General features: G+C 46.8%; 3 protein-coding genes across 9 annotated transcripts; all 3 read left to right on the top strand.

The window, feature by feature from the left end:
• Positions 1-9,127: 9,127 nt before the first annotated feature.
• c14h11orf24 (chromosome 14 C11orf24 homolog) lies at positions 9,128-11,868 on the top strand (the record flags this gene model as incomplete). Its single annotated transcript, XM_084671693.1, has 1 exon — positions 9,128-11,868. A coding segment is annotated over one exon (1,356 nt), but the record flags the coding sequence as incomplete, so codon positions are not given.
• Positions 11,869-18,034: 6,166 nt separating this feature from the next.
• On the top strand, positions 18,035-77,075 carry lrp5 (low density lipoprotein receptor-related protein 5). 3 transcript variants are annotated; one of them, XM_084672707.1, is made up of 24 exons: positions 18,035-18,212; positions 22,833-23,033; positions 23,677-23,893; positions 29,385-29,582; positions 33,246-33,442; positions 34,549-34,680; positions 40,667-41,063; positions 41,197-41,368; positions 58,028-58,244; positions 58,909-59,198; positions 59,965-60,191; positions 61,171-61,355; positions 61,434-61,757; positions 62,831-63,027; positions 63,461-63,678; positions 66,261-66,451; positions 68,998-69,207; positions 71,234-71,359; positions 71,918-72,154; positions 72,304-72,414; positions 72,661-72,900; positions 73,834-73,958; positions 74,489-74,586; positions 75,030-77,075. In XM_084672707.1, exons 1-24 carry the CDS (start codon positions 18,128-18,130, stop codon positions 75,289-75,291), a joined length of 4,857 nt encoding a protein of 1,618 aa, XP_084528833.1. In that variant the 5' UTR covers positions 18,035-18,127; the 3' UTR covers positions 75,292-77,075. The 3 variants fall into 3 exon arrangements, with proteins under 3 accessions (XP_084528833.1, XP_084528834.1, XP_084528835.1); XM_084672708.1 differs by having other exon boundaries at positions 23,680-23,893; XM_084672709.1 differs by lacking the exons at positions 74,489-74,586; positions 75,030-77,075 and having other exon boundaries at positions 72,620-72,900.
• A 1,115-nt stretch (positions 77,076-78,190) lies between these two features.
• On the top strand, positions 78,191-109,045 carry ppp6r3 (protein phosphatase 6, regulatory subunit 3). 5 transcript variants are annotated; one of them, XM_084672710.1, is made up of 25 exons: positions 78,191-78,380; positions 80,284-80,474; positions 80,909-81,142; positions 83,815-84,001; positions 87,740-87,877; positions 88,234-88,299; positions 88,436-88,548; positions 88,703-88,816; positions 91,397-91,526; positions 91,690-91,842; positions 93,453-93,602; positions 93,713-93,777; positions 95,630-95,745; positions 96,395-96,480; positions 98,634-98,720; positions 99,045-99,142; positions 99,729-99,783; positions 100,026-100,156; positions 100,308-100,429; positions 100,514-100,709; positions 102,409-102,506; positions 102,703-102,886; positions 104,522-104,641; positions 107,293-107,382; positions 107,904-109,045. In XM_084672710.1, exons 3-25 carry the CDS (start codon positions 80,916-80,918, stop codon positions 107,950-107,952), a joined length of 2,775 nt encoding a protein of 924 aa, XP_084528836.1. In that variant the 5' UTR covers positions 78,191-78,380; positions 80,284-80,474; positions 80,909-80,915; the 3' UTR covers positions 107,953-109,045. The 5 variants fall into 5 exon arrangements, with proteins under 5 accessions (XP_084528836.1, XP_084528837.1, XP_084528838.1 ...); XM_084672711.1 differs by having other exon boundaries at positions 100,029-100,156; XM_084672712.1 differs by having other exon boundaries at positions 99,063-99,142.
• The last annotated feature ends 8,184 nt before the right edge of the window (positions 109,046-117,229 follow it).

Raw genomic sequence — 117,229 nt, forward strand, 5'->3', positions numbered from 1 at the left:
GTGTAAAAAGGGCTATACAAATAAATGTTGATTTGATTTTATACAAAATTGCAGCTCAAGGTGCTTTACATAAAATCAATAAAAACAATAATACAAGTAATTGAAGTAATAAAACCCTTCTGAGGCCACAATTTTGGCGGTAATCACACAAGCCACAGTCTTTGCTGTATCTCGAGCCACAGTCTTTAGTCTTTTTCTTTTGTGGATGTTTATTATACAGCAGTATAGTTTGTCAGTGAATAAAACTCCCTCACAATTTAAATTGTGTTCCATCTGAATTGTTATATGGACATTATCCTCCAGTTAGGCCTATTTGAAGTTTTTAAGTAAACCCTTTTAATATGAATACATTTTTTAAAATCATTTATTGGGGTAACATTTTTACAGATTAATAATGAATAATAATGCGATTAATCGCGATTACATATTTTAATCGCTTGACATATGCTTGTCCTAAATAAAACCCTTCTGAGATAACATTTGTAAAATGCTTTGGTAAAAAGATAGATTTTAAGCTGTCTTTTGAAAATGTCTCGCGTGTTTGCTTCCCTTATATTTATGGGTTATGTGTTCCATAGTTTTGGGCAGTGGCGAAAATCTGCTATCAACATTGGGGGGGGACAATTATATGAAATGTTCTCAAGTGCAATTTCTGAGGGGGGCACCAAAATTATTGCCGTAACACAGCACATTAAAAAAGTGCCATTGTGTCCATAATCAGCAAAGCACTTTCATTGCATATTATTAATATTATTGAAATTACATAGTTATGTTTACAGTGATTTATTAGGGGGGACAAATCATATTCTTCTCAGGATGGGGGGGTTGTGTCCCCCCCGGGATTTCCGCCTATGGTTTTGGGGTGTAGCTGACAAAGGCTGCATCACCAATCTTCTTATGACTGCTTGTGGTGACCTCTAATAGGCCTGCATCTGATGATCGCAGTGTTCTATCTGGTGTGTAGTTATTAAGAGAGTTAGCAATGTAGCTAGGTCCTTGTCCATAAAGAGCTTTGTATGTGAGGAGAAGGACCTTAAAGTCAATTCTAAAGGTAACAGGGAGTCAGTGTAATGTAGACAGGACTGGACTAATGTGTTCTCTCCTTTTGGTTTTGGTTAATATTCTAGCTGCAGAGTTTTGAATGAGCTGTAGTCTTTCAGTGAGTAGCATCTATATCAGACTCTAATTAAGAACCCTGTGCGAGTGTGTGCGTGTGCACAATACAATACCCCTCTCTCTCTCTCTCTCTCTCTCTCTCTCTCTCTCTCTCTCTCTCTCTCTCTCTCTCTCTCTCTCTCTCTCTCTCTCTCTCTCTCTCTCTCTCTCTTCTCTCTCCTCCCAGTCCACATTAAATACCAAGTCTCGCCCACAGCCTGACTCTGGTTTCGATTAGTCCACCTTAACCCTAAATACTGTCACGCCCCCTTGTGGAAAAATTACTGTAACAAAAAAAATCATAGCTACCGAGAGTGGGCAGGGCAAAAAAAAAGATTTTAATTAACTTTCGTGAAGAATAATTATTTAAACATCCCTGTTGAGCTCACATAATTCTGATAAACTGGGAAAACAATTATGGCAACAGATAAGATGTGCGATCTAATAGCCCCAGCAGACTGCTGGTAGGATCAGAATACGACAAAGTTGCTAGCCTATCCCTGCCGGTTGGCTGCTACCGTATCAGCTGTAACATTATTCAGACTCTCAGCTTCCGGTTCAAGTTCTCACTGCTGTCTGCCTTATTATCTTGTTGAAGGTGGCGGCGGCGTTTGACGGTAAGTCAACTCTTTGGAAATCACAGGTTCTGCTGGCAAGATAGGTCAGATACCGTTTAGATAGCCTCCTAGCTATCTAGTGACGAGTCTAAGGTTAGCAAGCTGTTCTATGTGTTTCAATGAAGAAGTCGAGCTAGCCCAATCCTCACGATTTGATTGTGACCCGCTGTTATGGATTATGACAATATACAGAGCATAACTAGTAATATGCCGTACACACTGTAGGCAAGGAAAAGTAGTGATCATGCCTCATGAACAGGCATCATGCATAACTGAGTATAAGAAGTGATGTGAGCATTTGGCTGTTGAACCATGATATCATCGGTGCATTGGTATTGCACAAGTAATTTCACTAATTGATAATCATTAAAAGTTGTGTGTGATCAACAACCACGAGTATAAACTGTGTCTGTAACCTGAACCTAAACTCCACGTTGGCCACGTTATCTGACAACTATTGCCCAATGGTGTGATGCTTAGTGTTTACATTGGGGGCAGAACCAGGAAAGTTGTTTTTAGTTGAGATAGTTGACACTTACGTTGTTTCTGGTGAGAAGATAGTTACGCAGGTTAGCTACTTTAGCTATCCGGGTTGACGGTTTATTCTATCATGATATTGGAAAAAAGAGCCAGACTGAGACAGATCTGACATGAGACAGTTGTGAGGTCAACTGGCTTAATCTGTATGTTTTAACATTAGAACACCTGTGTTGGAGCAGGGAAACATCTAAAACATGCAGGACAGGGGGTCTCAAGGACCAGGGTGGGAACCACTGACCTAGAGCATAGCAGAGCGGGGGAATTCTGTTATATCCACCAGGAACTACTGCTGCTTAAAAGCCTGGCTGCCAGCCGAATGTATCCCCGCCCACAAAAAAATTGGTCGGGAAGTTCGGTATTGGAGTTGCTCGGTCCGGGAAAAACTAATACCCAAGTAATAGCTGTTAGGACCAATCCAATTGTCAAGGCGTCCTTTATACGATGATAGACATAAATGATCAACAGAAACGTAATCAACCACGTCACCAAAGAGTGCTTGGGTTGAATAAGTTTTCAACAAACATATTATGTTGCTCTGATTGTTTGTATGTCTATCCAATTTAGCGGAGGCATTTTTTTCCGGGTTCGGTTGAAACCAGTGTTGGGTAAGTTACTTCAAAAAAGTAATTAATTACTAATTACTTCATCAATATTGTATTTAAAATACTTTAGTAGCCTAATTACTCTGTCTGAAATAAGTGTACCTTTTACCTATAAACCTTGACTGGATAGACAACAGTAAGGACACAACGTCATTTGGCACAGCCAGGAATCAAACCAACGACCTTCTTATTACTAGCACGATTCCCTAACCACTCAGCCACCTGACTCCCCTACTAATACCTAACATTTTATTGACAAATGTAACCTTCTTTCATATTTAGTTACCAAACAAGATGTAACTAAAGCTTAACTTTAAGTTAAACATGACATCACAGCAAGGCTGTAGTCAACATTGGGGGGGCCGAATATATTTGCGTGTTTGCCTGTCGTAGCATAGCACATTTATAGGTTCATATCAATAAATTGGGGGTGACATTTTGACCAGATTTGAATATTGGGGAGCAGTACCGGTCCTAGCACATCTGGCGCCCTCGGCGAAACGTAGGCTATTCAAATCAAGTTTTGCCTGCTTAAAAGGTGTTGCTGAGGTGTTATCTGTCGATGCCAAAGTAAATTTCCTGTCTGTGCAAACTTTCATGTCGATTAAAACTCTTTCTTATTCTGATGAACATGGATCACTCAAAATGTTCGTGGATTTCCATTTGGTCAAAACTGTTAAAGCTACTTGCTTCAACAGAGTCCGAAATCTTCCACTTCAAACCGCTAGAGCCCGCGCTTATGCAGCAAAAACTCAGGTCTCCAGTAAAACTGCACTACAGCTAACGATTTTAAAGAGGCATCGTTCACTTTTACCCTAAAACGATACATTTTACAGTATGTAACGCAAGTACATTACAGGTAACAAGTGTGCAGGTGTGAGTGTGTGTGTGTGCCTAGGTGTACTTTACTTTTTCAGTGGATAAGTAATTTAATTACAGTAATGCCTACTTAGTAACTCGTTACACCAAACACTGGTTGAAACAAGCCCCATACTCACAGCCCAACGGAGCGGTTTCAGACTCATTTTCTGACTAGAATTATGAGTATGACAACGTCAGGCTAGCTGCTTAATGCGACAGGCCTTTGCAGTTTGTGTACACGAAATGGTGCTATTGAGCCAGATTTGACCCTTAAACAGCTTTAACGACCAGCTGCTTCACGATAAGGAACATACCTTTAATCTGGGAAATGGTAAAAGTTATATAGCATTTATTTAGATCATAGTGGACTTGTAGAAATGAAAAGTTAAGAGTACCAGATAATGTCTTGTTTCAGGAAGTTGTCATGACATTTACTATCTGTGTTTCTAATTGGGTTTCCTGCTCTGCAGATGTCACAGATGTGATTTGGACCACCCTGCCCTCCTCCCCAGCCTTCATCGAGACTCGGCTTCCTGTCCTTCTCTTCTTCCCCAGTGTCCCAGTGTGTGATCCCTCCCTCATCATGACCCTGTCAACTCTCCTGCCCCAGGCCATGCTGCTGCTGTTGCTGCCCTTTGGGACTCTGGCCTCCCACAGCAGCAACACCACCTTACTGGACCACAACACCACCTTACTGGACCACAACACCACCTTACTGGAACAACACATCACCACGGACCAGGAACACTGCCAACAGCTATGTACGTTTGGCCATAGTGAGATAGAGAATCAGATCTACACATTCTGAATGTGTTTGGATGGTTTCACCCAGACCGCCCTGTGACTTCCATGTCCTCTGTTTGGGTGTAGTTGAGGGTTTTCTATTTTCCATATGTTTTTATGTTTGTGACACCTCTACCCTCACACCTCCACCTTCACCCTCACACCTCCACCCTCACACCTCCACCCTCACACCTCCACCGTCACACCCTCACACCTCCACCCTCACACCCTCACACCTTCACCCTCACACCTCCACCTTCACCCTCACACCTCCACCGTCACACCCTCACACCTCCACCCTCACACCCTCACACCTTCACCCTCACACCTCCACCGTCACACCCTCACACCTCCACCCTCACACCCTCACACCTCCACCCTCACACCCTCACATCTCCACCCTCACACCACCTTCACCGTCACACCTCCACCCTCACACCCTCACACCTACACCCTCACACCTACACCCTCACACCTACACCTCCACCGTCACACCTCCGCCTTCACCCTCACACCTCTACCCTCACACCTCCGCCTTCACCCTCACACCTCCACCTTCAACCTCACACCCTCACACCTCTGCCTTCACCCACACCTCCACACACACACACACACACACACTCACACCTCCATCCACAAACCTCCACCTTCACACCTCCACTTCCACACACACCACACACACTCACACTGAGACACACACACTCACACCTCCACACTCACCTCCACCCTCACACACACCTCCACCCACACCTATACACACACACACACACTCACACCTAGACACACACACTCACACCTGCACATTCACACCTCCACACACACACCCTCCACATCCTCACTTCATGGGGAAACAAATGACTAACATGGGAGTAGTCTGTACAATAACATCTTTATTTTTAAGTAAAGCCATATGTTGATTTTATTTTTTCCCTACTTTCCCAAAATCACATCTTTCTTCTTGAAGGATGTATCATTTCAAAGCAGCCATGTGTTTCAGATTGAAGATGAAAGTGGTGCCGAGGCCTGTGTTGTTTACAGGCTGCTGCACTGTGCTGCCTCTAGAGAGCCCCGCCCCTCCAGCCTTGTCATGACACGCTTATCTCTTTAAATCTCCCTACACCTCCCACGCTGCACACTCTACCTGAATCTCTTCACCAACCCACACAGCGTCAGACAGTTGATAGACAGGGCAAGCAGGCAGAATACATGCCCTCCAGGAAGTGTTTTTACTCTGTTAGTGAGGAGGCCCAGCCCTCCTCTTCTGCCTTCATGCTCACGGCAGGCACCAGCCCTGGGCCGCTGCGGTCCTGCAGCTTGTCGCTTGCAGTGTGGGCAGAGAGCAGGAAGGCAGAGAGACAGGGCAGAGAGCAGTAGGGCAGAGAGCAGTAGGGCAGAGAGCAGTAGGGCAGAGAGCAGTAGGGCAGAGAGCAGTAGGGCAGAGAGACAGAGCAGAGAGCAGTAGGGCAGAGAGACAGGGTAGAGAGAAGTAGGGCAGAGAGACAGGGTAGAGAGCAGTAGGGCAGAGAGACAGGGTAGAGAGCAGTAGGGCAGAGAGACAGAGCAGAGAGCAGTAGGGCAGAGAGACAGAGCAGAGAGCAGTAGGGCAGAGAGCAGTAGGGCAGAGAGACAGAGCAGAGAGCAGTAGGGCAGAGAGACAGGGTAGAGAGCAGTAGGGCAGAGAGCAGTAGGGCAGAGAGACAGAGCAGAGAGCAGTAGGGCAGAGAGACAGAGCAGAGAGCAGTAGGGCAGAGAGCAGTAGGGCAGAGAGCAGTAGGGCAGAGAGACAGAGCAGAGAGCAGTAGGGCAGAGAGACAGGGTAGAGAGAAGTAGGGCAGAGAGACAGGGTAGAGAGCAGTAGGGCAGAGAGACAGGGTAGAGAGCAGTAGGGCAGAGAGACAGGGTAGAGAGCAGTAGGGCAGAGAGACAGGGTAGAGAGCAGTAGGGCAGAGAGACAGAGCAGAGAGCAGTAGGGCAGAGAGACAGAGCAGAGAGCAGTAGGGCAGAGAGACAGAGCAGAGAGCAGTAGGGCAGAGAGACAGAGTAGAGAGCAGTAGGGCAGAGAGACAGGTTAGAGAGCAGTAGGGCAGAGAGACAGGTTAGAGAGCAGTAGGGCAGAGAGACAGAGCAGAGAGCAGTAGGGCAGAGAGACAGAGTAGAGAGCAGTAGGGCAGAGAGACAGAGCAGAGAGCAGTAGGGCAGAGAGCAGTAGGGCAGAGAGACAGGTTAGAGAGCAGTAGGGCAGAGAGACAGGGTAGAGAGAAGTAGGGCAGAGAGACAGGGTAGAGAGCAGTAGGGCAGAGAGACAGGGTAGAGAGCAGTAGGGCAGAGAGACAGGGTAGAGAGCAGTAGGGCAGAGAGACAGAGCAGAGAGCAGTAGGGCAGAGAGACAGAGCAGAGAGCAGTAGGGCAGAGAGACAGAGTAGAGAGCAGTAGGGCAGAGAGACAGGTTAGAGAGCAGTAGGGCAGAGAGACAGAGCAGAGAGCAGTAGGGCAGAGAGACAGGTTAGAGAGCAGTAGGGCAGAGAGACAGGGTAGAGAGAAGTAGGGCAGAGAGACAGGGTAGAGAGCAGTAGGGCAGAGAGACAGGGTAGAGAGCAGTAGGGCAGAGAGACAGGGTAGAGAGCAGTAGGGCAGAGAGACAGGGTAGAGAGCAGTAGGGCAGAGAGACAGAGCAGAGAGCAGTAGGGCAGAGAGACAGAGCAGAGAGCAGTAGGGCAGAGAGACAGAGTAGAGAGCAGTAGGGCAGAGAGACAGGTTAGAGAGCAGTAGGGCAGAGAGACAGAGCAGAGAGCAGTAGGGCAGAGAGACAGGTTAGAGAGCAGTAGGGCAGAGAGACAGGGTAGAGAGAAGTAGGGCAGAGAGACAGGGTAGAGAGCAGTAGGGCAGAGAGACAGGGTAGAGAGCAGTAGGGCAGAGAGACAGGGTAGAGAGCAGTAGGGCAGAGAGACAGGGTAGAGAGCAGTAGGGCAGAGAGACAGGGTAGAGAGCAGTAGGGCAGAGAGACAGAGCAGAGAGCAGTAGGGCAGAGAGACAGAGTAGAGAGCAGTAGCATTGTAATGTGTGGTATGGTGGAGGACTATAAATACATAATCATGCAGCATTCCAGCCTGGAGACCTGTGTGTTTTGAGCCACGTCAATAAAGTGACTCCCCCTACCCCCAACGTGCTGTGAAACAGCTCGCAGAGACCCCTCCCCCTAACTCCCAGACCCCCCCCAACTCCCAGACCCCCCCCCTCACTCTCAGACCCCCCCCCCACTCCCAGACCCCCCCCCCCACTCCCAGACCCCCCCCTCACTCTCAGACCCCCCCCACTCCCAGACCCCCCCCACTCCCAGACCCCCCCCACTCCCAGACCCCCCCCTCACTCTCAGACCCCCAGTCACTCTCAGAGCCCCCCCCCTCACTCCCAGACCCCCCCCCCCACTCCCAGACCCCCCCTCACTCCCAGACCCCCCCCCTCACTCCCAGACCCCCCCCTCACTCCCAGACCCCCCCTCACTCCCAGACCCCCCCCCCTCACTCCCAGACCCCCCTCCTCACTCCCAGACCCCCCCCCCCACTCCCAGACCCCCCCTCACTCCCAAACCCCCCCCTCACTCCCAGACCCCCCCCCCTCACTCCCAGACCCCCCCCCTCACTCCCAGACCCTCCCCTCACTCCCAGACCCCCCCCTCACTCCCAGACCCCCCCCCCCTCACTCCCAGACCCCCCCCCCCCATCACTCCCAGACCCGCCCTCCACTCCCAAACCCCCCCCCCCTCACTCCCAGACCCCCCCCCCTTACTCCCAGACCACCCCTCACTCCCAAACCCCCCCCCCCCTCACTCCCAAACCCCCCCCCCTCACTCCCAGACCCCCCCCCCCCTCACTCCCAAACCCCCCCCCCCCCTCACTCCCAGACCCCCCCCCCCCTTACTCCCAGACCACCCCTCACTCCCAAACCCCCCCCCCCCTCACTCCCAGACCCCCCCCCTCACTCCCAGACCCCCCCCCCCTCACTCCCAGACCCCCCCCCCTCACTCCCAGACCCCCCCCCCCTCACTCCCAGACCCCCCCCCCCCTCACTCCCAGACCCCCCCATCTCTGTTCCATACGAGTTAGGAATGCATATGGCGTATGCTTTTCTCAAACTGTAGCCTTACTCAACACTCAGTGTTGGCTGTGTTAGTTGTTTGGTGCTTGTATTGGTGTACTAAAGTGATACAACATTTGGACGTGAAAGCAAAAATATGACTGTTGTTCATCTCTCTTTATACCCCAGGCAAGCTCAATCAAACATGCAATCGCTATATTTTCTGGAAGGAGAGATCCACATGCTTTCTGTTGAAATGCTTTAATGTGTCAGACTGCCCAGATGTCTCTGTGGAGGAACTATTTCCAGGAGAAGGTAGCTGTCATAGTGAACAAGATAAATAATTTGGTAAGCAGTGCATGTTACTTGTTGTGGTCTGGATAGTTACTCTTTCATCTGTTGTTTGTCAGAGCTTGACAGTGGTGTCCATGAAGATACAAGCGGAACAATCTTGAGAGCTTCTGGTTCTAGAATCCTACCAAAACTCCAGCCTGACAGCAACTCACCCGGAACGCCCCAGGATACCGACAGCGCAGCCGACAGTCCGAGCAGTGGAGGAAAGGCCGCTCCCTCCCCCCTCCCTCCCTCAACTCCTCTCCTGTGAGGGGCAGCATTGGAGGGCTGTCTGCAGGGGACGCTCTCCTCCTCAACTCCTCCACTCTGTCACTGCTGCAGAAGCCCCCTGAAAACCCACACCAGGGTGGAGATGTGTCAGATCAGGGTGGAGGTGTGTCAGACCAGGGTGGAGATGTTAAGGTCCCAGGCCAGGGTGGAGATGTTAAGGTCCCAGACCAGGGTGGAGATGTTAAGGTCCCAGGCCAGGGTGAAGATGTTAAGGTCCCAGACCAGGGTGGAGATGTTAAGGTCCCAGGCCAGGGTGAAGATGTTAAGGTCCCAGACCAGGGTGGAGATGTTAAGGTCCCAGGCCAGGGTGAAGATGTTAAGGTCCCAGGCCAGGGTGGAGATGTTAAGGTCCCAGACCAGGGTGGAGATGTTAAGGTCCCAGACCAGGGTGAAGATGTTAAGGTCCCAGACCAGGGTGGAGATGTTAAGGTCCCAGACCAGGGTGAAGATGTTAAGGTCCCAGACCAGGGTGGAGATGTTAAGGTCCCAGACCAGGGTGGAGATGTTAAGGTCCCAGACCAGGGTGGAGATGTTAAGGTCCCAGACCAGGGTGGAGATGTTGAGAACCCACACCAGGATGGTAACATCTCCACCCAAGCCTCAGCATTGCACATGTCACACAAGCCAACAAACTGGAGCCCTGAGGAGACAACCATGACCAGCGCCAGCAGGGCGACCACACCAATGATGACATCAGGATCAACAACAACTACAGCATTATCAGCGACTGTGCCAACAACCACCACGACTACTGCAATTCAACAACCTACTACAGCAACAATGCCAACATCACCAATAACTTCATCAACATCATCAACAACTTCATCAACAACATCATCAACAACAACATCATCAACAACAACATCATCATTAACAACAACATCTGCTGCCTCTGGGCCTCTAGAAACGGAACACAAGCCATCGACCTCTGAGCCCCCTGGCCCTGGAGCGACCTCCAACCTTCCATCCTCCTCCTCCACTGCGGCTGGATCCAAGATCGCTGACGTGGAGGGGAACAGGGGGGGCATCATGGACGTGGCTGGGAGCCCTCTGACCAAACAGCTGGTGGACACCAGCTCCCTATTGGCTGTCCTGCTTTTTGGCCTCCTCTTCTTCCTGGTTACGGTTGTCATGTTTGTGACTCAGGCCTATGAGAGTTACCGCAGGAAGGACTACACACAGGTGGACTATCTGATCAACGGCATGTACTCAGACTCAGGGGTGTGATGGGCCAGACTGGCCACAGTTTACTTTTGCCAACATGCTTTGAGTTATTGAACTTTTTTTTATTTAGTATTTTCTTAAAGCACATGGTTCTGTTGTTACACATGTTGTCAGAGTATCATTCCACCCCCCCCCCCCCCAGGGATGGTTGAGGGGACATGGTTCATAAAGTTAACAGTTAAAACTGTTTTGATTGTCAGAGTTGCGCCAGTCTTTATTTTAGACGTTTCTGTCTTAAGGTTCTTCCCACCAAATGCACACAGAGATTGACTTACGAGGCCCAAACTGTAACAAGCTGTACCCAGCTGTGAGCCTTATTCAGACCAACGATCTTCTACAGGTCGAGGTCTGTACCTCCAGGCCTGAGGAGATTTCTGTGTTTGTGCTTCTGTTTCCAACCATCCAGCAGTGTGTTCATACTGCTAACTGCTAATCTGAACCCTGCATGTGTCTTAAAGGGGCTTTCACTTTAAACAACAAATTGAAATTAAATAGTTTAATAGTGCATAACAATGAGTAGTTGCTGGGTATAACCTGGATAGTTCTGTCTGTAACCCCCATGAACGTTAATAGTGGTGTTTGCTCACACGTTACACTGTTTGTGGGTTGCAGAAAGTACATTAACTTTGTACCCACCCACCTACTATGTTTTATGTATGATCCAAAAATGTTATAGATTTTGAGGAAGGTTTTTCTTTAAGTTTCTCAGCATGGTTTTTCCAGATACATTCCAGAGGGAATGAATGTTATCTGGTCTTAGATTTCTATGCAGTTGATACTTCCACATGTCTGCCCCATAGGAGAATGGCCAAAGACTGTTGTCATCAGTTCATTTCCTCTCCTCATGTCACTTTGGGTTGCTTTGTAAATTGGGTTGAAAAGGTAGAGCTTAATAGTTTGCTTTGTTTACATTCGGCTTGTGTCCACCTGTATGGTTCTTACAGTCCAGTGTCGACCGTAGTTGTAATGAGCAGCTAGTCTGTGATGGTGAAGGGAAACCATGTTGTCTTTTTTCCTTGACCCGAGTCGTTTGTTTGCCTCTACTCTCAATTTTTTCTGGATGCCAAAACTATCACTGTACCTATGTACTAACTGAACACTGTAGCACAAAAGCACATGAACGCCATTGAGCCAAGGGAATTGTTTAGCCATTATGAATGAACTCCATTCCACGACAGCGAGGATAGAGCTCAGAGACCAAAGGAGACACCTTGAAGGCTTTTACAGCTCTGTCGAGGCCGAGTGTGAAGGTCTGCTGAATGTGATATGTGCCAACTGAAGTCCTTACTAATGCACTTGTGAAGAAGGATGTTATTTGCAGTAACAAATTGAGAAATAAAGGTGGTGAAAGAAGGATGTTACTTCCATCCTTTTTTGCCAAGTATTTCGACCAGTGTCAACAATCTGTGGACGATCTCTAAATCGAGTATAATATGTGGAGCATCATAGCAGCAGTTGTGTATAATATAGTAAAGTATACTTTATTAAAGTCAAGCATTAGTTATGTGTATCAGATGGATGCTATGAGCAGTGTGAGTAATCTGTGTCATGTTGACAGTTCTAGATAAGTTGACCTCAACACCTACAGCTCCGCAAAGGGCCTTGAGAACCCTCAAATATAAACTTGTTTCCCAGAAATGTTTATTAGTGCTGCACATCTGCCAGACCGGCTGTAATCAAGGTGGTAAACAAAACCACATCTGTAGACCTCTAATTGTTTCCTGGGAAACATGAATACCGCAGCCAGCGTGTGTGTTTGGGAAAAGTAATGAATGATTACATTTACATTGTCATTTAGCAGACGCTCTTATCCAGATTAATTGGCAGAAGATTAAAATAACTATAATGGGGTGTGTGTTGGTGGTCCGACACTGCCTCAACCCTCACCCAGGACAGCTGTGCTCATGTTAAGGAACACTACCAGAATCCAGGGCTCCTACTGAGCCCTAATTTGTTGTGGTATTTATTTTTTATTTTCCAAGCTGTTACAAAATGCCACAAAGCATGGTCCAGACTATGTCCTCTCAGCTGTGAGAAGGGTGGATCTTTCTTCACGAAGAACATCCGAGAGCCACGGGCAGGAGGGAGAAGACGCTGCAGGCCTGATTGACAGGGGACAGAGAGTCAAGAGACGCTGTTAATGTGGATATCAGGGTGTTGGTGGCAGTGTTGGTGGGGTCCTTCATCCTTCACTTGAGTGAAGGATGTGTGTACTTTTGCCATCTCTGGCTATTCTACATCATACTAACCCATAGTCAACAAATGTATTTATATTCTATAGCATACCCTATCGACAGAATATATGAATAATGTATTCAATACTGAAGTCTATTTAACAAATACATTAATAATATATTCAATACTAGACCCTGTTTCACTTAACTATTGTTCACTAACTAAGTGGATCTGAGTTTTATTGACTGAACTCAGCTAAAGGATAACATTCTGTTGGAAGTGTTGGCAAGTGAATGTGAGTTGTTTGATTGTATAAGGCCACACCAGCAGCAGCTGGGTTTAACCCTTGGAGTGTGTAGGCCTTAACTAATGAGTATGAATGCTAACCTCGATAAGTATCACTTCCTCCTTAAATCCTTTTCTGCTCACATCACTGGTGCTAAACCCCACTACTTCCTGAACAAAATTAACTCAAACCCTCACAAACCTTTCTCTACCTTCTACACCCTTCTTAACCCACCTCCCCCGCCCCCCCTCCTCCCTGACAGCAGACAACTTCTCCTTCTTTGAGAATAAAATTGCTGATATTAGCAGTCAGTTCCCTGAACCCACCTATCCTACCCACTCACCCTCCATGACTGAACCATCTAAATGTCTGAACTCATTCTCTCCCTTGAGATCTCTGACCTCATCCTCTCGCATCGCCCCACCTCCTGTCCTCTTGATCCAGTCTCCTCTCTTCCAAACCATCTCATTAACATGTATTCATTTAGCAGACGCTTTTATCCCAAGCGACTTCCAAGAGAGAGCTTTACAAAGTGCATTGGTCACTGATAATAACAACAAGATAGCCTCAAAAACATTGCGGGTAGCCAAAACATGAAGCACATTTGTGAACAACCAAAATAAGTGCCAAAGGGAAGACCCATAAGAGCATGCAGTTATACAAGTTACAAATTAAAACAACATGAACCTCAAAAGTGCAAGACTGTACCTGTAGAAAAACAATCAACAGTAAAATATTTCACAGCGAGTACAAGAGTTACCTTAGTTATAACTAACCTACAAGAGCAACAATCTCTCAATAAGAGTCATCGTGATCCTGGAGGAAACTAACATCAGGTCCAGCCAAGCATTCCTAAGTTCTGTTGTACTCCCGGAACAAGTGCGTCTTGAGCCTTTTCTTGAAGGTGGGGTGACAGTCGTAGTCCCTGATGGAGGTGGCGAGCTGGTTCCACCATTGGGGGGCCAGGCAGGAGAAGAGTTTGTTTGGGATCGGGAGGTCTTGAGCGGTGGGACCACCAGGCGGTTGTCAGAAGAAGACTGTAGGTGACGGGTGAGGGCGTAAGGCTGCAGGAGAGACTTGATGTAGTCGGGTGCAGTCCCGTTCACTGCTCGGAAGGTCAGTACCAAGGTCTTGAATCTGATGCGGGCCGTGATGGGTAGCCAGTGGAGGGAGATGACGAGTGGGGTAACATGGGAGCATCTAGGTAGATTGTAGACCAGGCGGGCCGCAGTGTTCTGAATCCTCTGAAAAGGGCGGACCACGCATGCTGGGAGACCAGCGAGTTGTAGTAGTCCAACTTTGAGAAGACAAGTGCTTGCACTAGCAGCTGGGTTGAATGCTTAGACAGGTATCTCCTGATCTTCCGGATGTTGTAGAGAGTGAATCTACACGACCGGGAGACTGCAGCAATGTGGGCTGTGAGGGAGAGCTCGTCATCCATGGTAACCCCGAGGTTCCTGGCAGAGGATGAAGGGGTCACCGTCGCAGATCCCAGGGTGATTGAGAGATCGTGAGAGATGGAGAGTTTGGCCGGGATGATGGGAAGTTCTGTTTTGGCGAGGTTCAACTGGAGGTGGTGCTTGGTCACCCAGGCGGAGATGTCTGCGAGGCAGGCCTGGATTCTAGCTGAGATCCCCGGGTCAGTCGGGGGGAACGACAGTATAGCTGCGTGTCGTCAGCATAGCAGTGGTAGGAGAAGCCTTCAAGAAAAGGCTAAAGATGCACTTGGATCAGATGTTAGCTTATTTCCTCCAGGAACACAATGTCAATTATTCAGGGACGTGTTTGCTCTTGTCGGTTAGTTGTAACTGATTTAACTACTTGTACTCACTGTGAATTATATTATTGTTGCTTGCTTTCCTCCAGGTACACTCTATCACTCTCGAGGATCATGTTGTTTAATTGAAATTTCTTTAACTACATGCTCTTCTGGTTCTGCCCATTGGCACTTACTTGCTTTTTCACAATGTATGCTTCATGTTTTGGCTACCCGCAATGTTTGGGGCTATCTCGCTGTTTATGAACTTTTTGTAAAGCTCTCTCTTGGAAGTAGCTTTGGATAAAAGCGTCTGCTAAATGAATACATGTAAATGTAAGTAGAAGTACAGATACTCATGTTTAAAAATACTCGCTAGTACTGACTACATCTTTTCACTCAAGTTAAAGTAAACTATAGTGGCTCTGACATATGCTAAAGTAAAAAGTAGTCATTACTACTACCTGTTTTAGTGGCATGCTGGTAACAACATAATTACAATGTAACAACTGTGTAATAACAACATAATAACAATGTAAGTGTAAAAATAAAATACAAAATAAATCAACATTATAGTATAACCGTATAATAATAATATAATAACTGTGAAATCGCAGTGAAATCACAGTGCAATAACAACATAACACTAACGACAGTGTTATGACAACATAACACTGTAACAACAGTGTTATGACAACAACAATGTAACATTTACATTTATTCATTTAGCAGACGCTTTTATCCAAAGCGACTTCCAAGAGAGAGCTTTACAAAAGAGCATAGGTCACTGATCATAACAACGAGATAGTCCCAAACATTGCAAGCAGCCAAAACATGAAGCATACATTGTGAAAAAGCTAAACAAGTGCCAAAAGGGAAGACCCATAAGAGCATGTAGTTATACAAGTTACAAATAAAACAACATGAACCACAAAAGTGCAGGACTGTACCTGTAAAAGAACAATCAACAGTAAAATATTACACAGCAAGTACAAGACTTAACTTCGTTATATCTAACCTACAATAGCAACAAGTCACTCAATAAGAGTCATAGTGATCCTGGAGGAAACTAACAAGTCCAGCCAAGCATTCTTAAGTGCCGCTGTACTCCCGGAACAAGTGCGTCTTGAGCCTTTTCTTGAAGGTGGGGAGACAGTCAGTGTCCCTGATGGAGGTGGGGAGCTGGTTCCACCATTGGGGCGCCAGGCAGGAGAAGAGTAACAACAGTGTTATAACAACATAACACTAAAGACAGTGTAAAGACAGTGTAACAAATGTGTCATGACAGCGTAACATCCTTCACTCAAGTAGAAGTACAGATAATCATGTTTAAAAAGACTGTAGTAAAGTACTGATAGCAGAAAAATCTACTTAAGTACAGTAACAAACTGTTACTTCCCATCACTGAGAATAGCAGTATATTGCATAGGGTTTAGTATGCTTAATATAAATGTATTCATTGAATATGGTGTAGTATATAGTATATAGAATGGTAGTATATTAGTTGACTAGGGTGCAGTATTGAATATAATACAGTATATTAGTTGTAAATATGGTAGAATAGATCCTTAGTAAACAGGTGAGTAAGTGTGGTAATAAAGTGTTCTGTACCTTGTTACTAACAACCTACACCAGACCTGGGTACTACATCAGCCCCAACAACAGCTCTGGCTTGTTGCCAGTGAAGAGGAGATAGGAGAGGCAGATGGAATTCACATTCTTCACGCCACAGTAATATGCCCCGTCAGGAGGGGGTTGGGGTTAGCTATAAGCCTTGTGACATGATGCCTGCTGCAAACCTGTTGTTGGTAGAGAATCCATCCCAGGTGGAAGTGGTTACAGAGCAGAGGGGGATATTTGTTACTCTGATACATGAGTCTATCACCACTAAGCCCCGTATTTATAAGCAGCAGAGCGCAAGGGGGGGCAGGTCTGTTTCATTTGTGAGGAGGTGGGGATGGATGAAACAGAGAGCCGAGGGGTAGAGCGTACAGGTGGTTGTAAAGGCATGTTTCATTAGGGCATACTTCTTTGGGCTGGAGCCTGGTCACTCACGCAGACACATGTGCTTCCACTTTCCCTCCTTCAGAGCTCAAGCCAACTTGAGCAGACTCAGTATTTATTCAGAGAAGAGCAATTTCTCTCTCCATGTCTCCTTTCTATCCATGTCTCTCTCTCTCCTCCCTTTCTCTCCATGTCTTTCTCTCGCAATGTCTCTCTCCATGTCTCTCTTTCTCCTCCCTCTCTCTCTCCTCCCTCTCTCTCCATGTCTCTCTCTCCTCCCTCTCTCTCTCCTCCCTCTCTCTCTCCTCTTTCTCTCTCTCCTCCCTCTCTCTCCATGTCTCTCTCTCCTCCCTCTCTCTCTTTCTCTCTCTACTCTCTCTCTTTCCATGTCTCTCTCCTTCCCCTCTCTCTCCGCCCTCTCTCTCCATGTGTCTCTCTCTTCTCCCTCTCTCTCCATGTCTCTCTTTCCATGTCTCTCTCCTCCCCCTCTCTCTCCTCCCTCTCTCTCCATGTGTCTCTCTCTTCTCCCTCTCTCTCCATGTCTCTCTTTCCATGTCTCTCTCTCCTCCATCTCTCTTTTCCCTCTCTCTCCATGTCTCTCTTCTTCCTCTCTCTCCATGTCTCTCTTTCCATGTCTCTCTCTCCTCCCTCTCTCTTTCCCCTCTCTCTCCATGTCTTTTTCTTCTCCCTCTCTCTCACTGCCAGGCCTATCCTAAAAGAATGAAAAGAAAAGGATTTCTTATTGTTATCTTTTCTGTTCTTGTTGTAATTGTGTGTACTTTGCCAAAAACAAAATTAAGATACATATAGTGACATTAAGGCTTTTGGTCAAGTGGCTTCTCATTATTTGGCCTTATAGGATCAGATGTATCTTGTTGGATACGCCATCTAGTATCCAACTATTTATTTTCTTATCTTTTCAAATCACCACAGGGTAAAGGAGGTTAGTTCTTGGTGTTCGACTACTTGGAGTCTGGTCCTGGTAAATAGTGTCTCGCTAAGGTTAGAAGGTTTGGTTTGTTCACCTTCTAGTTTCCCACATTCAGATTGTGAGGCCCCGGGCTAACACAGTTTACGTTATAAAGAACAACGTGATTGCCTCATAACAAGTCGGAAGAAATTAATGCATCAATCATTCTTTATGTTATTGAGACAACTGTAGGGTTAGAACACAACATATAACTGTATCGCAAAATATTTACCCTTAGTGGCAATGGGCTGAAATATTAACACACAGATGTGCACAGAAAGGTCTTTTACGTCTGTGTGGTGACGTCATGCAGTTTCCGCTGTCATTCCCCTTCGTTCCTCTCCGCTAGCAGGGCAGAGTGGAGCAGAGGCGCCTCAACTAAAGTATCGTCCGAGAGACCCGCACGGATTCATAACTTTCTTTAGCACAAATATCCCGAATAATGGAGTCGGAATTATGGAATTAAAGTCGAGAGCACTTGCAATGGGTGATTTAATCGCGGGATTACTTCTGTTCGGTAGTTTGCTCTCTGTAGTTGATGGTAAGTATGCTGCTTTAGTTTTGCTCGTATGATCCGAACGAAGGTGGCAAAGTTCTAACATGGTTAGAACATGGACTCTGAAAAACATTACGGGAATTGAACACTAGACTATGTTATGCCATAGCTTTAGGCATACATATTTCCTGTATTGTAGCTTATTGGGGAACATTTTTCTTCAAATTGTATGCAGAAGTAGTCAATTTGGAGCCTTTCGTTATAAATTAAAGGCTAGGCTATAACCCGTGGCACAAACGCATATCCCAAATTTCAATCCAAGCCGATAGTCTACACTGTGACGTGTGCAATATCAATTTATGAATAGCCTACGCCCTGCTATATTTTTACTGAAGATTTTTCAAGACAGTTTATTACCTGGCGCGGGGCGACTTAAAAGTTTGCGTTTTTAAGCATTTTGTTTGTTCGGAGGCCTTAACACACGGCGATCGATCTCCGGTGTCGGGTGCCCGAAGACCTTTTTAGCCTACTTAAAAAATAACGTTGATCTTAAATAGTAGATTGTAGTCTAGATGAAAATCTCATAAACAAACAACGTGTGTTCAATGTGTAAACATTCTCTTTTTCCCCACACATAAATAATTATTTAAAAGACGCCTAAGTGAAGCAAATACAAAGGTGCAAAATATTGCAGTCTGATAATAGCCTAAATATGTAGGTTTTGGATGCAGCTATTGTGCCCCACTGTACCCTCTGCATCAGTAGAGTCCAGTAAAACAACTATGCACCTACTGTGGTGTTTTTGTACTGTAGGAATGGACTTTCCTCTGTTCAAAGTGTCAGTGTGTGGACTGTGTCCCATGCCAGATAGCAATAAGTTACGTTTTCAGTTTTGGTGGATTTCCTGGTAATTTCTATAGATTTTTTTATTTTGTCCGTTTTCTTCTGTTTTTGTCTTTTCAGTTGCTGATAATACTCTAATGGTTCCCCTCTAAATCCAGTGTTGGAGTTTGTTTTCCATTTTTATGTTAATAGTAAGTAGGGCCTAATAAGTAGTTAACTATGGGTCCAGCAGTCTTGTTTTACATTGACAAACTTTTAACAAGTTTGACTGGGCATATATGATTACACATACTTTCCTAGTTCATTTTATGATCAATAAGTCTTAGTTATTTTGAGTTGTATTTGTGATTCCCAGAGTGATAAAATAACCAGTTTTCCATTTTAGAATTTATGCTGTTCATGCTTAAATACCTTTGTCCACCGTGTGTGTGGAGGAAGCGGAAGGCTTAGTTGTCCGCTGAGAGGAGCTGGGAGGAGCTGGGAGGAGCTGGGAGGAGATGGGAGGAGCTGAGAGGAGCTGGGAGTGAGCATGGCTCTACAGGCATGTCGAGAGGGGGTGCAAGGATTTAGCACACTTCACACTCACACTAAAACACTGAATCAACAGTCAGACTACAGGCCTAAGCTGGAAGTGTGTGTCCAACAAATATTGATCCTTTTCATTGATGCTTTCCTGTAAATTGCTTTACTTAGTACAGGCTACCTAAAGACTCCCAGCTCTTGAGAAGGGTACAGTTATTGGGCTTCAGTCCTGCTGATGTTGCTTGAACAACTTTTCACATGTACAGCCGTGAGGGTCGAGCGAAGGTGTGGATGTCATCTCTCTCTCTCTCTCTCTCTCTCTCTCTCTCTCTCTCTCTCTCTCTCTCTCTCTCTCTCTCTCTCTCTCTCTCTCTCTTCCTATCTCTTAGGAATTTTGCTGTGGCAGGAAGGTGCATACCTTAAATATAATAATCATAAATAAGTAGTTTGGGGCTAAAAAATGTAGAATAAAAAAATACATTAAATAGCTATAATATACAAATACAAATAGGGCAATGTAGTGCAATGTGGCAAGGTGTCTTGTGCAGATAGTGATAAGTGGTAAAGTCAGTGTGAGAGAAGAAACTGTTTTTGTGGCTTGAGATTTTGGTTCTGATGGACCGCAGCCTTCTGCCAGAGAGGAGTATCTGAAACAGAGTGTCTCCAGGGTGGGAGGAGTTGGCCACAATCTTCCTTGCTCGCCTCAGGGTCCTCAAGGTGGGCAGGTCCTCGAGAATAGGCAGATCACCTTCTCAGCAGCGCGGATAATACGCTGCAGTCTGCTCTTGTCCTTGGCAGTGGCAGCAGCGTACCAGATGTTGATGGAGGTGAGGATGGACTCAATGATGGCTGTGTAGAAGTGCACCATCATTGTCTTTGGCAGGTTGAATTTCTTCAGCTGCCGTAGGAAGTACATCCTCTTGTTATGCTTTCTTGGTGAGGGAGCTGATGTTCAGGTCCCGCTTGAGGTCCTGGGAGAGGATAGTGTCCAGGAAGCGGAAGGACTCCACCATCTTGACTGGGGAGTTGCACAGGGTGATATGGTTGAGTGGGGCTGTGTTCTTCTTGAAGTCCATAACCATCTCTACTGTATAGTTATGTAATACCTGTAGTCAGCACCAGTCAGGGCTGTTTGGGAGAGAGCTGGCACCTGTAGTCAGCACTAGTCAGAGCTGTTTGGGAGAGAGCTGGCACCTGTAGTCAGCACTAGTCAGGGCTGTTTGGGAGAGAGCTGGCATTAGAGGTCAGAGGGGGAGACAGACACCGCCCCCCTTCAGATTTGATGAAGATTGCGATGTCATACAGGACATGAGCCTGTCACCAAGCTGATGTCAGACCATCACACGGGCAGTTTAATCCCTGATGTGATGTATCCACTGGGGGTGAGGTGTCAAAAATCCTCCCTGGTGGGGCTAACTCTAGTGACACTCTCTCTCTCTCTCTCTCTGTCTTTTTCTGTCTCTCTCCTGCTCTCTATCTCTCCGTCAGTTTACTGCATCTCTTTCTGCTTCACAACGAAAGCTTGTGTGTCTACCTTTTTTGGAAGAAATGGTATTGTTGTATTGCAAGCATTTAATTGTGATTATGTCTCTTACTTTTACTCTTACCCGCAAACACACTGTTTTTACACAAGGTAGTGTTTGTATTCCATCAGTATAATATGCTGGACTAGTATCTCAGGGCCTGCCCTCATGTGGCCTCATGGCAGCATTCCTATAGTTTCCTGTGGCTGAAGGCGGTTATACAGTTCCCTTTGTGCTAGTCTGCTGTGTAGGTCACATCTCTCTTCTTACACACCTGTCCCGAAGCCAGGGACACAGCTAGACTGGGACACAATCTGGACACAGCCTGGAAGCTGTCTGGACACAGTCTGGACACAGTCTGGAAGCAGTCTGGACACAGTCTGGACACAGTCTGGACACAGTCTGGAAGCAGTCTGGACACAGCCTGGAAGAAGCCTGGACACAGTCTTGAAGCAGCCTGGAAAGCAGCCTGGATACAGTCTGGACACAATCCTGAAGCAGCTTGGACACAACCTGGACACAGCCTGGACACAGCCTGGAAGCAGCCTGGAAGAAGCCTGGACACAGCCTGGACACAGTCTGGACACAGTCTGGACACAGCCTGGACACAGTCTTGAAGAAGCCTGGAAAGCAGCCTGGAGACAGTCTGGATACAGTCTGGACACAATCTGGAAGCAGCCTGGACACAACCTGGACACAGCCTGGACACAGTCTTGAAGCAGCCTGTAAGCAGCCTGGATACAGCCCGGACACAGTCTGGACACAACCTGGACACAACCTGGACGCAGTCTGGATGTAGTCTGGATGCAGCCTGGACACAGTCTGTTCTTTATATTCCATGAGTCTTCTGTGCATATTCTGATGTAATGCTATGAATTGTCATCTGTGTGGCTTATGAAAGGGTTACGCAGCACTCCAACCAGACACATATTGATCCCTATCACACAGTTATATGCCCTTTGTTTGTACAGGGACTAGGATCCCCTGCTGGCTGTCAGCATGTTGGACACACTGTGGGGGGCGGGGGAGGGAATCTGTGTGATTTATGGAGTAGCAGCACTCTAACGTTATCTCTTTTCACGTACCTCGCAGACTCCATCCTAGCGGCTGCGGAGAGCCAGGTTTAGCGCACAGGCCTGAACATGCGGTTCATATGGCTCTAACACACCTGTCCTGAAGCAGACAGGAAGTTGTCCTGAGGAGCAGTGAGAGCTGGGCTCTGGTTGGATGATGGCTTTGATTGAATGATGGCTCTGATTGGATGATGGCTTTGATGATGGATGAGTTCTCTGATTGGATGAGGTCTCTGATTGGGAGACAGCAGATGTGGCTTTGAAGTCCAGCTTGTGCAATAGACAGACAATTATGCAACATGCACATGGAGAGCAAGACACACTGGCCCTCTGCCTCATCACGTGGCACAGCCGTGTGCCTATAACATTTATATTAATTTATTCAAGTGCTTCAATCCAATGCCACATAATTTATATACATACATTTACATTTAGTCATTTAGCAGACGCTCTTATGCAGCGCGACTTACAGTAAGTACAGGGACATACCCCCTGAGGCAAGTAGGGTGAAGTGCCTTGCCCAAGGACACAACGTCATTTGGCACGGCCCGGGAATCAAACCGGAACTTTCTGATTAATAGCTCGATTACCTAACTGGTCAGCCATCTGACCCACACAAAAATTACAGCAGGAATACAAGGACCAGAAGTTCACAGGGCGGTAGTCCAGGCAGGAGCGGTGCTGAACTATGACTTCTCCTCCAGGATCTCCTCTGCTGCTGTTTGCTAACCGGCAGGACGTCAGGCTGGTGGACGCCGGGGGGCTGAGGGCAGAGTCCTCCGTGGTGGTCAGCAGCCTGGAGGACGCAGCAGCTGTGGACTTCCTGTACGCAGAGGGACTCATCTTCTGGACGGACGTGAGCGAGGAAGCCATCAAACAGACGTACTACAACCAGTCCACCAGAGGTAAGCAGTTCTGTGGTTCTAGAACTTCTTAAGTCTGACTAGTTGACTGTTGCTTATCTTAGCCATAAATCATTCAAGAGTGACATAATCATGAGTGACATAGTCATAATCTAATTTAACATGTATTGTACTAAATTGATTTGACCATTTATTGCAATGGAAATAGGTTTGTGTTTAGCAGTTTTGTCTAAGGGTGAGCTCCCTGCCAAGGAGCTTGGCTAGCATAACACATTTAGTCATTTACATTTACATTTAGTTATGTACATGTACATACAAATGTACATACACATGTACATACACTAACAAGGCAGGGAGCATAGGATTTAAGATCCTGTGGGGAACAGGAATAATTTGTAACTGAAAGCAGACTTCAGTCAAAAGGCTTCACAGAGCATAACAACATCCTGTAGTGTCAGCACAGAAGACAGTATTGAGGAGGTGGGATGGTGGAGGGAGGCAGCAGTTGCACAATATGCAGGTATACAGCATGATGTGTGAACATGTGTGTCTGGTTCTGTAAATGTATTCAGGAGGGGAAGCCTGGACCTTCATCAGCAGTTCAGGAGATAAACAAGGTTTTCCTAGAAGGGAACCAATGTATAGATGTGCTGCTGTGAGACCCTCCTGTGCTTCTTGTCTCCAGCAGGGAAGGACGGTCTGGGTGCGGGTCAGACCGTGGTGGTGGCTGGACTGGACTCCCCGGACGGCCTGGCATGTGATTGGCTGGGCCGTAAACTCTACTGGACTGACTCTGAGACCAACCGAATCGAGGTGGCCAATCTGGACGGGACATCCCGGAAGGTTCTGTTCTGGATGGACCTTGACCAGCCCAGAGCCATTGCCCTGAACCCCGCCCAGCGGTGAGTCCCTCCTCACCCCTGACTCCTGAACCCTGCCCACCAGTGATCCACCCAGACACACTCCCTCCTCAGCCTGTGTAGCGAAAGATAACCAGTCTGTTTAGAGAGAGAGAGAACCAGTCTGTGTAGAGAGAGATAACCAGTCATTTTAGAGAGATAACCAGTCTGTGTAGAGAGAGATAGGGTAGGTGTAGGACTGGGTTATAGCTGGGGTAGGTCTATGACTGGGTTATAGCTGGGGTAGGTGTAGGACTGGGTTATAGCTGGGGTAGGTGTATGACTGGGTTATAGCTGGGATAGGTGTATGACTGGGTTATAGCTGGGGTAGGTGTAGGACTGGGTTATAGCTGGGGTAGGTGTATGACTGGGTTATAGCTGGGGTAGGTGTAGGATTGGGGTAGGGCTGGGGTAGGTGTAGGACTGGGGTAGGGCTGGGGTAGGTGTAGGACAGGGATAAGGCTAGGGTAGGTGTAGGACTGGGGTAGGTGTAAGACTGGGGTAGGTGCAGGACAGGGGAAGGGCTGGGGTAGGTGCAGGACTGGGGTAGGGCTGGGGTAGGTGCAGGACAGGGGTAGGGCTGGGGTAGGTGTAGGACAGGGATAAGGCTAGGGTAGGTGTAGGACTGGGGTAGGTGTAGGACTGGGGTAGGTGTAGGACTGGGGTAGGTGCAGGACAGGGGAAGGGCTGGGGTAGGTGCAGGACTGGGGTAGGGCTGGGGTAGGTGCAGGACAGGGGTAGGGCTGGGGTAGGTGTAGGACTGAGTTATAGCTGGGTTAGGTGTAGGACATGGGTAGGGCTGGGGTAGGTGTAGGACAGGGGTAGGGCTGGGGTAGGTGCAGGACTGGGGTAGGGCTGGGGTAGGTGCAGGACAGGGGTAGGGCTGGGGTAGGTGTAGGACAGGGGTAGGGCTGGGGTAGGTGTAGGACTGGGGTAGGGCTGGGGTAGGTGTAGGACATGGGTAGGGCTGGGGTAGGTGCAGGACTGGGGTAGGGCTGGGGTAGGTGCAGGACAGGGGTAGGGCTGGGGTAGGTGTAGGACAGGGGTAGGGCTGGGGTAGGTGTAGGACTGGGGTAGGGCTGGGGTAGGTGTAGGGCTGGGGTAGGTGTAGGACAGGGGTAGGGCTGGTGTAGGTGCAGGACAGGGGAAGGGCTGGGGTAGGTGTAGGACAGGGGTAGGGCTTGGGTAGGTATAGGACAGGGGTAGGGCTTGGGTAGGCGTAGGACTGGGGTAGTGGTGGGGTAGGACTGAGTGTGGCATCTGCCTCTTTGTCCTTGCCTTATCTTCCCTGGCCCGTTAGAGTCTAATTCCCCCACCATTGTTCATTTTCCACTTTGTTCCTGCAGTAACTGAATTCTAATAGAGGGAGAGGGGGAGGGGTTAGACAGAGAGGGAGGGGGAGAGAGAGTGTGAGAGAGAAAGAGCGTGCAAGAATAGGGGAACCTCTTAATTGTGAAATGACATGACATGAAATACTGTGCAACAATTGGCAAACAATATTGAGCTGCTCTGGGGGTAGAGCTCCCTCCTCACCCCTCCTCCCCCTCTATACCCTCCTCACCCCTCCTCTCCCGACACACCCTCCTCCCCCTCTATATCCTCCTACCCCTCTATACCCTCCTCCCTTTATGTAACATGTATGTCTCGGGGAGTCAGGTGGCTGAGCGGTTAGGGAATCGGGCGAGTAACCTGAAGGTCGCCAGTAGTGTTGCTTTCGTCAACGAAAATTACGACTAAATATCGTCGTCAACAAACCTTTATCAAGTGACAAAAACGAGACGCAACGTAAATGCTGGTGATGTAACGATGACTATAATTAAATGTATAATGCAATATCTTTGACGAATAAAAACGCGACAAAATGTTGTTTACAAAAAAAAAACGAGACAAAATGTTACAACGCTATTTCGTCTAGTTTAGTCGTGTTATTATTATTAGCTAACTCATGAGGCTGTGCTTAATGTGTCTCATTTTAATGTTAGCTTTAGACGTTAGCTTTAAAGGGGCGATTGATTGCAAAACCGATTTTACCTTGTCATAGTTGAATAACAACAGTTCGGTTGGTAAAATGAACATAAAGTGAATATCTAAGTCCATTGACACCTCTTTCCTATGCAAATCTCAAAAAGAAAAAATTTGGCTTTAAAATGCTAGCTTTTCAACAAAGCCACCGGTGTGACGTAGGACCGGGGACCGCCCTTTTTGGCTCTGGTCTGTATCTTTGTCACGCCCCAAAATTTACATCCAGACCAGCCTGAGGTAGTCTATCTCCTATACTAGTTTAGCTGCGCGCTGCTCTGTGTAGGCTACTTATAAGGAATTACAAAGAAGAACGTTTTGAATTATAACAAGGATATTGAAAATGGACCACGGTCGTAAATGCTGTGTTCCAGGCTGTACAGGGAAGGCTAACACTCACAGTCTTCCCAAGGAGCCAAACATTCGACAGGCATGGCTGCTGTTGTCTATGAGAAAATCCCGGCGAAGCTCGACACTCAATCATTCATTTGTTCTGAACATTTCACCCAAGACAGTTTTGACAACCTTGGACAATTTCAAGCAGGATTTGCTAGGAAGCTGAACCTGGAAAGAGGTGCTGTTCCGACCGTATGCTCATTGCAACCGCAAGCTGTAAGGACAGTATGATGTTATGCTAACAGTTATTAGCAATGCTAACGTGTCCTGTATATAGCATAGGTAGAATTCTAAATACGTTTCTACACACATCAAATGACTCTAGCTAGACTAGCTGTAGTCGGCATTAGAAGGGAAGCTTCCGAAAAAATAACCAGAAAACGAACAGCAGTCTGGCTTATTGCTAACGCCTGTCGAGATAATCTATTTGAAAGAACTGGAGAAAGGCAGGTGCTAGATACAGGATATGTTAGCATTGCTATTAAATGTTAACCTACTAGTAACACCTAGACTGTAGTAGGCATGTAAACTAGTTTAGCTTGCTAACGCAAGAGCATACTAGGTAGAATGTGTGATAATTTAGCCTAGTTTATTGGCAATGGGGCTAACGTTGTTTCATGTTCCTGACTATGTTTCATTCAAATAAATAACCCGTGTCATGTAAATCTACAATTCACGATGCATGTTTGTCCAGATCTTTGTCAGGTTATTTTTCAGCACGATATCTAGAGCTAACTGAAGCCGAGTTGAATCCCGATATGGTTTGGTTGCTAAGCTTAACGTTGTACCCACCCAAGTCAATCCAGTTTGCTTCAACAACAGAAGTGGAAACAAGTAATGTTATCGTTTCAGATGATATGTAGTCAATCTGTTGAAAACAGTGTTGTGTATACATAATAGATTTATTTGCGCATTTTTATTTCAAGTCTTCACCTTCGGTGTTTCAGCGAGTGCTGCTGTTGGCCATGTTGCGTTTTTGCTCCCCAGCTTTACTCGTTGAAAACCAACCAATCAGCACGCAGCTCATCTAAATATTAATGAACATGCCATAAAAGGAGAAAAGCTAGTGTTTTTTCCCAGGAACATTTCAGAGGATCTATCAGTGGCATAGAACAGCACCCGGGCCATTTTCAACCCAACCAATATTACACACCCTATTCGGAGACATTAAGGAACAGTGTGAAATACCCCCAAAAAACAGTCAATCGCCCCTTTAAACGTTAGCCACTGGAGCTGAAACCGACTGAGAGTCTGAGACAAATGTGTGTGAGTAGCATGTGTGTTTGTGAGAGTGTGTAAAGTGGGTTACAATGTGTGACTAATGTGTGTAGCTACTGTGTATGTGCGCGTGTATTTGTTTGTATGAGAGTCTAAAGTGGGTTCTTCCTACCTGACTGACTGCATGTGTACTAAGCATCCCTTGTTGGCCAAATACTGTAGCTACTTTTGTCATTCACATAGCAATCACAGTGAACAGAATTTGGCATCAACAACATGACTTTGAATACCTTATTCTAGACTAGTTTTTGGCATTGACATGCTTCTTGAGACTACTGCTTAGACTACTTTTGTTTTGATTAAAAAGAGACTAAAACACAATTTTCATTGACCAAATTAGACTAAATGGCATCAGTTTTCGTCGACTAAAACTAGACGAAAATAGTCATGGATAAGTCTGACTAAAATAAGACTAAAAGGCTCAGACTTTCAGTCGACTGAACCTTGACTAGACTAAAAAGAGTATGAACGTGACTAAAACTAATAAAATCTAAAATGACAGCTTGACACACAGACTATACTAAAACTAAAATTAAAACAGGCCGCCAAAACAACACTAGTCGCCAGTTCGATTCCTGACCAAAAATGACGTTGTGTCCTTGGGAAAGGCACTTCACCCCACTTGCCTCGGGGGGAATGTCCCTCTGGAAAAGAGCGTCTGCTAAATGACTAAATGTAAATGTCTCCATGGTGAGAGATCTGTATGTAACATGTATGCCAGTGAAATATGGCTGCAACAACGAATCGATTATTACGCCACTCAACAAGTCGCGGAGATGTTTGAGTATTTAAAAAAAGTTTAGTTGAGCGCGGAGCAGAGCGGAGGTTGACGAAAGGCCATTGGAGAGACGTTGCTGAGTAACGTTGTTTTGGAACACATGGCGGAGAAATCAGTACGACTTAAGTCTTCCAAGGTGTGGGATTATTTCACAATAAATACGTCGAAAATGTGTGTTAATTGACCGAGGTGAAGTTAGTTTCATATTCAACATTCGTCTCACATTCGTCTCACAAGACCCTACTTTGCAGCGTCGCGTTAGGGACCGGGTGAAAACTACCCATACCATTTTGAAAAATGTAGACTTTTATAATATTTTTATGAATACTACAAAACCTCAAACAGACACCAGAGTATCTTAACAATGTCTGGTATACTTCCGCAGCCTTTACTTTTTCAATTACGTTTAAAATAGAATGATAGAAAATCTAATCTTTGAAAATAGCTTAATCCTGGCAAATAAAAATAAAATAAAAAAAATGGTGTGTCAAAAAATCGTACATATACACCAGATTACTCTAATAAAGTCTGGCCTATTTCCACAACCTTTCAATTTTCACAAATCTTTTAAACAAAACTCATCTCTGAAAATAGCACAATCCACGCTAATATTAATAACTTTTTAAAATTATGTGCCTGTTTGTGCACTAGTAAAGATTTTTTGCACTGTCTGTTCTGTTTTTGAATAAAGGGTTGGAAATGAATGCTTTTTTGTTCTTTTATCCGATTAATCAATTAATCGAAAAAATAATCAACTGATTAATCGATTTCTAAAATAATTGTTAGTTGCAGCCCTACAGTGAAATGGCATACATGGTGGAATTCAGATGATATTGTTGACCCCTGTGTGACCCCTGTGTGTGGTTGGGAACAAACTGTTAGCTTTGGGTTGGAATGGAAACATTGCTGGTGTCATTACAATTTTCATCTCGTGCCTGCACGGTTATATACAGTAACTAAGTTCACTTGCTGTTGGACATCGGTCTCCCTGACGGGCATGAACTGTGTCGATTGTCTCCCCAGTTTCATGTACTGGACGGACTGGGGAGAGGAGCCCAGGATCGAGAGGGCGGGGATGGATGGCAGCAATAGGAAGGTCATCGTGGAGGCGGAGCTCTACTGGCCAAACGGACTGACCATTGACCTGGAGGAACAGAAGCTGTACTGGGCCGATGCCAAGCTGAGCTTCATCCACCGAGCCAACCTAGATGGATCACAACGGTGTGTGATTTGTCTGTCTGTCTGTCTCCCTGTCTGTCTCCCTGTCTGTCTCCCTGTCTGTCTCCCTGTCTGTCTCCCTGTCTGCCTGTCTGTCTGTCTGTCTGTCTGTCTCTCTGTCTGTCTGTCTGTCTGTCTGTCTGTCTGTCTCTTAAAGCAGCTAGTGTGCTGTAGTTCATATTTTTGACTATTATTCTCTTTTTATGACTCTAACACTCTGGTCTGGTGTAAAGTTCACACACACACAAACACAAAACCTCATGTTACTTTAAACCAATCAATCACCAAGACCCATATCAGCCCTCCTACTCCCACTTCACACAGTGTCTCTTCAGCTGTATGATGGGGAGGGTATGGATGTAACCTCCAACCCAAACACTACGGACTGTGGAGGCCCCAATCCAAACACTGGCTCTGCATGCGGAAACATCTCCAACTCCCCCTGCCCCTCATCCCCCGGCCCCCCAACTTCCTGGGCCTCCTGCCTCCCCCTTTCTCTCGTCCCCTAGTCCCTCAGCCTTTCCCTACACCCCTCAAGCCTCCGCCCCATCTCCCCCCAGTATGCTTCCTCCTCCCCCCAGTCCTGCTCATCTGTAACTCAATCTGACTTGGCACCGCCGGCCTGTTTGGCCCACTGGAGGCCTGGGGTCACGTTTCCTTTGTGAAACGAGGATTTGATGACTGCCGTTTTAATAAAGAGAGGTATGTTTTCCTATGCTGGGGGGAGAGGAGGGGGACAGGAGAGAGAGAGACAGGAAAGAGAGAGACGGGAGAGAGAGGAGGGGGACATGAGAGAGAGGAGGGGGATAGGAGACAGAGGGATAGGAGAAAGAGGAGGGGGATAGGAGAGAGGGGGATAGGAGAGAGAGGGATAGGAGAGAGAGGGATAGGAGAGAGAGGAGGGGGACAGGAGAGAGAGGAGGGGGATAGGAGACAGAGGGATAGGAGAAAGAGGAGGGGGATAGGAGAGAGGAGAGGTATAGGAGAGAGAGGGATAGGAGAGAGAGGTATAGGAGAGAGAGGGATAGGAGAGAGAGGAGGGGGAAAGGAGAGAGGGGAGTGGGACAGGAGAGAGGGGAGGGGGACAGAGAGAGAGAGGAGGGAGATAGGAGAAAGAGGGGGGGGACAGGAGAGAAAGGAGGGGACAGAAGAGAGAGGTGGGTGAGGAACCCTTTTCATGAAGAGTCCAAGGCTTGGTGCTACTGGTGGAGTCAGGTACAAAACCCTGCTTTCCTCACAACATTACAGCTTGTCTGGAGCTCCTACACAGAGACACAGGTGTCCGACCCAACTCCCGGACCTGACTTGAAGTGCAAGGTAGTGACTATAGGGTGAGGGTGACTATAGAAGATGTGACCTGGGGAGGTCATCGGCCCTGAGGATGGATGATGCTCTCGAGCTGTCTGGCCCAGGGTCCAGGGCCCAGGGCCTGGGAGCCATCTAGCAAAGGGCCAGGCCAACGCCCCGGGTCAGCACATCAGCCCTGACCATGAGAGGGAACATCATCACTTATCACAATGTTCTGGTAGATCTGGTTTGTACACTATGCCTGGAGATGTCTTGTTCTCTCCAAGCTTACCGCTGCTTTGTTGAACCAGAGAGGTTAGGCTTTCATCTGCACATTCTTGACACATTAGGATTAATGGCCCAGTGTGTAGTATGTTTTAAATGGCGCCAAACTCACACACGTCCTACTTCCAAGTACGTCAAATAGCTGTGAAGTCTAGAGGTCATTAGTCCTCCTCACCATAGATATATATAACGTGTTTATATATATCTATGCTCCTCACAGCCGCTCTGGGCTTCCTCTCACACTATTACAGTTTGAGGAGAGAAAAGGCAGCTACTCCCTCCAACAACGTTGAAAATATAGTCAACCTTATGAACCCTCTGACACACATGCACAAGCACACACACATACACGGACAGACATACACACTGACACACACACATACACACACAGATACACACTGATACACACACATGCACTCACAAGGCAGTAATCCTGTGATTGATGGAGGAACCTCAGCAGAATGCTGCTGGATCAGGACTCTAAACAGCTGAGTGCAGCGTGTTAGCTTTGATCCTTCAGTGTGCTTATGTCAGAGTGTGTGTGTGTGGAGCACGCATGTGTAAGTAAATAAGTGTGTGTGTCTGTGTTTCACAGAACCAAATGATAGACTGTGCTGTGAGTCTTTCTACAGTACTTAATAAGGACAGTGCAGTGCTGGGGTGGTTGCTAGCAACACAGGAGCAGCCTCACTGATAAACTTTATACCAGATGGCCTCTCTAAATGTTTGACGACAGCCTGATTTGTTTACTCCTCCCCCTCCACCCCCCTCCCCCTCCAACCCCCTCCGCCTCCACCCCCTCCAACCCCCTCCCCCATGGTAGGGGATGAGCGGGGGGCTGGGATTGGGCCCCTCTACCAGGGTTCCAGTATGTTCCACTCTCAGCGTCTCCAGTCAGGGAGATGGATTTCCCAATTGTTGTTTTTGGTGTGAAACTGAGATGTGTGTCTGTGGGCTCCTGGGTTCTGTATTGCTTGTCCGGAGATGTACTCATTCTGTGTCAGCTCATTTGGCTGTCCCTTACGAAAAAAAGTATATTGAAGTATACTACAAAATGGATAGTACACTTTTAGTTAACGTTTGATATACTTGTAAGAAGTATGCTTAGAAAAAAAATTGTGTACATTTTTGGGGAGTAGGATGTACGTTTTCTTTCATTTCATACAGCAAAAACAGTCAAAATACTTTTAAAGTACATTACAAGTTACATTTTTTAGATCCATCTTGTATATGCAAATTATTAATGATGAAAATCTATTATGCATTACACATTGAATCTTTTTTGTTACTGAAGCTGTAACCTTAATTACTGCCAGAACATTTTGAAGCCCTATACTCTTATACTATACTAATAATGATCAATTTGAGTTTTAATGGAAAATTCGAAACACCTACTTGAGAAAGAAGCAGACAGAAGGGTCGCATTATGCATTTGAAAGTTTTACTGTCAAACCGACTGAAAAACGGAAGATAGCGTGGCTCATTGGTAGGTCAATTCCCATGATGCAAGGCGGTAAATAGAGTGTTAAAATTTGCTGATAAGTTTGCCGTTGGTTTGAAATACAAATGTAACTTTTTTAATGTGTCTGCTTAGAATGTAATGATTTGTTGCGTGGTAATTGTCATTGTTGTGCTGATGTACCATTGCAACCATGAGTTAAATGACTGTTATGCTTGATAAGAAAAGCTGGATTATTATAACGTGCGTTCATACGCAGTAATTCGCTTCTTTCAGATAATAATCTAGTCACTTGTCGAGGGGCCTCTCTTTAAGTGATGCAAGATTGGCAAGATCGGCGGCATTTGAGGGGCCCCTAAACATTAAAATATATTAGTAAATGTACATTTATTAAGTTTACTTCTCTACAAATAGTATACAAATAAGTACAGTGCTAGTATACTTTAAGTACCATACTAATAGTATACTTTTTATACTTAAGTATACTTACAAATAAAACTTTTTTTTTGTAAGGGGTAGCATTCACGTTAGCCATAGGCTTTATGGTTAGGATTAGCTTTAGCACTGGTTGTAGCATTAGCTTAGCGGAAGTCCTTATCCATGCTAACCCTGCCCTTGCTGGTGTGTCCCTGCAGGGAGACGGTGGTTGAGGGAACCCTGACCCACCCCTTCGCTCTCACGCTGTCTGAGGAGACACTGTTCTGGACCGACTGGCAGACCAGGTCCATCCATGCCTGCAACAAGCACACAGGGGAGAAGAGGAGGGAGATCCTGAGTGGGATTTACTCTCCCATGGACATCCAGGTGCTGGGTCCGGAGAGACAACCTAACAGTGAGTATTCCTGCTGCCTGGGTCCTGTATGTGTGTGGAGCATATATGTAACGCCTTTTAAATTAGAAATCTGTTGCTCGTGAATTCATCAATTAAGTTTTCTGAAAATAAATGTTGGCATGTTGATCTGACAGTGGAAGCTCACTGTAGGGGAGGAGAGAGGGACGCCCACACTGCATCTCTCAGGAAGCACATTGTAGTGAAACGTTACACCAGTCCCCCAAGACAGGAATGGAGAATGGTCTGTCCATGTTCTGTGTGTGTTTGGGAAGTGTTGTGAAGTTTATGGCACATATCTTCTCAGTGCGGGTAAGCCCAGCAGAACTTGTTTTGGGTTCAGCTCCAATTTTTCCAGAAATGTAATTTCAAGTGTCTAGCATTCCTCTCTGGACAAATAAATGGGATGTTTGTGCCAAGTTAAGATGGGCAGAGATGTTTCCAGTTTTGAGTTCCCTGTGTGTGTGTCTACACACAGCTGTTTGTGTGTACTTGTGAATGTGTTTGGGTCTGCTTGGTGCTGTTTTTTTGTGGGAGTGTGTGTGCTTGTGTATGTATACGTTTGTGTGAGTGCGTGAGTGATTATGAGTGTGTGTGTGTGAGTGTGTATGCATGCTTGTGTGTGGGGAGTGGAGTGAAGTGGAGGGGAGGGAAGGGGAGGAGAGAAGGAAGGGGGAGAGATGGAGTGGAGGGGAGAGGGAGGTGAGTGAAGGGGAGGGGAAGGGAGAAGGAAGGGGGAGAGATGGAGTGGAGGGGAGGGGAGTGAAGGGGAGGGGAAGGGAGAAGGAAGGGGGAGAGATGGAGTGGAGGGGAGAGGGAGGGGAGGTGAGTGAAGGGGAGGGGAAGGGAGAAGGAAGGGGGAGAGATGGAGGGGAGGGGGAGGGTCAAGAGTAACATTACCAACTTTGCAAACCTAAATCCTTAATACCAGCTCAGCACCCTCTGTCACATTTTATCTACCAGTTTATCTGCCAGGTAATCATCTCAGGTTATTCTAAAATCCTGTACCACTACTACTGTACATTCTAATGTCATGTCTATCTTTTCTTTCTTTATCTCTCTTCCTCTTTCTCCCTCATCCTCTTTCTCCCTCATCCTCTGCCCCCCAGTCCAGACCCCCTGCGACGAGGAGAATGGAGGCTGTTCCCACCTGTGTCTTCTCTCCCCCCTTCAGCCCTTCTACAGCTGTGCCTGTCCCACCGGGGTCAAGCTGAAGGAGGACAGCAAGACCTGCATGCCAGGTAAACCCTCACCCGACCAGGTAAACTCTCACCTGACCAGGTAAACCCTGACCAGGTAAACCTTCACCTGACCAGGTAAACCCTGACCAGGATCCAGACCACCGTGATACAGACTCCATAAAAACAATGTTTTTAGAGCTTGTTTATGGAGAATATGGATATATTTTAATTAGGGCTGTGAAATGATTAACATTTTTTAGCAAATTAATCACAGGTTTCTGTGGATTAATCATGATTAATCACATATTACCGATTTTCCGAATTTTTGTCATTAATGTGCGTCTTTGATTTTGCGTTTGCTCAAGCACTCCAAATATATTTTTAATATTTTCTTAAATATATTGTTTATTATCATTTGATGCTGGTAGTTCATGAAGAAAGGGACATCCTTAGTTTTTTCATTCAATATTTTGCATAATAATACATACATGTATTAATTGTTATTCAGTGAAATTAGGGATTTATATTAGCAAGGGGGTTTACGTTTAGCACTTTTGCAAGGCACTGTATTCATGTTACATTCTCATTGGGGGCTGAGCACCCCTAAAGGTCTGATCCTAGAATCGCCCCTGCGACGCACCATATAAGCTTGAGTTTAAATACATTATTTAATGTGACATTACGTACTGTACATGCAAGTCTTAGCTAAATGACTTAAATGTATGATGCACTTTTCGATCAGTCCTCCGACACCACAACACGATACTTGCCGAGTATAACAGCGCAACAGCTCAAACACAGGCAGGGATTCAGTAGCAACGCTAGTGCTAAATAAGTATTTAGCTGCTAGGCTCTATGACGCCGGGTAAGAAGGGCTCGTGAAACTGCTCACCAAAGGAACGAAGGGGCACCCACTTGTCTGGCAGATTAAGACATGTTCGTCGGAACCTAGCGAAAAATATCCTAAACTTTCCAAGACTTTTAGCTTGGTTTATAGGTACCTAGCGAAAAATAGCCTCAACTTTCCTAGACTTTAAGCTATGGTACTAATGCAGAAGGAAAGCTGATATCGCTGTCTTACTAGAAAGTCGTATCTATGCGTTGTTGCTAACGTGTGCACCCAATGAACTCAAAATTTGTAGGTCGCACATGCGCGAGTGCTTGTAAAAAATGCTTGCACTGTCTCAAAAACCCTAATTTTAATGTTGTGCTGCTGGCTTGTGCCCAGCTGGTTAAACAGTAGGTCAGATGGGGGATAATCATTGCATTAAAATACAGCTTGCTGCCTGCATGGTTAGACTGTTTCTTATATATCTAAAATTCACGAGGTTACATTTTAAGACCTTTGTCACATGTTTGACCTGTTTAAAAAAAAGAAGAGGTTAGAATCAATAAAGATTCCTAAATATTTAAAATGTGATACTACCTGTAGCCTTTTACCAGCAACATAAACATCTGGCTCCGGTAACACTTTGCAAGCCCTCTTTTTGAAGAACATACAGTCTTCATAACATTCAGGTGAAGGCAGGAATCTGCAAGCCATTTAATTACATTTGTCATTGTGAATGTGAGCTTAAGTGCAGCTTCTTCTTTGTATTTTGCAGGCACATAAATCACTGTGTCATCAGCGTACATTTGAATATCACACCCATTGCAGACACCAGGCAAATCATTCATGTACAAGCTGAATAATAAAGGTCCTATAACAGAACCCTGGGGGACTCCCACTTTGGATCTCAGAGTAGATGATGAAACATTGCCCACTCTGACACACTCGGTTCTTCCTTCAAGGTACGTTTTCAGGAAGGCAAGACACTCTCGGGAAAAGTTCAAATTTGACAGTTTATTAATCAGGACATTGTGATTAACTGTATCAAAAGCCTTCTTGAGGTTAAGGAAAACCGCTGCTACTACACCCCCTTTATCCATTTTAAGCTTCACATACTCTAAGAGAAAGAGTAAGCAGTTGGCTGTTTCAGTGGAATGATTAGCTCTGTAACCAAACTGCTTAGGATGTAGCTGATATGGAGACATACATTTAGCAGACGCTCTTATCCAGAGCGACTTACAGTAAGTACAAGGACATTCCCCCCGAGGCAAGTAGGGTAAAGTGCCTTGCCCAAGGACACAACGTCAGTTGGCACGGCGGGGATTCGATCCGGCAACCTTCTGATTACTAGCTTGACTCCTTCACCGCTCAGCCATCTGACTCCCTGATTTCCATCCTTTTGGAAACACAAACTGCCTGATTTGTGATTTGTTGACAATGCCTGTTATAGGGTGAGCGAGTGTGTCTTTGTGTTTCTTCAGAAAAATATTATAAATTCCATAAACATATTTTGCCCTAGAATTCCTAAGTGAGCCTAGTACTCTGGTGACAGTGGATTCAGAGACTTCCTGAATAAAGAAGCATGGTTGGCCTCCATTTACCGTTGTACAATGAAATTGACCAATACTGGAGCATTGAGTTAACGCTACCACTGAGTTGATGAAGTATGAATTGAAAGCTGTACAAATTACAGCTTCATCTTGTGTAAGACACCCGATTACATTCATTTTAAGTTGCTTCATTGAATTGCTGTTATGTTTGTCTGTTAGCTTCTTTAAATTATCCCATATTAAATTAGAATTATTCCCTGCTTCATCAGTGATCTTGATAAAAAAGTTAGCTTGCTTTTCTAAGTTCTTTCGTTACCTGGTTTCTCAGCATTATGAATTTCTGCCTTTGGGGTAGGTAAGGGATATTCCCACGGGTGGTGTTCGGCCGTAGCCATGAGGTGGGATCATTTCCTAATTTAGACTTGAGTGCCAGTTTTAATGCATAGTCCCGTTTTTTCATTAAATTCCAAATGTCACTATTTAGCCATGGAAGTGTGTTCTTTTCTTTTTGTTTCATTTTGGCTTTTTTAAGGAAACTATTAATTGTGGTCTGTATTGCGGATAAGAAGACGTTGCTCTCTTCCTCCACACTTGCACCCATTAAAAAGTTGCTCCAATCAATTCCCTTTATAGCATCCTCAAATAAATGTTGGTCACCTTTTGGTATTCTCAATTGATAAGCCATTCTGGTAGAAAATATTTAAAAGCGTTTTTATGAAAGTTTTTTTGTTAAAAGTATTCAATTATGGTCAGATATACCAGTTACCATATTGTGTGTTTTGATTATTCTTGATTCTTGATCTCTGATTTTTTGCCAAAATCAAATCAATCTGGGACTGAGAATAGTGGGTTATCCTTGTGGGTTTGTTTACTAACTGAGTCATATTAAAACAATCAATTGTAAGTTTTAGGGATTTTCTTCCAGATTTATCCTCCCAATTTACATTAAAATCACCCATTAATACAACCTCTTTGTTGAAGTAACATTCCTTTAACATGGAATTAAGCTGATCATAAAATTCACATTTGGAGATGGTGGTCTGAAGACACAGACAAGAGTAAGAGACATTTGCGATGATAGTGACACTTTCAGACCAATACATTCCAATTTAATTTCACTCGATCACTCAATCTGCCTACAATTCAGGTGTTCTTTAATGGAAAACGTTGCTCCTCCTTGACCTCTTGGTCTCTCTCTTCTAAACGTACATTCAAAGCAGCAGAGGGTGAGTTTACATGTAGCTACGTACATTCAAAGCAGCAGAGGGTGAGTTTACACGTAGCCACGTACATTCAAAGCAGCAGAGGGTGAGTTTACATGTAGCCACGTACATTCAAAGCAGCAGAGGGTGAGTTTACATGTAGCCACGTACATTCAAAGCAGCAGAGGGTGAGTTTACATGTAGCCACGTTTCTGAGAGGCATAGAAAGTCCAGGTTTGAGTCAACAACAAGATGTTTTATTTGATCCATTTTAGGCAAGAGACTTTGAATATTCAAATGCCTCCCAAACAGTCCTTTAGGTCTTGAGTGTGTTTCCCAGAGCACCCGGGCATGATTAACCGTCTTCAAAAGTTTATGTGAACTTAATCTTCTGATAGCTGGATTCAGACTGCTTTGCTTCCCTTTCCGTCCATCTGTCACTGTGTTGCTGAGGATGATGCAGGGATGATGATGCAGGGATGATGATGCAGGGATGATGATGCAGGGACACGTATACACATGTAACACTGCTATAGTTTGGGCCTGTGCACATGTAACACTGCTATAGTTTGGGCCTGTGCACATGTAACACTGCTATAGTTTGGGCCTGTGCACATGTAACACTGCTATAGTTTGGGCCTGTGCACATGTAACACTGCTATAGTTTGGGCCTGTGCACATGTAACACTGCTATAGTTTGGGCCTGTGCACATGTAACACTGCTATAGTTTGGGCCTGTGCACATGTAACACTGCTATAGTTTGGGCCTGTGCACATGTAACACTGCTATAGTTTGGGCCTGTGCACATGTAACACTGCTATAGTTTGGGCCTGTGCACATGTAACACTGCTATAGTCTGCAGGGACGGTGATGCAGGGACACGTATACACATGTAACACTGCTATAGTTTGGGCCTGTGTGAGCACATGTAACACTGCTATAGTCTGGGCCTGTGTGAGCACATGTAACACTGCTATAGTCTGTGTGAGTTAGCCAGGTCATCTGTTCAACCTCCACTCTGGTTCCCACCACACCCTTCATCCACCCCCTGTCCATCCACCCTTCTATCACTCCACCCTCTATTCCTGTACCTCTCTATCTCTCCACCCTTCCATCTCTCTACCCCTCCCTCCTCTCCTCTTCTCTGTCCTTCTCTACTCTCCTCTCCCCCCTCCTCTCTCCCCTTCTCAGCCCTTCTCTGCCCTCCTCTGCCCTCCTCCTCTCCCCTTTCCCCTCATATCCACTTCCCAGCTCTGCTCTCCTCCATAGCTCGGCACAATGACAGGACCTATCAGGATTCCCAGGCCAACAAACAATAGAGCCTTATTCAACTGACCCTCATTCCAGAGGTGCAAATATAACAAATAAAGGGCCTGTATGTGTCCATTCAGTGGGTATATCATGATGGAGCAGGGATGTGCTCAGAGTGAATCCAGGCCTGATGGAGCAGGGATGTGCTCAGAGTGAATACAGGCTTACCAGTCTCCAGCGGCGTTGACAACCAAGAGGGAATAAAACAATGGTCCCTTGTAGCCCAAACCCTGACCTCATTGTAGCCAGTCTGATGATGGAACCAGCCGGCTCCTCTAGGGGGTCTGGGTCAAGACTAAACACAGAGCCAGCATCTGCTCTGCTTATTGGTCGAGCTTGGATGACTTCGAGGGTTGTTGGTTGTTGTGAGGCGACAAGGTTCATGTGAGGCGTCTCTCTTGTAGGCCTGAGTGTGAGATGTGAAGTGGACCGAGGGACCAGAATGTAAATGACTCCCTTGATGAGGCAACGCTCCTGTGTTGTCATTAGTGATTGGTGTCCGTGCAGTAGCATACTCTGCTCTGATTGGTCGACTGGCCTGCAGCTTGCGAGAGTAGTGGAGCGTGAGAGTTTAAAACGGGAGATTAGATGAGAGAGAAGCTGGACCTAATTGCATTGCGTATGTGGGGTGTGTAGGGTGTGTGTATGTGTGTGTGGGGTGTGTGTGTGTGGGGGGGGTGTATGTGTGTGTGGGGTTTGTGTGTGTGGGTTGTGTGTGTGTGTGTGTACAGCTGCTGTTTAAACCTTCAGACTACAACACAACGTTCCCCAGGGAACGGCTCTGCATACGGCTTTCTGCTGAGAATAAATGTTAGAATAACCAGGGTCAACGCATTACGATCATAAAAAAAAGCATAACAACTTTTAAAAGCCCTTTAATGGTGGGATTGTCAAAACTCAACATGAAACATTTGACTTTTCAGCACTTATAACATTACAGCTTGTCTCAGACCTGTCCTATACAGTCTCAGTAATGGAGGAGATGGTTTATTCAACCTTACATCTTCACCAGTCATATTAATATCTCCATCATCACGACACCTTGTTGCTTTTGCCCCTATTGTTGCCCCCCTGATCCCCTACTGCCCCGCCTGATCCCCTACTGCCCCATCTGATCCACTAATGCCCCACCTGACCTCTTGTTGCCCCCCAGGTGCTGAGCAGGTACTGCTCCTGGCTCGTAGGACTGACCTACGCCGCATCTCCCTGGACCTCCCCGACTTCACCGACATCGTACTGCAGGTGGAAGACATCCGGCACGCCATCGCCGTCGACTATGACCCTGTGGAGGGCCACGTGTACTGGACGGACGATGAGGTGAAGGCCATCCGCAGGGCGCGCATCGACGGTAGTGAAGCCCAGACGCTGGTGACCACGGAGGTGAACCACCCTGATGGCATCGCTGTGGACTGGGTTGCACGCAACCTGTACTGGACCGACACGGGCACTGACCGCATCGAGGTGACCCGGCTGAACGGCACCTCCAGACGTATCCTGATCTCTGAAAACCTGGAGGAGCCCAGAGCCATTGTGCTGGACCCTGTTAACGGGTGGGTGTTTGTTTGTGTTTTCTGTTTCTTAACATTTATGAAAGTTCTGATCCACATCCACACTGTAAATTACAGTAAATGATCCCCTCCCTCCCCCTCCTTCCTCCTTGCCTCCCTTCGCCCCTCCCCCCAGCTACATGTACTGGACTGACTGGGGAGAGAGCCCCAAGATTGAGCGGGCCACCCTGGACGGCAGTGAGCGTCTGGTGTTGCTGAACTCCTCCCTGGGCTGGCCCAACGGTCTCGCCCTGGACCACGCTGCTGGGAAGCTGTACTGGGGCGACGCCAAGACTGATAAGATAGAGGTGAGCCTCCAGCAGCTCCGGCTCAGCGGAGCTGGGGAGAACATCACTCTGGAACACCTTTGGTGCTAGGTAGTCTCTGGTGGGTGGTGTTTGTGGTTCGTGTTTGTGTGTGAGTAATTGTTGGTTGCTGTTTTGCTCCACGGTTTGTTGTTTGTGGCTTGGTGTTGCTGAATGGAGGTGAAGTTAGTATTAGGGTTATAAAGTCAACAGTGTTTTTTACCTTGAAAGGTCAATTTTTCCAGCAAGCTAGTCTCTCCTGCCTGCCTGTCTGTCTATCTATCTATCTGTTTGTCTGTCTGTCTTTCCTGTCTCTGTCAGCTGGCTCAACAATCTTTTGATTTCGATGTGACTACTTCCTCTTTCATTCTTGTGCTTGATATTTTCATACCAGCACAGAGATGGGTTAGGGTTAGGGTTTGAGATGCATTTGTGTGTGTGTGTGTGCATGGGCACGTGTGTGTGTGTGTGTTTCTTCAAGGTCCATGTGTGATTTATAGTCTACCTGCATGCACAAGTCCCAGGGTGTCAGAGTACCAAGGTGGTCATATTTCTGCAGTCACATGCTCCATATAATATGTAAACACAGGAAGAGCCAAGCTGCATCCCAGATGACTTCTCATGGAAGATTACTTGGTGGAAATTATGGTCTGTTCACTGGAGTTAGTTTTTCCGTCCTCTCTCTGTACTTTCCCTCTGCTTTGTTTTGACGGTTTATCTTCTCTTCACACCCAGACTAGTCTGCCCTACCTAGACTAGTCTGGGTGTGGCAGGACTAGACTAGTTTTGATGTGGCAGGGCTTTGGTTGTACTAGGATAAGTTAAGTTGTTGGACTAGGCTTGGCTGGGCTATTTTAGACGTGTGTTAGGGTTAGACTCTGACCCCTGGCCTGGATAGCACAATGGAGCCCCACAACAGAGGAGGGAAGAGGGGGGAAGGGGCAGGGGTTCCCCTCCCCCCTCCACCCCCTCTCCGTTCTGGGGTTCCTCTCCGGCCAGATGCAGCCTGCTTCAGAGGCAGCTGACAAGTGTGTTCTGTTCTGCTCTTTCCAGCCGACTCCTTCAGCTTCACCTAATGAAGGCTTCGCCATTCCCCCTCTCACGCTGAAAAGGTCTGAAGAGCGTGCTAATAGGGGGCCCCCCCCGCTCAGCCCTTCAGCAACTTTTCATTTAAGTTTTTCTGAAGCTGTTTTTTGTTGTTTGTTTGGGGATTTATTTATTTAATTGCATTTCTTTTACACTTTATTTTATTCTCCCAATTGCTATTGGAGATTCTAGGTTTTCCTCTCTGTTCTGTAGAACCCTGCCTTGCCATTTAGTTGTTACTGTTTATCCCTTTCCTTATTAAAGACTTTTCTCTCTTTCTAGATGAAAACAGCACTTAGTCTTGAATGCGACGTTTTGAAAAAGTGCCTTCTGGCATTTGGAATGTGTCAGCTCACTGCCTGAATGGTTTCCAATAGAGGTCTGAAGGCAAGCCCGCCTCCTGGCCTCTCCCCTCACCCGCCTCCTGGCCTCTCCCCTCACCCGCCTCCTGGCCTCTCCCCTCACCCTCCCCCCATCCTCTCCCCCCATCCTCTCCCCCCAGCCTCCTCCCATCCTCTCCCCCACCCTCCCCCCATCCTCTCCCCTCACCCTCCCCCCATACTCTCCCCTCCCCCCATCCTCTCTCCCAACGCTCCTCCCATCCGCTCCCCCCATCCTCTCCCCCCACCCTCCTCCCACCCTCCCCCCATTCTCTCCCCCCACCCTCCCCCCATCCTCTCGACCACCCTCCCCCCATCCTCTCCCCCCAGCCTCCTCCCATCCTCTCCCCCACCCCACCCCATCCTCTTGACCACCCTCCCCCCATCCTCTCCCCCCACCCTCCTCCCACCCTCCCCCCATCCTCTCCCCCCAGCCTCCTCCCATCCTCTCCCCCACCCTCCCCCCATCCTCTCCCCTCGACCTCCCCCCATCCTCCCATCCGCTCCCCCCATCCTCTCCTCCCACCCTCCCCCCATCCTCTCCTCCCACCCTCCCCCCATCCTCTCCCCCACCCTCCCCCCATCCTCCTTCCGGCCTCTCCCCCCACCCTCCCCCATCCTCTCCCCCACCCTCCCATCCTCTCCCCCACCCTCCCCCCATCCTCTCCCCCCTCCCTCCTCCCATCCTCTCCCCCACCCTCCTCCCATCCTCTCCCCCACTCTCCTCCCATCCTCTCCCCCACCCTCCTCCCATCCTCTCCCCCACCCTCCTCCCGGCCTTTCCCCCCATCCTCCTCCCGGCCTCTCCCCCCTCCCTCCTCGCCAGACTCGCCCTCCACCCTCTCCTCCCAATTTCTCCTCCTCCTGGCCTCTATCTCCTCCCCCTTCCCTCTCTTTCTGCACCGCTGACAGGGCCTCTTCCTCCTCCCTCCTCCCTCTCTTTCTGACAGGGCCTGACTCAAAAGAGCTCTTTCTTTTTTTCTCCTCTTTTTTCTTGTTGCTAAGTGAATAGCCTCAGGGTCTGAAGACGTCTGCCATTGTTCCTGTTTGGTGTGAGGGGAGACAGCCTCAGTGCTGCAGCTAAATGTTTGTCATCTTCACACCTAGCTGAGTCCATTATGCTCTGGGTGCATTTCAGTCCTGATTTAGACTGAAGTAACAGACTTTGGGAAGGGTCCTCTGGTGAGATGCCTCCTGCCTTAAATAAATAGTATTTCGGGAAGCTGGAGGAAGTTGAAGTGTCGTCAGTACAGCTACGGGGAACATGGTTGTTTTCCTACGCTAGACTGGCCTCAGAGTTTTGATATATGATCTAACCCACACAGAGTATGTATATTCATACACACACAGTATATACATTCATACATATGGCATGTTCATGTATGGTGAACTTCTCAGTTTGAGAAGCTGTTCTCTGATCAGTACAATAGAGAGACCCAGCACCTCTCTGCTACATTAGGCTGGATGAGTTTGGCTGAACAATGACTAGGTGAGAAGAATATGCAGATACACAGGGTAATTTAAATTACCTATTGAAGCATATGTTTTGTGTTTGGGTGTGTGTGTTTAGCATGTTTGGCCACACATGGCCGTGGTGGCTTCATGCTCTCTTGGTACAATGTGTCTGCCTCTGAACTCTGGAGGTTGTGGAATGAGCCTGCATGAGCCTGGGTGAGGCTGCATGAGGCTCCATGAGCCTGGGTGAGGCTGCATGAGGCTCCATGAGGCTGGGTGAGGCTGCATGGGGCTGGGGGGTTTGTGGAGCAAACTGTGTGCAACTTGCACACCACCTCCCTCCCTCCCACCCCCCTCCATCCCTCCATCACCCCACTGCTGGAATCCTCTGATATTGCCGCGATGTACCTCCCTCAAACCTCATAACCCTCCTTCCCCCCTCCTCCTCTTCCTCCCCCCCTCCCTCCTAGCAGTGTATGTGCTGGGGGGGATAGCTGTGTATGTGCTGGGGGGGATAGCTGTGTATGTGCTGGGGGGGCTAGCTGTGTATGTGCTGGGGGGGATAGCTGTGTATGTGCTGGGGGGGATAGCTGTGTATGTGCTGGGGGGGATAGCTGTGTATGTGCTGGGGGGGATAGCTGTGTATGTGCTGGGGGGGCTAGCTGTGTATGTGGGAGTCAGATGGCTGAGCGGTTAGGAAATCGGGCTATTAATCAGAAGGTTGCTGGTTGCAACATTGTGTCCTTGGGCAAGCTAATTCACCATACTTGCCTTGGGGGAATGTCCCTGTACTTACTGTAAGGTGCTCTGGATAAGAGCGTCTGCTAAATAACTAAATGTAATGTGCTGGGGGGGGGGGGGGGGGCTAGGGGAGCTAGCAGTGTATGTGCTGGCTTTTTTAAGACAGATGGATCTATTTCCTTTAATTTCTTGTGTGGTGCTGAAGTGTATTTAACAAGTCAACCGTGGTGTCTTACTCCCCCAAGAAGGTTTCATCGTTTAGTTTCCTCCACACAAAAGCTTCCCATTCAGAGAAAGTCTGTATTGAGAACAAGAGTTGGGCAGCTGAGGCCATGATGGGTGCTCGCCTCCTCCCTGAAAGAGATCAATAATGTTTCCTTAAAGCTCTCTGCTCCCGGGCCATGGACACATTGTTGCTGGCGGGAGCCGTGAAACCTGATTTGTGGAGGATTTTCCAGCAAGGGGCCTCCCTCTAAAACACTGGCCAGGCTAGTGACAGCTTTAGTGGCCGACCCGGACCTTTCCCTGGGAGACACAAGGAGACAGCAGAGAAAGTTGCACAGCAACATAGAAGCTATACTCTAGTGTAACATATCACATGTACAAATGTATGTAATATATGTTCACATACATGTAACCTGGGGCAGTCTAGGGTAACCTGGGGTAGTCTGGAGTAACCTGGGGTAGTCTGGGGTAACCTGGGGGTAGTCGGGGTAGTTTGGGGATGCCTGTGAAAACCTGGCATGGCCCAGCCTCAAGGCAGTGTTTCACTTTGTGTACAGGTCCTGAAACAGACTGCTCTCATTATGAGAGTGTGTGTGTGAGGATTGAGTCTAGGGAATGAGAACACATGTAGCGCATTAGTCAGACGTGTCCAATAAAAGGCGTCTGTTAGCGTGTGTTGTTGTGGTGAGCTGGTAGCAGCCATCACTGAGAGCTGTATCCAGTCAGCCTCGCTGAGAGGAGAGAGATGTGCTAACAGAAACACAAGGACTCCACCGTGTCCACCTTGTTCAGAGAGCCAGGCAGTTAGTTGCCTGGTAACTGTTTGTTTCTCATACAGTTGCTCTGTTGCTTCTCTTTGTATACATGTGGAAACGCACACACACACACAGTGAGATTTTGAGACTTTGTTGTGACAAGCTCTTAGGATGTACAGCCATTTGAGAGAAATAAAAGACACCTGAATGTGGTCACTCATCTGCCAGCTCTCTCCTGTCCAAGAGCTCCCCGGAGTTACCTCTCTCTCTTTCCCAATCTCTTTCTCACTCTCACGCCAGTGTGTTATTAGGAAATACTGATCTGTGATTCAGATTCGGCTGGGCTGGTCAGAGAGCTGCTCTGAGGTCAATTAACCAAGTCTGAAATGCCAAAGAGGCCTTTAAGTGCATTTCCAAGATGGCTGCCTGGCTGTACTGATGGTTAGCAGATGTTGGCTGTTAGTCTGTGTGTCAAAGAGAGTGTTAAATGGATGCAGATTTCCCATGCATTCGAAGTTCATCAGGATTTCGTGTTTGCTCAGGAAGAGGACTGTTAAGATTGTTTAGCTGTGTAACTGTAGATAGTGCACATGCTTTGGAGTGTCTTGAATAGACATTGCTATACAATGCTTTCTCCTCATCTTAAAGGCAGGGTAGGTCATGTTGTTGAGAGGTACTTTTTGTCATATTTGCTGAAATACATTTCACATTCTGATAGCAACCAATACATGTAAAGATCTGACAGTAAAATTAAATCAGTCCAATATCTGTGGGCGTCGCAGGACTGTAAAAAACAAGACCAATCATCAAGATCATACCGACCTTAATGACTGGACGGCATTCAGACCAAATGCAATGTTTGGACAGGCTACTTGTCCGTCAACCTCCCGGCAGTAGTCAGGCAGCGTTCATGTGTTTTGGTGGAGTGGCTTTGAAGGGAGAGGAAGGATATTTTGGTTTTAATCCTTTACAATTCCAGTTATAATTGTTAGTCTCACAAAACTTACTGATCCTGCATTTAATAGATCTGCACCTTAAAAAACATTGCCCCAGCCTCAGCCCCAGCCTCAGCCCCAGCCTCAGCCTCAGCCCCAGCCTCAGCCCTAGCCTCAGCTCCAGCCTGGAAGAGGGGAAGAGGACGGTGAGGGGGATTGAACAAACAGCAGGTCCTATGTGAACGTACAAGTGGTGAGGTGATATGGTGAGATGATATGGTGTGGTTACATGTTGTGGTGTTATGGTGAGGTGTGGTTACATGTTGTGGTGTTATGAGTTGTGGCAGTGGTTACCATATTTTTGGGAAAATAAGCCGCATTTTCTATAAGCCGCAACCCACCAGAATGGGAGCTTCGTGTTTTTAAATCGGAGTACATCATCAGAGCTATTCACCTTCTCAGCAGTGCGGATGATATGCTGCAGCCTGCTCTTGTCCTTGGCAGTGGCAGCAGCGTACCAGGTGGTGATGGAGGTGAGGATGGACTCAATGATGGCTGAGTAGAAGTGCACCATAATTGTCTTTGGCAGGTTGAATTTCTTCAGCTGCCGAAGGAAGTACAGCCTCTGTTGTGCTTTCTTGATGAGGGAGCCAATGTTCAGTTCCCACTTGAGGTCCTGGGAGAGGATAGTGCCCAGGAAGCGGAAGGACTCCACAGTGTTGACTGGGGAGTCACTCAAGGTGATGGGGGTGAGTGGGGCTGTATTCTTCCTGAAGTCCACAACTATTTCCACTGTCTTAAGAGCATTGAGCTCTAGGTTGTTCTGTCTGCACCAGATCACCAGGTTGTCAGCTTCCCACCTATAGTCAGACTCATCTCCACCAGAGATGAGCCCAATGAGGGTGATGTCGTCCGCAAACTTCAGGAGTTTGACGGACGGATGACTGGAGGTGCAGCTGTTAGGGTTAGGTTAAGACTTAGTGAAATGTGGGTTACCCACAACATTGAGGGAATAGAGTGAGTGTGTGTTAGAGGTGGACAGTAGAAGCGGTATAGAAATATACCAGTATGAATTTGGCCTAACCTTACAATATGACTATACCATGTTGACCGCGATTCTATTCACATCAGCCCGTCATAAAATTACAGTACAAAACTTTAACGAAAATATTGCTATAAATCTACACAAACATTGAAAGGAATCTTCTGCTTCCTCATAGTTTATATGGCAAGGGGTCAGATGGCTGAGTGGTGAAGGGCTAGTAATCAGGTTGCCGGATCGATTCCCCGCCGTGCAAAATGATATTGTGTCCTTGGGCAAGGCACTTTGCCCTACTTGCCTCGGGGGGAATGTCCTTGTACTTACTGTAAGTCGCTCTGGATAAGAGCGTCTGCTAAATGACTAAATGTAGATGGAGTAGAGCATCGTTTTGGGGCTTTATCGTTCGGTTTTATATGACACAACTTCAGATGTTTACAGAGACTTAAATGTAAAAAATTGCAGCCTGGAAGAGTGTACAGAATTGAGTTTTATAATAATTTATTATAGCTAGCTCACTACAAATATTGAACATTGAATATTGAAGTTTTCTTGTGATCCCATAAACACACTGTTGATATTTACAGGCTGGCTCACGCGACACACCTGCTGTAACCCATCCAAATCCGTCCAAGTGCGGTAGATTAACTGCAGTGGTGCGGATTGCCTTCTATTGAAACGAATGGACTAGAAATGTTATGAAAAACTAATATATTGTGATATATATTGTTATCGTCCGTGCTTCAAAATTGTACCATGATTTAAAGTTTAGGCCATACCATCCAGCCCTAGTGTGTGTGTGTTCGCGCCACGGTGTGTCCCACAGGAGGTTTGGATACGTGTGAGCGCTGGTCTGTCTTGTAAATACAGTTCTGTTCTGGCTGTACAGTGCCTGCTGTTGGCAGAACAGTTCTTCCCAGTACAGGCCTGGTTCTAGTTCTTCCCAGTACAGGCATGGTTCTAGTTCTTCCCAGTACAGGCCTGGTTCTAGTTCTGCCCAGTACAGGCCTGGTTCTAGTTCTTCCCAGTACAGGCCTGGTTCTAGTTCTGCCCAGTACAGGCCTGGTTCTAGGCCTGTGTGTTGCTCTGTATCCCTGAGTGTGGGCCCATGGTGATGCATGTTCTATCAGAAGGCTCCAGTCACAGTTAGCAGAGCGTCCAGTCTGACAGTCTTGTCAGAATCACTGCAGGATGTTGATGTGGTATTTGTCTGTTTAGAAGTTTAGTAAACAGGAAACACATGCTGGGTCTGAAGGCTGTGCTAACCTTGTTATCTTCACATGATGCTTCAGGTCAACTCCTACCCACTACTACTAGTTACTAGTGCGTGTGTGTGTGTGTGTGTGTGTGTGTGTGTGTGTGTGTGTGTGTGTGTGTGTGTGTGTGTGTGTGTGAGAGAGAGAGAGAGAGAGAGGGTAGGAGTGATGGGAAGTGAAAGAGCAGTAGGGACATTCTGTTTGAATTAAGGTTGCGCTGTTCTTGGCTTTACGTGAAGACGAAACGGCAGATAAAAAGATAACATCATCTGTTGCCGAGTCGGGGCCTCTGAAGACTGGGCCAAATATCCAGCGCCTCTAATATTTCAAAGAATCCCACATTGAATAGGGTGGCCTGGAGGGGAGGGGGGTCTGAATCGGTGGGACAGGGTTCTAGGCAGTGGCGAAAATCTGCTATCAACTATGGGGGGGACAATTATATGACATTTTCTCAAGAGCAATTTCTGAGGGGGGACACCAAAATGATTGCTGTAATACAGCCTACATTGTAATATGTTAAACGTATATTGAGGAACCATAATTAATACTCCTGGATAATTTATAGTTCGTAACTGAAGGGTTGTGTCAACTTGTTCAAATGTAGTTATAGTAGTGTTTCTTATCAGTCAAGTATGAATGCAGGTGTACAGTACTTACAACCAGCAATACCAAGAAAGGCCAGTATGTACTGTACACTGTATGGGTGCAGTTTATGTAATTACAATGGGCATGGTGCAGTCTCATCTAAAATAATATCAATTGAACCTTCATAAAGTCGGTGAAATTTGCGAAACCAACTCAACCACTCTTGAAATGTCAACACTTTGTTGGCACGAGTCTGCAGTTCTGTAAATTGTGGGTGTGGCTGATATGGTTCTGTGCCACCACTGAGGTGACTAGACAGTGCTGTGCCACTGTCTCCTATACTGGTGCTGCTGGCAAAAAGGTTGACCCCCGGTCCTGCCATGGCTGTGACACTGTCATCTGAAGTCTCTCCCTGGCTCTTTCCCTTTCACCACCCTCACTGACTCACAGTCTGTCTCCTAGAAAAGACATAAGGTGTTTGCCATCCTCCTAATTACCAGTACCCAATACTCCAAAATTAATCACAACAACAATACCATTGCCTCAAACTAATCTTGGTTCAGTCACCATTTCAAGTAGAGAGTGGGGGTATCCATGGCAGTGTCCAATTATGTCCCTATTTTACAAGTCTAAAGAAGAGAACCTATCATGTTGCCAAACAAGAGACTCAACAAACTTACCTGAGACCCCCTGTCTCTGCCAGTCTGTTCCTGCCTACCTGCAGCTCTATTGTCAGTTTGTCATCTGGTGCCTCCTCTGTCTAATGGCATCATTATGAAACATTCAATTACCACATTTAACATCAATTTTCTGAACATTTTATCAACTAGTCTTTGAGATTAGGCCACTAGGGTTCTTTCTTTGCGTTCTGGTGTCCTGAAATGCTCTGATGTCCGTCTTTCTTTTTTCTGCAATTTTTCTACCATGCTGGCAGCACACGCAATGTGCAGTTTATTTACAGTAGGAGATGGGCTTCTATCATGTATTACCATTCTTCTAGAATAGGCTTCAATTTACCAGGTAGCTAGACAGTTAGGAAAGGTGAAAAGGATTGCATTGACAAGGATTGACAACTGTATGAGTTCACCCTTTATACAATGCAAACTGCAACCTTTTGTCATATTAATATAATTCATGTTTTGGTTTTATATTGGCTGGCTTCCCAGAATAGCTGAATTTGCAGAGCTAGTGAGCCCCAATTCCCAATTCCCCGTTTGTGTGGCCCCGTAAACTGGTCCCCGCTTCAAAGTCCCTAGAGACGATTTACATTTTACATTACATTTTACATTTATGCATTTATCAGACGCTTTTATCCAAAGCGACTTCCAAGAGAGAGCTTTACAAAAGAGCATAGGTCACTGATCATAACAGTGAGGTAGTCCCAAACATTGCAAGCAGCCAAAACATGAAGCATATATTGTGAAAACCAAACAAGTGCCAAAGGGAAGACCCATAAGAGCATGCATTTATACAAGTTACAAAATAAAGCAACATGAACCTCAAAAGTGCAAAACTACTTGTAGAAGAACAATCAACAGTAAAATATTTCACTGCGAGTACAAAAGTTAACTTCGTTATAACTAACCTACAAGAGCAACAAGTCTCTCAATAAGAGTAATTTTGATCATTGTAGAGGAAACTAACATCAGGTCCAGCCAAGCATTCCTAAGTGCCGTTGTACTCCCGGAACAAGTGCGTCTTGAGCCTTTTCTTGAAAGTGGGGAGACAGTCAGTGTCCCTGATGGAGGTGGGGAGCTGGTTCCACCATTGGGGGGCCAGGCAGGAAAAGAGCTTGTGTTGGGATCGGGCGGTCTTGAGCGGTGGGACCACCAGGCGTTTTCTGAAGAAGACCATAGGTGACGGGTGGGGGTGTGAGGCTGCAGGAGAGACTTGATGTAGTCGGGTGGAGTCGTGTTCACTGCTCGGAAGGTCAGTACCAGGGTCCTGAATCTGATACGGGCGTTGATGGGTAGCCAGTGGAGAGAGATGAGGAGCGGGGTAACATGGGAGCATCAGGGTAGATTGTAGACCAGGCCGGCCGCTGTGTTCTGAACCCTCTGAAGAGGGCGGGTTGCACATGCTGGGAGACCAGCGAGCAACGAGTTGCAGTAGTCCAACTTGGAGAGGACAAGTGCTTGGATTAGCAGCTGGGTGGAGTGCTCAGACAGGTATTGCCTGATCTTCCGGATGTTGTAGAGGGTGAATCTACACGATCGGGAGACTGCAGCAATGTGGGCCGTGAGGGAGAGCTCATCATCCATGGCAACCCCAAGGTTCCTGGCAGAGGATGAAGGGGTCACTGTCGCAGATCCCAGGGAGATTGCGAAATCGTGGGAGATGGAAGGTTTAGCCGGGATGATGAGAAGATCGCTTTTGGCGAGGTTCAGCTGGAGGATGTGCTCGGTCATCCAGGCGGAGATGTCTGTGAGGCACAAACATCTCACAAACATCTCAAATTTATTTACCTAGAATTAGCTTTTGCAACAAGACCATTTAAGATAATTATGACAATGGTAGAATATAGTATAGTTCTTTTCATTATCGCTAACCATGGCAAATGGATTTCGAAGAACTACAATATCCGTGCTGATCTTGGATTAAATTGACGATAGCAAAGTTTCCATCTTTTGACAACGCCAAATGGAATAGGTGCTAGCTAATGTTTGCTCCATCGGTTTGTTTGCTAGCTATGCAAATGCAGCTAGCTTAGTGTGTGTGAACCCTGCCAACATAATGAAATTGTTATGTTTCCATTAACTGGATTAATTTCACGTTAGCTAGGCCTACCTGCATTTCAGATAGTAGACACTCAAGTCACCTTGTCAGATAAGGAACACAACTACTGCATTGCTAGCTTCTCTCTAATTCAAACAGCTGGTGATGTTACTTTGTTAGCTAGCTAATATAGTGACCAATGCAGGGAAAATTGTGAAAGTTATGAATGTTTTATTGTATTGAGTGGTAGAAATAAATTGTCAAACCATGCCTTTCTTACAACTACTTACTGGACATCAGCCACCAATGACACAAACAGATACTGTCCGATTTTCACACATGCACCTGCATCACTGCTGAGGGCTGGAGCTTTGGATCAAACCATTTTGGGACCAAGGGCGGGGTTTGCACTAAAAACTTTAAAAAGTGCCATCGTGTCCATAATCAGCAAAGCACTTTCATTGCATATTATTAATATTATTGAAATTACATAGTTATGTTTACAGTGATTTATTGGGGGGCACAAATCATATTTTTCTCAGGATTGGGGGGGTCGTGTCCCCCCTGTCCCCCCTGGGATTTCCACCCATGGTTCTAGGGGGAGAGCGATTGATAAAAATCTGCCAGGTAAGTGAAGTGGCAGTGTTCATCGGATGGAGGCAGTGGGCTGTGAGGTTCAGGTGTGTGTGGTGTGTGTATGTCTGTGTGCGTTTGATTTGTTTACCTCTCTTCATGCAGTTCGGGGCCGTCACCAGTGTGAATGTGTCAATGATGGCATTAAGCAGTTCATCTATCTCTCAAGTTCAAACGTTTCTTGATTTTCTTTTTCTTTCACTTTTTGTTGCTGACTTTAACAAAGAACTGGTACACTAATTAGCAGACTGTCACATATTTATTTACATTATTTATCCCACACACTTCAGCTACAAGACTGTTTCCTTAACTAATAGTGTTCCTTTAGTTGGCTGTTTTCCCTCCAGCTCCAAGACTGTCCTTTCCAGTTGCTGGAGTGTGACTCAGGCCCTCAGCCCGTCACAGAAGCCTGCAGATTGAATTAGTGGCGCCTGGAGACACAGAGGAGCAGAGCGCAGCTTCACAATCAGCCTCCATTGAAGCCTGACTTCTCTCTGCATCTCTGATTAGACTTTTGTGTTTTTGGTTTTGTTTGTTTTGTAACGTTTTTCCTCGGTCAAGAAATGGGAGTTCTCACACGAGATAGTAAAGCCCTCCCTCTGCATGATTCTCCTTGACAAACCAGACCAGAGATGGAGAGAGACAGCTTCGTTCAGAGGAGAAGGCCATGTCTAATTGTCTCTCAGGAAATGAAAAGCATTTTTGTAAAGCAGGAACGGCTTCATGCTGGCAGGAGCGCCTCTGCATTTGTTTGGATTCTTGATTGGGCCCAGAACCCGGCTGGGTCAGAACTAGATAAAAAATACAGCCCAGTAGAAATACAGCCCAGTAGAAAGACAGCCCAGTAGAAAGACAGCCCAGTAGAAAGACAGCCCAGTAGAAATACAGCCCAGTAGAAAGACAGCCCAGTAGAAAGACAGCCCAGTAGAAAGACAGCCCAGTAGAAAGACAGCCTATCATCTCATCCATCTGTGTCTGGCCTCAGAATGTTACAGCCTGTTTTCACAAGAGTTGTTGTCTTGTTTTGACTCCTTGGACATTTATTTGTTGCCAACCTGAAATGTCTATCTTGACAGAAACATTTTCTAATACTTGTTCAGATGTTTGCTGATAGAGGTCATGGTTTCCCCCAATTATTGTTTGTTTGAGCAGTTCACACAGCCTGGAGGTGTACGAGTGTGTGTGTGTGTGTACGAGTGTGTGTGTGTACGAGTGTGTGTGTACGAGTGTGTGTGTGTGTGACCTCAGCAGGTCAGCTCTGGGATAATTAGCCGAGGCAGCTGGGCTGCATGAGCATCACAGAGGGGCCTGTGTCCACTGGCAGCCATGCGTTTACCCACACAGTACCAGGACCTCCCCCCCTTCTCCCCCAGGATACCCAACCCCTACCTCCTACCCCCTACCTCCTACCCTCTACCCCCTACCTCCTACCTCCTACCTTCCTACCCCTACTTCCTTCCATCCTACCCCCTACCCTCTACCCCCTACCTCCTACCCCCTACCTCCTACCCCCTACCGCCTACCTCCTACCTTCCTACCCCTACTTCCTTCCATCCTACCTCCTACCTTCCTACCCCTACTTCCTTCCATACTACCTCCTACCCTCCTACCCCCTACCCCCAGGATAGAGCTAGAGCTGGAAATGTGTGGAGTCCAGACTGTGTGTGTGTGTATGTGTGTGTGCATGTGTGTGTGCATGTGTGTGTGCATGTGTGTGTGTATGTGTGTGCTCGTGCAACCACCCTAGCCTGAGCCAGAGTCAGAAAGGGAAACAGGTGCCATCCTACAAAATACCTCATTACATCAACAGAAATACTTTTCCTTTCCTCCTCTAAAACCCTAAAACCAACCTGCCCCATTTCACTCTGATCAGCCCAGATCAAACCAGTCCAGCCCAGATCAAACCAGCCCAGACCAGATCAAACCAGCCCAGACCAGCCCAGATCAAACCAGTCCAGATCAAACCAGTCCAGACCAGACTAGACCCAGACCCAGGACCCAAGAACCCAGGACCCCAGGAACCAGTTCCCCAGTACTCAGGACCCAAACCGACGCCAGCACCGCCAGCTGTCTCCTCCTTACTTCTGGTTTTATAAATATTTACATTCCAGAGACAGGATAATCAGGAGTTGTAGCTCTCCCCCCTCATCACACACACTGTCACAACAGAGGGTGGAGGCTGGTCGGGTGCAGGCTGGGAAGGTGGAGGCTGAGAGGGTGGAGGCTGAGAGGGTGGAGGCTAAGGGGGTGGAGGCTGGGAGGCTGAGAGGGTGGAGGCTGGGAAGGTGGAGGCTGGGAGGGTGGGGGCTGGTAGGGTGGAGGCTGAGAGGGTGGAGGCTGAGAGGGTGGAGGCTGAGAGGGTGGAGGCTGGGAGGGTGGAGGCTGGGAGGGTGGAGGCTAAGAGGGTGGGGGCTGAGAGGGTGGAGGCTGGGAGGGTGGAGGCTGGGAGGGTGGAGGCTGGGAGGGTGGAGGCTAAGAGGGTGGGGGCTGGGAGGGTGGAGGCTGGTAGGGTGGAGGCTGAGAGGGTGGAGGCAGGTAGGGTGTAGACTGAGAGGGTGGAGGCTGGGAGGGTGGAGGCTGGGAGGGTGGAGGCTGGGAGGGTGGAGACTGAGAGGGTGGAGGCTGGGAGGGTGGATGTGTTTCTCTGGGTTCCACCACTGGACGGAGCACCGTAGACTGATAGTGTTGGATAGCCCAGTGCAGCATGTCTGGAGATGCTGAAATACTTCTGCAGCTGACATCAGTTAGCTCAAATCTACCAACATACTATTTGCAGCCTCTGTAACAGTAATGCAGGCTCACATAGGCTCACTGTAATTGCTGCTTTCAGAGAAATGAGACACAGGCCTGTCCTCCCTCCCATCTTGTGTGTGTGTGTGGTTCCTCGTGTTCCTCATGTTGTTGTTTTTGATTGGCTGTATAACCTTGTACACACCTTGGGCCCTATTTTGACGATCTGAAACGCAAGTATCAAAATGCAAAGCGCAAGTAACTTTGTGGGCGTGACTCCAGCTTGGTTGTTGTTTTGCCGGAGGGATAAATGACTTTGCGTCTGGCGCAAACCTAAAAAGGATTGGTCTGAATTAGCTACATTACTAATGGGTGTGGTTTGGGCCTAACGTGCAATAAACCAATCAGAGAATCATCTCACATTCCCTTTAAAAGCAGCGCTTGTTCCATGGCAGATTGCTATTATAATGGCGGATTTGCCAGGCGCAGGCCAGCGGTTCACAGCCGAGGAGACCGACGTTCTCGTCAGGGCCGTAAAAGATAGAGAAGTGACATTGTATGGGAAAGGCAGAGCAGTTTTCTCATTGCACTAAGTTGCCCGCTCATGCTGTTCATTCAAATTATTATTCTTATTTTTACATTTTTTATTTGTTTTTAATTGTTATATTTAAAAATGGTTTGGTTCTTAGAATTAGTACTTTTGTACTTAATTTATACTGATAAAGTTAAATTCAACGTACTAAGTCCTTGGATCAAAAATTCTCAAGTTTGAAACAGCACAGGAAATCCGACAGAGTTTGATGCAGAGTGCAGAGTTTTATTAGAATCCAAAAAACCAGGGTGATTCCAAAAAAACGTGTGATTCTGCAGAACCAGACTGAAGAAATCCTCTCCGAACACTCTGTTTTATATCAAAACCTTATCAGTTCTGTAAGTTTACTATTGGTACAAGATTTCTTTTGTCACAATTAATTGTACTTATTGGTCTCTCTCTGAGAGGTTCAGATTGCAGCTGCATAGAGAATTTTTTGTAGACCTGCTCTGACCTTGGAGCCCAGTTACACTGGGCTCCGGCCTCATTACTGCTGGGTCTTTTTCTTGTAATGAGTTTTTCTTATGATAGGAACTTGCTCGCATAGATTTATCTCACACCCATCCATAATCATCCAGATTAACACTTTGGGCTTAATTTTCCTTCTATATTTTAGGTGGAATACTAAAGTCAACAACTTTGCATCAGGCTTTTTTAATAGTGTAACATAAAGCTGTAAAGTATAACATTTACAAGTATAAAGTATAAAAGTGATTAAATGTCATTCTTCATCATATAATCCATACTCATTCTTCATCTTCATAATTACAACAGTGTGATATTATTCCACTTCAGTACCCGTATATGTTTATTGTTGGCACCTTCCCGCCCCAGTAAATCGCGTATTTGTGTAACATAGGCTACATTGCGAATAAATTCTGATTCTGATGGGCATGGGAGAAGAAACCTAACCAAATTAGCTTCGGTTAAACAGTCATGGGAGGAAATTGCCACAGTTGTTACAAATCAAGTTCACATACATAGACATTTAGTATGAAAATCTTTTTATAATCATTGAAGAAATGTAACATGCCATAAATCAAAACAATGTAACGTAGTTCGCAGAAAGAAGACCCTGGCCTCGCCAGCAGTGCGCACGGACCATGCTTGCGCACTTACAACAGCATCAGACTAATGCGCCATTGACTTTAGACCACGTTTTTCCTGGTCAGTGACGGAATTGTTTTTCGGAAACTGCAAGATAGCACCAGGGAACGTTTGCGTCGGAACACGCTTCCTTGTTCGCTGATCCGCCCACGGGAGCTCAAAGTGATGCTTCCTTGTTCGCTGATCCGCCCACGGGAGCTCAAGGGTTTAGAGGTTAGGGTTAGGGTTAGAGGTTAGGGTTAGGGTTAGAGGTTAGGGAGCTCAAAGTGATTTTGACGTGCCTCTGTGGAGGGAAAAGTCGTCTTTGCGTCAAGTGCAAACTAGGAATGACACTTGCGTCGTTGACAAAGTCAATTGCGTTGGGTGCAAGATAGGGCCCATTGTGTGTGTGTGTGTTGACTTCATTAAGCGCTCTCCCCGCCCCTCAGGTGATGAACGTGGATGGCTCTGACAGGAGGGTGCTCCTGGAGGACAAGCTGCCCCACATCTTTGGCTTCACGCTGCTAGGAGACTTCATCTACTGGACCGACTGGCAGCGCAGGAGCATCGAGAGGGTGCACAAGACCCAGGCCATACGAGAGATCATCATCGACCAGCTGCCCGACCTTATGGGCCTGAAGGCCACCAGGGTCACAGAGACCTTTGGTAAGACAGAGGTGGAGGAGCAGGAGGAAGAGGAGGAGCGGGAGGAAGAGGAGGGGGAGCGGGAGGAAGAGGAGGAGGAAGAGGAGTAGCAGGAGGGGGAGGAGCAGAAGGAAGAGGAAGTAGAGGAGGTGCAGGTGGAAGAGGAATATAAGGGGGAGGAGTAGCAGGAGGGGGAGGAGCAAGAGGAGCAGGAAGTAGAGGAGGAGGTAAAAAATGAGGAGCAGGAGGGGGAGGAGGAGGAGCGGGTGGTGGAGGGATAGCAGGAGAAAGATGAAAAGGAGGAGCAGGAGGGGGAGGAGCAGGAGAAGAGGAGGAAGGGGTAGAAGAGATAGTGGAGAGGGGAGGGGGATTGAAAGTAGGGAGAGGTACAGGGGGATGAGGGTGGTTAAAAGTGAAGCAGAGGGTGTAAGTAGATAAGAGAAGGAGAGGGATAAGGAATGGTGTGGTTTGATGTCCAGGGGATGTCCAGGGGATGTCCGCTAAGATCTGTGGTGAGGCGAGAAGGACCGGTGGTTGCTAAGAGACCTGTGGAGAGATTGTAGCCACACATGCGGTGGTACTTCAAATAGGGATGTACGTCTACACGCACACACACACACAATAACACTGACGTATCACCTATCCCCCCCCCCCCCCCCCGCCCCCCCCCCCCGCCCCCATCCAGGTACCAACGGCTGTGCGGAAGCCAACGGGGGCTGCAGCCACCTGTGTTTCCACCGTCCGCAGGGTCTGCGCTGTGCATGCCCCATGGGCCTGGAACTGCTGAGTGATCTGCACACCTGCGTGGTGCCTGAAGCCTTCCTCCTGTTCACTAACCGGGCCGACATACGCAGCATCTCCCTGGGCACCAACAGCAATGATGTGGCCATACCACTCACCGGCGTCAAGGAGGCCTCCGCACTCGACTTTGACGTCTCTGAGAACCGAATATATTGGACCGATGTCAGCACCAAGGTGAGGTTAGGAGGAGAGGGAGGAGGAGGAAGAGACAGAGGAGGAGGAAGAGGTGGAGGAGGAAGAGGAAGACAGAGAGGAGGAGGAGGAAAAGACGGAGGTGGAGGAAGAGAGGGAGGAGGAAGAGAGAGAGGAGGAGGAGGAAGAGAGCAAGAGGGAGAGGAGGAGAGGGAGGAGGAGGAAGAGAGAGAGGAGGAGGAGGAGGAAAAGACGGAGGTGGAAGAAGAGAGGGAGGTGGAGGAGGAGAGGGAGGAGAAGGAAGAGAGCAAGAGGGAGAGGAGGAGGAGAGGGAGAAAGAGGAGGAAGAGAGGGATGTGGAGGAGGAAGAGAGGGAGGAGGAGGAGAGAGAGAGGAGGAGGAGGAAAAGACGGAGGTGGAGGAAGAGAGGGAGGTGCAGGAGGAGAGGGAGGAGAAGGAAGAGAGTAAGAGGGAGAGGAGGAGGAGAGGGAGAAAGAGGAGGAAGAGAGGGATGTGGAGGAGGAGGAGAGGGAGGAGGAGGAGGAGAGGGAGGTGGAGGAGGAGGAAGAGAGTGAGGAGGAGGAGGAGGAAGAGGTGGAGGAGGAGGAGAGGGAGGTGGAGGAGGAGGAGGAAGAGAGGGAGGAGGAGGAAGAGAGGGAGGAGAGGGAGAGGGAGGAGGAGGAGAGGGAGGTGGAGGAAGAGGGAGGTGGAGGAGGAAGAGAGTGAGGAGGAGGTACCAAGCAAGAGGGAGAGGAGGAGAGGGAGAAGGAGGAGTTTGAGTGTGGTGTGTCCTCTTGCTGTCCTTCAGATGATCAGCAGAGCCTTCATGAACGGCAGCTCTGTGGAGCACGTCATTGAGTTTGGCCTGGATTACCCAGAAGGCATGGCGGTGGACTGGATGGCCCGGAACATTTACTGGGCTGACACCGGCACCAACAGGATTGAGGTCTCCAGGCTGGATGGGCAGTACAGGCAGGTCCTGGTGTGTAAGGACCTGGACAATCCTCGCTCCCTCGCCCTGGACCCTGCCAGAGGGTGAGAACGACTTCCATAGGTTCATCTGGGGCTCAGAGGGATGCCAAGCCATAGAAAGATACCTACAAATGTCAGAGAACAGAATTTGACCCACTAACACCATTCCTCCAACCAGCACTCTCCCCAACCCCAACAACAGCACCCTTTACAACCGCAAAAACAGCATGTGGATGTCCTGTAGCTACAGACTACTGTGTTTCTGAAGCACACCTCACTGCTCTTTGTATGACTGGCCTCTTACTGCTCTGGGTGTGGCTGGCCTCTTACTGCTCTGGGTATGACTGGCCTCTTACTGCTCTGGGTATGACTGGCCTCTTACTGCTCTGGGTATGACTGGCCTCTTACTGCTCTGGGTATGACTGGCCTCTTACTGCTCTGGGTATGACTGGCCTGCTACTGCTCCTCTAACTCTTACTGGCAGGTTTTTATCTGTGTAGCAGGAACACACTCACACATGCTCACTGCACACACTGCACACCGCCCACACACACATTTTCACACTTGCTTGTGCCAGAAGACCGCAGTCTTCACATGCCACTCTGGCAGTGATGTCATAGCCTGAGGCAGGCAGCAGTCATGCTTGTTGTCTTCTAGTCCATCTGTACAACATGTCCCTCCCCCAATGAAGTGGCAGAGAAGCCAACTGCCATCCACCAATTTACGCTCCATTCCAGTAAGTGTGGGAATGCAGACTTGTGGCAGGTGGGCTGTGGGTGGTGCTTTGTAGATGGAGGGGGAGGTGATGGGCGTAGGGAACACCACTCTAGTTAGGCTTAGGGTTAGCCCTAACCCTAACACTCTAGTATGCTCATACCTGCCTGCTGTTCCAAGTCTTCTAGGTTCATGTTTGATGCTTCTCAGCTTGAGGCACATAATCCCACCCATCCCCCACTGCCAGCCCAATCCTAAAATCCTCTTGGTGGTGGTTCTGAGGCAGTGTTCTGGGTCTGAGGCAGTGTTTTCTCTGTCGGGTCGGCAGGTTCATGTACTGGACAGAGTGGGGCGGCAGGCCTCGCATCGCCCGTGCCCACATGGACGGCAGCAGCATCGTCACCCTGGTGGACAAGGTGGGCCGGGCCAACGGCCTCACCATCGACTACACCGACCAGCGGCTGTACTGGACCGACCTGGACACCTGCATGATCGAGTCCACCAACATGCAAGGTAACCCAAACATTTTGATAGACCTGTCATTTCCTCCACCCTACTTCCTACACCCTAAACCCTTGCTCCTCCCCCCAGGTCTTCAGAGGGAGATTGTAGTGGACGACCTGCCCCACCCGTTCGGCCTCACCCAGTACCGGGACTACATCTACTGGACGGACTGGAACCTGCGCAGTATTGAGCGTGTGGACAAGCGCAGCGGTCTGAACCGCACCGTGGTGCAGGGCCAGCTGGACTACGTAATGGACATCCTGGTCTTCCACTCCTCCCGCCAGAACGGCACCAACCAGTGTTCCCAGGGCAACGGGAACTGTGCCCACCTGTGCCTGGCGTCTCCCTCTGGAGCCCACTGCCGCTGCGCCTCCCACTACACCCTGGAGCCCAACGGACGCAACTGCAGCTGTGAGTCCAGCATAGACTGGGTTAACCTAACCTAACCCTCTCATCCAGCATAGACTGGGTTTACCTAACCCTCTCATCCAGCATAGACTGGGTTAACCTAACCCTCTCATCGTGCATAGACTGGGTTAACCTAACCCTCTCATCCAGCATAGACTGGGTTTACCTAACCCTCTCATCCAGCATAGACTGGGTTTACCTAACCCTCTCATCCAGCATAGACTGGGTTAACCTAACCCTCTCATCCAGCATAGACTGGGTTAACCTAACCCTCTCGTCCTGCATAGACTGGGTTTACCTAACCCTCTCATCCAGCATAGACTGGGTTAACCTAACCCTCTCATCCTGCATAGACTGGGTTTACCTAACCCTCTCATCCAGCATAGACTGGGTTTACCTAACCCTCTCATCCAGCATAGACTGGGTTAACCTAACCCTCTCATCCTGCATAGACTGGGTTAACCTAACCTAACCCTCTCATCCTGCATAGACTGGGTTAACCTAAGCTAACCCTCTTGTCCTGCCAACTGGGTTAACCGAACCCTCTCATCCTGCATAGACTGGGTTAACCTAACCCTCTCATCCTGCAGACTGGGTTAACCTAACCCTCTCATTCTGCATCCCCTTATCATACGGCATACACAGATAAATTGATTGATTAAAAGATTGATTGAAAACTGTATGGATGTTAATGTTAACTCGGCAGAGTCTTGGCTGGTGAAGGTCCTGTCTGTTCTTATTGCAGAGCTCTGTCTCTCCAAAGCTAACCCTAACCCTGTTTACATTCTAGTGAGATGATGACTTCCTGAGTCATGGGGCACTGGGTGGGGATGGTGTGTGTATCTGTGTGTGTATGTGTGAGTGTTTATATGTGTTTATTTTTGGACCCCTGACCTCTGTCCCAGCTCTACCGGCCTAGCCCCAAAACTAAACCCAAAACTAACCAAACAGTCACTGTGCCGGCCATCCCTGTATTCACCCACTTTTCTCCTCTTCCACCTCTCCCCCATCACCCTCCTATGTACTTATCCCGCCTCCTTGCTCCTCTCCATCCCCTCTCTCCTCCCCTCATCCAGCTCCCTCCAGCTTCCTGCTGTTCAGCCAGAAGACCTCCATCAGCAGGATGGTTCTGGGGGAGCAGAGCCCAGACATCATCCTGCCCATCCATGTTCTGAAGAGTGTCCGGGCCATCAGCTATGATCCCCTGGAGCAGCTGCTGTACTGGGTGGACGGGCGGCAGAACATCCGCCGTGCCCGCGACGACGGCACGCAGGTCAGAACCAGAGCGATCATGTTCCTGCCAGTCAGGAGACAAGTCTTACTTTATATTAGCTTATTATCTTAACATTATGATATTATTCATATCAAATTGATTTAAATTAAGGAAACAATAAGGTAACATGAGGTAATACTTGGTGGCAATCAGCATGTCCATAGCTGATCAGATGAAGTTAGTGAAAGCATCAATATGCACATCTGTTTATATATGTGTAACGTTATTACATTTTTCTGGTGTGCATAAAGTATCACATCACTTGTTATTCCTGCTTTTATAATACCCATACATCCCCCTCCCCACATCTTCATACACCCCTCCCTTGCTGTTCCTCCATTCTTCCCTCACTCCCTCCATCTCTCCCTCCCTTCCTTCCTCTCCCTCCATCGCTGTCCTCTCTTCCCTACATCTCTCCTCCTCCTCCCCCCAGTCCTCCGTGGTGGTGTCCACTCTGCCTCCAGCCTCCCAGCAGAGCTCAGAGAAGCAGCCCCATGACCTGAGTGTGGACCCGTACAGCCGGCGCCTGTACTGGACATGTGAGACCACAAACACCATCAATGTACAGCGTCTGGATGGGGAGGCCTTGGGTGTGGTGCTCAGGGACGAACACGACAAGCCCCGAGCCATCGTCGTCAACGCAGAGAAAGGGTGAGAAGGGGGGGGGGGAGTTGATTGCAGGGTTACGGAATGAATCTCAGCACATCTTCTAATGCCTTCAAATACTTGAGGTGTATTTGGCTCAGTTGGTGCAGCTAGTACAAGTGATACTATGTCTGAAGTGCAAACCCAGCCCACCCAGTGTGTCAGGACAAGCACATCACATGCGCTTCCAGGACTGGAACTAAAGTTGTTTTGGACCTGGTCTAGAGGACTGGAGGGCTGGAAGGATCTGGAAGGTTCTGGCTGAACTCGGCCTGTCACTCTGACCCTCTCTACGCTGTGGTTGAAGCAAATGTTGTTTTGAATGTGGTGGACTTAAATAAAAAGAGGGAATTCAAAAAATGAAAAAATATGCAGGGACCAAAATAGTTCCTTGTGTTTCTTTATGAAATGTTTCAGAAGGATGCCACTGTGTAAATATAGTACAGTTAGCTCTGCTGATCTGGGTGGGAAGGTCCTCCAGCAGGGTAATTAGTGGGTGATCAGGTGAGGGGGGTGTTGAGGGCAGTTAGGGGTGGGAGGGGCTGTGGACATGGACGGGAGTGGCTGTGGACAGAGTTTCTTGATCGGCCAGGGAACCACAGGACCTCAGAGAGCAGGAGACAGGAGGAGGAGGAGGCAACCATGTGTGGAACAGATGGTGGCTGTTTGGGTGCTCTCCTCTTTGCCTTGGCTCCTCCTCTCCCCTCCTCAGGGAGGTTGGAGGCCTCCTCTGTAACACTGTGGTTCTACTGCTGAAATGTCTCTCTACCAGTGAGTCCCTGCTGTGGGAGAGACAGGAGCCAGACAGATCTGAATGACTAACAGATGAGGAGCTGTGTTGTCTCATGCAAACAACAGTTGGAGAGTGCCGATCAAGACTAATAGAAGCTGACATGTTATAACCCAGGACAGTCAGACTGGCAAGCTGTCGTGCTCCAGACACAAGCCTAGCAGAATTCACACTCAGTTTCCTCTCAGTTTACTCTTCTAATGTTTACGGTTCTGTTTTCTAACCCTGTTTTGTCCCTCCCTGTCTCCCTCCCTCTGTCTCCCTCCCTGTCTCCCTGTCTCCCTCCCTGCCTCCCTGTCTCCCTGTCTCCCTCCCTCTGCCTCCCTGTCTCCCTGTCTCCCTCCCTCTGCCTCCCTCCCTCCCTGTCTCCCTCCTTGTCTCCCTGTCTCCCTGTGTACCTCCCTCTGCCTCCCTCCCTCCCTGTCTCCCTCCCTGCCTCCCTCCCTCCCTGTCTCCCTCCCTCTGCCTCCCTCCCTCCCTCCCTGTCTCCCTCCCTATTTCTCTGTCTCCCTCCCTGTCTCCCTCCCTCCCTGTCTCCCTCCCTCCCTGTCTCCCTCCCTCTGCCTCCCTCCCTCCCTGTCTCCCTCCCTCTGCCTCCCTCCCTCCCTGTCTCCCTCCCTCTGCCTCCCTCCCTGTCTCCCTCCCTCTGCCTCCCTGTCTCCCTCCCTATCTCCCTGTCTCCCTCCCTGTCTCCCTGTCTCCCTCCCTATCTCCCTGTCTCGCTCCCTATCTCCCTGTCTCCCTGTCTCCCTCCCTGTCTCCTTGTCTCCCTCCCTATCTCCCTGTCTCCCTCCCTATCTCCCTGTCTCCCTCCCTATCTCCCTGTCTCCCTCCCTATCTGCCTCCCTCCCTCCCTCCCTCCCTGTCTCCCTCCCTATTTCTCTGTCTCCCTCCCTGTCTCCCTCCCTCCCTGTCTCCCTCCCTCCCTGTCTCCCTCCCTCTGCCTCCCTCCCTCCCTGTCTCCCTCCCTCTGCCTCCCTCCCTCCCTGTCTCCCTCCCTCTGCCTCCCTCCCTGTCTCCCTCCCTCTGCCTCCCTGTCTCCCTCCCTATCTCCCTGTCTCCCTCCCTGTCTCCCTGTCTCCCTCCCTATCTCCCTGTCTCGCTCCCTATCTCCCTGTCTCCCTGTCTCCCTCCCTGTCTCCTTGTCTCCCTCCCTATCTCCCTGTCTCCCTCCCTATCTCCCTGTCTCCCTCCCTATCTCCCTGTCTCCCTCCCTATCTCCCTGTCTCCCTGTCTCCTTGTCTCCCTCCCTGTCTCCCTGTCTCCCTCCCTATCTCCCTGTCTCCCTCCCTGTTTCCCTGTCTCCTTCCCTGTCTCCCTGTCTCCCTCCCTGTCTCCCTGTCTCCCTCCCTATCTCCCTGTCTCCCTCCCTATCTCCCTGTCTCCCTCCCTGTCTCCCTGTCTCCCTGTCTCCCTCCCTATCTCCCTGTCTCCCTGTCTCCCTCCCTATCTCCCTGTCTCCCTCCCTATCTCCCTGTCTCCCTGTCTCCCTCCCTATCTCCCTGTCTCCCTCCCTATCTCCCTGTCTCCCTGTCTCCCTCCCTGTCTCCCTGTCTCCCTCCCTGTCTCCCTCCCTGTCTCCCTGTCTCCCTCCCTATCTCCCTGTCTCCCTGTCTCCCTCCGTGTCTCCCTGTCTCCCTCCCTATCTCCCTGTCTCCCTCCCTATCTCCCTGTCTCCCTGTCTCCCTGTCTCCCTGTCTCCCTGTCTCCCTGTCTCCCTGTCTCCCTCCCTATCTCCCTGTCTCCCTGTCTCCCTCCCTGTCTCCCTGTGTCCCTCCCTCTGTGTCCCTCCCTGTAGGTACATGTACTTCACCACCATGCAGGAGCGCTCAGCCAAGATTGAGGGGGCATCTCTGGATGGGACGGAGCGAGAGTCTTTGTTCACCACGGGGCTGATCCGGCCTGTGTCCTTAGCGCTGGACAACAAGCTGGGAAAGCTGTTCTGGGTCGACGCCGACCTCAAACGCATCGAGAGCAGTGACCTCACCGGTGAGCACACCCACATTGAGTCAAAACATCAAATATTGTTGATTAAAAAAATATAAATGCTTAAATTTCAATACAATTTAAAAGTGTAAGAGAGACTGAATTAAGAAGAGTACATTTGTATAAAATAGAAAACAGGGTAGACTGGACTGCATATCTGCTGAGCATGTCCACTCTCTGGGCCTTGCACCCAGCGCGACTGACTTAGTCAACGACGCAAGTGTCATTCCTAGTTTGCACTCGACGCAAAGCCGACTTTTCCCTCCACAGACGAACGTCGAAGTGACTTTGCGCTCCCGTGGGCGGTTCAGCGAATAAGGAGGCGTGTTCCGGCACAAACGTTCCCTGGTGCTATTTTGCAGTTTCCAAAAAACAATTCCGCCACTGACCAGGAAAAATGTGGTCTAAAGTCCAATGGAGTAATATTCAGATGCTATTTTAAGGGCGCAAGGACCGAATGTGGCTTTGCTCGCATCTTTCTCCGCTGCCATTACGGAACTACACAAACTAGCGCACAACATCAACATCATCGTTCTCAGCCACTCCCTCTGTTTGCTGATTGGACAGGTAGAAAGTTAACCTGAGACATCTGACTTACGTACCTCATGCCGAGACGCAGTACAGAAGCTAAATCAAAATTTAGCAGAAGTACGTAGGAGGGCAGAGCCATGCTCGTCCTGCACACCTTTCCTTTAGAAATCACAATCAAAGTTAGATTTACCGCACGTGAACGAGCCGCTGACCCCGCCTTGCCCCCCCCCCCCATAAATGAATATGCAGATGGACTATAAATGCGCCCCTGAGGTCATTTCTTTGTCTGAATTAAAATGGCTAAACACAAAAAAAAAAAAAAATTCTAGGTGGAGGAAATGTTCCCTGTTGGCGGCCTGTCATCAGGTAGCAACAAAGGAAGTTGGCGGAAAACTGTCAGTAGGGCTGTAAATGCTGTGGGTTTGGAGAACCTGACCATGGCAGAAATTAAGAAGAAATGGTCCTAACCCTAACTCGACTTTAAGAAACATGCCTCCTGTGCGTCATGGATGAGCCAGAGTCAGACTCACAGAGACAAGGGCATTTTCCCACGCCAGTCTTGTATAGTTGCACAGCACAGCGAGTATATATTTCATCTGTTGTAAATAATCCATGCTGCATGCAATATTAACCATATTCAGAGAGTGACATGCATTTCCTGAGTGATTTTGTAGTTTGTTTGACACCCTCAAGTTTGACAATAGTTATTAAGTGGTGGCAGATTAAACGGTTAGTAGCATTTCCCCGTTTTGATGTGAATCATCCACATCAATAAACAAACATTTATTAGTGGAGGTAATTATGTTTTTTGAATAGTCTACGTCTTAGACGTATGACAGTAACTGTAGTGGAAACTTGATTTTGTAATGTTTGGTGAGTTTCGGCACTTTTCAGTTAGAATCCGCCACGTTACAGAACCAGACAAGACATTGCGGACGGCCCACACATTCTCACGTCTGCTCAAACGTTTCCATGAAGGCCCGCACTTTCTCACGTAAAGTGAATTTTATACATCACACAGTGTGCATGAAAACCAGCATACGCAAGCTGTTTGTGTGTACGCAACGTTTATACATGAGGCCCCAGGCCTTGTTTGGTCTCACATGTCTGCCATCAATCCAGCATATCTGGCTTCAATCCAGCATATCTGGCTTCAATCCAGCATACCTGGCTCCTTGCAGGAGGGAGCTACTCTGGCTCTTCATCTGAGCCTGTCTGGTAAGGAGGAGCCAGGGGGGAGGACCAAGCAGTCAAAACAATACCGCATCTGGGACCAGTTATTTCAAAGTTCAAAAGTTTCGTAAACTTTAAGATTGTCAGTGTAATATTAAATACTTACTAACCGAGAGTGAGGTAATGCCGGGAAATATCAAACTGAGGCTGGAACGTATTGACCGACCGATATAGCGAGGTTGATACGGCAAAACCGAGGTTTGATATTTCCCGGCATGACCGAACGGTCGAGGTTAGTAAGTAGTTTATTATATGGCATTTTTAGCTTCTTTTCATTTTGTAAACGAAAATAAATGGTTCCTCTGGGCTAATTGTAGCTAGCTCTCAAGTCTTCTCACGCTGTGTTTCATGTGTTGCCTAGCAACTCATTACTTTTGATAGAAAGCGGACAACATGGTTCTGCTAAAATGGCTTTAATTTCAACACAAAATAACGATACAAGTGATTCAAAGAGTCTAGTCTTCATCCTCACTTTCGATGACAAATCTTTTCAGCATCATCTGGATAGTAAAACTCAGCAGCTGACTCGTCGCTCATTTTGAAGATGACGTCAGAGGGCAATACGGAGCCGTATTGACCGCTGAGGGCAATATGTGTCTGGCATGACTCCCCACTAGCCAATCAGAAAGCTTGTACCGTTGTTGCCATATAATAATTTCATGTAATACAGTCTAGTTTACATTTAAACATTTAGCAGATACTTTTAACCACAGCGCCATACAGGGAGGGGTGTGTGGGAAGGAACCCAAGTCCCTTTCTGATGATGTCACCCTTCCTCCTTGCAGGAGCCAATCGCATCGTGCTCCAGGACTCCAACATCTTGCAGCCTGTGGGGCTGACCCTGCTGGGGGAGCACCTGTACTGGATTGACCGGCAGCAGCAGATGATCGAGCGCGTGGACAAGCTAACGGGTGATAAGCGGACGAGGATCCAGGGTCGCATCATCTACCTAACCAGCATCCACGCTGTGGAGGACATGGAGCCGGCAGAGTTTGGTACGCCCCTGTGGATCAGGCTTAGATTACAATCTAACACTGGATAGCTGTCTCCCTCCCTGTCTCCCTCCCTGTCTCCCTCCCTGTCTCCCTCCCTGTCTCCCTCCCTGTCTCCCTCCCTCTGTCTCCCTCCCTCTGTCTCCCTGCCTGTCTCCCTCCCTGTCTCCCTCCCTCTGTCTCCCTCCCTCTGTCTCCCTGCCTGTCTCCCTCCCTCTGTCTCCCTCCCTGTCTCCCTCCCTGTCTCCCTCCCTCTGTCTCCCTCCCTCTGTCTCCCTGCCTGTCTCCCTCCCTCTGTCTCCCTCCCCTGTCTCCCTCCCTGTCTCCCTCCCTGTCTCCCTCCCTGTCTCCCTCCCTGTCTCCCTCCCTGTCTCCCTCCCTCTGTCTCCCTCCCTGTCTCCCTCCCTGTCTCCCTCCCTCTGTCTCCCTCCCTGTCTCCCTCCCTGTCTCCCTCCCTGTCTCCCTCCCTGTCTCCCTCCCTGTCTCCCTCCCTGTCTCCCTCCCTCTGTCTCCCTGCCTGTCTCCCTCCCTGTCTCCCTCCCTCTGTCTCCCTCCCTCTGTCTCCCTCCCTCTGTCTCCCTGCCTGTCTCCCTGTCTGTCTGTCTGTCTAACACTGTATAGCAATGTTGAGAACAGTTGAAATTAGGGGTGTAACGATGCACTTAGTTCACGATTCGATACGTATCACGATACTGGGTTCACAATACGATAAGCATCACTATGTTTTTATTTATTTTCATTAAACTGAAATTCAATTGACAGCTTTATTTCCAAAACGTGAAAACGTTTCTATACTTTTCTTTGTTGTACGTACAACTTGGATGGGATCAAACGTCATATTTTCATATTGCCATTACTCTACAATACATCTTGTTACATTTTTGCATTGCGATATATTGTGCCACGATATATTGTTACACTCCTACAGTAGATATATTGTTACACCCTACAGTAGATATATTGTTACACTCCTACAGTAGATATATTGTTACACTCCTACAGTATAGTGTAACCTCTAGTTGAAACGTTTGTTAGCTGTGTGTGTGGCTGGTGTGTGTGTGTGTTAATAATAGTGTCAATAATAATAACTATGACTAAATATGATCAACAGTTTTATCATATTCAGAGGCCAGGGGTCCATCTTGCTAATCATGATCTGGCTAATTAGGTTCTTCAATCACCCTTGTTGTTTATGATTAGTATAGCTGGATTGAGTTATGCGTTGGTATGTATCAATAGTAGAAACCTTGATCAGCAACGCTGCTATTGGCTGCTCACCGTGGCCAAAAAGAGAGCCCCGTTTTTTTCAGCAACAGAGCCAACAACAAGAGCTTCCTCGAAGGTTACTCTCAATCAAAATGGCAGGGAACACCTCAAAGTTTGCAAAATCCAGGAGAGGGCTGGCATAAAGTAGCTGACAAATTAAATGTATAGTAGTGACCATGTAAGATGTTTTATTGCTTATTACAGTAGACTAGGCCTATTTGTTTTAATATTTTCTTATTTTCATAATTACTTTATCATCTTTAATGTCATATAGCCTAATTTAATGTGGTTCCAACAAATGAATGATGTAAATGACACCCTCACGAGAAAACCGATATCTCTCAAAAAGTATTGTCGCTTGTCTCGCTGTCCTGAATTATCTGTCTATCACGCAATGCATGATTAATTTGGGTTCATGTTCAGTTCTGCTAATTATTCTTGCACCTTCTGCAACAGGTTGTTGTCAGAGAAACATGTCTGTGACAGACTTCCTGTATCACTTCTGCTTATAAAGTTGCAATCAAATCTTGTTTACATAAAATAATCCTGCTCCAGAGCAGGTTTAAGCTAAAGGACTTGTTGCTATGACAGCAAGTCCAGAATGAGTTTCGAAGAACCAAACAATCCAAGATAATGACAAATCGTCAACAATCAAATCCAGCTGACTGAGTTAGCGACGTACGGAGAACGAGCCCCTGAGGCATTTGTCCCTGTTGTTGCTGGATGGTTTGGGATGTTGAATGCTCATTGGCTTTCCCTCCAGTGTCTCATCCCTGTTCCCGTGACAACGGAGGCTGCTCCCACATCTGCATCGCCAAAGGCGATGGGACGCCTCGCTGCTCATGCCCGATGCACCTGGTACTGCTGCAGGACCTGCTCCACTGTGGAGGTACACACACACACCACACACACACACACACACACACACACCATGCATACACACACACACACACCACTCATATACACACACACACACACACACACCACTCATATACACACACACACACACACCACTCATACTCACACCACTCATAGACACACACACACACACCACTCATACACACACACACCACACACACATACACCACTCATACACACACACACACCACACACACACACACCACACACACATACACCACTCATAGACATACACCACTCATACACATGCACCACTTACACACACCACTTGTACACACACAGACACACCACACACATTTAATGTGGTTCCAACAAATTAATGATGTAAATGACACCCTCATGAGAAAACCGATATCTCTTAAAAAATATAGTTGCCTGTCTCGCTGTCCTAAGTTACATAAAACTACACATACACACCACACACACCACTTGTACACACACACCACACACACCACACACACAGAGGACCAATGAAATGACTGTGATCATTTCTCCACTCCCCTCCTTCTTCTCACACGTCCTCCCCCAGAGCCCCCCACCTGCTCCACAGAGCAGTTCACCTGTGCCACGGGGGACATCGACTGCATCCCGGTGGCCTGGCGCTGCGACGGCTTCCCAGAATGTGACGATAACAGTGACGAGGAGAACTGCCCTGTCTGCTCCACCTTCCAGTTCCAGTGTGACAGGGGTCAGTGTGTTGACCCTCAGCTGCGCTGCAACGGCGAGCCTGACTGTGCCGACAGCTCAGACGAGCAGGACTGTGACAGTACGTTGATCAAGCCCACAACTAGCCCTTGTGATAACACCCTCATGATAACTCCACTCATAACAACCCATAATGACCCCCTCCCCCCACCCAGTTATCATCATTATTGTCATTAATAACTGAGGTACAACATTCTCCTGTTGCTGCAGTCATCTGCTCTCTGGGCCAGTTCCGCTGCCTGAACAACCAGTGCATCCAGAAGAAGCAGCAGTGCGACTCCTACAGCGACTGTGCTGACGGCTCTGATGAGCTGGGCTGTGGTGAGCACAGCTCTGTGTCTGCTCTAGTCTCATGTCTCCTCAGTGTCAGTCTCAGGTTCAGTTTCTCTAATGAACATCTTGAACATCCATGTAGAATTAGAACATCTTATTCATTGTTTCTCTGGATCTTGAACATAATATGTTCCAATCCAGACGTTCCGTGTCCTCAGTCTCTAGTAGAACATCTGACGTTCTGTGTCCTCAGGATCTAGTAGAACATCTGACGTTCTGTGTCCTTTCGATCAGGAGACTTCCAGGTACCCTCGTCCAGCGACCTCCCTCCCCACTCCAGCACGGTGGGCCCGGTCATCGGCATCATTCTGTCGGTGTTCGTCATGGTGGGCGTGTACTTCGTGTGTCAGCGCGTGGTGTGTCGGCGCTACAAGGGGCCTAATGGATCCTTCCCCCACGAGTACATCAGCGGGACGCCCCATGTCCCACTGAACTTCATCACCCCCAGCAGCTCCCAGCATGGCACCTTCTCAGGTGGGAGAGGGGGGAGAGAGGAAGGAGGGGGAGGAGAGGGGAGAGAGGGAGGAGGAAGAGGTTGGGGGAGAGAGGGAGGAGGTGGAGGAGAGGGGAGAGAGGGAGAAGGAGGAGGTGGGGGGAGAGAGGGAGGAGGAAGAGGTGGGGGGAGAGAGGGAGAAGGAAGAGAGGGGAGAGAGGGAGGAGGAAGAGGAGAGGGGAGAGAGGGAGGGAGGAGGGGGGAGAGAGGGGAGAGAGGGAGAAGGAAGAGAGGGGAGAGAGGGAGGAGGAAGAGGAGAGGGGAGAGAGGGAGGGAGGAGGGGGAGAGAGGGAGAGAGGGAGAAGGAAGAAGTGAGGGGAGAGAGAGAGGAGGGGGGAAGAGAGAGAGAGAGAGAGAGAGGAGGAGGGGACAGAGAGGGAGGAGGGGATGAGGAAGGAAATGAGGTAGGAGACATCATCGGAAAACAAAATTGAGCCATTTTGAAAGGAAAAATATTTTGTATTAAAGTCTTTCACATTCCACATTTACATTTATTCATTTAGCTGACGCTTTTATCCAAAGCGACTTCCAAGACAGAGCTTTACAAAGTGCATAGGTCACTGATAATAACAACAAGACAGCCCCAAAGCATTGCGGGTAGCCAAAAACAAGAAGTACACATTGTGAACAACCAAAAAAAAGGTGATAAAGAGAAGAAACCATAAGAGCATGTAGTTAAGCAAGTTACAATTAAACAACATGAATCTTTAAGAGCAAGTGTACCTGTAGGAAAGCAATAAAAATAGGATTAACTAGAAGAGAATACAACAGTTTAAATCAGCTACCACTAACCAACAAGAGCAACAGTCTAAGCAAGAGTCACAGAGCACATTCTCGTTATATCCAGATGCCTTTTTATACTTTGAATGAATAAAAGGCTTTGTAACATGAATGTGTGTTCCCGTGGTGACCAGGTATCTCATGTGGGAAGTCCATGCTGGGCAGCAGCAGCAGCGGAGCTCCACTCTACGACAGGAACCACCTGACCGGAGCCTCCTCCAGCAGCTCCTCCAGCACCAAGGGGACTTTTTATCCTCAGGTACCTGCTGCTTCCTGACCCTACCTACCCCTACCCACCCCTCCTACCCCAGCCTGCCCCCTGACCCCACCTACCCCTACCCACCCCTCCTATCCCAGCCTGCCCCCTGACCCCACCTACCCCTACCCACCCCTCCTACCCCAGCCTGCCCCCTGACCCCACCTACCCCTACCCACCCCTCCTATCCCAGCCTGCCCCCTGACCCCACCTACCCCTATCCACCCCACCTATCCCAGCCTGCCCCCTGACCCCACCTACCCCTACCCACCCCTCCTACCCCAGCCTGCCCCCTGACCCTACCTACCCCTACCCACCCCTCCTACCCCAGCCTGCCCCCTGACCCTACCTACCCCTACCCACCCCTCCTACCCCAGCCTGCCCCCTGACCCTACCTACCCCTACCCACCCCTCCTATCCCAGCCTGCCCCCTGACCCCACCTACCCATTTTACCCTGACCTACGCCAGCCTACCCCCCCGACCTAGCCTATCTTACCCCAGAGTGTTGTATTGTCTGTGTGTCTCTCTGTAGATGCTGAACCCTCCTCCGTCCCCGGCGACAGATCGCTCCCTCTACAACGCAGAGGGCTTCTACTCCTCCAACAGCCCCTCCACTACCAGGTCCTACAGGTAGGGGGCAGCACACACGTGCTACATCACACTTGTGTTGCCAGTGGGTAGCTCTCATGTTGGGAAGGACAAGATCAACTTGATTGAGTTTAAAGTGCATTTATTGAGATGGTCGCAAATACACTTTACAGCACAGAACAGGATATGCCTAGAAGAAGGCCGACAGCGTCTCAGTGTTTGAAGGGGTGGCAAACATGGTTTAGTGATAATATAATGGAAACACTTTACCTGTTCACTGTGAACTCTCATCATGTAATTGCTTCTCAGTCTGAACCTCACAGACTGTTCCTTCCTCTAACCTGTGAACTTTGAACTGTGCACTTCTGATCCCTGATTATCTGATGGACTTGCTATATGCACTATTTGCTTGTTTTCTTCTGATAAAAGCAGCTATAAATTACTCAAATGTAAAGTTGTACCCCATGTCTCTCCTCCTCCGTGAGGCCGTACCTGAAGCGTGGAGTGGCTCCCCCAACCACCCCCTGCAGCACCGACGTGTGCGACAGCGACTACACCACCAGCCGCTGGAAGAGCAACAAATACTACATGGACCTGAACTCAGACTCGGACCCCTACCCCCCGCCCCCCACCCCCCGGAGCCAGTACCTGTCAGCAGAGGAGAGCTGTCCCCCGTCCCCCTCCACGGAGCGGAGCTACTTCCACCTGTGCCCTCCTCCCCCCTCGCCCTGCACTGACTCCTCGTGACAGCCGGAGAATGTGACTCAGCCTGTAAATAATGTTTAAATACGAACATATGAGATGATTCTATAGTATTCATGCCTCCATCTTGGTGTGGTGACAGGTGGAGGAAGGGGTCTGTCTCAGATCCCTTAAACAGTGTGAATCTTACCACTTTTCATCATGTTGCCATTGGGTGGACACCCTCCGAAATAGATTTTAGAAATAGATACATTTCTACCTATCAAAATTTGCCTGCACCTTTCAGCAGTTATAAATGTGGCTCTTAGAAAGCTGGAAACACTAGCACTCTGTAATAAAGCTTTCCAAATCAAGATGAAAAATACCAAATGAGCCTCTTAGAAAAAGAATTGTACATATTTGTAATTAAACGTAAATATTTGATTTCTTTGAGTTCATTATAGCCATGAGATGTTATTATTAATGATTATCTTTGTGAATCTGAATTGGTCCCATGCAGAAGTTTTGTTTTCCAGTTTGCTGCTACTGTACATATATGACTATGAGTTATGGTTTTAAAAAACACTTATGATTTAAATATTACAACCAACAGTAGATCATAAAGCTATTTTACTTTTTAAACAAATTGTATTATTCTTATAGCAATGTTGCAATTGTTGTATGTAGACCAGTGTGTATGTATTCTTGTTAATATGGGAAAGTTTCAGATTTTGAAGGAGTTTCAGTCTAGAATAGATCAGAAACAGCTTCATCCTTGATGAAGTTGTGAGTTGAGGGATCCAGGGCCGACGTCCCTGGTGTTGCATCCAGACATTTACACCCTGTCACTTTATCATGTCAGTGATGTATGCTATACATTGAGCCATCTCTCGGAAAATACAGTCATCCAGCAATCTTAGAAATACATTTGTTTTCAATTGTCCTGAGAAAGATAGACTAATATCTACCATATACAACTAGTCTCCCGTCTGTGAAACGTGCTGAATGTGCCTCACTATGTTCTCTTAACAGGACTGTCCTGTTAGAGTGAGAACTTACTTGTAATCATGGTTATGAAAACTACATTTTACAATTTGTGAATTGCAATTAATTTAATTGTAGACCCACCACAAGAGTTCATAACATTGCATCAAGAGGTAGTGTTAAGATTTTAACTTGACGATCCACATCCCTGTTAGGAGCCCTGCTCGGGCTAGACTAGCCTGGCTACTTCTGGGGTGTGGAGCCGATAGGAACACACGCTGCTGCAGCTGCTCTGTCACAGAGGACAGCAGAGCATCTCTTCATCCTAATTGCTCCTCTGTCACAGAGGACAGCAGAGCATCTCTTCATCCTGAGTGCTGCTCTGTCACAGAGGACAGCAGAGCATCTCTTCATCCTGAGTGCTGCTCTGTCACAGAGGACAGCAGAGCATCTCTTCATCCTGAGTGCTGCTCTGTCACAGAGGACAGCAGAGCATCTCTTCATCCTGAGTGCTGCTCTGTCACAGAGGACAGCAGAGCATCTCTTCATCCTGAGTGCTGCTCTGTCACAGAGGACAGCAGAGCATCTCTTCATCCTGAGTGCTGCTCTGTCACAGAGGACAGCAGAGCATCTCTTCATCCTGAGTGTTGCTCTGTCACAGAGGACAGCAGAGCATCTCTTCATCCTGAGTGTTGCTCTGTGAGCCTGACTTCTCCCAGGGCAGGAGACACCCACTGTGCCAGTATAGCAAGGCTCTTCAAACAAACTGTGTATTGTCTTTTGTCTGTAAATGCCTTCTGTAATTTACACTTGTGACAATTTTTGTATCAAAACATTTTATATAATAAAGGTTCTATTTTAAAGAATTTATGGAGATTGTTTTGCCAGTGGGAACTTTAGTAAGTAGACGAATTACACGTTAATGTTCTTTTCCGAATCCAACAAAAAGTTAACTTTGGAAATGTTCTAGAAACACTACGTATTACGTACGTATTACGTATCACAATTCTTCTATAGTAGGCTAACTATTTGGAAAAGTTTTTGGAAGTAGAGATGGACACACGGAACATTACTGCTGCTATAGTGCCACCATGTGGTCACGTCGAATCTCATGTAACAGCATCTCAACGCACAAGCCTTTCTGTCAATCTGCTTGTATCTCAACGAAAAGGAATACTTGCAAACAAATTTACATGTATTCATTTAGCAGACGCTTTTATCCAAAGCGACTTCCAAGAGAGAGCTTTACAAAATACAAAGGTCACTGATAATAACAACAAGATAGCCCCAAAGCACTGCGGGTAGCCAAAACAAGAAGCACACATTGTGAACAACCAAAAAATAAGTCTATGAGGTTGTATATTCAAGAAAAACTGAACGTCGACGTTTTAACTTGGTTGACTAGCTCTAAACTTCGCCATAAACCACACAGAATCACGCCCCATCTCGGGGAATTCAAAACATCAAGTGCAAAACCATGAGGGCTGAGACTCCTGATTCTACAAGTTGGCATGGATGTGGCAGTTAGCCCCAACTCGGCATTTAACGCCTCGGAAATATTTTATAACGTTCAGCCAAGAAATTGAAACATCGTTTTTGTGAGTTTCTGAACGCAACAAGAGAGAGGACAACTCCTTAGTCGATATGAGTCGCCAAGCGTACCGAATGGGTGGAGTTAGGGTCACATAATATTATTATTTTAAAATAATTGACAAATCAGACAAAAGGGGGGGGGGGTAAATGAATACAATTAGATTTGCACAGCAGAATGTTTACAAACCAACAAACTTAAGATAAGGCGTAATAGTCCGTGAAATTTCTGAAAGTGGAACCTCTGCTTTAACGGCGTGCTAAATATGCCAAGTCGAGTGAGCGTGTGGTAATAACTGACTTTAGTTGACGTGTTTTGTAACCAATAGAACCCAAGCGCTTAGTTTGATTGACAGGTACTTTACTTGTGGTGGGGGAAGGGACCGTTGAAGTTGATGGAACCGCCATCTTGAAAAGTGCCCTCTGATGATCTACCTTTTCGCGCCTGGAAGAACCAGTTGTAAACACTTTATTTTTCTTTCTATGATTTGGAAATTTTTACATATTTGTTTTGTTAAGACTTTAGGCAAATGGCCAAATGAACTACATGCCGGGGACTCGCCATTTACAGTTGTTTATCGGTACGTACTTGTTAGCCCTTTCACGAACCGCTTTTTTGCCTTACTTAGCTAGTTTACTGCTAACGTCTTGCTACAGTATCTGTCGTTACTACTAGCAGTTTGCTATCCGACGACGTACCCGGTCAAAGAGCAAGCCTGAATATTTTGGGCAGTTAGCTAGGTAGTGCTAGCAAATGATGTAGTTACAGATCTTTATAGGGTTAGCTAGCTAAACGGATAACAAACTTAACCTGCCGGTATGTTTTAACCTAACGCTACACTAACTCAGTGACTGCAGTTGACGTCAGGCTAGCTACTGACAGTGTATCCCTTCTGGCCGTTTCATTGAAAATGTTGACTTAAAACCGGGGAAAGACAGACCGGTCGCTGATGCTACAGTACCTAACCAATATTATTATCTGGTTAGAACGAACCCATCTACCGAGTATAATATTGTCCTTTCACAACCGAGACGTCTTGCTACCAGGAACCTAGCAAGCCATCTTCTCATTGGTTAACAATTTGACAAGTTAGCTTCTAGTGCTGCTAGCGAGTACCGTGACACGGCCTGAGATTACGTTAACTGCTAGCTCTAGCTAGTTTGAAACACTTCGTAGTTACATTAAGCCATATTAATAAATACCTAAACATAGAATACCTGCCATCAGGTGGGTGAGGCAGACCTTTATCCTAGTACTAATAGTAAGCCCGGTTGACTTTTTAAATATTGGCCTCCAAGTGCAATGCGCATCGAAATGGCTAATGGAGGCCGTTGCTGCGCGGTTGCAGCTCAGTAGCAACTACCACTAGCTAACGTCGTAATCTGGTAATCAAACAACGCTGACAGTAACTATATTACTATTTTACGCCCATTCAACCAACATTAGCTAGGTAAGTAGAGTAACTAACGTCTTTAATGCATGGTTGCGAAGTAACTGAAGTTGTATTGCTATCCGAACCTGATATTTGCATCTAGCTAGTCATGAATTATACATTAGTGAGCAAGAGATTGCGCTGGCCAGTTCTACCTGTCTGTGCTGAGTGATGGCATTTTGCCGTCTAACAACTGGTGCAAAGTTTGTGGTTTTAGACAGTAAACGCTAACACGACTTGGAGTACTAACGAGTTAATCGCCCAGCTCTCGGGCTTTCAACGTTAGTTTTTTCTTGGCATCGTTTACAGGATTGTTGCAGTCACGCGAAGTAGTGGATTCAAAGTTTAACTGATCGGTTAATTTTTTCAACGTTAGCTACCTAATTGATGTCAGCCATCTCAAAACGACACTTGGGATAGTTTTGGTTTTGAAATGACTGGTTGTTTAACTAGCTATCTTAAATTATATCGATTACCTACAATTCAGTTTTCTCAGTTAACCTCAGATTTTTCATGTCTACACAACGACTCAAGGGTGCATCTGATAGACTGATGTCACATGCTTCACTTCACAGCGGAAGGATTGGGCCTCCAGTGCTGTGTGTTGTAGCTGTTGGTTAAGACGGGTATTCTCATAGATTTAGGCTTCTTATTTTGTTCATAAGGCTGCTGCACTATTGTCCCTGATTACTTAGTGTTTTTTTTACAGGCATGTTCTCCTCAGTATTAGCAGAGACTGTTCAACAAGACACGTGCATCTGTACCTGTGCAACAACAGGGTACTCTGCTAACTGTGTTTCTGTTGAGCTGTGACAAGTATTTTATTTTCAACCAGGATTCGTCTCTTGTAATACAAGGGACCGGAGTTGTTTCAGCCTGGTTTCTTAAGCTACTTACAGTAAGCTACATTAAGATGTGTGAAATGGTCATTTTTAAAATTATCCTAGGACAAAATTATTTTTAATGTGGGTTCAGAAACAGCAGTTATGCTAAAGGGAGACTGACTCAGAAGTCTTTACAGATGGGTGACATGTCGTGTTCTGTGTTGCAGGTGAGCGCTGCTGTTGAGCTGAGCGCTGCTGTTGAGCTGAGCTGGAGGTGGATGTGCTGCATGTGTGCGGTGTCCAAGGGTCTCTTCTGTCTGCTGCCTGTGGAGCCTGTAATGGGCCAGATCTCACAAAGAGCACAAACATTATTTTATTTTTAATTAGAGTTTCAACCTCTGGACTCGACCCCAGTCAGGTGAGCTTGTTGTTTACTCTTAATTTGTCTGCAATTTAAAGACTGCATGTACATACCATGTGTTCCTCGTTGTTGGTGGAGGTTTACAAGCACACATTAAACAGGCTAGACTTAATTCACTTCAACTAGATTCAGAAAGATGGTTTTAGCCTTACTTTAGATACATCAACACCACCTGAACTGAGTAACCTGGAAACATACTGTCACAATGACATGCTGTCAAAACAAAACATTGATTTCAAGAAACCAAAGAAGGCATCTGGGGGGGTCAAAGGGTGTTGGTGTGTTTCATGACAAATATCCTGTTTACATTTACATTGAGTCATTTAGCAGATGCTCTGTTTACATTGTTCTTTTAGATCTGAAAAAGACAGTCCTATTCAATTTCCTGTATTTGATCAAAATAAATAATGAACCCTAATATGTTTGTGCAGAAGCATCATGTTTTGGAAGTTCGACCTGCACACCACGTCCCACATCGACACGCTCCTGGAGAAGGAGGATGTGACGCTTACAGAGGTGATGGACGAGGAGGATGTGCTGCAGGAGTGCAAGGCCCAGAACCACAAGCTGGTGGAATTCCTGGTTCGGCCCCAGTGCATGGAGGACCTGGTCACCTACATCACGCAGGAGCCCAGCGATGACGTGGATGAGAAGATCAAGTACAAGTGAGTTTACAACCATCATTCTTATCATGTAATGTTAGGCTTTTTTGTAATCAAGTACATGCATACAGTGTTTCCCACAGGATTTTAAGAGACTGGTGGGGTGACCTTTTTTCCCTCTAGGGTTAAATCCATCGATCTGGTGCACTTAGAGAGCAAAATTGGGAGGCAATCTATGAGCACAGTAGTACATTTTAAAATGTGTCCAAACTTTGACTGGTACTGTAATTACAATGGGTTAGCCTGTTTCCGGTCCAAACCTGGCCGCCAGCCAGAACCAAGCCCCACCCCCCTGCCCAAGTTACTGCGCACTCACTACTAAAAAATATATTTTTAGACTGCTACACATTCCATACATCATTGCAAAGCTACGATTCTTGTGCTTGCATTGCTGTAATCCATTTCAAGATCAAGTTGCAACAACAAGTTGAACCAACGTTGTAAACAAAGCAAAAGCAAATGACTCGACTCACTCTAAAAGCTTCACTGTGGTCCAGGTATGCAAAAGAATCCTACAAACATGGACTGGTTACATTCCCAAAGGTCCAAACTATCTAACCATGTTGAGTAGTTTGTCCAAAAAATGAATTATATCTACACATTTATGCATTTAGCAGACTCTTTTATCCAAAGCGACTTCCAAGAGAGAGCTTTACAAAAGTGCATAGGTCACTGATCATAACACCGAGATAGCCCCAAACATTGCGGGTAGCCAAAACATGAAGCAAACATTGTGAAAACCCAAAGGAAAAGTCCCAAAGGGAAGAACCATACGAGCATGTAGTTAAACAAGTTACAACTAAACAACATTAACCTCAAAAGTGCAAGGGTGTACCTGTGGAAAAAGCAAGCAACAATAGTACATTTCACAGCGAGTACAATAATTAAGTCCGTTCCAACTAACCAACAAGAGCAATACGTTTCTCAGTAAGAGTCATTGTGATCCTGGAAGAAACTTAACATCAGGTCCAGCCAATCATTCCTAAGTACCGTTGTACTCCTGGAACAAGTGCGTCTTGAGCCTTTTTTTGAAGGTGGGGAGACGATCAGTGTCTCTGATGGAGATAGGGAGCTGATTCCACCATTGGGGGGCCAGACAGGAGAAGAGCTTGTGTTAGGACTGGGCGCTCTTGAGCGGTGGGACCATCAGACTGTTCTCTGAAGAAGACCGTAGGTGGCAGGGGGGGGGTGTAAGGCTGAAGCATAGACTTGATGTAGTAGGGTGCAGTCCTGTTCACCGCTCGGAAGGTCAGTACCAGGGTCTTGAATCTGATGCGGGCCGTGATGGGAAGCCAGTGGAGGGAGATGAGGAGCGGGGTAACATGGAAGTGTCTGGATAGATTGAAGACCAGGCGGGCTGTCGCGTTCTGAATCCTCTGGAGAGGGTGGACCGCGCATGCTGGGAGCCCAGCGAGTTGTAGTACTCCAACTTTGAGAGGACAAGTGCTTGGACCAGCAGCTGGGTGGAATGCTCAGACAGGTGTCTCCTGATCTTCCGGATATTGTAGAGGGTGAATCTACACGACCGGGTCCAAGAATGGAGCCCTGTGGGACATCAGTGGAGAGCTGGCTGGGGCTTGACACTTTCCTCCCCAGGAGCCCTGGTAGGATATTTCCGACAGGTAGGATGAGATCCAGTGAAGTGCAGTGCCAGTGATGCACACATCACTGTGCACACATAGCCACGATGTTGCTTCATTCTGCCTTCGCTAATTCAATTTTGCACATTTCTCACGCACATCGCTCATTAAAAGAGATGTAATTAGGATATATTTACGATTGGAGAATGTCCAATCGTATGGCCGGTACACTCTGCCCTTTCGATTGACATTTTGTTTGACCCAATAGGCGCTTCCATGCCCTGTTGACAGCCCTCTAAAGCCAACTCTGCATCCTGCCCCCATCCCCCTCCACGCACACCCTTTTAGAAAATGCCTTGATGTACTCTTATAAAAATGTGTCAACATGAAGCCTCAGTTTAATATTTTAAAATATGCTATTTCTAATTATTTTAAAATGTTCCTTGATTTTTGGAAATCATCTCGCAACCCCCACCTTGGGAACCACTGATGTAATATGAAGTGTATTAATATTTTCGGCTCCTTTTGAAACGTTATGAAACTATGGCGGGACAAATTAGACATCACTATCACGTCAAGAGCACAACATTGTGATATTTGTTTTTGCACAAAGTTCATCAATCGGGCCTCTTCATCGATCGGGCCTCTTCATCGATCGGGCCTCTTCATCGATTGGGCCTCTCATTTAAATCTAGAAGTTGCACCTGAGTTTCACACCAGATTGATGCATTTAAATTGAAAATGTGGACCTACAGTTTCTATGTGTCCCTCCCCCACCTCCCAGAGGGTCGTCGGTCCACCGACCACAGGCTCATAGATGAGCAGTGGAGTCAATACTGTACATCCCTGTTGCTGTTTTACTGACTATTCAGAAAAGGTGTCTCAATACACACGCAGTTTCCTCCATTTCATAACCTGAGTACACTTCCAATACTGCTACGGACGTATAAAAGTAATTGTATTGTGCCAGTGTATTGTACCATGACTGTACCATCCCAGGGCTATCAAGACGGAACAACTCTGTAGATATTGTGGCTGTGAAACATGGTCACACCTGCATTCAGACTGAAGAGTGAGCTTGCCTCCTGTTCTCAGGTACCCCAACATATCCTGTGAACTCCTGACCTCTGACGTGGGCCAGATCAACGACAGGCTGGGCGAAGACGAGGGCCTCCTGATGAAGCTGTATGGGTTCCTGCAGAACGAGGCCCCCCTCAACCCCCTGCTGGCCAGCTTCTTCTCCAAGGTCCTCAGCATTCTCATTGGCAGGAAGCCTGAACAGGTCAGCTGCTCCGGGGGGAAACGTGTCCCTCAGACATGATCCCCACACTGCCCTCCTAGTCCCTCAGACATGATCCCCACACTGCCCTCCTAGTCCCTCAGACATGATCCCCACACTGCCCTCCTAGTCCCTCAGACATGACCTCCACACTGCCCTCCTAGTCCCTCAGACATGATCCCCACACTGCCCTCCTAGTCCCTCAGACATGATCCCCACACTACCCTCCTAGTCCCTCACAACCGCATTGTAGACAACCTGGGCTGCGTTTCCCAAAGGCGTTGTAAGCCTAAATTGGTCTTAGAATCCATCGTACGACGGATCTTAGTTTTACGGGCCGTTTCCCAAAGCCATCGTAGCTAAAGTGGCTCTTGAAAAGTCGTAGCTCTTGAAAGCTCATAAGTTAGCCTAGCATGTTTGGGAAGCGCACGTAAGAAATAACTATAGTTTCGTTATTTTGCTCGTAGAAAGCTACGATCCATCGTTACCGGGAAACGCAGCACAGACCAGTTCTGGTTGAAAGTTGACCCCTCTGTGGTTTGTTTAATAGAATGGCAGTTTAGTGCATGCACCTGTTTAATCCTCTTAGATCGAGGGCTGTCCCTACTAAGATCTTCTTTGGTCGACCAGGACTCGACTGAACAATTGTGAACAGTGTTGTACAGTTTTACTGTATTGGTGGGGGTCCGAAAACCAGTCGGTTAGAGTGAGACTTTCTGCACAAACTGTCAGAAATCGTCTCAGGGAGCTCATCTGCATGCTCGTCCTCATCAGGTCTCTTAGCTAACCCTAATCGACTGTTTTCGGACCCCACCCCCGGACCCCCCTAATACAGTAAAACTGCACATTTTAGAGTGGCCTTTTACATTTAGTCATTTAGCAGACGCTCTTATCCAGAGTGACTTTTATTGTGGCCAGCCTAAGGCACACCAGTGCAATAAATCATCCATCTGTGAGGTGGATGGATTTTCTCAACAAAGGAGAAGTGCTCACTAACACAGATTTGTGAACGATATTTGAGAGAAATGGGCCTTTTGTGTCCATAGAACAAGTCTTAGATCTTTGAGTTCAGCTCATGAAAAATGGGGGAAAAAACAAGTGTTGCGTTTATAATTTTGTTCAGTGTAATTGTTGAAAGTGTGCAGTCTCTCAAATCAACCTTTTGGGAAATCGAAAATTAGGCTGTTGTCCAAAATAAAAGGCAGATGGTTAGACCTACAGTACAGTAGCACAGCATAAGCAGACATGGCCTAAAACTTTCCGAAACATAAAAATCCTAGTCTTATATGCTACACACTGTAAAAGAATGATCCAATGGCCAATTTACGGTTTTCAAGAGGTAGGCTACATCATATTTGACGTTGAACTATGGAATATAAACCATTGTTGGCATTCAACATGTTTTGAGTCACCCGGTACTTTGATAAAGTGCTTCCATACCACAGATTTCTTTGCCATTTTGCCTGAAGGATTATTAACACCAACTGTAGACAAATTAGGCCTATGGTAGAGTTTAGGCTAACAGCTACAATTGTGCTCAGGTGCCATGTGCAAAAAAGAACAAAACGCAGATTAACGAAAGGGAAAATGGAGTAACACCTTTATTATTATATATTTTTAATAATAATAATAATAATAATTCTCATCCTCCATTTTATTTTCCAAGACTCCTTTCTCAACATTCAAGGACACCGTACAGAGGTATATAAAAAACATTAAAAGCAGCAAAAAAAAAAATGTATGCAACAACATTAAAAGCAACAGAAGGAAGCAGTGCAAATGACATTACGTGGAATAGGCAGCAGTAAACAGATGTGTTTTGAGTTGTGATTTGAAATGGGGGAATGAATCAATATTTCTGAGTTGGGGTGGTAGTGCGTTCCGGAGACGGGGAGCAGAGGGGCTGAATGCTCCACTCCCCATGGTGGTGAGACAGGGGGCAGAGGGGCTGAATGCTCTACTCCCCATGGTGGTCAGACAGGGAGCAGAGGGGCTGAATGCTCTACTCCCCATGGTGGTGAGACAGGGAGCAGAGGGGCTGAATGCTCTACTCCCCATGGTGGTGAGACAGGGAGCAGAGGGGCTGAATGCTCTACTCCCCATGGTGGTCAGACAGGGAGCAGAGGGGCTGAATGCTCCACTCCCCATGGTGGTCAGACAGGGAGCAGAGGGGCTGAATGCTTTACTCCCCATGGTGGTCAGACAAGGAGTAGAGGGGCTGAATGCTCTACTCCCCATTGTGGTGAGACAGGGAGCAGAGGGGCTGAATGCTCTACTCCCCATGGTGGTCAGACAGGGAGCACAGGGGCTGAATGCTCCACTCCCCATGGTGGTGAGACAGGGGGCAGAGGGGCTGAATGCTTTACTCCCCATGGTGGTCAGACAAGGAGTAGAGGGGCTGAATGCTCTACTCCCCATGGTGGTGAGACAAGGAGCAGAGGGGCTGAATGCCCTACTCCCCATGGTGGTGAGACAGGGGGCAGAGGGGCTGAATGCTTTACTCCCCATGGTGGTCAGACAGGGAGCAGAGGGGCTGAATGCTCTACTCCCCATGGTGGTGAGACAGGGAGCAGAGGGGCTGAATGCTCCACTCCCCATGGTGGTGAGACAGGGAGCAGAGGGGCTGAATGCTTTACTCCCCATGGTGGTGAGACAGGGAGCAGAGGGGCTGAATGCTCCACTCCCCATGGTGGTGAGACAGGCAGAGGGGGACAGACAGGTGTGTGGAGGAAGAGGATCTGAGGGAGCGGGAGGTAGTGGGACCCTGGAGGAGATTAGACAAATAGGAGGGGGGGGGGGGGGCGGGGCGGGGCATCTGAATAAAAATGTATTGAGAAGTGGGCAGTGTAGTTGCTGAAAATGTACTTATTTTATTGATGACACTCCTAATTTGTAAATTTGCTCCGACTTTTCCATAACGTACAGTAGCTAGCATCGCAGTGCAGTGCAGACACTAGCTAGTTGCTGCGTTTTATCATAATCCTATCAAATGAGTGAAATACAAACACAAATGTTATGAGCTATTGAGCCTATATCTAACACAAGTTTAAAAACAGCTTAACTTGACTTAGTGTGACAAACTCAATGCAATTGACTGCTGTCTGACGAAGCGCGCTAGTGCGAGCACATAAGTACACGCAGCGCGATGACGTACATCCTGTCTTAATAGGCTGTTCGAAAACAACGGTTTTTAAGATGCCTTACCCCGAAGAGAGCTGTCTCGTTAGACACCTGTCTAGTAAGACATCAAGGATTAAGACAGCTGTCTAAGTTTTCGAACAGAGCCCAGGAGTGATGTGGTGGATAGAGGGGGTGCGAGTTATGATGCGGGCAGCTGAATTCTGGACCAGTTCAAGTTTATGGAGGGATTTGTGAGGGAGACCAGAAAGGGAGTTGCAGTAATCTAAACAGGAGGTGACAAGACTGTGTACAAGAATGGCGGCAGTGTGGGGGGTGAGGGAGGGGTGGAGATGTTGCTTTATTTGTCTTAAATAATATCTACAATTTCTGTAGAACATTTCTATAAATCAGCAATGGTGACACAAGCGGGAATCAGATCTCACACTACCATACAGCAGCTTGACTAACACAAATCTTAGTCGACCAGGAGCATATAACCAAACAATTGACTAGTCGACTGAGTGGGGACAGCCCTACTTAGATCAATAGAAATGCAGAAAATAACAGGTTGACACTGGCCTCTGACTGACTTGATCTACCTGTTAAAACTGCTGTGTGTAGATCGTGGAGTTCCTGAGGAAGAGAGAGGACTTTGTGGACTTGATGATAAAACACATCGGAACTTCTGCTATTATGGACCTGCTGCTCCGCATGCTGACCTGCATCGAACCACAGCAGCTGAGACAAGACGTGTTAAATGTGAGTGCTGTCAGGCTGCTGTGTTTACATGTATGACTAGCTGTCAGGCTGCTGTGTTTACATGTATGACTAGCTGTCAGGCTGCTGTGTTTACATGTACGACTAGCTGTCAGGCTGCTGTGTTTACATGTATGACTTGGGTGCATTATGCTTGTATTGAGCCGATGTCTTTGTTTTCAAATTTTTAAGTGAATGTTTTATTCAATAGAAAAGTGGGTTGTTTAAAGTGGAACACCTCGAAGCTAGTGAAGGCTGAAAAGTCGTCCGTGGTTTTGTTTCAGGTGGTTATGTTATAGTAATTAAATCATAGTCTAATGATTTCACAAGTCACCTTTACCTTGTGGTGCTCTCCCTAGTGGCTGAATGAAGAGAAGGTGATCCAGAGGCTGGTGGAGATGGTCCAGTCGTCCCAGGACGAGGATGTGAGGAACCATTCTATCAGCTTTTTGTAAAAGGGACTGATCCAAAACATTGTCTCTATATGAATGGTTTCTGTTTTCAAATGTCTGTGTTTATATGGAGGTGGTAACGATGTCTTGGCCCCCCCCCCCCTCCCAGAGGCACTCCAACGCATCCCAGTCCCTGTGTGAGATCATCCGTCTGAGCAGGGATCAGATGTTCCAGGTCCAGGGCTGCTCGGAGCCCGACCCATTGCTGGCTACACTGGAGAAGTAAGCCTGGTCATGCCTCTAGCTGCTCTCAGCACGCTGCTCTCAGCATGCCCTCCTGCTAACAGCTGTCCTGAGTGGACTCGATGATTTATGTAATGTGTTTTATCGGTCAAAAAAATAGCTATAAAAATTTAGCTTTTTGTTTCTTCCTCAGACAAGAGACAGTAGAGCAGCTACTTACAAACATCTTTGACAAGGAGAAGAATGAGTCTGCAATCGTCAGCGTGATTCAGATCCTCCTCACTCTGTTGGAAACACGGAGACCAGCGTGAGTTCCCTCCCCCAGGGGCTGTTTGACCCTGTTCATACCTGGTACTAGTTTTGCACGGTATACCAACATATTGGTACTTTTCGATATTTATTTGAAAAAAAAAAAAAAAAACTGTTCGGTATTAGAATTTCCCAATGTTCGGTACTTGTAGGTCAAACGAGACTCAGCGATTCTGAAGTCTACTGTGGGACTACTTTACCTACAGAGCCGACGCTGATGGCAAACACACGGACATTACGAAGCCTATTTGTAAACGGTGCTATAAAAACAGTGTTGTGCAAGGGAGGAAATGCTTCTAACCTCGCCAAGCACCTCAGAGGCAGACACCAAGACCTACACGCCGAGTACAAAAAACGACAGGTTAGCGAATAAGCTAGCTGGCTAGCCAGCTGGTAGGAGTATGAAATACGTATGTCAGGGTGACCCTATATCATAAATAGCATTACAAGCAAGAATATTCGAAAATGTGAGGTCCAAAACGACAAATGTGACATGGTCTGATCAAAAAGGGGCCGCTGTCGGCTAAGATCATTTCTCACGTTTTGTTTTTTGACGGATTGTGAAAGTGCAGACTGGAAGCTTTCAAATGATGTGAAAATACATTGAAATCTGAAAATAGTACATGTATCTGAATGTTGATAAACCTGGAAAGCTCTATCCTAGATTCAGCTTAAAAAATGTTGGACCTTTTCATGCTTTGAGAGGTGTGATTGTTTTGTGTTAATCATTAGATGCGCCAGTTATTTCACCGCATCAAATTCCAGAATCCTGCTTTCTTGACTTATCTGAGACATGTGTTTTATCACCCATTATTTTTGCACTGACGACATTGTACCTGACCCGATTATGGTTCAAGTTATGTTATGTTTTTGGTGTAAATCGCATATTCCGAAAACAGCCTGAAAGATGTAGCCTATTCATGGTTTACCGGGTAAAACAAAAACTCCTGTGTGCAATGCTATGCAGATTGCAATGAGATTAGCCTATTCATTGTGTAGTCCGTGGATGTAGGCTAAAACGAACGTACAACACAAATGTACGGCGAACACGCAGACGGTACTTGACTCGAGACAAATGTGCCGTGAATTCTGCCGATTCACTACTTGATTAGGAGGGGGGGATGGGATCGTACTTTGTACAGACAAAGACAGCCTACAAACTAAACATTAGAGCTAGCTACGACCGTGTTATAAGTACAGGGTTTGTAGAAGGCGCTTAAAGTGCTGGAAGTACTTGAATTTGACTTTTTGAATTAAGTCCTGGAAAACCCTTGATTAGTCATTAATGACGAGGTACTTGAAAAGTGCTTGAAGCGTTTTTTTCTGGCATTCTTTGGTTTGCGTTAAAGCATATGATCATGTTCTCAATTAATTCAAGTGTTTTTCAAGCACGATAAGAGCCAAAGCCCGTGCGCGCCAGTACCGTATTGATTAGGCCAACTTGAGGACAAAACAGAAAATAGTCAAAATGACCATTTTGGCGAGTATCCTCGTAAGCAGTCTTCAATGAAGGTGAAGAACTGGATTTGTTTCAGATCCACAACATGTGCGTAAGGTCTTAGAAACAGCCGTCTAATAAACCCACTGCTGTCCGTCTCATTGATGTTAATCAAAGAACAAATGAAAGAGAAAATCACTTGCTGCTCTTGATTGAATAACACATGTAGCTTTAATAAGGATTAATTTAAAGTAAATAAAGTATGTTTGATAAATCAGATCTCTGATTGTAGTCCTTGAAAAAAAAAAACAATTGTGCTTGAAAAGTCCTTGAAAGTACTGGAATTTCATTATACAGTATCTGTACGAATCCTGTTAGTAGCCTAGGGAAAAAACGTCTCATCAAATCACATCATGCGCATGACGCGCCCACAACTCAACTGGAAGCTTAGGTAAACAAGAATAAATGATGAGTATTTAGTGATTCTAAACATGATGTTTATCGGCTTCTTCAACACTAATTTTTGGAGTATGCAAGAAAATTAAAACCATAAAAACAGCCCCTTTTCACTGGACCGTGTCACATATATTAAACTACAGTTATTTGGGGGTCTAATTTTGGTTCTTTTTTAAAAGGTCACTAGCTAAATAGCATAGTAGAGCTACGAGCTAGCTACATGTCAAGGTGGCTCTATATTGTCACAGAACGGCTGATTTAAAAAAGACACATTCATTGTAAATTTAACGAACAGCATTGCAATTGGAAAAACAAGTTCGAGACTTGCGACTTGACTTACAAGGCTGTTAATAAACTTTAAATTAGTTGAAAATGTGATCAACCCTTTTCGAATGTCTGTGTGGTCTATTAGGTATTGAATCAGTATCATCTTGGTATTGCAATTCTAAACTTGGTATTGAAGTCAACATTTTGGTATCGTGACAACACTACCTACTAACACTCCCAGAACTGACATACCTGGTACTGACACATAATTGAACAGTGACACTTTTCAGAAATGTAATGTCTACTTCCTTGTAAAACGGGCAGCTTATGTCCACCCAGCTGACAGTGGTCACACACAGCTCCGACCAGCTCCGGAGGGTCTGAGAGATCAGATCTCAACGCCTCTCTCTGCTGCAGGTTCGAGGGCCACCTGGACGCCTGTCCACCAGGCATGAGCCACCCAGCCTTCTCAGTGAACCACAGCATCCTGGAGGCCGTCAGACCGCGCCTCAAAGACTTCCACCTGCTTCTGCTGGAGCCCCCCAAGGTTAGTTAGCATTTTCACATCTGATCAAATGTTTCCCACAACACTTTTGGTCAAATATGACACCTGTGTTTTCATTCTGTTTGTGTCTTTTTTAAATGTATTGATTAGTCCGTTTCTGGATGAGGTAGTGTTGGTACTGTAACCCAGGCTGTGTGTCTGTCAGAAACATGTGATGAGGACGACCTGGGGCGTGCTGGACCCCCCGGTGGGGAACACACGGCTGAACGTGGTGCGTCTGGTAGCCAGCCTGTTGCAGACCAACACCCACATGATAAGCATGGAGCTCATCGCCCTCAACACCCTGGGGGTCATACTGGTGAGTAGGGTTCATACTGGTTAGTATGGAACAGACCAGAGCTCATACTGGTGAGGAAACACAGCTACCTCTATAATAACATTTCAACCTCAACAGATGACGTCATCATCAAGGCTAAAGGTTTTTTTTCTCCTTTTAAAGGGGCAATTGTCTGGGTTTTGGGTTTTTTTCCGAATAGGGTATGTAAAATTGGTTGAAAATAGCCCGGGTGCTGTTCTATTTCCCCTTGAAAAATCTTATCCCTCATATTTTCCCACAAAAAAACACTAGGTTTTCTCCTTTTATGGTATGCTCATGAATAATAGATTAGAGCTGTGCGCTGATTGGTTGGTTTAAAGTGAAGCTGCGGAGCAAAGACCCAACACAGCCAACAGCAGCACTCACTGAAACACCGAAGGTGGAGACTTGAAATAAAAACGTACAAATAAATCTATTGTGTCTACACAACACTGTTTTCAACAGATTGACTACATATCATTTGAAATGATTACGTTAGTTGTTACCACTTCTGTTGTCGATGCAAACAGGATCGCCTTAAGTGGGTAACAGCACTAGCCTACATCAATACAGCATAGCAAACAAACTATCGTGATTCAACTCAGCTTCAGCTGCTCTAGCTATCTTGCTGAAAAATAGATCTGGACAAACATGCATCTTTTACATGACAGCACTGGTTATTTATTTGAAAGAAAGTTAGGAACATGAAATAACGTTAGCCCCATTGCTAATAATAACTAGGCTTAATCATCACTCATACTAGCTACTGTACCTATGCTCTTGCGTTAGCAAGCTAAACATGCTTACAGTCTAGGTAATTTTGCTATATAGCTGTTCTTGCATTCCTTGCAAATCAGCGTTAATAAAAAGCAGATAAGCTAGACTAAGTCAAATGTGTAATTGAGGGTCGAACTGCACAGGGATCTTCTCATAGACGAACATCACACACTAGCCAATCGAGTGTTTGGTTCCTTAGGAAGACTTGGAAAAGTGTCAGCATTCCCTCTACAGCCTGGAACACTGGATTTACCACCGTAGTCCATTTTCAATATGCTAGAAAAACGTTCTTCTTTGTAATTCTGTGGGTTAGTACAGAGCAGGGCGCCGCTAGCAAAAAAAAGTGATCTACGAAAGTGGTTTTCAATCCTGGTCCTCGGGACCCCCTGCCCTGCATGTTTTAGATATTTCCCTGGTCCAACACACCTGATTCAAATAAATGGGCCTGATAAAGACCCATTAATTTGAATCAGGTGTGTTTGAGGAGGGAAACGTATAAAACATGCAGGACAGGGGGTCCCGAGGACCAAGATTGGGAACCACTGATCTACGCGACCTCCGTTTATGTTCCTGGACCAGAAAACCAGAGGGCGGAATGTTGGGGCGTGACAAAGTTGATGCTGCATGTCACAATTTGCATTGACGTCACAATTTGCACTGTTTCTTAAGCTAGCGTTTGTAAGTTGCAGTTTCAAAAAGTGATATTTTGATAGGAAAGAAGTTTCAATGGACTTTGAGGTCCACTGTGTCTATTTTACACACCAAACCTTATTTTTCAACTATGACCAGGTAAAATCGGTTTTGCAATCAATCGCCCCTTTAACTCTTCTTTGTAGGATATGTACTTCAAATATATATGGAATAACTTCCTGCATATCCAAGTTGAGATCTGCACTGCGATGATCCTGGCCCTGCCCCCTGCCCACAGCCCTGAGATCAGGGAGCCAGACCAGCAACCCCTGGCAGAGAGCCACCTCATCAAGCATGTGAGTCTGCCTCGCCCCTCCCTGCCTCGCCCCTCATCAATCATGCAAGTCTGACTCGCCCCTCATTTTTCAGACTGTCTAGCCATGCTCACTCCTCTCTCTGCCTGCAGTTGTTCCAGAAGGGTCAGTTCATACAGAGAATCCTGGACGCCTGGAGCTCCAACGAGAAGGAACAGTAAGTTCTCTTATAATCAGGCTGGGAGTTAGTCTCCTTACCCCGGTGGGTTAGGACCAGACTGGGAGTTAGTCTCCTTACCCCGGTGGGTTAGGACCAGACTGGGAGTTAGTCTCCTTACCCCGGTGGGTTAGGACCAGACTGGGAGTTAGTCTCCTTACCCAGGTGGGTTAGGACCAGACTGGGAGCTAGTCTCCTTACCCAGGTGGGTTAGGACCAGACTGGGAGCTAGTCTCCTTACCCAGGTGGGTTAGGACCAGACTGGGAGCTAGTCTCCTTACCCAGGTGGGTTAGGACCAGACTGGGAGCTAGTCTCCTTACCCAGGTGGGTTAGGACCAGACTGGGAGCTTGTTGCTGGATGGTTGACCTTAGTGGATTTGGTCGTGTTGTCACTGTAATCAAAATCTTACAATCCACTTTACAGTACCAGCTGAAATGGGCCTCAGCTGAATTCCAGCTGCGGTAATCTCAGCTCTGTAGTCTAGTGTTGCTTTCGTCAATGAAAATTATGACTAAATATCGTTGTCAACAAACCTTTATCACGAGACGCAACGTAAATGCTGGTCATGTGACAATGACTGTAATTAAATGTATAATGCAATATTGTTGACAAATAAAAACGAGACAACGTGGTTTACAAAACAAAAATGAGACAATGTTATAAAGTAATTGTCTTGTTTAGTCGTGTTATTATTATTGTGTTTTACACACAGACTACTTTGGCGGTGCGCCACAGAATCAACATTGGCCGCCACATATTGCATTTTTTTTACACTATTTAGGCTAAAACACGCAGCATATTAGTTCAGCTGCATTTCCTTTCCCTGCTCTCCTTCCGTCTCTGTCACTCACGTGTTTCGTCACAACATCAGCACACGTTAGCAACGATGTATACACATGCCGTTCTAGTAAGACAGACGGCTATATCAGCGAGCATTCAACATTAGTGCCTTAGCTACCTTAGGTCTAGTAACGTTAAGGTTACTTTTTGCTAGGGTTAGGGCTACGGTCATGTCTTAATCTGCTAGACAAGTGGGTTCCCCTTTGTTCTTTTGGTGAGCAGTCTCAGGAGCCCAATCTACTTACCCGGCGTCATGGAGCTGGCCAGTTAAATAGTTATTTGGCTCTAGCGTTGCTACCTGCATATACAGAAATTGTTTGTTTGTTGTTGATGATTTTGTGAAGGTGTGATCATTTTGGATTAATATTTAATATAATAAAGTTCTGTGTAACAAATTATTAACAAAGGAATGATTTTGAACTCCTCCTCCCCCCCCCCCCCCCTCGCCACAAATTGCTTTCTAATCTTTGGGAAACACTGTTATTAGCCAACTCATGAGGCTGTGGTTAATGTCTCATTTTAACGTTAGCTTTAGACGTTAGATTTAAACGTTGGTGAGACACTGGAGCTGAAAATGACTGAGTCTGAGACAAACGTGTGTGAAGTGGGTTCTTTGTTCCTACCTGACTGACTGCATGTGTACCAAGCATCCCTTGTTGGTTAAATACTGTAGCTAGTTTTGTCATTCATAGTAATCACACTGAACTGAATTTGGCATCAACAACATGACTTTGAATACCTTATTCTAGACCAATACATACATTTAAACAAATGGTTTTGGCATTAACATGCCTCCTGAGACTACTGCTTAGACTACTGTTTTGACTAAAAAGAGACAATTCATTGACTTAAACGGCACTAATGGTCATCATAATGCTCAGACTTTTAGTCGACTGAAATAGTCAAGCCTCCAAAAACAACCCTGCTGTACTGCTCCCCTGACCTCCTAGGTGTCCAAGTGTTTCTGTTTAGCCGACCATGTTGTTGTTGTTGTTGTTGTTGTGATGCAGGTCTGAGGGCGGACGCCGGCGAGGCTACATGGGTCACCTGACCAGGATAGCCAACTCCATCGTCCACAACTGTGACAAGGGCCCCAACGGAGCTCAGATTCAACAGCTCATCTCAGGTCACTAGGCAATTGCTGTTTTGATGTAAAAGTGTGAAAAATGACTCACCTGCTGTTTGAGAAAGTGAGAGATGACTCACCTGCTGTTTGAGAGAGTGAGAGATGACTCACCTGCTATGTGAGTGTGAGAGAGAGAGAGATGACTCACCTGCTGTGAGTGAGATGACTCACCAGCTGTGAGTGAGAGTGAGATGACTCACCTGCTGTGAGTGAGAGAGTGAGATGACTCACCTGCTGTGAGTGAGAGAGTGAGATGACTCACCTGCTGTGAGTGAGAGAGTGAGATGACTCACCTGCTGTGAGTGAGAGAGTGAGATGACTCACCTGCTGTGAGTGAGAGCGTGAGATGACTCACCTGCTGTGAGTGAGAGCGTGAGATGACTCACCTGCTGTGAGTGAGAGAGTGAGATGACTCACCTGCTGTGAGTGAGAGAGTGAGATGACTCACCTGCTGTGAGTGAGAGAGTGAGATGACTCACCTGCTGTGAGTGAGTGAGAGAGTGAGATGACTCACCTGCTGTGAGTGAGAGAGTGAGATGACTCACCTGCTGTGAGTGAGAGAGTGAGATGACTCACCTGCTGTGAGTGAGAGAGTGAGATGACTCACCTGCTGTGAGTGAGAGATGACTCACCTGCTGTGTGGTTTCAGAGCTTGTGGAGGAAGACAGAGAGCGCTGGGAGGCCTTCACCTCTGGCCAGCTCGCCGACACAAACAAGAAGAACACTGTTGACCTGGTAGGTACCAGGCCCCTAGACCAGCACTATAAACACCTCACCTGTAGACCAGCACTATAAACTAGGGATGGGCATAATGAAACGACGATCAATTAATTGATCATTAAGAATTTTGTTGATAAAACGAATGCGTGTTATGTTGCGTAGTGTGAGTCTTGAAGGGAATGCAATGCATTTTGCTATGTGGCAGCAATTAAACATTTTACCACACAAAGGCAATGTTTGGGAAAAAATGCCACAGGCCTACTCAGTTACCGGCGAGTTCCCATGTATTTCAAAAGTAAACATGGAAGAGGTCATGGCAAAGTGTAGCGTGAGACCATTTTGACTTAAATAACTTCACTGCCAACACTGCAAAGCTGAGTATAAATACAACTCCACAAAATTCAAATTATGTACCACTTGAAGAACGTACATCCGACCCTGGTTAGTGGCGGTGCATCCTGCTCTCGGTGTTAGCACGGAGGAGCTGTGATGCACAACAAGCAGAGAAAATTACCCAACGGATCTGCAAGTCCATCGAGATGGATATGTTGTGGATAAGGGTGTCAGGTGGCTGAGCAGGTAGAGCATTGGGCTAGTAATCTGAAGGTTGCCAGTTCGATTCCCGGCCTGTGCACATGACGTTGTGTCCTTGGGCAAGGCACTTTACCCTACTTGCCTCGGGGAGAATGTCCCTGTACTTACTGTAAGTCGCTCTGGATAAGAGCGTCTGCTAAATGACTAAATGTAAATGATATGCTACCCCTTATTGCACAGGTGGCATCCTATCACGGTTAGGGCTGTCACGATAACAACTTTTTGTTGTGCGATATATTGCACCAAATTTAATTGCGATAAACGGTATTGTAATTTTCAGACCATTCTATGCCACTGATTACATAATGCCCCCCCCCCCCAGGCGAGTTTTCACGCCTGTTCGCGAGTCTGTTGCTTCACTCCGTGAACCTGCGCATCGTCCGTTATTGTTTACGTTAACAGGGCTACTTGGTTGGTGTTGCCTTTTCAACGTGCGACATACCAGGTGTGGCGTGAGAGCATGTGAAATCGTTGAAATGCGGGAGAGTTGTCAGCCATGTGTTAAAAGTTTGCAGCATATTTGTAAATGCTGGTTTTCGACCTTGTTTAACGTTTGCATCTCTTTGGCTATGTAGCGAGTTACGCTATCCGTAAGTGTGCGCCATTTCGCGCTGTCACGTTTATATTGGCACTGTTGGGAAAAGGCATCTGTAACAGATACCTGTATGGAAGACCCCTTTCCAGCTCTAGCTGCATTTGTAATTCACAGTTTGAACAACTGGGTTGGATAGTGATGTTTTAGTTGAGATGTTAGGTTAGTTGCCTCTTTTGGTTTCAACTGTTTTCAAACAAAGTTAACAAACCGGCTCAGTCATGTTAATTGGCTCTCATCTCATAATTGGCTCTCGCTTAGACTAAATGTTCCCACACCGGAGCTGAAGGTTGCAGCTCCGTCAAGTCCATTTTTACTTGTTCTTCCTAACTAGCTGTAGATGTCAGGAAACAGAACACTTTATAACTGAGTTCACACCTTCTCTTCACCTGTCGGTGTCCACTCTGTGTGTGTGTGTGGAGACGCTAGTCCCGCCTACGCTTTCGACACAGAAAGCAGACAAGATGACTGAGGCAGCGAGATCGAATAAAATGTTGGTGACATACGTTCTTATGTAAAAATGTATATAATCATTTTTTTTATTTATAAAAAGAAAGTCTGCCGCCTAGTAAGACTATGCGATTTATCTGGCGACGCACTCAAATTTTCAAGACTTTCGTGACCTTTTGTCTTTTTAAATCTAACTATTTGTATTTATCCGTGTCATTCTCTAGTTGTTGTTATAAAGGCCATCTTCCCGGTTTTCTGCCACCTAGATGTGCGCACAACTGTACTCCGCAATTTCACTCGCCAAATGGTGAAGCATCGGACACAATTTAGTCGCCAGCCCAAAAATCTACACGCCATTGGCGCTTGGCGGGTGCCAATTACGATCCCTGGTGGGGAGTTAGTTATGTGTGTGTGTGTGTGGAGGTAGTTAGTGATTTGTGTGTGTGTGGAGGGAGTTAGTGATGTGTGTGTGTGTGTGTGTGTGTGTGTGGAGGGAGTTAGTTATGTGTGTGTGTGTGGTTGTTGTTCCCAGGTAAACACGCACCACATCCACTCATCCAGTGACGATGAAGTAGACTTTAAGGAGAGTGGCTTCCACCAGGACTCCTCTCTACAACAAGTAAGTCTGTACCTGTATCCCACCTAGCTGGCAGCGTGCACCAAGCACACTTCATACGTTAACTATGTTCCTGTACTAATGGAGTCTCGTGTCTAAGTAATGTCAGTTGTAATAAACAAATGTGAAAATGATTACTGTAATACAAATGCAATGCATGCATTTTGTTTTTTGATATACATTTAACCTATAAAATGATTAACCTGTGTAGCCATTGCTAGCAAATTGTTGAATTTTTCATTTAAAAAATGAAAAAGAAACAAATATTTGCCCAAGCTTTGTGTAGTGGCCAGACTATATCATTACCGTTGGTCCTGGGTTGGCCAGGCCTTTTCTGATTATCAGATGCAACAAATGACGTCCAATTTTATTGAGCAGTTTGGCTTCAATGACGAAGAGTTTGCTGATCAGGACGATGTTGTGGAGTGAGTACTGATCCTGCATGTTCCTGCTGTCTGTCCTCATGACCTTCCTGCTATGGAGCCAGCTTTGCTGCCTAGTATTAATACATACAACTATCCTGCTTCACTTAACACAACTCCCAGGGACTCCTTAATCTACTGCTCTAGCTCTCTTACAAATATGTGGAGGTTTCAGTGTTGGTATTTACATAGAGAACACTCTGATTATTATATCTTATTTTGTAATGATCCTACTTGAAATCAAAATACAACTGATTAGGTTGACGGTGTGAATAGAATATGATAACAAAACACTGGAGCTGATTTACATGGACTTGGCCTGAATCTCCTTCACCCTCCCCCCTCTCATCTGCTCCTGTGTGGGTCATATGTACTGCTCTGGGGTAGTCTCCAGGTGTTTCTAGTCTCCAGGTGTTTCTAGTCTCCAGGTGTTTCTAGTCTCCAGGTGTTTGGTGTGTGTGTGGGGGGGTGTAGGCAGTAGGGGGGCTGGTTGTGGGGGCCAGAGTGATGGTGTGGAAAGGAGTCATGTGATGTCATTGTATCTAACAACTTTTAACTAAACTAATTTATTTTCTCTTTAACATTGCAGTATTCCCTTTGATAGAATATCAGACATCAATTTTTCCTTGAATACAAATGAAAGTGTAAGTATTTTGTGCTTCAACGTGATATGTTAGACCAGGTGGGCGTGATAAGATGTTATAAATGAATGCCTGTCATTTGAAAATGATGGGTTATAGTTGGCAACCCGAGATCTAGGGTGAACGCACACTTATTTATTTATTATGACAAGTGCATTTAGTTGATTTAAGTAGCTGAGTTTTCCCTGCTGGTCAGTACAGAAAGAGGGTTGTACGATGTGACGGGGCCTGTTGCTGTGTTGCAGCAGAGCATAGCTCTGTTTGAGGCCTGCTGCAAGGAGAAGATCCAGCAGTTTGAGGACGCCGGCTCAGATGAGGAGGACATCTGGGATGAAAAGGATGTCACGTTCGCTCCAGAGGCTCAGAGACGGCCTAGGTACGCTCACTCGCACACACGCTCACAAACATGCACGCACAGACACATGCCGAGTGTATGTCATCAATGCAGCAGGACCTGAATCATGTCTTATAAGCCATCAAGTCTCTGGTTGTCCTTAATCTCCCCTGATTGGTTGGCTGTGTGTCAGGAGTTCTGGCAGCACGGACAGCGAGGAGAGCACCGACTCGGAGGAGGAGGACGTGAAGAGAGACCCGTTTGAGCCTAGCAATGCCAGTGCTGATGACAGGATGGAGGTGGACTCTGGTGACGGTGAGTTCAGCAGCGCTGATCCCGTAGGTATATGTGTGTGTTGTTGCTCCTGCATGTTCTCTGCTGATCTGTGAGTGTGTCTAGGCCCAGTGTGGACAGCCAACTTTGACGACATCCCCATGGACACCGGCAGCTCCACAGCCAACCCTGCCCCTTCCCCTGCCAGCCCCGCTCCCAGCCCCACCCCCTCCCTTGCCGCCAGGACAGACACGGCGGGTTGGAGTTCTCCCCGCGACTCGGACACCGGCTGGGCTGACTTCACCAACTTTTCCCCTGTCAGGTCAGCATCTCTCACTGCTGCTGCCAGCACAGTTCATGCAGCCTTGGATCACAGTGACACAAATAGTATTCCTGTCTTTAGAACAAGTAAGAAGTTTAGAAGTTCTAACAGTAGAGGGTCAGAGTCAAGGAATGTCCTGTGTAATCACACTGTAAAGTAACATCTCTACTACCAGGTACAGTGTAAAGTAACCATATCTCAGCTACCAGACACAGTGAAAAGTAACATCTCTACTACCTGACACAGTGTAACGTAACATCTCAGCTACCAGGCAGAGTGCAACAACATTAATATTTCACCCAACACCTAGGCCTGTTGCAATAGTCAATATATTGACTTATCGCATGGTATATGGAAATGAGCGCAATAATTTTTGGTGCTGCGATATATTGCAACTGATCATTTTTATAAAAAAATAATGATTATATTAATTTTTACATAAGAACGAATGTGGTCAACATTTTAGTCGATCTCGCTGCCTCAGTCATCTTGTCTGCTTTCTGTGTCGAAAGCGTAGGCGGGACTAGCGTCTCCACACACACAGAGTGGACACCGACAGGTGAAGAGAAGGTGTGAACTCAGTTATAAAGTGTTCTGTTTCCTGACATCTACAGCTAGTTAGGAAGAACAAGTAAAAATGGACTTGGTTTCAAAGCCATAATCTTCAGCTCCGGTGTGGGAACATTTAGTCTAAGCCGAATGAGATGAGAGCCAATTAACGTGAACGAGCCGGTTTGTTAACTTTGCTTAAAACAGTGGAAACGAAAAGAGGCAACTAAACTAACATTTCACCTAACAATACATAATTGTCCCTCCCACCCAGTTTTTCAACCTGTGAACAACAAATGCAGCTGGAGCTGGAAAGGGGTCTTCCATACTGTTCTGTTACAGGTGCCTTTTCCCGACAGTGCAAATATAAACGTGACAGCCTGTAATGGCGTATCTCGCTATGTAGCCTTCCGATTTTTTATTTGTTGTCTTTGTGTGTTGATGGTTAGGTTATTTAGTCTTTTTATTTTTTTATCTGTTGTTTGTATGTTGATTTCTCCTTTGTTATATGCTTTTCCTTTTTTATCTGTTGTTTGGTACGTTGTTTTCTTGGTGGACCCCAGGAAGAGTAGCTGGTGTCTTTGGCATCAGCTACTGGGGATCCGAATAAAATAAAATCAATTAGCCGAAGAGATGTAGCCATTAAACACGGTCAAAAAAACTGCATTTACAAATATGCTGCAAACTTTTGACAAACACAGGGCTGCCAACTCTCACGCATTGGCCGCGAGACACGCATTTCAACCATTTCACACACTCTCACGCCACACCTTGTATATCTCAAGCTGGAAAGGCAACGCCAACAAAGTTGCCCTGTTAACATTGTAAACAATAAGGGATGATGGAATGAAGCGACATAGACGAACAGCTTTGAAAACTCCTTGGGGGAGGGGGGTGGTCATTATGTAGGCTAATCAGTGGCATAAAATGGACTGAAAATTACAATTGACGCGTGTGCAATAATATCGTTTTATCGCAATTTATTTTGGTGCAATATATCGCACAAGAAAAAGTAGTTATCGTGACAGCCCTACCAACACCCACAGCAAGAGCGACTGAGATTTGCCGTCTATAAATTGACTATATTGGTCATAATTGGTTAAACATATTGGTGAATTATGGGATTCTGACTGGTCATCTCTCCCTCCAGCCCCAAAGACCCCCTGAGAAGCAACTCTCCGGTTGCCATGGAGACCAGCATAGAAACCATGGATCCCCTGGGTGTAAACGCACCCCTGCAGTCTGCCGGTGAGCGCTGCTCTCAGAACCCACCGCTTGGTTGATTTATTAATCGATCTCATTGATAGATGTCATTTGATCATGAGAAAGACTAGTTTAGAGGCCTGTTGTTCAGGAGAGCATCTCTTGGTTGTAGTCTCAGACTCACTACCCTCCCACAGACCATGTCCTCCTCTCTGACCCCCTGTCCTCCTCTCTGCCCCAGACTCCGACCCCTGGCAGGTTGTGGTCCCTCTGCCCCCCTCCTCGGGGCCCCAGCCTGGGAGGGGCTCTGATGCGGAGGAGGAGCTGGCCAGCGACCGCATCACAGAGACGGTCACCAACGGCTCCATGAAGGAAACAGTCAGCCTTACTGTAGATGCCAAAACTGAAACTGCTGTGTTCAAGAGGTGAGGAAACAACTGCCCTCTCCTGCCACCTGCTCTGGGCTGAGGCCCACAAGGCCTCCTTCCTCTCTTCCTCCTGTCCTCCTTTTCCTCCTCAAAAAACTCAGCTCTTCCTCTACTCTGAGGACAGGATAGCTCTGCTCCTCCTCTGCTGAGGACAGGATAGCTCTGCTCCTCCTCTGCTGAGGACAGGATAGCTCTGCTCCTCCTTTACTGAGGACAGGATAGCTCTGCTCCTCCTCTGCTGAGGACAGGATAGCTCTGCTCCTCCTCTGCTGAGGACAGGATAGCTCTGCTCCTCCTCTGCTGAGGACAGGATAGCTCTGCTCCTCCTCTGCTGAGGACAGGATAGCTCTGCTCCTCCTCTACTGCTTCTCAGGAAACTGCTCTGTGACCAATGTACTTTCATCAATGTGTTTTATGGTTAAACATCTTTGTATTGACTGGGTTTAGCCAGCATTGTCCCCCAACCCTGATAGCATTGTCTACTTTATCTGCCATGTATGTATGTATGCATCACTCAGTCTGCAGGTCCTACATTGCTGTGTGTATGTTTGTAACCTAAAGAAAGACTGTCCTTCCCTCTGATTAACTGCAACACTTAAACATGAGCTTCCTCTCTCTTTCTGGCGTGCGTGTGGCTTCAGAGTGTTGAAATCTTATCGGTATGTACAGCCAATCGGGGGCAGTCACCTGCCATGTCTTGTTTTCATGTCAGCCACTGAGTTTTACTTTGATTGGTTTATTTTACCATTCCCATTTGCATGTTTCTCTCAGATGTCAGTCCGTTGTCCAGTGACAACGAGGGAAAAAACTGGCCTTGATAGGCCATGGCCATTTTGTGATTAGCCAATCCCAGGTTTTCTGAATTGGCCTTTGCTCTCTTTCTGTTGGTTGTTCAGTTTCAGTTGTGGGGGTCGATTTGTTAAAACAGTTTACAGGATTACGATTATTTTATATTCTCTGCCTCTTCTCAATGCCAGTTCTTATTGGCTCTGGCTCTCAGCCAATGGAATTGTGAGGTGGACAAAGCTTGAGTAGGGAGAGAGTACCCCACTGTCCTGCCTAGCAACAGAAGCCTCCACTAATCTCCTGCTAGACATTACCAGTACTGCTTGAGCATGTCAAGATTATCTTAAATTCCATAATATTAGCTTTTCTCATTTCATATATACACGTACATACAGTAAACCAAGGAATTGGCTCTATAAACAGTAATAAACTCAGTTCTTTAGCACCTTGACTAGACTTTCGGTGGCTTTCTGACAAATAAAGCAAGACTAAAGGTTGGCGTGAGTTTCACCATTTCAGAACATTTCCAAATCTGTAGTTGGACCAATCATCTGAGGCTGTGCCGTTACCCAGCAGGCAGCTGGGTTTCTCCAGCTGCTGTGTGGAGTTACTATGGTTACTGGGGTCAGATCTGGACTCTGGCTCTCCATTAGCTGTACATGATGATGCTCTCATCTGGTTTAAACAGCCAACCACATTTCAACACTTTCCTTTTGATCCTTTTTGCTTTGATGTAATCTGTCCCATCCTGCATGCACCTGTCCTGTCCAAGCTGCGTGTGTGGGAGGGGATCTGTCCTGCCTGCTGTGTGTTTATGCTCTGTGTAAACGTGTGTTCTCTCTGCAGTGAGGAAGAGAAGTTGTCTACCTCCGAGGAGGCATCTGCTAAGTATGCCGTGGGAGAAGGAGTCGAGAGTGTGAAGAGCCCTGCTGCGGCCCAGCCCGCCGCCAGCTGTCCCAGAGCTAGGTCAGATGTGTTAAGGTGTATGGCCAAGGCTTTGAACTGGTTCAAGGAACAAAACCCAGAAACAATTGGTATTTAGATATTTTTTTCGAACCAGTTTGGGAATGAGAATTTAAAGGTGGACCTTCAAAACTGGAAACGTTAAAGCCGATTCTGCTTAGACCAACAAACCAATTTGAAAATGTTTCTTGTACAAAGCCCAGATTAGGGCTGAAAGACGTTATCGACAATGTCGACAGTCAAATGTTTTTGAAAATGTTTACAAAACTTCAAACAAAAAATGCTGCTGTGTAGGCAGGGCGGAACATGCCTGTCTTGGGAGCACAACCCTAACCCTATTTTGAAGCATTTAAAATGGAAACGTCCCGGCATGAGTGTCCGGGTTAGCCACACCAGTTGATAAAAACCTGCTATTGTAGTTTTGTGTACTCTTATTTTACGCACAGGACGATTAATACCGTAGCAACATACACAGCACTGTCTACCTCTGTCTGTGGATAATATTTATGAGACTCAAAAATGTTAACTTCCGAGTACATCTTGGACGCACCTAATGTTATTTTGTTACTAAATCATAAAAAAACAAAAACATTATTACAGTCAAATTATAGTCTGGTTTGCATAGATTAAAGCTTGATCCAGCTCAGGTGTCAGACTGTTTTGATTGTCTTAACATCATAAGGTATTATAGGAGAGGAAATGTTGTGAGTTAAATGTATAATTCATCCATAAACAAAACGTCTTTATATTATATTCATGACTTACAAAGGTATACATTACGGTGCATGTCCACTGCAGCGACGCGTATCGCTTGCCATAGCTCGCCTTCCCACAATGCACCACGCTCCGGGGCGTGTCAGACAGGTTTAATGCAGAGCTATAGTTCTCTAAAGTCACTGTTGTAGTTTGTATTCATGGGTGAAGATTTGGGTTTACATACTCGCAATATCGATCAAAATACAACTTGTACACACATTAAGCAAAAATCCGATAAGCTGGCTAGCTTTAGCATGACGTTATCTACTGTACACAAGTTATTTTCACTGCCACAGCCGAGCCTCCGGTTTCAGTTGTTTGCCCTGCCCTAGTGTTTCCCTGTCATTGTCTTCACCTGTGTGTCTTTTTTGTTAGTCTCACAATATAGATGAAACTACTTTTACTCACATGATGCAAGAAATCCAATATGCTAGCTATATGTAGCATGATATCTTTTTTGGTATTTTATTCAAGGTGAAAGAATAAATTTTACAGTATGCTACCCGGCACTCAGGGTACAGTCGTGTACTGTACCGACAGGGCTAGACTGTAGAACTAGCTAGCACAGTTACGTCATGTTGCAAAACAGAATTTAAAAGTACAAAAACCCCACCAAGGAGCACCAATAACATCGGCAACCCTGCGCCATGCCTCATTTTCTTTGTTAACATATCTGTACGAATACAGAGACGTAGAGACTGTCAAACAGGGCTGGATATGAAGCAACACAAGTGATTAGTTTCTCCTCCATCTTGAAGGTGGAAACTAGAAATGTTTACCATGGTTGCTACGTTACGAGAAACGAGAACACTCCAATTGGCCATCGCTAGTGAAAATCGCTTCTCATTTGCATAAAGTTGAGAAAATCTCAACTCGAATCGCCTGGATCGTGTTCCGTCGCTACCCACAATGCACCACGCAAGCGATTCGCCTGGCTCCTTCGAAAACGAATGGAAGACATGTCACTCGCATCGTGTCGCTGCAGTGGACACACACCGTTACAGTGCGTGTCCACTGCAGCGACGCGAATCGCATGCCATCGCTCGCCTTCCCACAGTTCACCACGCTCGGGGGCGTTTCAAACGGATGAATGTAGATGTAGTTCTCTAAAATCGCTGTTGTAGTTGTCATGGCCAAGTGTGCAGACTTGGGTTTACGTAGTTGCAACATCGATCAAAATACAACTTGTATACAAAATACAAAACTGCTTAATAGACAAAAACGTTTTACTATATTCCTCAGTCTCTGCTAATCTGTCGATACGATAGTGAGTTCCAGCCGAGCTAGCTAGTTACTACAGAACGAAGTTACGTAATGTCACTAGACTGAATTAGAAAGTACAAGCACCAACAACTTCGACAACGTTGCGCCATGCATCGTTTTTTATTATTAACATCTCTGTACAAATACAACTATGTACAGGACTGGGTAAGCAACCACAGAACGATTAGTTTCTCCACCTTGAAACCTAGAAAGCTAGAAATGTTTACCATGGTTGCTACGTTACGAGAAACAAGAAAACACTCCGATTGGCCATCGCTAGCAAAATTCGCTCATTTGCATAAAGTTGCAAAAATCTCAACTCTGTTGCGTCGCGTCGCTACCCACAATGCACCACGCAAGCGATTCGCCTGGCTCCATAGAAAATGAATGGAAAACATGTTGTCGCTTGCATCGCGTTGCTGCAGTGGACACGCACTGTTAGGCAGAATTATGCATCAGTAAGTTGTTCATAGTTAATTAAATGGTGAGTCTCAGTGGTTAATTTATTAATCGTTATAAGTGTTAATCTATTAAATATAATACTTCGTGTGCGTGTGTGCCATGGACAGGGAGCCAGGTTCCTCCAGGTGCGTGCGTGCTGTTCCTGTCTCCTAATGTCCCCTATCTTCCTTCAGCACTGCAAAGCAAACAGAAGACAAGTCCAGACCTGCCGGTGATGTGGTTAACGGCCCCTCAGAAGAGGCAGCTGTACTGGAGGAAGCCAAGTAAGAACCAGACTCTGCTTCTCTAGGGTTAGGGTCAGGCCCTGCTCCTCTAGGGTTAGGGTCAGGCCCTGCTCCTCTAGGGTTAGGGTCAGGCCCTGCTCCTCTAGGGTTAGGGTCAGGCCCTGCTCCTCTAGGGTTAGGGTCAGGCCCTGCTCCTCTAGGGTTAGGGTCAGGCCCTGCTCCTCTAGGGTTAGGGTCAGGCCCTGCTCCTCTAGACAGCACAGTGCAGGCAGTACTCTTGGACAGTACACCAGTTTGAGGAGCTTTGCTGATATTACTCACACACTGTCGCCTTTCTCTCCACCCCCTCCCTTCCTCCCACCTCTACTCCTCCCTTCCTCTCCTCCCCTTTCCCTCCACCTCATTCCCCTCCACCCCCTCCCTCCTTCTCCACCCCATCCCTCTCCCTCCACCTCCTCCCTCCATCTCCACCCCATCCCTCTCCCTCCACCTCCTCCCTCCTTCTCCACCCCCTCCCTCCTCCCTCCACCCCCTCCATCCCCTCCCTCTCCACCCCCCAGAACAGAGCAGAGTGTGCCCTTGCCAGAGGCTGTGAACGGCCCAGCGTGAGACTGAGGGAGGTGGACGCTCTCGCCAGCCTGTTCCTGCCACGCACCACCCCTGGCTCACCAGCAGGGGGCGGTGCCAGTCCAGACTCAGAGCTGCTGCTGCACTAACTTCACCACCAGATCAGGACCAGCAATATTCATATTAGAATACTATTACAGTTGTACAGACCTGTCTGAACTGAAATGAAGAGACACACATACTCTAATGGATTCAGATTTTTTTTTTTTTTTTGGCATTTGTTTATATACTGTTCTTCTGGGGTGATCTGTCTATCTTGCCACTCAAACTTCTAAAGTAATGTTGCTATAGTTAAAAATGATTGTATGAATAAATATTTTATAAAAGAAATGTATACAGAAACAAAAGATGAATAAGGGTCAGAACCTTCAGTCACCAAGACCAAGCTGTTTATGAATGGGATTTTCTCTCCTGCACAAAATCTGATATTTAATTTACAATTAAAGGCAAACAGCTACCTTGAGATGGTAATGGGCTACCCATGTTGGTCTGTGAATGAGTACACTTATATATATTAATGGAATTGATCATTTTAATATTCAAAAAGGTTTTATTTTTGCCACTGGTATTATTTGTAAATGTTTCTGTATTCTCTCAACATGAGCAACATTTGACAGCCTTTTTTGGTATAGTTTTTAATTTATTGTTACAGTAGATGTCAGCAAGAGCCATACTCATGTTGTCTCCTCTCCTGACATTAAACTGTTCGACCCCAAGGTTCCAGGGCTGGAGAGAGAGAGGGGGGGGGGGGGGTAGCTTGTGAGCTGGTGCTGGTCCTTTGTGGAGGCAGGTGATAAGTAGCCGAGCATGGCTGTCTAGCTGCTGGGTAACTCATGTTTTAGAGATTATCAATCATGCATCTACCTGGCTTGATCTCCTTGTTATGATTTTAATTTTTTATTCTTGGTGTGAGCAGCAGAGAGGGGAACATTTCTCCCACCCCTTTTTCACCACAGATAATTACATTTCACCCTGTAATTATATGATGTTATGAAGCTAATTCCTTTTGACCTTTCTGACACTGATTCAGGATTGTTTGATGAATGATGTCTTACTGTAAATACTCTGCTCATGACTGGTGTCTCCTTATTCTAGACAGGGTCACACTGTCACAACATTCTCCAGGAGAATGTCAGGGGTTTCATAGAAATGTCAAGAAGTCAACATTCACTTTGTATAAAAACAGAATTGAAATTAGTTGTTAAGAATAGTATTAAAAATTTAGTTGGTGTCATAAGCTGCTCACTTCTGAGACACGTCTTCTCCTACACATCCTCCAGAAGTGAAGGGATGTTTTGGTTTGATACGGTGTCAAACAAAACACAACAGAACACATTTAACGTTCCCACAAGAATGTATACTTTAGTGGGGTACCTTTTATAGGTAGTGTATGTAGATTCTGGTTTGACCAGGTTTAAGTTGGTGTTCATTTATCTGGTTGGCTGGTCTTAGCTACTCTGAGCATCCTACTGATCCCTGCTCTGAACACGAATCTCTGGTTGACCCTCTGAACGCATGAAAAATACAAAACACATTTTGTCTAGCTTGAGCAGGTGTGGTGTTGTGGTTCTGGAGGCTGCTCACCTGGAGCCCTGGTGTCACCTGGAGCCCTGGTGTCACCTGGAGCCCTGGTGTCACCTGGGCTGCTGTCTGGCAGGCTGTCCTCAGACGTCACCTGTACACACGAGGGACGATACATCTCTGGGGGGACTGGGACCCATGTAGAGCATACTATGATGGGCTGGTATGTGTGTTGGCGTGTACTATGTGGAGCATGTACGATGGGCTGGTATGTGTGTTGGCGTGTACTATGTGGAGCATGTAAGATGGGCTGGTATGTGTGTTGGCGTGTACTATGTGGAGCATGTAAGATGGGCTGGTATGTGTGTTGGCGTGTACTATGTGGAGCATGTAAGATGGGCTGGTATGTGTGTTGGCGTGTACTATGTGGAGCATGTAAGATGGGCTGGTATGTGTGTTGGCGTGTACTATGTGGAGCATGTAAGATGGGCTGGTATGTGTGTTGGCGTGTACTATGTGGAGCATGTAAGATGGGCTGGTATGTGTGTTGGCGTGTACTATGTGGAGCATGTAAGATGGGCTGGTATGTGTGTTGGCGTGTACTATGTGGAGCATGTAAGATGGGCTGGTATGTGTGTTGGCGTGTACTATGTGGAGCATGTAAGATGGGCTGGTATGTGTGTTGGCGTGTACTATGTGGAGCATGTAAGATGGGCTGGTATGTGTGTTGGCGTGTACTATGTGGAGCATGTAAGATGGGCTGGTATGTGTGTTGGCGTGTACTATGTGGAGCATGTAAGATGGGCTGGTATGTGTGTTGGCGTGTACCATGTGGAGCATGTAAGATGGGCTGGTATGTGTGTTGGCGTGTACTATGTGGAGCATGTAAGATGGGCTGGTATGTGTGTTGGCGTGTACTATGTGGAGCATGTAAGATGGGCTGGTATGTGTGTTGGCGTGTACTATGTGGAGCATGTAAGATGGGCTGGTATGTGTGTTGGCGTGTACTATGTGGAGCATGTACGATGGGCTGGTATGTGTGTTGGCGTGTACTATGTGGAGCATGTACGATGGGCTGGTATGTGTGTTGGCGTGTACTATGTGGAGCATGTAAGATGGGCTGGTATGTGTGTTGGCGTGTACTATGTGGAGCATGTAAGATGGGCTGGTATGTGTGTTGGCGTGTACTATGTGGAGCATGTAAGATGGGCTGGTATGTGTGTTGGCGTGTACTATGTGGAGCATGTAAGATGGGCTGGTATGTGTGTTGGCGTGTACTATGTGGAGCATGTAAGATGGGCTGGTATGTGTGTTGGCGTGTACTATGTGGAGCATGTAAGATGGGCTGGTATGTGTGTTGGCGTGTACTATGTGGAGCATGTAAGATGGGCTGGTATGTGTGTTGGCGTGTACTATGTGGAGCATGTAAGATGGGCTGGTATGTGTGTTGGCGTGTACTATGTGGAGCATGTAAGATGGGCTGGTATGTGTGTTGGCGTGTACTATGTGGAGCATGTAAGATGGGCTGGTATGTGTGTTGGCGTGTACTATGTGGAGCATGTAAGATGGGCTGGTATGTGTGTTGGCGTGTACTATGTGGAGCATGTAAGATGGGCTGGTATGTGTGTTGGCGTGTACTATGTGGAGCATGTAAGATGGGCTGGTATGTGTGTTGGCGTGTACTATGTGGAGCATGTAAGATGGGCTGGTATGTGTGTTGGCGTGTACTATGTGGAGCATGTAAGATGGGCTGGTATGTGTGTTGGCGTGTACTATGTGGAGCATGTAAGATGGGCTGGTATGTGTGTTGGCGTGTACTATGTGGAGCATGTAAGATGGGCTGGTATGTGTGTTGGCGTGTACTATGTGGAGCATGTAAGATGGGCTGGTATGTGTGTTGGCGTGTACTATGTGGAGCATTTAAGATGGGCTGGTATGTGTGTTGGCGTGTACTATGTGGAGCATGTAAGATGGGCTGGTATGTGTGTTGGCGTGTACTATGTGGAGCATGTAAGATGGGCTGGTATGTGTGTTGGCGTGTACTATGTGGAGCATGTAAGATGGGCTGGTATGTGTGTTGGCGTGTACTATGTGGAGCATGTAAGATGGGCTGGTATGTGTGTTGGCGTGTACTATGTGGAGCATGTACGATGGGCTGGTATGTGTGTTGGCGTGTACTATGTGGAGCATGTACGATGGGCTGGTATGTGTGTTGGCGTGTACTATGTGGAGCATGTACGATGGGCTGGTATGTGTGTTGGCGTGTACTATGTGGAGCATGTAAGATGGGCTGGTATGTGTGTTGGCGTGTACTATGTGGAGCATGTAAGATGGGCTGGTATGTGTGTTGGCGTGTACTATGTGGAGCATGTAAGATGGGCTGGTATGTGTGTTGGCGTGTACTATGTGGAGCATGTAAGATGGGCTGGTATGTGTGTTGGCGTGTACTATGTGGAGCATGTAAGATGGGCTGGTATGTGTGTTGGCGTGTACTATGTGGAGCATGTAAGATGGGCTGGTATGTGTGTTGGCGTGTACTATGTGGAGCATGTAAGATGGGCTGGTATGTGTGTTGGCGTGTACTATGTGGAGCATGTAAGATGGGCTGGTATGTGTGTTGGCGTGTACTATGTGGAGCATGTACGATGGGCTGGTATGTGTGTTGGCGTGTACTATGTGGAGCATGTACGATGGGCTGGTATGTGTGTTGGCGTGTACTATGTGGAGCATGTACGATGGGCTGGTATGTGTGTTGGCGTGTACTATGTGGAGCATGTACGATGGGCTGGTATGTGTGTTGGCGTGTACTATGTGGAGCATGTACGATGGGCTGGTATGTGTGTTGGCGTGTACTATGTGGAGCATGTAAGATGGGCTGGTATGTGTGTTGGCGTGTACTATGTGGAGCATGTAAGATGGGCTGGTATGTGTGTTGGCGTGTACTATGTGGAGCATGTAAGATGGGCTGGTATGTGTGTTGGCGTGTACTATGTGGAGCATGTACGATGGGCTGGTATGTGTGTTGGCGTGTACTATGTGGAGCATGTACGATGGGCTGGTATGTGTGTTGGCGTGTACTATGTGGAGCATGTACGATGGGCTGGTATGTGTGTTGGCGTGTACTATGTGGAGCATGTAAGATGGGCTGGTATGTGTGTTGGCGTGTACTATGTGGAGCATGTACGATGGGCTGGTATGTGTGTTGGCGTGTACTATGTGGAGCATGTACGATGGGCTGGTATGTGTGTTGGCGTGTACTATGTGGAGCATGTAAGATGGGCTGGTATGTGTGTTGGCGTGTACTATGTGGAGCATGTAAGATGGGCTGGTATGTGTGTTGGCGTGTACTATGTGGAGCATGTAAGATGGGCTGGTATGTGTGTTGGCGTGTACTATGTGGAGCATGTAAGATGGGCTGGTATGTGTGTTGGCGTGTACTATGTGGAGCATGTACGATGGGCTGGTATGTGTGTTGGCGTGTACTATGTGGAGCATGTACGATGGGCTGGTATGTGTGTTGGCGTGTACTATGTGGAGCATGTACGATGGGCTGGTATGTGTGTTGGCGTGTACTATGTGGAGCATGTAAGATGGGCTGGTATGTGTGTTGGCGTGTACTATGTGGAGCATGTACGATGGGCTGGTATGTGTGTTGGCGTGTACTATGTGGAGCATGTACGATGGGCTGGTATGTGTGTTGGCGTGTACTATGTGGAGCATGTAAGATGGGCTGGTATGTGTGTTGGCGTGTACTATGTGGAGCATGGACGATGGGCTGGTATGTGTGTTGGCGTGTACTATGTGGAGCATGTAAGATGGGCTGGTATGTGTGTTGGCGTGTACTATGTGGAGCATGTACGATGGGCTGGTATGTGTGTTGGCGTGTACTATGTGGAGCATGTACGATGGGCTGGTATGTGTGTTGGCGTGTACTATGTGGAGCATGTACGATGGGCTGGTATGTGTGTTGGCGTGTACTATGTGGAGCATGTACGATGGGCTGGTATGTGTGTTGGCGTGTACTATGTGGAGCATTCCCGATCCTTCAGGCCTGGAAGCTGGAACAGAAACAGCCCTCAGTGATAGTGCTCAAGCGACATGACAGTAACCATGGCTACATGACAGTAACATTACTGTGGCCTCCTGCCTACCTCTCCTCAGCGCCGCGTGTCTTGGGCAGGGCACGCCCTTCAGAGAGCCAGGGTCCATCCTGCCACGTTGGGGATGACCATCAGCTTGGTGGTGCTGGAAGTTCCCACGAACTGCACCACAGAGCAACGTGCTGAGCAGACGACCAGCAGAGGGCGCCGACACCTCAGTGTGTGTTAGATCAGTGGTTCTCAACCGGGGGTACGCGTACCCCTGCGACTACTGAAGGCAGTCCAGGGGGTACGTGAGATCTTTAAAGATTAGCATCCATTGGCGTCCATTCAAAAATCCTTTAAAAACGCGAAAAGTTTATGACCGCTGTCATTGGCAACAGGTTTTGTGCTTCTTATTCCCATCTTTCATATCATTCCGCCAGTAGTCCGTTTAACGTAACGGAAAGTAATTGAAAGTTGAAGTCAGAAGGTGGGTTGCTACGCACAAAGTTTTAACAATTGAAAAATTGCTTTTTTATTTTACACAAAGCTCAAAAAATATGTTGCGCTTAAATAAAGGCAAAAAAATGGATTGCGCGCTACGCGTGTGTAACAGGTGTGAACCTGTGAAACTCACTCCTCAGGTATGTAATGGGCTACCCGCGTCCACAAATAGCATGTTTATCTTTGGTCGCGCTTGGCAAGTCAGAGGTCGTGCGTTCGAACCCAGCGAGTGGCGAACGACGCCTTGTGACGGAGCGTGGGTTAGTTAATACAAAATGTAGTGTTAATTAACGGTTAGTTAACCAATAACCGTTACATACCGTCACACGTGCTCGCATTAACTATTGTTCTTCCGAACTGGCATCACATCTAACTCAGAATGTGCATGCATTAGCAGGGCAGGGCACCTGTGGTGACGTATACGGGGGCCGGTTCTGGTGGGCGGGTCTGGATCAAAGTCCAGGGCCTATTTTTACTCCCACGTATACGTAAACCACCTCCGTGGATGCGGGGGTCGTGAGTCACTGGCACCATTATTTTAGGGGTTGTGGGCTGAAATGTTTGAGAACCCCTGCTCTAGGTGGCAATGTTATCTCCTCTGGATATAGTTTTTCGTGATGTTAACATTAATTTGCTAAATGTTTTCTGATCAAATTTGAATAGCTCTTGGCTAGTAGTGTGCATTGAAAATGTGATGTAATATTGAATTAACACTACATTTTGTATTGCTTGCGGGAAGCTGAAGTGCAAAGGGATAGAAAATAAGATGGTTGTTTCATTGTCTTCTGCAGGAGCAAATACATCTAAAAACCCACCCATGAGTTGAGCCGGAACACACATCCGTTACAATGGCATAGCGTTGTGTATTACGGTCTACATCTTTTTTTCAATCAAAAATGCTCTGCGCTGGTTAGGGGATACTTGAAAAAATATTTCACAAGGGGTAGCCTAGGCCTACATCACTGAAAAAAGGTTGAGAACCACTGTGTTAAATGCTGGAGCGTCTTTAACCTCATTCAGCACTGAGGACTTCACACGTATGGTAGCCTAACGCAGTATACTTATTAAATTCGATGGTCAAATCATGAAATGAGTATTGAAAATACTAATGATGGCCATGGTCAAGAGTGGTGAGAAAGAGGGGACCTCGGGCCAAATGTATCAAAGTCTGTATTCATCCGTAAAAATATGCATACGGAGAAAAAAGGAAAGCTACGCAACGTTTTTCTCAGATTTATGAACACACTGCTTACGTGACCGATATCACACATTTGTTTTCGTTGATTCGTCTTGTGATTGTGCGCAATTAAACCAGCTCGTTGTCCACACTCCAGAAACTCCCATATTTTACCTGACATGGTTGATGAAACACCAATATTTAGTCAGGTTTCTCAATAAACTTCTCAATTTACCTATTGTGAACAATGAATGATTCTAAATGAGAAATGGCTAAGGCAACTAAAACGGTGAAAAAGATCAACTTGACTCAATAGAGATCTTCATTTACGAGTAGCCTATCTTGTTTACATTTACATTTAGCTTATCCAGAGCGACTTACAGTAAGTACAGGGACATTCCCCCCAGACAAGTAGGGTGAAGTGCCTTGTGCAAGGACACAACGTCATTTTGCACAGCCGGGAATTGAACCAGTGACCTTCTGATTACGAGCCTGATACCCTATCAGCTCAGCCATCTGACTGTTTAGGCATAGTTAAAATAGCATTTAAGTTAATTTCACTTAAATGTATCAACCCATTGTGACCCATCATACCGTGTAGGCCTACAGTCAATAGCACTGGTATTCGCATCATCCCACACTTTGGGCATCACACGACTGAGGCTGGATTGGCTCAGGGGCGTTTCTAGGATTCAAAGAAAGGGGGGGCTTAGCCCCAAGGGGAGTGGCATGTTTGCGTGCGGCAATTATTTTTAATTTTTTTATCCTCTTTTTTTCAGATTGATGCTATAGTGCTTGGCAAGCTCATCTAAGTGTGATTCACTTAAGAAGTTCTGAGATTTAGGGCTGCATGCCTGGATGAAATGTTTGGCGCAGACATGCACAACTTTGGGAAGTTGTGTCGGAGCATTTCCAGCGAAAATATAATTGAGATATTGGTTGTGCAGAGGCTCGGATGAAGGAATTAAATAAAGATTTGTGCTTGCATTTGTACATCCAAGCACTGAGCAACTGTTGTGCTTTGTTTGTTTGCTCCCCATGATGTCTCTCTAGGAAAAACCGATATCGCACTTGCCCTTTTGCACGGTGGTAGCTCAGTTTCTCATGGGCGGGCCAGATGATCTGGGCGGGCAAAGCAGAGAGAGGGGAGGTAACCTTTCTCGTATCTACGTCACTTGGAGGAGATTTTCAAACAGAGCGTTTGAGCCTTGATTTTGTCAAAGGCGGAGAAGAACACCAAGGGCTTTGTTTAGACCTATCGAAAATTCTAGCCACTGGGGGACCAAAGGCAGGCTAGGGGAACTCATATTAATGTTAAATAACCTCATAAAATGAAGTTTTCATGTCATGTCACCTTTAAGATAAGTTCAAACATTGAAACATAACTGATCGAAATCCAGAAGCCAATTTTATGACTTGGCATAAAAATATCATGTAATAATTTAGTTTAGGCTATGCCTTGGAGTAGCCTAGGCCTGACAACAAATGCCTATACATTTCTACCACAGTAGAGGAAAATAAAAAAAACTCCACTCATTTCCTTCTAGACCTGTAGACCGCTAACCTCCGTCACACCGGCTCCTTCAGCCCTGTCAATCTCCTGCTTCTCTCTCTCATCTGACTGGGTGGAGCTGCCACCTCTCCTTAAGAATGTTCTTATATCCATCTGGTCAATGAATTGGATGATATACCGGCACAATAGCGTTATGAGGGACACTATGACATTTAGTTTTCACTAGCATTAACTGATTATAAATAACAACATTCTATAGGGACTGATAATAATGTTTTGAAATACTAGAGAGATATATCAATGCAAAGGATAGAGAGACGTCGGTAGTTATTTCTTGTATTTCGAATTCGCTAGTTCACACTCTTGCTAACTGGGGACAGTTTCTAACAAAGTAGTTAGCTAGCTTAGTTTTAACATAGCCCACTACAATATTCGCTTTCATTTGCCTCATATCAAGTAAAC

This window comes from Hypomesus nipponensis, chromosome 14 (assembly GCF_054491055.1).
Source record: "Hypomesus nipponensis isolate SF chromosome 14, ASM5449105v1, whole genome shotgun sequence".
NCBI lineage: Eukaryota > Metazoa > Chordata > Actinopteri > Osmeriformes > Osmeridae > Hypomesus > Hypomesus nipponensis.

Excerpts from the sequence above, each read along its gene's own strand:
- lrp5 (XM_084672707.1), top strand. The coding sequence starts at position 18,128 with ATGGAATTAAAGTCGAGAGCACTTGCAATGGGTGATTTAATCGCGGGA. Across the intron at positions 71,360-71,917 it reads GGACCTGCTCCACTGTGGAG|AGCCCCCCACCTGCTCCACA; the intron begins GTACACACACAC and ends GTCCTCCCCCAG. Across the intron at positions 72,415-72,660 it reads CTCTGATGAGCTGGGCTGTG|GAGACTTCCAGGTACCCTCG; the intron begins GTGAGCACAGCT and ends CCTTTCGATCAG.
- ppp6r3 (XM_084672710.1), top strand. The coding sequence starts at position 80,916 with ATGTTTTGGAAGTTCGACCTGCACACCACGTCCCACATCGACACGCTC. Across the intron at positions 96,481-98,633 it reads AGAAGAACACTGTTGACCTG|GTAAACACGCACCACATCCA; the intron begins GTAGGTACCAGG and ends TGTTGTTCCCAG. Across the intron at positions 100,710-102,408 it reads ACCAACTTTTCCCCTGTCAG|CCCCAAAGACCCCCTGAGAA; the intron begins GTCAGCATCTCT and ends CTCTCCCTCCAG.